General features: G+C 39.4%; 5 protein-coding genes across 12 annotated transcripts; 3 read left to right on the top strand and 2 right to left on the bottom strand.

The window, feature by feature from the left end:
- Positions 1-39,453: 39,453 nt before the first annotated feature.
- On the top strand, positions 39,454-51,572 carry kcnmb2 (potassium calcium-activated channel subfamily M regulatory beta subunit 2). Of its 4 annotated transcripts, none has more exons than XM_014474096.2 (5): positions 39,454-39,611; positions 47,208-47,315; positions 47,430-47,600; positions 48,901-49,096; positions 50,754-51,572. In XM_014474096.2, exons 2-5 carry the CDS (start codon positions 47,266-47,268, stop codon positions 51,036-51,038), a joined length of 702 nt encoding a protein of 233 aa, XP_014329582.1. In that variant the 5' UTR covers positions 39,454-39,611; positions 47,208-47,265; the 3' UTR covers positions 51,039-51,572. The 4 variants fall into 4 exon arrangements, with proteins under 4 accessions (XP_014329582.1, XP_023195245.1, XP_023195246.1 ...); XM_023339477.1 differs by lacking the exon at positions 39,454-39,611 and adding an exon at positions 42,479-45,447; XM_023339478.1 differs by lacking the exon at positions 39,454-39,611 and adding an exon at positions 45,362-45,608.
- Positions 51,573-53,054: 1,482 nt separating this feature from the next.
- Positions 53,055-65,164, top strand: LOC102236284 (meprin A subunit beta-like). Its single transcript, XM_014474094.2, has 15 exons — positions 53,055-53,153; positions 53,236-53,263; positions 54,443-54,493; positions 54,571-54,614; positions 54,807-54,885; positions 54,973-55,090; positions 56,681-56,859; positions 57,427-57,645; positions 59,766-59,915; positions 61,325-61,540; positions 61,734-61,990; positions 62,625-62,835; positions 62,917-63,093; positions 63,767-64,029; positions 64,854-65,164. The coding sequence occupies exons 1-15, from the start codon at positions 53,112-53,114 to the stop codon at positions 64,896-64,898; spliced, it is 2,079 nt and encodes a 692-aa protein (XP_014329580.2). The 5' UTR covers positions 53,055-53,111; the 3' UTR covers positions 64,899-65,164.
- Positions 65,165-65,580: 416 nt separating this feature from the next.
- On the bottom strand, positions 65,581-80,491 carry uhmk1 (U2AF homology motif kinase 1). Of its 2 annotated transcripts, none has more exons than XM_014474093.2 (9): positions 79,722-80,491; positions 78,889-79,018; positions 78,307-78,496; positions 78,044-78,235; positions 77,664-77,758; positions 77,509-77,585; positions 77,283-77,381; positions 75,754-75,842; positions 65,581-74,821 (listed from the first exon to the last, which is right to left on the bottom strand). In XM_014474093.2, exons 1-9 carry the CDS (start codon positions 80,014-80,016, stop codon positions 74,675-74,677), a joined length of 1,314 nt encoding a protein of 437 aa, XP_014329579.1. In that variant the 5' UTR covers positions 80,017-80,491; the 3' UTR covers positions 65,581-74,674. The 2 variants fall into 2 exon arrangements, with proteins under 2 accessions (XP_014329579.1, XP_023195242.1); XM_023339474.1 differs by having other exon boundaries at positions 78,307-78,493.
- A 1,026-nt stretch (positions 80,492-81,517) lies between these two features.
- akr1a1 (aldo-keto reductase family 1 member A1) lies at positions 81,518-88,174 on the top strand. 2 transcript variants are annotated; one of them, XM_005813026.3, is made up of 9 exons: positions 81,518-81,676; positions 82,670-82,765; positions 83,551-83,670; positions 83,921-84,072; positions 84,942-85,137; positions 85,213-85,412; positions 87,525-87,597; positions 87,691-87,777; positions 87,908-88,174. In XM_005813026.3, the coding sequence occupies exons 2-9, from the start codon at positions 82,685-82,687 to the stop codon at positions 87,971-87,973; spliced, it is 975 nt and encodes a 324-aa protein (XP_005813083.1). In that variant the 5' UTR covers positions 81,518-81,676; positions 82,670-82,684; the 3' UTR covers positions 87,974-88,174. The 2 variants fall into 2 exon arrangements, with proteins under 2 accessions (XP_005813083.1, XP_023195243.1); XM_023339475.1 differs by lacking the exon at positions 81,518-81,676 and adding an exon at positions 81,687-81,812.
- Positions 88,175-88,225: 51 nt separating this feature from the next.
- Positions 88,226-97,466, bottom strand: c9h19orf44 (chromosome 9 C19orf44 homolog). Of its 3 annotated transcripts, XM_023339472.1 has the most exons (11): positions 97,046-97,466; positions 95,985-96,146; positions 95,738-95,859; positions 95,166-95,661; positions 93,466-93,793; positions 93,332-93,343; positions 91,585-91,646; positions 91,071-91,479; positions 90,889-90,978; positions 89,404-89,570; positions 88,226-88,417 (listed from the first exon to the last, which is right to left on the bottom strand). In XM_023339472.1, exons 1-11 carry the CDS (start codon positions 97,163-97,165, stop codon positions 88,370-88,372), a joined length of 2,016 nt encoding a protein of 671 aa, XP_023195240.1. In that variant the 5' UTR covers positions 97,166-97,466; the 3' UTR covers positions 88,226-88,369. The 3 variants fall into 3 exon arrangements, with proteins under 3 accessions (XP_023195240.1, XP_014329581.1, XP_023195241.1); XM_014474095.2 differs by having other exon boundaries at positions 91,071-91,646; XM_023339473.1 differs by lacking the exon at positions 93,332-93,343.
- Positions 97,467-103,979: the final 6,513 nt, after the last annotated feature.

Genomic DNA, 103,979 nt, shown 5'->3' with positions numbered 1-103,979 from the left:
CACACTCTGGGTTTAGCATTCCAGCCTTGCAGCTCCTCTCCTTTCACTGAACACAGGCAGCCTTGTGCAGTAGTCTGCTGGTGTGTGTGTCTGTTTGTGTGGATAAAAAGCTGTAGATGTTGTTATAGTAGGGGGCCATGTTGAGCTCAGTTTCTGATCCATGTCAGCCAACAAAGTGCTCTACCCTCCCACCTCAAAACTGGACTCCTATAAAATGACTTGCAGAAATATTCATATCCTAACCACAAGCTTCAAAAGAAAAACCTTATTTGCAGAGGACACCACTAACATAAATGTTAGTTTCACTAACGTTAAAGACCAACACAAATCAAGTCAAATCAAATTACATCTTCTACCCTTGAACACCAATTTAATATTGACATTATAATCTGTCTGTTATATAATGCCCTTAGATATTGTATTTTATGTTTATATCTTGTTGTCTGGTCTTTTATTTTGATCTTGTTTCTCATCAGTTTAGAAAGATTCTTTAAAAATTAACTCAGGGGAAGCTTAGTGCACAAAATGTTTTAAAAGTTAGCAAAAGTGCTAAAGCACTAAACAAAGAAAACAAAATTGCACATTATCAGATTAGCGAAAATGTGCCCACCACTGATATTTTTTGAAGTTGAGGAAAAATAATGCAATAATTTTCTGATTTTGCTTCTAAATTAATTTTGAATAATATATATATATATATATATATATATATATATATATATATATATATATATATATATATATATATATATATAAACAAAAAAAACACTTCTTATAAAAGTTCCAAAGTCCAGTCTTTATTTTAAACTCTACAAATAAAGTAAGGTTATATGGATGGAAGCAATTCAGATTTAAAGAAATGTCAACACGACTTTATGTTGTCCATCTGCTCCACATAAAAACACACCTCAAAAAACCAGTCATGTGAGAAATAAACATTCATTAGTCTGGAGAGGAAAATATAAAGCTTGTATCTTTACACAGCAGCGTATTGTCAGATATTCTGCTGCATTTTGTATGAACGCTGCTCATCAGCATGTACACTGACATGCGAGTAGCACAGAGAAAACCTGCTGTCCACACTAACACATCGTCTCCTCAGCTGAAGGAGCTCAGCTGGGCTTTGTGTGCAGTCGGCTACACATTTGACTACAGTTCAGGTAATTTCACGGCCCAGTGGTGCTGGTCCAGACCGTGCTGTGGTAGTACAGTCAGCGACATGTAAACATGTAAGTGGAAATGCTTCAGCGATCAGCAGGGACCACTGCATATGAAACAGGCAACGGTTTCTAATGGTGCTGAAATCTTTGTGGAAATGGGTATAAATACTAACAACAGAAAATTTAGAGAGAACTGATCCAACTGTGCACGGCTTCCTTTCACTTCCTCCACTGTCATTCCCAACCTATAGGCAGGCTAGAATTGTAAAACAGAGCAGAAAATTGACATCATTGTTCACAACTTCTCCTGTTTGCTGTTTGACTAGTTTGAAATTTAACAGTAGAAATACAGCTCAAAGGCAGAAATCTCACACAGAGCACTAGAGGGAAATGAGAGTCAAGCAGCATTGAAGACAATGGCCAGGCTAGGGAAAATTGGAAGTCCTCAGTTTTACTTTTTACAAATCAAGTAAATTGATGGAATTAAATCAGTCTTCATTTAAATAGCCTTGAAAGATATGATGTCATAGGAAACTATATGTTTGAGGCTGAAAATACTCTTTTTGTGGGAAGAAGTGGTCGTATTGAAATATTCTGTCATGTGGATGCATGTATGAACTGCCACAGAAACACTGCAACTGTGACCAAAATGTTGTGACAATGACCGGATAACGTGTGGATGTTGGAAACTGAAAGGGAAACTTATGCTGTCTGATTAATTAATTTGACTAATAATTATCTGACCAAACTTTTCTGTTGTATAAACCAATGTGACAAAATGTGTGACATCTGACAAAATGGCATCCGATGGATGGATGGATGGATGGATGGATGGATGGATGGATGGATGGATGGATGGATGGATGGATGGATGGATGGATGGATGGATGGATGGATGGATGGATGGATGGATGGTGCATTCTTAGCTATTGAACTGAATTATAGATGGATTTACTATGACTGTCTGAAATCCCTTCCTTGGTTCAGACAGAATTCGATCGTATTTTAAGGAGGCTGTATTGAAATGAAATGGATTTGTTGGCATGTTTCTGTTGTGGTTTCCTCTGGGCTTCATTATTATCAGGACTACAAAAAACTGAAATGAACTTAGTTTTAAGTTTTTGCAATCAATCCATGTTTCGGGGAAAGTGTAGAGGTGTTAGAATTACTTTGTAAGCATAATAAATGAAACACTGAGCAACATACTGTATTTGATGTGCATGATTTTGGTGATGACATTCATCAAAATGTAATGATTAGTTATTTGATGACTGCATGGTGTTTTCTTTATAACTGTGTAATTTTCTCTTTTTGTTATGTAAAGCACCTTGAACCACCTTGCTGCTGAAATGTGCTATTCTTTTTGATTGATTGATTAATATATGGCCTACTTGAAGCAGTGGCACACACAAAAAAGGAGGGTTACAGAAGTTTTATGAGTGAATCTTTGAAGAGACATGTTCCCCTGGGTCAGCTTCTGTCTCAGCTGCTTAGTCTAAAAATCCATTCCAGTGGCGACTGGAGGTGAGGATTAAGGAGACCCATTACAGCACATTAGAGCCTATTGGCTGCTTCCTGAAGGATAGGGTGTTCCTCTCACATTAGAATGCTCATCAGTGCTGATGTTCCTCGTATTCAGGGATTATATTATAAGTAGACGTTTTATAAAAATCTTCTCAGCGATCTTGTTTAGACGTAACTTGGTCAGCCACCATCGTGACAGGAGACATCGGCTCGTCCCGTACCACCCTAACCAGTTCTTCCATCACCAGCTCTCTGATAGCTGGGCTATTAATTCATATTCTTCAAATGCTTTAATGGTTTCATGCTCTGCAGGGAGAGAAGTGAAAATGTTTGACCCAAGTTCACTGACCTTCTCATTAGTTTTTTTTTTTAAACAGTCCTGAATCGTGGTTTCCTTCTCAAACTACTGGAACTGTAAGGATGGCAATGTTTAAAACAATTATGTTAAAAAACACAGCATAAAATAATTAACGTCATAATTTAATGTTATTACTCTTGATGATTGAGCTAAATCAGTATAGTTTGGATTAGAAACAGGAAGCAACAGAAAAAACTAATGGGCCAGTTCCAGGTAGGTTGTTTGCAACCAATCTGGCAGATGGTTTTGCTGGACCATCAGAACATAGTTCATCTTTTGACCCATTTTCCCCTTACAACTTTTGTTCTTTATAAGACATAGAACCATCTGCTCAGCAGGAACATGCTCTGGAGCAGACTTTACGCTTTTGGTGGACTGTGAACATTTATTTGGCCAGGAAAAACTCAACATAACTCATGGGGTGCCATTTGTAAAAAAAAATTACAGCAATATTTTGGTTTATTTAGCTTGTAATAGAGAAAAAAAAGGCCATTCATTTCTCAGTCAATTTTTACCCATATTATCTATATATTTATAAAGGTTCCAAACTAAGTATTTATTTCACAAGTTAAATATTTAGCTGAAAGTAAATATTTAGTTAAATATTTATTTCAGGAGCTAAATATTTAGTTTGGAAACTAAACCTTTCCAAGGCATTTTATTTTATTTTCATTCCCAATATGTGCCACCAAAGTGATTTGCAGCATTACAGGTCCGAGCAAAAATAAATCATTTTTTGATCATGATTCGTTGTAGTACTGACTAAAAGTACCTTAAACTTCCAATTTTCCCTCCTTGTGTTGTAAATGGCCTGTTCAGTAAATACCAATGAGAAACAGATCCAGTGAGAAGTGAGCAGATTCCTTCCTTCACCCTCCTTTGTTCTCTATCTGCGCTGCGCCACCTGTTCTCTCCGTCTCTCACTGATTCCAGTGAAGAGGCTGTCATGACGGATCTTCTGTTTTCAGAGGAGAGGAGCTTAACTTGAGAGAGCTCTGCAGATCAAAGCATTCACTCACACTCACACACCCCCACGCCCACGTGCACGCCTTCAAGCACATGCATATAATTCCTTCTGGAGTAATGTGGGCGTGCGCTTGCGTGTGTTTCAGCATTTCCAATGGTGTAAGACTAGTTTTTTTTTCAATAAATAATATATTGTGAAGACCCACTGCTCCTGGTGGGTCCCAAAGCCTGGAGCCCCATCAGAAGAAGTGCTGTTTTTGGGTTAGAGGTGTGTGTAACGTCACAGGGAAGGAAGGATGAGAAATGTCAGCATCAAACTGGAGCTGACAGAGTCTTTCCCCTGGCTCTCTCAATGCATTCCACACCCACAGAAAATATTTGTAGCAAAGAGGAAACTACTCCAGGTATTCAGCAGCTTCTCATTCTTTTACAGCCCAAGATTTGTTTCTGAGTCCATTCTGGCTGACGCATGTCAGGCCATGATACATTTAGGTATTGACTGACACAATTTCTCCATCTGAATTGTTTTAGATTTGACTTATTGAATGGCGTCCTCCCTCTCCCCCCGATGCGTTGAAGCATCAATCTATTCAGAGGTATTCTGTTTCTCTCTTTGAATACTTTCAGTGCAAAGGCTTCAAAATATGTGATGTGATAAATAAATTATATGTGAGATCTGAACATTTTTTAAAAATAATTTATCATGGGTGTTTGTGTGTTGTTTTTCATTTGTGTTTGTTTTCTGGTCATTTCTGAGTGTTTTGTCATTTGGATTTTTCCATATGGAAATAATGAATTATCTTTTCTAGGTCGTGTTTTATTAGTTCATTCTTTTGTGTGAACGCTCTTCAGGAAGCGGCCCATTCCGCCACAGTGATTCCTGTAGGGACTGGGTCTTGGGGGACTTCACAGAGCGTAGAATGATTACCTCCTCACTGCCGTAGCCTGACTTTAGGTGATCGGTCAATACTTGCATGTGAAACTAATCTTATCCACCAGTGTTTACTACCACTACCACCACAAAGCTGCGTTCAACAATATTCTTCCTATTGTTCCAAACTTTGCAACCTTTTTGCTGCATTTAGTACAGAAACAAATTGATGTAGGCCAGAAGCACTCAGGATTTGTAAATATCAGCCAGAAAACTGTAGTGCACTTCTACTTTTTTAATAACAGCAATCTGTCTAAATAACAACTGAGTAATGACCATTAATAAAAACAAAATACATTCAACAGCTGTTGAAGAAGTACTTGAATATATCTTGAGGATTAAACACTTAGGGTAGTTCTACGTTGTACCTTTGCCATATGAACCAGGAATAGGAAAGTTATTTCTGCTAATTATAGAAGACCAAGTATTGCTTTCTAAACAAAATTTGACGGATTTGAAAAAATTGATATTCTTGTTTTTGCAAGTCTTTTTCTGTCTACTGGTGGGAGTGTGTGTTCGTTCATTCGCATGCGAGCCCACAGCACTCAACGTGTGTGAGTGCCGGTGACAGAATAGAAACGCACGCCTTCGTCCAGCTTTTGTAAACTTTGGTGTTGGTATTTTTGAAGGTTTGAAGGTTTGAAGCTGAGAAGCGGTGTGGCTTGAAGCGCCTTCAATGTGTCAACTGTGAACCAAGCTTGAGAGAGAAGCAGCGACCTCATACAGCAGTAGGTCATGATAGGAGTCACTTACTCTCCTCATCACCTTATCAGCCCAGGTCCATTTTTCCAGCATTCAGTCTCCCAATATTTACAAGCCTCTTCTCCTCTCACCACTCCCTGGTTCCTCCCATGAAATCCTGTTTCTTTCCCGTTTATACCTTGCCGACTTTCGTTTTTTATCCCTTTGTTTTTTGCTCTGCTTTGGCTCCCTCTGTTCTCCATGGTTTTTGTTGAAAGTTTTTGGTCTTTGTTTTTTTCTTTTTTAACTAAATCTACAAAATCTACTCAGTGCCTTTGCCCCCTGCATTTGGGTCCTCCTTCATGACATTATTTTATCGTAAACCAGTTTTTGATGAAAGAAGACGGCAATGGACAGCAGCCATCAATCGTAGGATTGGCAGCCCTCATATTGGCCGCCCCCCAGCATAGATTTACAGCAAACATTTTTTACAAGGTAAAAATATTAGCATTCATGCACTTCACAAGTAAGTAATATTACTAAAATGCAATTAAGTATTCCACTATGGAGAAGGTCTTTGTGTATTAGTAACCACTGAGAGGATGTCCCTCCATCATGTAGCCTAGCATGTAGAAAAAAACTGGTAACCATCCAGACTTTTCTACTGTTTTATGTTTGCTCCAATGTAAGGGGAAACGCTTTTTACAATATAGTGGAATAAATCATGTGTCATGGCAGGCTTTTACTATTACTAACCAAAACAGAAATGGAGAACTTGGGTGTACTCACCAGTTCAGAGCTGGCATTTGAAGTGGTAACTGGAAAGGTGCTGCTTCTGTTGTTTCTGATGTTAAAATGATCATTCTTGTTTTGGCAGCTCTCCAACCTTCTGTCAGCCTCTCAGCATGCAATGAGCAGACTCAGTACTGTATTTGTCCTCCTCAAACGTCGCTGTGGCAGTGAAAGTTGATCTTGACCTCTTTCCAGGCACCAGCTTTGGGCACAGGCCCAGGTTCTGGCAGAGAGCCGCTCTGCTGTTTGCAAGGCTAATGTTCTTGGTCTCAATCCCCTCGTAACTTTGAGAAGTCGAGAAGTTTGATGGCTCAGTTCCATTTCTGAAAAAGTGTTTAAAAAGAATGATGTCAGCCTCTTGTCAGATTAATATTTCTGTTTTTATCTCTTTTTCTGTGCTCCACTCATACATTCTGTTGGCACAGGATGAAGGTTAACCATCGACCAATGACAATATAGAAATTACTGTGGGCACTTTTTGCAAAGAATGCCAGCACTTATCATGACATAATCTCTGTCCACTTGAAAATTGATAAAATGAATACTTTCTAAAGTTCTTCATTTATAAAAACAAATTGATATTCAGAGTCCCTTAAACACTGGGAAAGTAAGAATTTATGATTCCTGCATGTGTTTCCTTGACGACTAGTCCATGGTGTACTATGTACTAGTTATTATCATCAATCATTGATGATTTTCGATGATAGCATTTGACATGATGGCATGTTTATTCCATATTTCATAAGTGGTCAATGTTTTTGTCACGTAGAGCACTTTGAACTGTCTTGTTGCCGAAATGTATTATGCAAAATAAACCTGACTTATTGTACCTTCAACTACTGTTGGTAAAGTTTGCAGGTTTTCATCTAAAAGTCAATCAGACGTTGGAAACATTACGTCAGCTACTTGTGATTCACCAGTGCAACAATAAGGAAGGCAGAGAAGTCGATCAAGACCAAGAAACTGGAAGCTGATTGGAGCCTCTCAGTCATTAAGTCTAGCAGCTGACTGACCGGCACTGATTTCTAAGATGGCAGAAACAACATCTTGTTCCTGGACGGAGAAGTGTGGATTAAAGAGCTTCAAGTATGTGTGGTTAATTAACCATCTTTAAAGCAACCATTGTTATAATTATGTTGAATTCGTTAAGTACAGATAAAAAAAATAGCTGTGGTTTATTTTGGACTTCAACAAGTTTGAAGTTTGAAAATCTGGTTCAATCAACTAGTGACCTCTGTATGTTTCAGTCTGTGATGCTGGAGTTGTGTTTTTTTTTTCTTTATCTGTGGAAGCACTCTAGGAGTACAGACCCATTGAATAAATGACAATATTATTGAAAAACCCTTCAATTTTAGGATTTTTATCACTAAGTGAAGCATTAAATAGATTAATTACACAGATGGATGTATGAAAAGAACCTTTTGAAAAAGGTTATTTTCCAAAAGTACTTTTAATCTTACATATGACTCTCTTTGGAACTCATTCTAAATTCTTAAATATTACATTTGTAATACACCACAGAATGGAGAACTGGTAACTATGGCTAATGCTAATGCTTGCCACAGGCATATATGTACTTTTATATGTGTATTTATGTTTTTATCTGTCACATTGAAGGGTTTTACTTATGTTCTATATGGCTGCAGAAAAAGCATAGCACTATAGCGATAGCATGGCTAGACTACATGGTTCTGTATAGGCTACAGGGTTCTGGATAATCTGATCACAAAATCTACACAGACGCTGGCCAGATTTTATTTTTAATTATCAACTAAAAGTCAGACTGTGATCTGCAAAACAACTGCAAATCAATCCTCCAATGATTCATCAGGATGGACAATGAAACAGACTGATGACTGGTCCAAATGAAACAGCATTAGCCCTCAGTGTGTGCATCATGACTTCAAGTGTCTTGTAGCAAAGTCGGAACAGGTTCAGTCCTGGATAAAACACACAGTTAGGATCACTACTATGTTTCTGCACTTTTTGGAGTGGTTTTGTGTACAACACAGGCTTAGGTTCTGAAGACAATCAATATCCTATTCAGTTCCAGCATAGAGATGGAAACCAGCTGTCCTCTGCAGGCCTGCGTGGATAAGCAGGAATAGACAACAGACGGATGGATGTTGTCTATTCCTCGTGGCTCCTGGATCATTAGTCATATTCTGGGTCAAACATGTAAGTTTGAATCCCTGCATCAGGTAACCTGGGTCTTCCCTTTGAAATGCAGCCTTTAGGTAAATTCTGCAAATGAAATGTAGGCTATTCTTTTTCTGTGCTCAACAATACATCATGAGAATAGCAGGTGTTCTGTTGATGTAAAAGACCTACTGAAAAATATGCAATAATAACAAGAACAAATTGTGAACAATGTGTGATATTTCAATATGCTGCAGCCCCCAAGCAGAAGCCAAGTATTTGTGTTAGAGAGAGAGAGTATTGTTATGTTGCTTTGGGTTTTGAGTTTGTCATTGGTGAGATTTGCTGCCTGGATACAGCTGAACCAATGACAGACTTCCTGAGTTTCCTTGGCAACACTATCAACTTTTACTGTGAATGAGGTATGATGTTACAAAGATAGAACACATGCTAAGTACAAACACTGAACATCCAGTTCCTTCCTTTGTGTCTCTGTTGTTGTTTGGCCTGGAAGATGTTTGAAAGAAGAGCAGCGAGAGATGGAGCATGTTCCTGAAACCTCAGCAATTCAACATGAATCACCCGCTTTTAAAAATGCTTGACCTTAAAATGACTGTTTGAATGTTTAAAGCTGGCCTGTTGGCACAGTGTGAGAACTTTGTGACATGCTTCAGCGTTGCCTAATCCCACTGCGGTCTCTTATTGAGCACCCTGCATGGTAGACGGGAAGGAAGCAGGAAGCAGCTGTCAGCAGAACAGAGACTTATCACAACTGGTCACATCTGTTGAGTAAAAACGGCAATAATCAACAATTTATGTGCTGCCTTAGATAGACACTGATGAAAAAGCGAGCACACACAATCTAAATAGACACAGCAGAGTGTCTGAATCAAAAGGTCTAATCGGGAAGTTTCATTTTGCCCATTAGCCAAACCATTTCCACTAATCTGGTCCAGACTGGAGCTGTATCACTTAAAACGAGTGAACTTAGATCAAATCCAGTACAAATCCAGTACTTAAAGCAATTTCAATTTCAAATTATGCCAGTATGAAATGGGACTTCTGACTACAGTATTATTTATGATCTCTGTGTGAGGACAAACAGAACATGTTTTTTGAAAGAGAAGGTGGCTGTAAGGATGATATAACTTAAGGGGTTACTCAATTTGTAGTGTAGGCACAACAAGAAAGAGCTTTTGTATTTCAATTATGGAACAAGTTAAACGAGAAGTTAAACCAAAGTCCAAATTTAATACAATTTAAAAGGTCATTTTCACAAGATATAGAGATATGGGTGAGAGATAGCACTAATGTGTATATGTAAATTGAGGCTAACGCATATGAGTGTGTGTGGATATGGATGTATATATTTAAACATATGTAAACACAGATAAAATGGAAAATTAATTAACCTATGTGTTTTTCTATTTTTTTAATATCTGATTGAATAATGCAGGTCCATCTGAATGAGTTTGTGTTGTAGGAGTTCATAAGTTTCTTACTTCTTCCTACTCCTGTTAAGATTATTGTGGTACAAAAAAACAGTTTATTGTATTCCTTGATCCTGTGCGTAATTTTATACTTTCTGGAGGGGAAGCCATGGCTGCCAAATAAAGATTTACCTTTGATTCTGCTTTTTCGTGTTTTAACCCACTGATTATTTAACAAGAACTCAGTTTGTATTTACTCAGTTCCTCACCTTCACATGCATCTGTCAAGTAAGAGCCCCAGCCAGGCCTCATGCTCACTTCATCACTGCTACACACTCCATTGGAGGATAGTGGAGAAAAAGAGCTTCAGGCTTCCCCAGCTGATCATGCTTTATGTTCAGAAAGTAAAGCCAACAGTTAGAGATGTATGGAAGACATCAGTCTATGAGCCAAGTTAATGCTCTCATTGATTTGTTTCAGTTTCTGCTGTAGTAAATACTGTAGATCATATTCATTAGAAGTTCTAACGACTTAACATAAATTTAACATATTTAACATATTTAAACAATTTTACACTGTTTATTTTTTTTACTGAAAACTTGTTGTGCTGTTTACTTCTAGCTTATCTGAGCTTCTGTGCGGATTTTGTTCTTAATGGATGCTGGCAACCTTGAGTTAGACAATGACATTCTCATCTTGGCTTTATTTTGAAATATTATTCTGGGATGTAAACAAAAGATTGAATGAGTAATTCTTTATCAACCTTCATATGATCATGTACCACAAACACTGTGTTTGAGGAGGTGATCCACCACATTAAGTTAATTATTATCTATCTGTCCTGGTGTGTCACTGCTCAATTTGATGTTTGCTGCTGAACTATAATGGATTAGCACTACCCTTCAGTTAAATATGAATGCAAGAAAATGTAGCATTAAGGTTTTTAACGTTGGATAGCGCAGCGCGTTTGCTGAACCTGAATCTGCTTCTTTGAAGGGAGAGTTTGGGGATGTAGACAGATGGCAACACTTTCCTGCTGTAAGGAACCATGGCAGACTGCAGAGCACTGCTGCTCTCTGCTTGACAAGACTGAGCAGGCATACTATATACTGTATGTGTGTGTGCGGGGGAGTGTGGGGGTGTGTGAGGAGCTCTGAGTGAATGTAGGTGAAAGGGCTTTGCTGTCAAAGCCAGGCAATGCAGAGCCCAGCAGAGCAGAGTGGAGCGGTGGAGAGGCGGATCGATGTGGGAGGAAGGAGGAGGTGAGACACTGAAGCCATTTGATTAACTCTTGAAACAATGGCGGCAGTTTTGTGTTCTGTCTCATGCGACTGTCTTTCAGTGTCGCGTCTTCATGGCCTTGCAGGGAAGTTGGGAGAGAAGAGGAGCGGCTGGGGTCAGCTCAGACTCAAACCGACTGGCCATCCCACCTGAGTCTGTCCAAACAGGAAATGTGTGTATTTTAGTGGGGCTGTATTGTTCAGTTATTATTATGAGTGGATGTCTTCAATAGATGTAAATACTAAGGACTAATGATGCAAGGAAATCTGGTCAACTACTTGCTTCCACTTTATTGCTATGGAAATCTTAGGTTTTATGGAGTCAACTATCATCACACGTACAGACTATTGTTCTTTCTGATTATGCATCTTGTGGTTTAAGTAGAATTCTTTTCCACATGTTCTAGACCAGCCATGTGTGCAAGCAGAAAAATTATCAGTAGTTTGTTTTCTCCTTGCTTCAGGCTGCAGTTATCCTCACACAAACGCATCATAGAAAGAGAGTAGAAGCTGATTGCTGAGCCATCAGCTTATGGCTCAGCAAGGCCTAGTTCAAGTACAGAGGTCTTCTTCAAAACTGCAACAGAGAGGTGGAGAGTTATGGAGGAACTAAATAACTAGGCTTTTGAAATGTCACTATGAAAGCTGTCCTTCCATAGTGCCGTCCTGCTGTTGGAGCTTTTTATAAACTGTAGAGCACTTATTACTTTAGACCAACATTTAGTTTTATACTTTTAATATCAGAGCAAGACCTATGGAAACTCCTAATTTACAAATGTAGAATAAACTTATAAAGTACAATCTACTTAACAACCCTGAACAAGAATCAAGCATGGAGAACCAATATTTAGTTTTATATTGTACAAATCTAGAACTCAACCCAGAACAATGGAACCAACACTTGGTTTTGTATTTACTAACAGAATCAAACATGGAGAACCAACATTTTGTTTTATCAGAACAAGAATCCAGATAAACCCCTACTAGCTTATGAATTATGGACTACTATGTCTTATTCTTATTAAACATGGGGAATCAATATGTAGTTTTATACTTTTACCTTTTTTGTCTTTCTTTTGGTTTTGTTGTTTTGTTTCTATTTCCTTCCAATTCATGTAAAGCACTGTGGATTCCCTTGTTGCAGAAAATGTGCTACATAAATAACATGACATTACCTATGGGCCTCCCCAAAGTTATTTATGCCTCCTTCAGATACAAACATCAGATAGTGGAAGCAGACTAGTTGAAGGATTATATCAATGTTGTGTCTGAAGGCATTTCTGCACACAATACGGCAACAGACATCTGACCAATCACACAGCGGAGCTCCAGCAGGTCCTGGTGTGGAGAAGGGGAGGCAGTTTTCATCTGCATCATTACACATAATGTTCATTTTTCTTTTTAAATCGTCCTGATTTATTATCAATCTTTACATAATCAGAACTACTGCTTTCTCTCCTTATTTATATGTACAAAAACCTTATAAGCCTCCACATATTTCAGTTTGTTGTTCCTTTCTCTTTACCCAAGTCTTATCTTCTGCATCCACATGCAGATGATGCACTGGTGCATATTTCTGTTTCCACTGGAGATCTCAGGTCCGTTTGCAACATGTATTTGTGGTAGCAACTGACGGATCCTAGGTCCTGTTTCAGCAACAGAACAGACACAAAACCGAAACACTTGTGGTTAACACAAAACATTCGACACAAAACATGTGTTCCAACTTGACACTGGTTCCTCCGAAGACATTCGGGGCATGTTGGCAATCAAGGAAACAGCTTGACTAACCTCCGTTTTGAAAAATTACTTTTAAAGAATCATGATGGGTCTCCTGGCATGCAGGGATGTTAAATGTGCAAACGCTCTGTGTTTGTGGTGCTCGGCTTCAAGAAGGATACACACACTACAGTCAGACAAAATGACACAATGTACCTTGTTCTTCTGGGCTTGTGTAAAGTAAACGCTGTCAGAGAAAACAAAAAAGATCAAATCAACATAATTCATCTGCATCACACCTGCAGAAAGACAGACTTCCTTAAGTAACCCAAATACTTTCCTAAGACAGCTTTAGAAAAGTCTTTGGTTATATAACACAAAGCTGTTTGGGCAGCAGGAGATGTTCACTGTTCACCAGGGAGAGATCTACTTCCTGTGCTTAACAAGACTGAGCTATAAAAAGACAAAGATTCAGCCTGTCGGTGTGTATGTTTGTGTGGGAACCTGCATGAGCTGCCTGCAGGCACAAACCGGGAAGGACAATCAACATTTCCAGGCAACCGAGAGCTGGTAGGGCGAAGGTGTGAGCGAGGTGCAGCCAAGAGACGGCAGAAAAATGAATCAGGGTATATGTGAGAGCTTGGCTAGGTGAGATAATGAATTGCTGCGAGAGGGGTGGGGGCGGGGGCGCAGAGGAGTAAGGTTGAGGTCACTTCAGGCCAAACTGTCCTCAAGGGACCAACAGATTACACCAGAGCAGCTAAACAAAGCCGGCAAACAGGAAGATCAAAGGATCACAAAATCCTTCTTTCCAAGTAAACATTTTCCCACAAACACTGCAGAGCTGGAACACTGCAGACATTAGAGTAAGGGTGTGTGCTCATCATTTCCTTAAACATACAACAATATGCAGGTGCTGTATTTTAGTAATCTACTTTAACCAAACTCTAGTTTGTTTGGAGAAGTGTGGTCTTGGGTCGTTGAAAGGAACTTTAGGGCAGTTCAAATTCAGATGTGAACGCCAAACAGACTGGAGACCATTCCAAAGGCAGGAGGTGGATTACAACGCAGGGCATTCTGGGTAGATACAACCCAAACTAACATGTGAATCTAACGCTAGTGGGAGAAATGACCCGTGACCTTTTACCAGAGACACATCGATGTGATCTGGTGACACGTTGTGTTCAGTTACCTGCTTTCCAACAAACTCACAGAAACTTTCAACCTTTGACTGGAATTGTGCTGGTAGTTTTGGACCCAGTGATGTTCGTGCTGCGACGCTCCAATGGAGGGGCGGTTATGCTGCTTGTGTTGCATGAAGTGGTAAACTGCCTGCACAGTTTTTTTTATATTAATCTCCCAGGCAACTACAAGGATATGAATCAACATTTAATGCATTAATCATGAAGAGGAAAACAAGACTGAAGTCACACCTGACTGCAAGATGCAGGAATAGAAAAACTATGAAAACAAGAAAAGTGTGACTTATCCTCTGGAAAACAGTTTATAATTTTTAGATAATGTGACGATAAGTCACATCATGCACGTTTACTCAAGAGTTGATCCAGCTGAATGTGTCATGGTTTTGTCAAGATGTCTGACCCACATGCACAAATGCTTTGAGGAGAACAATACGATTTTAAAGGTTCGTTGAAAAGACAGTGATTCATGTCAGGTTCTTGATCCAGGATGATGGAGAGATGGACTGCGGGTTCACTGGAGATAATAATCATTCTTGGAGTAGAGATCTTACGATGAGGCTGAAGTTGCCGGGGAGTAAAGGAGGAGAATAGAATCCAGGGTGATTGCTCTGAGTCTTGGTTAGAGAAAGAAGATGCTGATGTTTCTTGGGACTAGGTTGGTGCTGGAACTTTGGAAGATAAAACAGTTGCACAAGGATGGTTGTTACCAAGAAGTTCAGGCTGCTAGTCATGGAGATGAGGATCCAGGATTATGATAACTAAAGGATTTTCGTAACCAGGGGTTTGTTCAGAGAATCACAATTGGAGTCAGATGAGAGAAACTCAGGAGCTCAGGGAAATCCAGTAAGGTTCCTAAAAGAACACAAGTTTTAAGTAAGGGGCATAAGAAGTTCTGCAAAAGACACTAGGGGTAGTGATGTGTGTTCTGTGTCAAGGCTTCAGAGCGCTTGTTGAGTGACCTAGGAGGATTTTCATGATGGAGGTTGTGACGTTTGAAGCCTTGGAAGTGGACCATACAAGGTGAATGATTCAGGAACTGGTTCGTCAGTTTGCTTACGGATCGATTTAAATGGCACCAAAACGCTGCTGTTTCACCGTCACATTTTCTTGTTTTATGATTTTATTGTGTGCATGAGAAACAACTGAAAAATAGTGCTGAATGCTATTATTTTTATGAGAATAACAATTTAAATGATGTTCTAAGTCTCATTTGTAAGAACCTTCTTGCCATCTTGTTTGACTCTTGTTGCCTAACTCCAATCTTTGAGTTAGGTTGGAGTTAGAAACACCAACTTTGAGGCAGTTAGTGTTTCTAACTCAGGTTCTGTTGGACAGAAGGTTTTTTTTTTATCTGTCACAAACTCTTCATTGTAAGTAACAGAAAATGATGATTATTGTGACTTAGCAAAAGTTCATTACTAAGGTTTTTGAAGAGAGTGGAAAACACAAAATAGGGAGGCTCTCCATCTTCAATGGCTGGATGGGAATGGTAGGTATTTGAAATATAGCTGATCTTGAATAGCATTTTCTCAGCAGCTTGTGTGTGACAGATGGAGCACTAGTGGTGTGTGGAGTTCGGGGGTTGGGTTGATACAGTGTGCCAAAGTGGTCAGAGAAAGTGATTCCCCTAAGTGCATGTCCCAATAAAGCACAGGGCGTATCTGAGACTCGACTGGATTAGACTGTTAAATAAAAGCATGGGGCAACGAGGAGAGATGGACAGCTGGGTGGGGCAGGAGAGCTGAAGCCAACAAGACTCTGAAAACATGCAGAGTAATACTGAAAAGAAGGAGACAAAGGGAGTACGAATGAAAGACACATACAGGCTAAAGGTCTCAGATGATTGACTACTGCTTAATTCCTTTGCTGCATTTGATGTTGTTAAATTCAAACTCAAAAATACTGTATTTATCCCAAAGGGAAATTAAATGTTGCTGTAACATACAGATATACATACAGATGTACTACAAGACTGCTGAAGCTGAAAATGAATACGGCTTGCACACCAGTGTGAAAAAAGAAATATTAGGATGTTGCATAAAACAACAAGCAATGTACAAGTGAAAAAGAAATGCCTCCATAAATGATCAACTGTCCTATGTTTTTTCCTCTTTCTTTCTCTTTGCTTTGGTGGTGGGAGAACCAAGTTGGACCAGAATTCAGGTCGGACCAGAAGGAAAGTCCGTACTTACTGACACCAGAAAAATGTTGTCCTGTAATCTAATTTTCTTCAGACTGAGACATTCTTCTTTAAAATGCTGTCAAAGACTCATATTTTCTGAGACAAAAAAAAAAAAAAAAAGAATTCAAAATAATTAAAAGCACAAACTGTTGTAAATGTAAAAAAAGTTTGAGTAAAAGTGCAAAACTGCAGCTAACAAAGCTTTGTGCTTTGGGAAAAGTGTTTCTGCTTCGGCCTTCAGGCAGCCTGCTGCTGTTCAGCGCTGACCTTTGTTACTCAGAACGTTTTTTATTTGGTCTCCAAGGAAACTCTTTCGTCTGTAATTGATTTGATCTATTTGCTGAAATTGCTGCTGCTGTAGAAATAATAGATGATGTTATGTGTGCTATAAATATGAATAAAACAAACCGTCTTTTTGTGGAGCTGGTATTTGGATGTTGGAGATTTCATAAAAAGAAAGAACTACAGTAACATGTTAGAAGTATTTTGGATCCATGCATTGGAGAAACTACCAACTCCTTTGTTGTATTATTGTGTGCGTGTTTAAAGATGAGAGCTCATTTTGGCCTTTTGTCTCCTCAGACTCTTACATGTTTCAGTTGTTTTTATTTTCAAACCTTTCTGGATACAAAAAGATGCAATCATCAAGCATTCTGTACCATAAAGTAATTTTTCATATAATCTTAGTGCTGTGAGAAAATATGTTTATGTGGCTCTAATAATCTATTAGCTTATTCAGTGAAAAATCAACTTCAGTTCAACTGGAAAAGAGGACCTAACATTAGCTTCTATGCTCCTCAACTCTTGAGAAAACTTGAGATATGCAGACAGACTGAAAACATGATGTAATGTCTTTCATGCGGAGGTGGACAGATTGATCCAAAATATGAATAATATTGGTACCAAGTATAGGTTTCTGCTTCAGTTTCAGATCCCCTCTTGAACATTTACTTACATTTTTCTGTTGTAGTTTCTCAACTCTACCTCAAAAACATTGTTTTGATTAGCTGTCAAATGAGCACTTTTTGCACTGCTTTAATTTACAAAACATACACACAAATTTGTTTTGGTTCACTATTGTGTCTGTTTATTATGTAATGAAATACATTATTAAAGTATTTTGTAGAAACCAATCAGTTTTGTCCAAATTCTGTCCAACATTTTAGCAAAATAATTCAAAGGAAAACCACAAAAACACCCGAAGGTCACAGTTATGATTTATCGAACTAAAAACATCAAAAATATCAGTATTGTCACTCTACTCTACACTCTACTAGTGTAAATCCTAAACTTTCTATAATAATACTAGAAACAAATTTGACTGAAAAATAATTTATATTAAAACCATTTACAGCACATCACTTTATACATGTGTTATGCACACACACAGCCTTATGTTAGTCAAATACAGGTGACGAGGAAAAACAGAAGCGTTATAATTCCATGGTTCCATTCTGGAGCAAATGCTGAATGAATGCAGGTTGTATATTTGAGGCAGAAGAGTTCTGGACAGTAACGATGGATGAAAAGGCAGAAGCAGAGCAGGAGGGAGAAACAGTTGAGAAAAAACTCAGAGAGAGAAAGAAAAATGGCGGTGAAGCCAAAACACAAGTGTTTCTGACTCGTAGAGTGAGAAGTGCGGGTGTGTGTTTGTGTGTGTGTGTTGCACACACACACAAGTCTAGGGAGTCTAGGGAGTTGCTGCTGAATGATCAGCGCATTTATTTATAGATCTAAAAGAACAGACATAAAACACTCTTGTTAGAGTATAACACTCTATTCCTGCACTGTTTTCTAGCCCAGGATTCTCATTATGAGCTAGTGACAATTCTTTGAAGTTGTTATTGGTGACCTTATCTAGATGTCATAACTTCTCCAACTCTGAGGCATTATCTTCATGTTGAAAACGATTTGAAGCTTTAATCTGATGGAAATCACCAAGAATAAAAACCTTCTACCTAATACACTTCTGTTCTCTTTTATTGTCAATAAATGTTGAGTTCAGTCAGAAGTTTTTGCCTATTTAGAAAGAAGCTTGGGTCTCCTGGGTCTAGTGTTCACTCAATAATGCACATTAAAGCAGTGCCAAGTTCTTCTAATATCCTTCCAGCTGCTGTGAGAGAACTGCACCAGGAATAGGTTTGTTCAGGTCGCAGAGTCTCTGCTGTTCCCATTTGACTTTTTACAAACAAAATATAAGGAAATGAAGAAAAGATTCAAAACCTTCACACAGAACCGTTTCCTTTGTGATCTTGACAAGTCTGAAATTTGCTTTAATTATTTTCCTGATCTGAACAGTAGATTACTGAAGTGAGTCAAATAGAGACTGAATTGTGAAGCATGTATCATGTTGGGAGAGAAAAGAAAAAGATTTTCATTTCCTGTATGTTATATTTTTTTGTACATTTTTCCCTTAGCAGATAATGATGTCAGATGAACATCTGAAAAACCCAGCGTTAAATTCACACCCATCACTTCTCCAGTCTCATCAGCAGCTCATGCTGAAACTCTGCATAAATACTCCAGGGCTTTTACCAAGTGTCGGTGTTGCTACATTAATTAGAGTCTCTGTGTGTGATAGGTTTGGCATTCGCCTTAAAAATGTGTTTGATTTTGCTGCTTTTCAAACTGATATGAATGTATTAATGCAATTTATATTTTAGCCTGATTTCATAACACCATGCACAGCAATGTTTTTCTGTTTTACTTGGGACACATCAGAAAGCTAGAAAACTGTTTGGTCTAAATAATCCCACTGAATGTTTTGCTCAGTGATGCCTGGACTAGACTTGTGTGATGCTTTTCCAACTTAGCTCCATATGAGCAAGTAAATTATGGATTACCTGTAATAAAATCTTTTGAAAGCTCAGTTTTAACCAGTTACATCCAGTCACTATCTGACCTGGGGAATCAACAATCACATAAACAGGTCCTGTCTGGCAACAGGAAGTAGGATGAAAAATCTCAAGAAGCAACACACCGTGTTCTGATATGAAGAAATTCAGGAAGTCGTTAACATTTATGCATGTGGAAAGTGACCACAGTACAAAAAACCCAGAACGACATCTAAAGCACCTGCACCAGAAGTTTACATACACCCAATAAAGACATGTGCAGCTTTTATTAATCACTGTCTGAAGTTAAATCAGACCAAACCCTGGTTGCTTTTGGTTGGATAAAATTGTCAAAATTATTCCAATTTGCAAAATGCCACAAAAATGAGGAAAATATGTCAGAGATGTTTAATAATGTCTTTGTAGTGTTCTCATCAAGGGTGTAACAACTCTGACTAAACACCTAGTTAAACCACAGCAAACGATGAGAGGGAGACGTGAAGTAAGGTCGACCATTTACTGTTGACTTGCTCGTTCACATGCTGCGGTGAAAATGAACACAAAACAATAAAAGCAGCACAGTCTTCAAAATGAGAAGTTCACATACAGATTTATTACACTGGGTTACAAAATATTTTTTGGAACTTGTCTATGTTTTTTCAATTGAATTAGGACTATTTTGCACCATTGAATCCAAAAATGACATCCATTTTTCTCAATCAGGTCAGGTTTTTATTTTAATTTAATTTAGAGAACTGTGACTATAATAATAATAATAACAATAATAATAATAATAATAATAATAATAATAATAATAATAATAATAATAATAATAATAATAACAATGGAGGAAGTGGGTTGCGGTCTAAGAGAGAAATTCAAATGATTGATTAAAATCATTTGCACAAAACTGTAATCTTAAATTCTAGGTGACAACCAAGAAACATTTATTCAGTCAAGAATTCAAAAAATTCAAGAGCATTGAGGAAAAATGAATCAAAACTATGAGTTCCCAATGGAGATAGCGGCACAAATTATCTATAAAGCAAGAGGCATTATGAATAAAATGATGCCCACTGACAACAATTTAATAAAAAAAACTGAAGAGCTAACCCCACGTGTTTGAGATGATTGTCTGATTTAAAAACAAACAACCACACCAGGCTATTCTTCAGACTCTGGGCTATCGGCCCATAGGTTTTCCCCCAAAAAATGCATTTTTAAAGATTTTTATGGAAGTGGAAAAGAACCGGTATTCCCGAAAATTAAGCCCAGAGACAGGCCACTGCCTGCGGCCTCAATCTGCAGCAGGATACCAGTATGTCTCCCCCTCCTGGAAGTCCAAATTTTTATTTTATGCCAGGCTTCTGGGAGCTATATCAGTGTGATAAGGGCAATATTTGGGGATGGATGCACTCATGTATGTCTCTGACCAAGAGAGAAGGCATATTTAAACCCTGCCCTACACCAGACCAGGGGAGTTTGACAGTAAGGGGGGCGAACAGCAGACGCGTTTGAAACTCTGGAGGCTGATGGCAGCGATGGGGATTTAAGCCCACAGGACTGCAGCACCACAGGACATATAGGGTTAGGGTAAAGGTAGGTGTTAGAGATTTTCACTCTGGGGTGTCTGAACTTGCCACAATTGGTTCCGGTCCATATTGGTACCCCTACAGGTGGTGCACACTCGCTCGAGATCTGTGAACTATCCTGGGCCACGGGATGCTACCTTTATGGAAGGTGCATGGTGTTTGCGGCTGTTCCTAGGAACATCCTCTTGATTTGTATGTGCTGTGTAAAGTGCATGGAATATGGCTGGCATATGAGTGTTGGTACTCTGCTTGAGTTGGACTCAAGTAGTGGGCGAAGAAGAGAGACAAGTTCCAAAACAGGAAGGGGGAATAGTTAGGTTTAGAGTAAAGCGTAGGAGAAGGGTTAAAAGTGGCGGAGTGGGCGTGTGTGTGTGTGTGTGTGTGTGTGTGTGGGAGAGGGGTGTCAGAGAGGAGAGGGAGAGATGGGGTGGTGGTAGTTAGGATTAGGGCTACATGAGGGGGATGGTTAGGGTGAGATTTTGGAGAGGGGAATGGTTAGGATTAGTGTAAAGTGTAGGTAAAGGGTTAAAGTGGTTCTGTGTGGTGAGGGGGATTTCAGGGGGAGGGGGGTTGGGTACGTATATATTCACAAGAAAGGCAAAAGATGTGAGTGCTGCTAAATAAGCTTTATTTAAATGAACATTCCTAAATCACACCATTTTGTATTTTTTTTATATTTAAGACGCATAACATTTTTAAATTGAGTCTTACATGAAATACATTTTTTTTTATAAACAAACATGTTTAAACATGTTATTTAAGATATTAAACTACGTCAAATTTTATTAATATTAATATTTAAGATATAAAATGAATATCAGGATATATAAAATATAACAGTTAAGCTTTATAAAACATGATATTTAACATGATATAGAAAAGTAGTTTATATATTTGACAATGACATGTTGTCCAATTATATTTAATTATTATCTTATGATATATTGGATAATTTCCGGTGATAATAAACCGTGATTACAATGGTTTTAGTAATCTAATTTAATCATGTTAAATCAACATAAGAAAAATTAGTAGTTTCATTATTGTTGATAATTAAGTACATGGTTCTTTATTCAATTGTATAAATACAAGAAACATGACTGTCTTGTGTAGTATTAATTTATTTTGTTTGTAGAAATTCTAATTCTTCACAATTCTCATTTTTTCAGTGCACTTCCAGACCAAAAAACACACATCCACAGTTCACAAAGTTCACCTGATTGAGCAAAACCAATGTGATTTTTGGGTTCAGCTCACCAACATGACCCTAAAACAGTTGAAAAAAACCCACACAATTTTTTGACTGCTGACCAGTGTTACTATCTCTTTAAACACTAAAGATAATGATGTCATGGCTTTGGAAATGTCTGGTAGGTCAAAAGACATAGTCAATGAATCAAAATTAAGGCATTAAAGTCCCGGACCTAGACAAAGTGTGAAAAACGCTCAAGGTGCATAGTTTTGCCATTTGTTTTCATCGTCCATTTTTCTGAAACTCTAAGATGGAAAAAGAGGGAATATACTGTAGTAGCCTGAAACTCTGCAGTCTAAAAGTAGTGCAGGTGGAGAGAAGCAGTGGGTTGGTGAAGAGGCAGAGAGGCTGAGGCCATGTGAAGGGGGGGGGAACACAAAGTAATTTGATGAATTAATGATAAACCTGCTGGAAGGCGGGTGTGAATGTTTGAAGAGGACACACACACACATATGTTCTTGCGCACACAGGCAGGAAGAGATAAATAGACTGGCAGCCGTGTACAGAGTGAGGGGACCAGAAATAGCGAGCCAGAAGTGGAGAGCATACATGAAACAGGCTGAGATCGGTGCCAGCAGCAGGCAGCACTGGCACATGTACAGCTTCACCAGCTTCCGTGACAGAAACTGCTTTTATTTATAGAAGTAGACGGTGTGTGTTGTCACTGAATCAGTCTCTGATTTACCTTTTAGTAAAAACCAACACTACTGCTTCAACTCAAAGCTTTTTTGTGGTATTTTCTTCACAGATGGAGTTAAAGGGGATGAAGAGGAAGAGTGGTGATGAAGGTGCCTGAGACTTTTAACTTAGCTCTGTCAGAGTCGTACATTGTAGGGGAAACTCTGTGCACTGTGTGGAAAAGTCCTAAAGTATTATGAAACCAAGTATTATGTGTTTTCCATTCACATAGTGCCATTTTATAGCACAATCAAGTAGTTGTGTTACCTTCAATTGTTAAAATATGTTATATACATATCAAATATGACTTAAAACAAGTTTTATTTTGTATTTTGAAATTGAAATTTCAAATTACCTTGAAATTGGGCCTCAGTCTCTTGAAAAACTCCTTCTGAAATTCCGCCTTCAGGAAATCATTACAACATGACTCCTCTATTAACCCTTTAGCAAAGTTTTTACCAGGATTTCACTGAGAAGTAGTTCGTATAATAATATCAGCAGATGCGCCATTCCACCAGATGTTTGCTATTTGCTGCTGGCTAGTCTGAAGGAGCTCAGTGATGGAGTGCTGCTCTGTGAGGTGGAAGCTTGGAAACTGCCGCTCCACCCAGGCATTTATCACAGCTGAACGGTTGCCACAGGAGACTGAAGGATTTCTCTAATATGCATGAAAGAATCGAAGCAACACCACAGGTATGTTTTTAATTATAACATGATGTAAAGCTAAAACATAATAATAATAATACTGCCCCTTTTAAAGTTGATTTCCAGGCAATAAGACATGAAAACATGAAAAAGAAAATGCACAAAGGCATCAGTAGATGAGAAAATCACGGACATCCATCATTATACAGAAAACAGTAATCCAGTTGTTAGTTGAAATTAATATCAGAACGTTTGGTCTAGACTAGTGGTGTCCACAGTAGGTCCTTGAGCGCCGGCATGTTTTAGTTCTCTCCCCGGATCAAATGACTCATTAGAGGGCTAAGAAGAACAGGAGGTTGAGGCTGAGGAGGTTGTTCCAACCACCAGAACTGAAACATTCAATATGGGTTTGTTCTAATCATGTGTTCAATGCTTGAATGTGTTCACCTGGTGACATCGTAATGTAGTACTGTGTATCATCTAAATCGCTGTAGCAACAAATCCTTTTTCTTATTATAACCTGATCTATTAGGAGCATGTCGATATTAACTTGGAGAGGTTCTAGGACTGAATCTTCAGGTACTCCTCATGTGACGTCTGTGGAAATATGGAACAAATAGCTTGGCTTAGCTTGGATGTAAGCATGTAAACTTTGTTAGGGTGGTTTATATATTTGTTCTGAAGTTTCTTGCCTTACAGTATTGCACTCTTTGGCTGTGACAGGTGAACTGATGTCTTTCATTCTTGGCTGGCAAAATGAGATGCTGAATTTCTTCTCATTCATTCAGTTACTGAAAAGTGTGTCTCTACAGTGAACCAAAGATGGTGAAAAGATTTGCTGTAAGTGTTTGAGGTGTCCTGTTGCACCAGCTTCAATGAACATCCATTCAATGTTACTGTTACTAAACAAAGATCTTACAGAGCAACGTTACGGGGGATTGATCTGCATGCAAATAAGTGTCAAGTTTGCCTCAAGGCAAACTTCACCCCAAAGATGATGGGAAATCTGATGCCATAGTTGGAAAATTATACCAATGTACAATTTGTCAAAAGTACATGGGTGATGCAACAGTGGTTTAAAGCACCATGGCTTGTTCTTGAGTCAGTATTTATTCATTGTGGCAATGTGTGCGAGGAGACGCTGACATGATGCCATGCGACAGATTGAGGCCACTGTGAAGAGTAAAAGAGAGACTTCAGTTATTGATCCAGGGATTAAGCTGCACAGAAACACAATGACTGCAGCACAGGATGTCCATGATACCAGACTGGATTACCGGTACTTAAAAAATAATAATAATCATGGTCTGCTCCTCGTTATATGCAGAATACAGCTTTAGGTTTTACAGAAGAAAAACTTTAGCATAACATCAATGCAAAAACACATGTGAGAGCAGCAGCAGGTGATGAAATTCATAGATATAACTCCATGAAATCTTCACACAGGATTATGGTTGTGCCATGAATTTTGGTAAATTTGGAAAATCTCCTTCAGTGTAAAGCCCATCATGTTGCCCTCGCCATGAAGATTTTTTCGTGCTGTCTCTGAGATGTTCTGCAGTAATGCATGTTATTAATACTTTCACCATTTCCTTTTAGCACAAGTCAGAGCCTGGTCACCAGAAGCAGATGAAAACTCTCTGATGACTTTGCAGGTGCCAGGATTTTTAGAACAAGACAGTAAGAGGCGACGGAACATGACTGGAAATGCTATTTATGTTCAGTCTATTTACCGTCTATTGGAGGAGCTGTTCTTAAAGACAAAATGAGCGTCTTTGCATCCTTCAAAGCACAGTAATCCAACAGTGTGCTTTTAGTCAAAAGTTTCTTTAGATTCGCTACAATGATGCCTTGAAGAAATGTAGAAAATCTGACATCTAATTTCCCGTCAGGATTAGTGAAGTCTTGGTTTGAATTATGTTCAATTCCATTCGACTGAAGTCCAAACAAACACATTCCACTGGGTAAGAGTGTTGTAACAAACACTGAAGGGAAATGTGTAACATGTTTTATGAATAGACTGTTTCCCTGGGTGATTCTGTTACGTAATATAGCCAGTTTTTATATTTTGAGGGTTGTAAAATTTGGTCCTCTGATGGTTTGTTTTATATGTTCAGTCATGCTGAACCTCCTGGCTGCATGTAGAGGAAAAAACTTACATAAAGTGGGACTAAATTTACATTTTATGGAATACAGATGAAATTGGTGTGTTAATGTGGAACACTTATCGCTGTATGATGCAATTTTGTTTTCAACATAATACTTGATTTGCTTGGCTCCGACATTGAGAGGACACTGGGTTTCTGGGTATATCAACTCGTGTTCCAGCGATGATGAATGAGTTTAGCAGGACATGTAACTCATTAGGAAATTAAAGAGCCACGCAGACTGAGCAGACCTTCTACGAGTCCCTGTGGAGAGTTACTTGCTGCTTGTCACAACAAAGCCAACTGCTAAAGATTAAAAAGGAAAGGGTCGGAGGTTAAGTGGCTACCAATGACTTCTGAGACTGAATGTCTGGATGTTATTCCCTACATCACCCCCGGAGACTGCAGCTGTTATCTGCTGGAGTTTAACCACTTCTAATGAAAAGCTTCTGTGCCTATAGGGAGGGAATAAGCTGAAAATGTTAAAATTAGAATATGGATGTCAGAAAGAGTAACAACTCATAAGTCATTGTGTGAATAGATTGTGGAGGATTCTAGCATTGTGTTGTGCAATTCCATTTTTGTTCTGCCAATGTAGCCACTGCTTGACAATCCAACATAGATTAAATTCTCCCTGTTAGAAAGTTAATTGTTTAATATTTGGAACTTACTTGGTGATGGAATTAAAATCATGGTAAACGATAGTAGACCCTGCATCTTTTTATCAGGATGTGTTATTTTTACCTGTTGTCTGAAAACAAGGTGCTTGGTTTCATAAAATAATCCTGTTCATAATAGGCATAGGGTTAGTAGGCAACCCAGTAGGCATACTGTGAAAAATCTATTTGCAGATGCAAATAAAGGTAGTATTTTTGGCTTTTCTTTTCTTTTTTTTATATGATGCTTATGTTTTCTCTATTGCTCTTTTGGTTTATTTCTTGATTTTGATGGCTATTACTGTTACTCTAACTTGTAAAATTAATTTGAATGCTATACATATATCACCTATATATACTATATATATATATATATATATATATGCATATATATGCATATATATATATATATATGCATAATTTGCTTTGCCTTACAATGTTGAATAGAAGCTAAACAAGGAATTCTACAGCAGCTTTCCTACATTTCCTACATTCTACATTGCATCTCTTCTACAGTCTGTCCTTATGCAACTCAGTGTCCTCACTCAACTCTGCCAATGTCAGATATAAATAGCAGCATGGCCGCCAGTGCTCACAGCTCACACCCAAAAGCACTCACAGAGAAATACAGCTTGACAGCATGTTCTGCATGATAATAACAGAGCTTTCATTATCAGCTGTAACAGTTCAGTTTGTTCCCAGACTGAATAGGCATTGATCAGTTGCTTGGATACCTGAACATTCATCATTAGAAATAAAACCATCCCATGTTCTCCTCTGTCCTGCTGGGTAACAAGGGCAGTAATTAACAAGGCACAAGCTTGGCTGAACCATGCTACTCTAGTAGTCATCTGATATTTTTTCTTAAAAAATAATTCATGTTTTCATCTGTGGATTGATTCTTGGTTCTACATTGGACACCAAGCTCCTCCAGAGGCTTTTTTTGTGTGTGTAGAGGGACAGAAAGCCAGACAGAGGGGTGGGAAAGACTTGAAGGTTTCTAATATGCTTTGGGATCTGGTGTGATTAAAAAATGAACACTAACTCATCTTTCAGATGTGCAAAACACAGATTACTTTTGCTTGCACACAGTGAGATATGTGTAAATATGTTTGGAATATGGTTATGAAAATATGGTAATATCCCGTTTTTCACGTCGTTAATGCAGGTTTGCCCATGTGTTCAGTGATGCTTTCACACACACTGAAGACCAAAAGTTTTACAGGTGTCCAAATTTCATGCTGCTGTATTCTAACAGTAACCAGCTTGCAATGGGGAAAACAGGAGTGAGAGACAAGCAATAGATTGGGAAATTTATTGACCATGACGTTTAAACACACACAGGTTGTTAAAAGTTTGAGCGCATGAACCAGAAACAATCCAAACCAGAAGCAGTAGTTTACAAAAAGGACCCAAGAGTGAGAAGCACAAATGTTATTGTTGGATCTTATTGTTGATGTTCTTGTTGACTTGCTGTTATGGATGAAGATGTACACAGGTGGGTGCAGTTGTTAGTGAAAGGTCACAGGTCGCTGTGGGGATTGCTGCACTCAGGCCCAACATAACTGAAGGCTGTCAACTGCAGCGTTGTCGTTTTGAAGACACAATCACCACTGGACAGATGAGGACCTTCAGTGAAGATGCCTGTCCACCCCGACATCCCCTTACAGCCTTACAGCCTTACAGCCTTACAGCCTTACTTCCCCCGCTCAGCCTGACGCTCCATTCATCCATCAATGGAAAAAGCTCCCACATCAAAATGCAAAACTCTTAAATTTTTCTGCCTTTAGATCACAATCCTTGTCCATCCATTGTTGGGTTGCCCCATGACACTGCCTAAACCAAATGGTGTTTGACATCGGAAGTGAAGTTTTAACAAGTTTTTTCCAAGGTGCAACTCACATACTCAGTTCTACTGCTCCACCAACACGTTTTCCTCACAAATGTGCCATTTTGCCAAGACGCATCGCTACAGCAAAGAAAAACAAGATGAACTACCTTTTGTTCATAAGAAAAATCTTGTACTGACAGAAGTATAACATCTGATCCACAGAGAGGACGATACTGATAGATACAAACTGATATCTATCAGACCAACATCTATAAATTTAATCGTCATACAGTGTTCAGTCCAAACTAAATCAACGCCATTCCCCACTCCTACACTGTAAAAGAACGTCTCTTATTCAAATTAATGTATGCCATGTTGCATTGCTTTGTCTGATATTATTTTATCTTGTTGGCAGTTTGCCTTTAAGGAATATGAATGGGTACATTCCTAATTTTTGTTTCTTTTTAAAGTTCTCTCAGAAAATGCTCAAGACACAGAGAATCTTTCAATTCTCTGCTCACTTTACTGTGTTTTATTGAGGACAACATTGTATGCATATGATGGATTCCCAATTGATCTCTTTTTAAGAACGTACTCTGTCAATATTTTTATTTTCCATACAAGTTTTCATCGTTGTGCCAATTTTGCTCTGTCCTAGAACTATGCCAAGCCAGAATTATTGTGTGAAACATTTGGGGAAAAGAAAAGAATGATATTTCTGTCCTGCTCCAGACTTCTGCTGCCGAGGAAAAGACACAGCATCCCTTCAGTAGTTAGAGTGAAATATTCAGCAGGAAGCAGATGAGGAGCCAGAAGGCAGCTGAAGGGAGAATTGGACTTCAAAAGCATTCTTAGGCATTTTTACCCCCAAATTTTGAGTTCAGTCTCCAGTATCTTTAAGTTATTGATGATCTTATGTAGCTTCTGTTGGTATAAAATATATTAGAGACTTCTCTCCTCATGGTTGGATGGTTAGATGAAACTATTGTCTACTGTTAGGCAAGAAACAGCCTTGTTAACATTTCGGGTCTAACCAAATGATTTTGCTCAATTTACATTCTATTGTGTTTTTCCAGCTGAAAACTAGAAAACTGCAATTTTTAACTTCAGGTAAAATTGAGTGTTGTTGTGTAATATGTATTACAGACCTGAAACTGACATACTGAACCCACAAACAGAGGAATGAGTTTTTCATGACCCAATCTGATGTCTGTGTTTTAGAAACTCACAGTCCATCACTTAAATATGAGGGAAAACAACATTCCTGAACCCGATTAGCACATTGAAAAACCAATTTAGGCTAAAATTACTTTCACTTTATGAAATCTTTCCTGTTGCACACAGCAAACATGTTTAAAACAATGGAGAAACAATAGTAGCTGAAAGACTGAGAGTGCTCTGTTAACCTTGAGAACGAGTCGTCGAAGTGATCCAGCCCTCTCACTTTTTGTGTTTTTATTCACATCATCAGACATTCTGTAGATGAGGGTGTGGATAGAAGTATGGCAAGATAAAATGAACTGATTACCTGAATGAAGACATAAGTTTGCTTATGTATCAGTCTCATCCTTTACAAAGAAAAAGCAGCTAATGTCACAGTTGTAAAGCAGATCATTGATGATCTACATGATGGTTTAATTGCTTTAATTGTATTTCACAGGTAGAATGGTTACCAGAGTTACAGTATATGTCACACAGATATCTGGGTGTGTGCATGGATAAGAGAAATGTGAGGTGTTAGGAGTAAACAGCTACTTCAGTGAATCAATCTTAAATTTTCTAAATTTAGTTTTGACTTTTGATGGCAGAAACAAAGCACACAACATAGCATCTGTTCATGGAAACCTCGCTGACTGCCTCCTCATCAGTAACATTTATACTTTGATTAACAGAAAAACGGTGTTTAGTTGAGCAGATGAAGGGACTCTAGTGTATCAAACCTCTTCTGACTCTTCAACAGGGTCTTCAAATACAAGAAAAACAGCTTTGGCCTTCACTCTTTCTGAGTTTTAACAAAAATTCATCCTGTAGATTATGTTGAGATATTTCCCCCTGCAGTGCTGTTGTTCACTCAGGTGAATTACTGAGATATCATTTGCATCTCCATATGGCATTCTATTGAATAATTCATCATGTTTGGCATACTTTGTCTCACTGGGATTTTAAAATTCAAATTGCTTCTCTGGAACACTATAGAAACCTTTGGAACTCAAACTCCTGCGGTGTATCTTGAAACATCAGCCCTGCATTGTCAAATTATTAGTTTGGTTCTATGCATGTAACGGTGTATTGTATTATTGTTATTTGGAGAACATGTAGGATGAAACCACATGTCCTCCTATCTTAAGGCGGCCTACAGTTGATTGGTCATGAGTCTAAAACATTTACTGCAATGTTTGGCAAGTTTGACAGTAAAGTGCTGCAACATTTTTTGCTGTACGTGTTTCACACAAATAAGTTTAGACCTTTGGCTACTGTTACGTCTGAAAGTGGTTCTATGGTTTAAGATGACATTTATATGAACTGCTAGGTGACTGAACTGATTCATCTTGGCTTTAAGATCAATCAGTCTCACATTATATGCTACTCATACGGAACAAAAAATGCTATGCTGAATTATTAATTGTTTTTGTCTTTTATGAAATGAATTTATAATAATTTGCATATAAATTGTTAACAAATTTCCATAATCATTTACAAGACAATAGCACAAAGAACACTAATGAACTCAGATTAGGACTATTTGTGTGTTTTTTCTGCTTTTTTAATCACACTTGTCTTTCACTGGTGTTTACTTGTGTGTGATGCAGAAAGATCCCCATGCTGTACCTGAACACTGTATCAGAACATTTGTCACCAAAAAAATCAAGAAAATGGTTTGTGACGAAAAGCAGGGCAGACGAAAAACAAAGTTCAGGTTTGATTTTCAAGTACCAACAAAAGATGCTGCCAGGAGCTGCTGCACCACTGCTTTACTGCCAGCAGTAAGCAGCAAGCAGGCAGACTTCTATTAGTCATTAGTCCCTTGGTGACATCATAATGTAGAGTTGTGTATCATCCGCGTAGTTATGGTAGTTAATCTTATTTCCTGATATAACCTGACCTAGTGGAAGCATATAGATATTGAATAATAGGGGTTCTAGGATTGAACCTTGGGGTTCTCCACATGTTAATTTTGTCCACTTCAATGAGAAGTTTCCTGTTGAAACAAAGAAATCAATGTTCTTTATGTATCAGTTGAGTACTGAACCGGAGAGTCCGACCCAACCCTCCAGTCGATTCAGTCCCACAGGATCAACAGTGTCAAAACCTGCACTGAGGTCCAGCAGAACCAGCACTGTGGTTCTTCCACAGTCTGGACGTCACTGAACACTTTGACTAGGCCAGTCTCTGTACTGTGGTGAGACTGAGAACCAGACTGGAAGGAGTCAAAGCGGTTGGTTATAGTAAGGAAGCTAATTTACTGCTTAAACAGCTTTTTCAATGATTTTGCTGATGAATGGGAGGATAGAGATCGGCCTGTAATTGATTTGTCCAGATTGTTCTTTTTTGTCAGTGGTTTGATAACTGCTGTTTTTAAAGCCTGGGGAAAAACACCTGATGAGAGCGATGAGTTTACTATTTGGATCAGATCCTTAGCAATGACAGGCAGGACTTTTTTAAAGAAATATGTGGGCAGGACATCCAGACAGCAGGAAGTTGCGCTTAATTGATCTATAATTTCCTCGACGGTTTTATAATTAAGTAGTTAAAATTGGGTCATTTTCTCTCTTCATTATTTGTTATGTTTGGGTATAGCATTGGTAGTGGATTTAGTGTGGGTGGCAGATTAATCTTCTGGTTTTTAAAATTTTCTCTTCAAACGATCATTGTCCTCAACATCATTTGGTTTCTGCCTGGGCATTCACTGCAGCATCCATCATGACTGGATAATCAGAGTCATATCCTGCTTTACGGCTGGAATGGTCCCTCTGTCATATGCTTGCTATATCTTATCTATCATTGTCTTATGTCCCACAGGGAAGAAATCAGTCGGATTAGATGAAAATGATGTGATTACTCATAATCTCTTTACAAAACCTCACAAAAATCTGAACTGTGCCTTAAGATCCACAAACCTCTACCCATCATCTCAGAGAGCAAAACTTTGAAAATACTATTCAAATGTTTCATGTTGTTTTTTTGGAAATAAAACTCCAAATGATTTTGAGTTACAAAATGAATCACTTATCCATGAGTGATGATCCGTGTGATCTATAAAGTTGTCTACACATAACAGTATGTGGATCCATGGTCAGGCTCCAATTCTGTAGATGACTTTTAACACAGCTATGGTTTTTATTGAGATCAAGTTCGGTTAGTTGTATTTCTATTCTTTATAAGTCCAGAGTTGGATCCATTTCTTTTCTTCTGGTATTATACAACAAAAACACAAAACATTAATACTGTCAAATTGTACACTACCAGAATGATGCCATTTCTAACATCTACACTGAGTTTAATGAGCAGCTTTCTGGACCAATCAATATTCCTTCCATCCACATTAAAATAATCCCAGGCATCAATAGAGTATTTTGTTTTCCACTGTGTGCCTCAGCCAGGCAGAACCCACTCTTCATTTGAAGTGGAGCACACAGCCTCTGGTCTCCCAGGCAACAAGCCAGGTTTCCTGGGGTAACAAATCACTGAAGCCCATTGGTGGGAGGATGAGGAGCTCCCTGCAGCATTCCCATGGCAACCAGCTCTGTGGTTTCTGAGAAATGATGGCATGTTTTTTTATAACTCTGTAACACCAGGCTCACCCCCATGCAGACTCTGCACACTGCATACATTTCATGACTGTAAAGCACAGCCTCTTTTTCTCTTGTTTAAAGACAAAAGCACTACAGTTCTTCTCCTAACTGACAGAAGCAATAAAACCTGCTCTTCCAGGGGCTTTCTTTGTTAAACTACTGTAGCTTCAAGGATTCATAGAACTGTATAACCTTGACTGTTGGTTTCCCACCTGACTGAGGACAAGGAAAAGAAAAGAACTACTAACGTTTACGTGCATTTAAGAAGTCACCTGACTGAATGAAATGGGGAGCAATTCGAGGTTAGGGCAACAGCAACATATGTGATTTGCCACATTTTATGCGTCACAGCTTATTGTTCTCATCTCAAAACAAGTCTAGTTATTTTGCGTCGTTCTTCTTTTTCTAAATTTTAAATAAATTTCTTTATGGACACTAACAGAACCCATGCATAGTCATTTTTTCACCAAGGTTATCTTTCGGTCTTTGGGTTATTTCTACCCTTTATCACTTTTTAGCCCCATTTTCTGACTTCTTGCTTCCATTTTGTGTCCCTTAAGTTTAAACACACAGAAGTCCAGCATCAAGACCTACTGAGTAAACGTAGCGTTAGTGTGGAAAAGACAGGTCAATACTGTCCCTTCAGGGGTCATTATATCATTTCAATGGGACCTCTGGTAATGAACAAACTGCTACAGTGTTTAAATGGATGAAGGGATGAGAAATATTTTACCAGTTTGCTTTGCTAGTTAGGATGTTCACTGAGCCAAACAATAAGCCATTCCTAAGAGTTTTCTGACTTGAAACCATGAGCAGGAAGTTACGGCACAATTTTAGTGCCAAAATTGAGACTATTGCGCTCCCAACCTTGGCTACATCCTTGTCACAGAAGTTTACCAATATCGAAGTCAGGTATTGATCTGATTAATGACCACTTGAATGGATAGGCTAGTGTTAACATTGAATATACTGCCATTGAACAGGCTAGACTTAACATTGGCATACAGTAACTGCTGGTTGGCTGGTAACTTAGCCAGCAATGCTGACCTATCCTAAATCAAATCTGCAGCTGGTTTTAGAATGGATATATTCTCCTGCAACAAGGAAGGGGTGCAATAGTCTTACTTTTGGCACTAAAGATGAGTGATTACTGAGCTGATATGAGAACATGATTTAGTTTCACTGATGCTACAGCTTCAGCTTATATACAATAACAAAACAGGCTGGAGTTAATCAGTTAATATTTCCCAGCTTTAGGTTTGTAAAACAACACCACCTGCTGACATGAACTGTAGAAGGTCACACCTTTTCCAGATCTAAGTTCTGAGGACTAATTTGCAAGTGATGAATGGAATACAGTATAACCAACCATAGTCTTTTGGTTGGTTGAAAAGCTAGGATCTCTTATGGTAATCTGGACGTACTTGTTTGTTTGTGCTATGTAAGCTGAAACTGAGACTCTGTCAGATAAATGTAATAGATATCTCTAAGGGATATACAGGGATACCATTGTATCTTAGCAATTCTCCATCATGGATGCTTAGTATATCTTTGAGCAAAAAAGGAAAACAAAAGACACTGATATACATGGAACATGTATATCAGTGTAATGAAAGAGGGGTGATGAAAGAGGGCCCTCTTCCCGGTCTGACTCAGTGGTTGCTATAGCAATGTGCAAGAATAAAGGACTGAGCAGCAGCACTATGGTTTTCATTACTGATGCAACATTTACCATAACCCCAACACCATCCTCCCCCACGCATCCACCCCCACACACCCCCACACGCCCACACACACACACACACACACGCACTCACACAGGCAGAAAGCACTTTCTCACTTTTATCTCTGAGAGTTTTGCAGATTTTGTATGTAGGTCACCTTTTTTCTGGGAGGAGAGATGGAGAATGAAAAATGCATCCCGCTACAGTAACTGCTGTTGATTGGACAGAACACACACTCACGCACACAAACACACTCAGAAAGTGCTCTCATAACTGATTCTGAGTGGTCATCTCTCTGCTACTGTGTTTCTCTGTCCTCAACCCACATGAAAGAGGTCAGATGTCTTGTCCTCTTTGGTCCTTTCTCGTTTTGACTCTATCTACATTCGCTTCACCTCCTCCACCCGCCTACCTAGCCTTTGACCTACATTCGCCTTTAATGCTTTGGTCTCACTCTGTCTTGCTTTCTCTTCCAATGCCAAACACAGTGGAGAAAAAACAAAACAAACCCTACACACATATTAGCCAACACAGCAGGATCTGGGTGAGGTGGAGTCACTGAGTCCACTTGGATTTGTTAGGGTGGAGTTCCAAAATAGAAGCCAAGCTAAGCCTGAGTGAACCCTGTTCCAAAACACTGCATGTCGGAGGCTGGAACTATGGAGGATGTGTGGAAATATCACCTCCTACAGACAGCCACCACCTCTCTCATGTCTGCGCTTTTAAGCTCCACAGTGACCCCTGCAGAGTCCTCGGCAACATTGTAGTCATGCTCGGTTATGATTTCACTGCCGGATCAGCTCTGCTGACACCAAGTGGTAAGTAAGTCTTATAACAGCTTTTAACCCAGTCTTATAACTCACATTACACAATACATTTCATTCTGTTACATATTACAGTGTGTAGTATGTGTGAAAGTCAGGGTGTAGAAGTTAGACTTAAAGACAAAATATAGAGATTAAAAGATTTGATTTTATTGAACTAGATTATGTCAAACTAGTGTTTAGAAGACCTGAAATCTACATTTTAAATTTCTGTGATTCTTGTTTTTTCCTTCTCTCTCTACCTTTCTTTTTGTCTACTTGCTGTTTAATAAAGGCCAGAAATGCTGTCAAAACATAAAGAAAAAGGTTTACAAACTCAGATTCATTATGGCTGTCATGGTTATGAGAGGTAGTGGTAACTGAATAGAATATGGATATTATTTGTACTTTTAATCATCTCCACTTAATTGCATCACACTCTACACGAATGCTGCTCCACTTTTATTATCAAGTGTGTAGGTAAAGGCTATAACCCGAGTTAATTAGCACCTTTGTACCTATGCTGTACCAATCTTTTGCCATCCATCCATTTTCATACAGGTTGACCATGATAGGTGGTGGTGCCTATCTCCAGTGGTCAACGGGCGAGAGGCGGGGTACACCCTGGACAGGTTGCCAGTCCGTCGCAGGGCAACAGGACAAACAACCATGCACACACGTGAGGAGAATTTAGAGAGAACAGTCAAGCTGACAGTCATTATTTTGGACTGTGGAGGAAGAGAGCAGGAGAGAACCCACGCATGCACAGGGAGAACATGCAAACTCCTTGTAGTAAGACCTGCGGACCTTCTTGCTGCAAGGCAACAGTGCAGCCGACTTTACTATTTTATCGTTTTTGAATTTCATTTTGAACTTGTAAAGGTGCAAACCACAACACATCAGTTCTTTTTTATTTTATTTATGCAAGAATTATGGAGAAAGAAAGTCTCATGCAACATAATGAATTGGACATTTTTAACTGAAAACATTGTATTATACTTGATTTCCATTTATTTTAGTTTAATTATTCACTGATTTTGATTCATATTCTGACTCCAGTTATAGGCAATAAATGGTCTCTTGCTGGGAGATATTATTTTATTGGAATAATTTCCTGACAATAGACAATGAGTATGCCTCCATTTCTTACCCAAAAGGATCAGGTTTGAAGAAAACCAAAGCTAACGGTGAAGGGGCAAAATAACCAACATGCTTCAGGAACAGAAAAATACCATATTGATTTTACAGCTAAATGTTGTTAGCCTCATCACCTTAACATTTAACAATTGGTTGTTCATGTTTCAACTGGAGCACAGTTAGAGAGGAAAAGTTATTCCTGGTTGTTTTTCTGCCGAGTTGACTGCTTGTTTTTCCCTTCACTTCCTTCCTCTCCTCCCTGCCTTCATCCTCGGCACCTCCCCACACAAAGTCTGTACTACTACCAATACGAGGCCTTTATCTTGGCTTTCATTTATTTTAGTAACTACATTTATGCCTCACCCAGGAATTGTACCCTACCCTAACCATTACTAACCCTAATCTTAACCAAATCTTAATTCCCACCTCACCTCTTACCCCTGACTCTAAAGGAAAGGGCTTTAGTCTCCATAAACCCTATCAGTCTTCAGGTAGAAATTGTCCTAAATGAGATATTTAAACAAGTACCCACCCACCCACCCACACGCCTACACTACTTACACTTTGTCACTATAGAACAAGTTTTGACTTTTCCCCATTCCCTATTGTCTTTGCAGAATGAACTGGAGCTGACATTTGGCAGTTCAAAAACACACAGTTCAATGAATGTTGTCGAATACCCATCAATGATTTGAGTAAAGAAATAAAAATAATAGAGCAAGGAAAATCTTTGGCCCCTGGCTTCATTAAATAAATGGGAAGTGTGTGCAATTATGGTCTCCCGCCATCCGGAAGGTAAGAACAGTTTCCACTTCCTCCTATTCTCCATCTGTTTGCTTATGGGATTCCAGTCCATCCTGTGGGCCTGACCGTTGGCAGTCCTCTCAGTCTGATACAAACAGTAACAACTGCATCCAGCACCTGAGGAGCTTCAGGCTCATCATCATCCTCTGCAGACGAGGGTTACACTTACAGTAAGTTTTTGTTTTCATTCTGTCCTCTCCATCTTGGTTTTACTCTCCTTATGCTGTGACACATAGACTTGTATATTGTATATAATATAAATGGAGGTTGTCCCTCTTTTAAGTCATTATTAAACTGTTTTATGGTTTGTCTGATCTCTTTGGTATGATTTTGAAAAACACTAATTTGTTTACACACTTTACTCAGTTATTATTACATCCCAAAGGAGCCAATAATAGCAGATGTTTTGCAAAACTAAACGGCTTTTATAAAAGCATGAACACATTTAGGAAAGGTATATTTTATCACATCAAAGACTGTTTTCCCATCTTACTCTTTTCTTCTAACCATTTACTACGATGTTTAAGGTTTTGCTGAACTTGCTGAAAAATCCCATCAAGAGCCTCAGGCTGGATGCTTCTAGTGGTCAGTGTTACAGCAGGTCTAAAGAAGCCTCTGACTGAAAACACTCTGCCTAAGCATCTTCGTCTCAGGAAGAAGATGCTTAAGGATCTGTGTTTTCACACTGCTTTGGAATTTCATGTCCAGAAATTTCAAAGCTGGTTTTTGGATCAGAACCAGCCTACTGGGTTGTTGAGCCTGAACCACTGAGGTCTAGTGGGAAGCAAAGGGAGCAACAGCATCTTCTGATTTGGTTGAAGATAAACTTGTAGTAGCAGACTGAATCATGAATGAGTTTTAATATAAAACATTTGAGGCATGATAGAAAAGTTACTTGGTTTGATGATTCCAGATTTGCCCTAGATCCAAGTTGTCACTTTTTTGTCTCTTATCTTCCACACATTCTCTACCAGAGACAAGTCTGGACTGGCAGGCCGAATCTGAAATGTCTTCACCCAAGTGTTTGGATTATGTAGAACAGCATTTTGCAGTCACTTGTTGAGAAAACCTGGCGCTGGACTTCCTACTGTTGGGGAAAATAAGTTTATCTGAAAGGTTATGTTTTCATATTATTATTCTTTTGTGTTTTTTTCTAGGCTCCTTGTCTTTTATGGTACAATATTAACTGTTCCAGGACATGGGGACAGTGGTGACCAGAAGTTTCTGACTCGCTGAGATAATATCTGCAGAGAGACACAGGAAACAATGCCATGTCAATAGTCACGCTCCGACGTAAAGAAAAGACCTTGTATTTAAATGCTGTGAAATCAATTAGGCCACATTGCAGCTGTTTAGAGCTACAATGTTCATGTGATTAGGTCATATTCTGTTTCAATAAAAGGTAGTTGAGGACTGAGAGCAGGCGAAGTTGATCCCAGACAGTGTTTGACTGCGGTTCTCCGTGTCTGACTTCTCTTCCCTCTTCTGCAGAAGAGTAACTTCTTGGTTGATTCCTTGCAGGTTGGGAGCCAAAATAGACCCAACACCTACGGACAACCGTTTCTTTTCTACCTCTGCATCAGTACACACAGGGTCGAGTGTTCTCACAAAAACTGAACAAAAACTGAAATCCTGAAGATTTTTTCCTGTGTTTAAAAGCCATGCTTACACTCTGTGATGTTCCATTTTGAAAAGCCTGTGAGCTTTTGTGATTCGGGTTAACATGCCAATCTATTTATTACACAGGAAAGTTTAGAGCAGCCTGTGTTAATGTGACTTGTGCTCCACAAAGCTTTTGTAAGTAATCCCCCTGTCCTTGGGGTTCTGTTAGCAATGAATCAGTGACTAATGGGAGGGATCGTAGATCAGAAATACACTCTTTGAGCCTAGGTTTGCATTTTTTCTCAATGAAATGACTCCATATGCTTAAAATCTTTACTGTATTGTGGACGATCTAATGCAATCTCTGATTATAATTTTTTTTTCCACATCCTCCTGGATAATCTGTCAAAACTGACACTGTGCATAAAATAATATTTTTACATTTTAGAAACAGTATATTGACTTTTTCTTTGCTTTACAGTCTCTCATTGCTTTACCCGTTTGTTGAAATACTTGCCCCTAAATCCCTCTATATTAAGTGACACATAATATCACTTGCATATCAGAGTACACAGTGAGGGCCAATGGCTGCTGCTCGCTCTACAGTCTGGAGGCATGCTGAAGACTGCCAGTGCAGCTCAGTTCATGAGACCCTCATTACATGATGCACATCCTGCAGGACACAGCAGGAGACAGCCTCAATGAAAACCTAGAGCAAGGAAACGTTTTGGTGACTTCTCCATTTTAGGGTAAGTTCAGAATCTTAGGTTCTGTACAGCAGTTTAGATGAATGTGTTGCAGGCCAGGAATATCATAACTGACTGGAAGTTTACAATGTGATGTTAACAAAGTTGTGGCATCTCTTGTATCTCATGACTATCTGTGAAGATGTGGTTGTGGAAATACCTAATTAAAATTGACCCAATTAACATTTTAATTCAGTTTGATTTTTTTTAAAAAATACTTATCTGAACATGAACTTCACTACAAAAACAAAATCTTACTAAGTGTTTTTGTCTAGTTTCTATTGCAAATACCTTAGTAAATATAAAGCAAGACAAAACTAACTTATAAGTAACTTGTTTGAAGTCAATAATTTCTTAATATTGATGAATAAGGATAAGTTCCACTGGTTATTTTACTTATGGGAAAAATATCTTGTCATAAGTAAATTAATCTGCCAGTGGAACTAGGATGACGTGCTTTTCATAATTGCTGCTGTTTCTAAGATACTATGTGTGCACCAATATTGTTTTATCACCCATTGGCACCAATATTGTTCTGGAAGTTCACTTGTTATAAAATAAAAATTCACTCCTTAAAATTTGAGCTTAAATTTCATTTCTGCATTCCTGTTGCCAGATTTAAAAAGCGTGCTCAATTCAGGCTTTTCAATTTAAAGTTCATATTTCATAGAAAATATTGATCCGAATCATTTAATTGGCTACTTGAATGAAATAATACACAATATTGGTGCATCCACTGGAGAAGCAGCTGGATGACTGAACAGTTCACTACATTATAAGAGTTAAATAAAGCTAGAAGTGTCATGTAACACATTTCTAATCTTTGAGATTCTTAAAATTTTGATGACTCCAGATGGTTCTAAGTTTGATTTCCGTTAGCTATCGTTCTGTATTCACTTCCTAGTGTTTTATAAAGTTTTGAATAAAATCCATATTTTTAAATGACACATTTCTAAATTTCCAGTTTTTATTTTTATTTTTTTCAGGCTGATATTTGTTTCTTAGTCCATGTGATCATTTAGGTCTGGGTTGGTTCTACTGTTTGTGTTTAATGACAGTAACATTGTTTTGTGTCTTTGATGACAGAATGTTCAAACGAGCCTACTATAGCTACTGTTCTGTGGCTTTCTTTAGTAATTTAATTACATGTACCAGAATGACGCTTTAGTAATCTGGATTATTTTATTAATGCTACATTGCTGTGAGGAGACATCAAGTCTGATCTTGACTATTAACACCAGCTGTCCCTGCTGCTCTACTATTACTCATTCTAACAATCACAACAGAAGTGACAGATGAGCCAGTTTGAATCTCACTGTCCTTCACTTCCTCCTCTGTTTTGGGGGTGGGGGGATGTAAATATTTAGCTCCACATTAAATATTTACAGTATTTTCCAAACTAAACATTTTATTAAAAAAAAATAAATACAAATTTTCCAAAAACAATATTGATGTCAGATCTAAATATATAGCTTGCTAACATATTTTGCAAGCCAGCTGGATGTTTAGCTCATTAATTAAATATTAGGTTGCTAAATATTAAGCTTGTAACAAAACATTTAGGTCCAAGCTAAGTATATGCATACTAGCTAAATATTTAACTTGGACCTAAATATTTAGGTATATACTGTATGTGTCCTCTGCCTCCTAGAGGTGACCAACTACATGCTGACCAGAGACCAGAACTCTGGATTGACTTATTTTGGTTTTTAAATTTTCTGTTTGAAAAAGGTTGGATATGCATCTACATAGTTCACCCACAGTTTGAAAGTGTTTGAACATGAAATGCTGAAAAATACTTCATCAGCTTGTGTTGCTATCTGTAGTGAACTGAGTAAAATATAAACCTCTATGGTTTCCCATATTGTAATAGAAATGTTAGGATGTTAGGAAAATCCTCTTTCCTAGATCCAAGTTTGGTCCCAGAGGTAAAGCAGCATATTCATAAATAATCTATCAAACCACCCGTCTATTGTCTAGTATACCAGCTCGTCCTTGCATGGCCATGGGGGGCTGGTGCCTATCTTCAGTGCTCTTTGGGAAAAAGACGGGATTCACCAGAGACACACAGGACAATGCCACTGTGCACACACATCTAAGGACAACTTAGAGAGGCTAATAAACCAGACAGTCGTGGTTTTTGGACCTGTGTTAGAAAGCTTGAGTACCCAGAGAGAATCTATGGATGTACATGGAAAACTCCATGGAAAACTCCAGGCCAGGACTCAAACCCAATATTGTCTTGATGCAAGGCAACAGGGCTGCTGACTGTCCCATGTGCAGCCCTCTGTCAGACATTTCAACAGGTTACATCCTGGCTGTGCAAGTGATGTGACCTTCACAAATGACCTGACTCTTTCGAGCAGCTCTTTACCCTGAATGATAGGACTTGTGCCTCAGGTAGTGACAGTTGTTCTTGGTTTGTTTTCAGACTTTGCTAACTTATAATTCTCTGCACACACTGCAGTAGCTATTATTCTATTTTTAAAAATTATATTTATGTAATTGTTGAATTTTTTTTAAATTATATTTATTTAATTGTTGAATTACTGCGATGGACTGGCGACCTGTCCAGGCTGAACCCCGCCGCTCTCCTGTTGACAGCTGGAGGTAGGCACCAGCACCTCCTGACACCAATGGGATAAGGGTGTAAGAAAATGGATGGATGGATGGATGGATGGATGGATGGATGGATGGATGGATGGATGGATGGATGGATGGATGGATGGAGTGATGGATGGATGGATGGATGGATGGATGGATGGATGGATGGATGGATGGATGGATGGATGGAGTGATGGATGGATGGATGGATGGATGGATGGATGGATGGATGGATGGATGGATGGATGGATGGATGGATGGATGGATAATTGTTACCAAAAAAATTACCAAAAAAGAGCTAGCTGTCTGAACATACATCATTCTCATTGCCTACTGTTTGTTTTTGTCACGTGTCATGGCGGCTCTGTGCTCCACCTGGTGCTGCACTGATGGTCACTGTGACCTCCTTTCTCCATGGTTTCGTCTTGCTTGTTGCTTCTTGGTTAAAGTTCCTAGTTAAGTGTTACCATTAGTGTCTTGCCTTAATTCTTATATTAAATTGTGCAGAAGAGGAATTTTGTTTCAGCCAAAACAAGACCAGTTTTGTCCTCTGTTCTTGGTTACATTTTCCTTTTTCATTTGTTGCTGTATATTGATAATTCAAAAACAATCAATATAAAACTGCATTAATGGTAAATTGTTGGTATTTAGAAATGAAAGTATATTTTCAGAAATGGACCATTTGAACGGTTCTTTGAATGGATCCTGAGGATTCGGTTACCTTCCCATCACTGGACCAGGCAGTAGTTTAAGTTACCTTGTTTCATGGAACTGAGCAGATATTAAACTTTTTAATTTGAACCGATTTCACAAGAGTGATGGTAAGAAACCCTCCCCACCCCCCAAAAAACAAGCTGACTAAAGTCCTCATGACATCACTTGAAAACTCACAATTCATTGAAATAGAACAGTGCAGGAAAGTCATATCAAGGCCAATTTTGCAACGACATTCAGTCTGAATTTGAGGTTTATGCAAAACGTATGTTTAACTTTAATAGACAAGCTGTTGCAATACTAACGTAATAAAACTGTCATGCAATTAACCTTTCTGTAACAAGATCATAATTTTACTGAAACTACATCTGCCCATGTTACAAATGTTGGAGGTCCAGATATCTGGTTTCTCCCAAACCAAAGTCCTGAAGCACAAGTCATGACATTAGACTGGTGCTGTGATTTAAAGTTAGGTTAGGGAATCCAAAAGGGTATCCAAGCATAGAGTTATGTGAGCATGAGTTTCCATGTAAAAGCATGCATGTATGCCAGCAAGCCCAACCATGTCACTCAGAGCGCCAGCGCCACGCCACCTGCCAGTCCGACCTTCCAGGAAGAGGAACACTCAATGCGTCAGAAAGAGACATGCATCTTATGATCTGCTCCAGATGAAGCCAGCATGTGCATGTGATTGAATGCATGGGTTGGTGTGGCATGTGTTTATGTAAGCATCAAAGGATGAAGGAAGGGACATCTTGGTGGTGCATTGGTATGTTTTTTTGTTGTTGTTGTTTTTACATAGGGCCATGTAGGTTTGGGTGTTTTCTTTTTTCTTGTGATGAAAACAAACACCTCCATTTAAAAACTGCGTTTTGCGTTTACTATTGTTGTCTTTGACAAATATTTCAGTTGGTTTGATGTTCTGAAACACTGAAGTCTGATAAACACGTAAGAAAAAAATCAACAATGGGAAATCAGGAAGGACTCAAGCAATTGTTTACACAACTGTACATGGTGTAAATTCACAACAAATTAGCAAAAAAATCCAATGAATTTCCATTTAATCACACATTTATTCCAAGCCTGGTTTTCAAACTATACAGCAAGCATAGTTTATTATTCAAATTAGCTAAAAAAAAAAAAGTTTCTATTTAAGGAAACCCAACAGATTGGATTGAGTCATCGATTTGCAACGTTCCCCCCTCTAGGCCAGCACATAGTGACGAAGACAATCTCTTGCATTGAGATTGTTGACTTTACAACAATTTCTTATGTCAAGAATGCAATGAAGGGGGAAAACTCCCATTTAGCAGGAAGAAACATTCAGCAGAACCAGAACCTGACTTAGAACCTGAGCTGCCATCTGCCACGACCGACCGAGGGTTGAGAAGAGCAGAACGCCCAAGAAGAAACAGAAGATCTGGTGAAGGAGTGTGTTCTATGTTAAAGTAAAAAGTTAATAGCAGGAAAGGGACAAGTTTAATTGTTGGCAGCAGTAATTCAGTTTTCATTCACCCCAGTGACTGTCTGCTGATTTGAACTGATGACCTCTGGACAGGGGCGCCAGGGGAAAAGTTAGGATAATTTCAAGGCCCACTGACCAACAGCGGGAACCCCCACAAAATATATATATTTTTGTTCATAGAAATAGAAAAGAATTGTCAATTACAAAATTAATCATATAGTGTTTTTTAAAATTGCTTTTAGCAGTAAAAATTAAATGTTACTACTCCCAGACTCTGGATACCTAAACTCATCTACTTCCTGTATCTCTGCTCTATCTTTGGTTCAGCCTCCTGTCTCAAACTCTGCTCTGTCCCGTTACAGAGCAGGGTTTCATTTCTCCACACTGTCTTCCAGTTCCTTTCTACTTTAGCTAAAAATCACATATCCTGCTCAGACTGCACCCAGAGTTTATCAGTTAGTCTGTTCACCACAACTGCGAACAAGAGAAGACTCAGAACTGACCCCTGACCTATGAGCTACCACCGCTCTTCTTACTCCACGCTTTTCCATTCTATTTCCACACACTGCAGATACCTCCCACATCTATGCTGACAGATGCTGATGTTCTCTCAGTTACAATTACCCAACCTGTAAGACAAGGAGACCAGCCAAACACAGATCAGTTACACTTTTCACCTCCATCACAAAGACACATTGTCTGGAATGATAGCTTGGATCTGGACTGTTGATCATAAGTGAAGAATGTTGAGTTTTAGATTTATGACTTCTAAGTTAGTTAGAAAAAAAAAGAAAATATTTTTCATTTGTTCTATTTTTTTTTCAAGGGCACAAGACATTGTTGCCTCCCTTCTGTAGCTGTGCTCTATTTTAAGGGTTTTGTGTCAGGCAAATTTTACTTAGCAGTCACAGGCAGTAAGTGTATCGAAAGGCAGCAAAAGGAAAGTCAGGAAAAGTCTATGGATGGACAAGCTGAGGTGACTGGTGCCATGTTGGGAGAAAAATGCTCCTACAAGTTAACAGTTGATCTTTGTCTGACTGCGCCACCAGAAACCAGGTGAGTTCTGCTTCATCGTCACTTCTTACCTGGCCTGAAAAATACAAGACTGTTTTATATTTAATCTGTTCTGCAGATTATGGCAGGAAGACCTTGACACCTCAGATGAAAAAAAAAAAGTAGCAATTCTATCCACCTAGCTTAAAATCACTGGCTAAGAGGTGAGTTAGAATTTAAGCAGTTAAATTCTCAGTAGTGAAAACATCCAGACTGGTAGCAGTGCTCAGGTGAACCGTTTATTCAGAATGGAGATGCAGGGTTGGAATTCTTCAGTGACGTTGTTCCAGCTCCAAACATGTTTAGTGTTTTGCTGCCTGGTGTCGTTTTGCTGAACATCAACTAATGGAATGGTGCTCAGCTGTGTCAGCGCTCCAGCTCTGCCTTTCATCATATTCCACTTCTTCACCCTGAATAGCTTGTGGATTGCCACAACCAAACGTTCAAATCATTGTCCTGCTGAATGGCATGTGTTGCATCCTTCCCATGTGTTGAATCCTATCCATCACCTGTCAGCAATGAATTCATCAGCAAAGGCCACTATAACAGTCATATTGGTATCCAGCCATGCCTGAGCTGCAACCAAAGATGGATGTGTGCATTGGATTAAGATTTCTGTGTTTTTTGTTTTTTTTTGTTATTTCATTGTGCTTTCAGTTGACAGAAGTTAATTGCAGATTGGGACCAGATTTTCTTTTTGTTTGGAGGAACTCTTTGGGTTTATTTCAAATGCAGTGGACACAGAGAAGAAAGGGAAAAAGAGAAAGGAAAAGAGGTGGGGTAGAAAATTAAATAGGAAAGAGGGAGGAAAGACTTAAAAAGATGAAGGCTAGAGAATACAAGAAAACACCCTAAAAATCTGCTCCTACACCTGCAGAAATAGATAAATAAAACAAGAAACCACAGTAACCAATAACATGTAGACATATGAAAACAACATCACTGAAAAGCACACAGTACTAATTGATATAAGAATTATTCAGTGAGATCTGGAAACAACTAAATCCAAACCTCAGTGAACATCTGGGACCCGCTTCAGAAAGCAGAGTTAAACCAGGAGTGGAAGGCAACACTCTGAAAAAACCTACATAAACGCTATTCACCATGGCAACGGGAGACAAAAAGAAGCAGTCCGCATTTCTCGCCAATGGAGTAAGACATTTTAATGATGGCATGAGGAGAATATCAAAACATATTTATAAAATAATTGAAAAAACAAAAAATGTAATGCTGCTGCCAAATACCCAGTAAGCATGAAGTACCGATACCTGAGAACTAAATTAACACTCAAAATACAGCTTTCCTTGGTGAATATTAATGACATCATATTTAATCTTGGCTAATAGCAATGAAATAAGATTCTGAACATATCAGCTTTAGTGCATGTAAGGCTGAAAATAAACCCTGATTGTCATAGTTAGAGCATCAGCTGCTTTTGCTGATTGATGAATTAGACTTGTTAAATTTAGGATGTGAATAAGTGGGAGCCATGATGGATCACCTCAGTGATGATGACATATTTAAATGTAGTGTAATCTGAACACTTGTTGTGCACTGCAGTCTGTTCATCAGCTCATATGTTAAAGGAGAAACGTGATCCTTGAAGTCATTTTGCATTTGCAAGGTTAGAGCATGCTGAAACAAAAGTTCTCCTCTGAGAAAATGAAAATCAATCAGAATTCACAAAAGCTATAGTTGATCTTTCCTGATTCAGCCCCAATGAATCCAGGTTGTTTGAAACTTTGCTGCGTTCTTTGTTGCAGGTGGATCACATCCTCCAGCAGCAGCGGTGGACTCCAGTTTCCAGACTTCTCGGAAACAATGTTTCTCTTTGTAGGAACTAAAGTCACAGAGAGAAAGGAGGAACGCAGGTACCACTTTTACTCTGACCCAGCTTCGTTTTGAGTTTGTTAGATGAAGTCATTCCTGCTGAAGTAGGCGGAAAACACATTTGACAAGAAACACATCATTTTAACCCTGTCCAGTTCTATTTACCAGAGGATTCGGGACCATGAGGTGCTGGACAGGAGGAAGACGGTGACGGCTCTGAGGGCGGGCGAGGACAGAGCCATACTGCTGGGTCTCAGCATGGTCTTCTTCTCTGTCATGATGTACTTCGTCCTGGGCATCACCATCCTGCGCTCTTACTCTGACAGGTACTGTCCTGTTTTATACTGGACCAACTTCTGGAAAGGTGATCACATCTACAGTCCCTTAAAGGTGTAGTATGTAATTTTTTATTTAAAAAATATATGTATGTTTGTTTCATATGTGTTAAAGCTGTCACCCATGTTGTGACAAGATGTTATGAGACAGATAATCTGTGAAGTGGCCCTGTGCTACTATTACCGTGTTTACTGCCCCCAACCAGAAACAGCCAATCAGACCCAGGATAAGGGTCTTAATGCTGTCAATCAATCCTAAGTAGTCGCTGCTAAATGCGCTAATGTCAGAGAAACAACTTACAGGAAAACCGTTTATTTCCCATCATTGGTGGCCATGCTAACTAGCCTTAGCGTTCACGGCAGGCGATGCTAGCTGCAGCGTAGCAAAGAGCAAGGTGGATGTTAGAGGGGGGATGAGCAGCACCACATGGAGAGGTGATTTAGAGCACCAAGACCCTCCCCCTGGCTCTGATTGGTTGTTTCTAGTCAGAACTGGGAGAAGGCAGAGGAGATTGATTTTTTTCACACATTGTCTGTCTCATACCAAACTGCCACAGTATGGAGATCGTTGGAATAACCATACAAAAAAAAATATTGTTTTTATAAAACTTGTACACGGCAGCTTTAAAGAACTACTCTAACTATTTCCTCTTCTATACATTTCATCACATGACAGACATGAGTTTAAATGCATTTTTTGTGAATTTTGTGGTGAATTCTGATTTAAAAGGAAAATGCTAAATGATTCTCAAAATAAAGATAAACATTAAAAAATAAATCTAAAATGTATTATTTTACACGAGTCTAGCAGAACCACCTTCCACTGTGATTAAAGATGTAGGTCTTTAGGGGTTTGACTAGACCATTCTAAACCTCTGCTGTGGTTTCAAGTCTTTATCAAGTCTTTTGCAGAAATGTAAAAAATGTTTTGCTTAATTTTTCTTGTCCTTGTTTACGAAAAGCATCTTCGCAGAAGGATGCTGTTGTCACCACGCGTCACTGTTAGGTTGATGTGTTCAGTGTTATTTGGGGTGTTAACTACACAGTTAATGTAGTCGTACTGATGTTTGGTTACAGTGAATTTCATTTTTTCCTCACGCTAAATATCAATTTCTTTTTGCTTACTCATCATGTTTTACTATCTCTTGTGGTCTTGCCCTATCCCATAAAATCCCAATGAAATGCATTGCAGTTTTATGTTGGATCACTGACATAATGTGGAAACGATCAAGAAATTTGAATACTTTTTCCAAGACGCGGTATTAAAAAGTGACTGCCGTTGTCTCTCCAGTGTGTGGACAGATGAGGACAGCTGCACCATTGTGAACTCCACCATATTGTGGGATGTAAACTGTTCATACAGCTGTGGAGTGGAGTGCTGGAAGAGTTCCCGTTACCCCTGTCTCCACGTGTTTGTCAGCCTGAACTCATCAGGACGGCTGGTCCGATTGCTGCACAATGAGGAGACACACGACAGCAATCCTGAGGTACAGTATGCAACCACAGATGCTGCAGTTGTGGCTTCATGTAATTTACGAAGGACAAGTCTGGTTTGAACAACCAGTGGTGTCACCCAGAACACGCTACTGTCAGGCGTAGTCTCTGCAGCCTGGATATTGAACTCTTAGTAAGTTTTATCTGTGTCATTTACCAAGAGTGTTATTTAGGTAACCACCATCAGCTGTTGCTGACACTGCATGTGATGTCATCCTGTCACTTGTTGCTAAGCTACAGACAGAACACGCCAATGTATTTGTTAGCTTCTGTACCAGAGAAAGTAAAATGCTGCGGTTGTATGCATGTGTCAATGATTCGTACACCTCCACACAGAGAACCTCTACTTGGCAAATCAGATCACAATCTTGTCTTTCTCTGCTCAGAATATAAATCCCTTGTTCAAAGACATAAAAAGTTAACTGTGAAAAATGATCACAGGAAGTTAAAGACGGCCTTCTGTGTTGTTATGTGTCTATACACTAGGAAGGGCAGAGATGATGTTACTGCCACGACTGAGTGACTGACTGACTCCCCACTACCCACCAGAACAGTGAGATGTTCCCAAATAAGAAACCATGCATCATCAGTGATCTGAAGGGACTGTTAAAAAGGGGAAAAAAGTCTTTAGGGAGGGAAACAGGGATCATTGAGGAGTATACAGAAACCACTTGAAGTCAAGACAGCAAAGAAAAGTAGAGGAAGAAGCTGGAGATCAATCTCCAGCAGAACAATATCAGAAGCATGAAGAACACAGACTCCAAACAAAAGCAGGATTGGAACGATGGAAGCCTGGATAGATCAAATGAGTAGAACACATTCTTCAACAGGTTCATCTCGGGAACCAGCTCATCATCCTCCTCTCCTGTCCCCAACCAGGCAGGCATCCCGCCCTTCTCTGACCCACAGCTTTTCTGTAAAACCTCAAATGTTTTATCTACTACCTCAGTCTTTGACTCTTCTACTTCCACAAGCTGGAGAGACTGATCCGGAGCAAGGCAGCAGGTCTGGATGGTGTGAGCCCCAGAGTCCTGAAGGCCTCTGTGGGATTCTGCAACATCTCCTCATCCTCAGCCTGACCAAACAGAAGGTTCTGTTGTTGTGGAAGACATCCTGCCTAGTTCAGGTACCAAATAAAACTCAGCAATCAGCCATTAACAACTACAGACCGGTTGCCATGACAACACACATCATGAAGGTCCTGGAGAGACTCCTGTTGGCCCACCTGAATAAGCAGACAAGGACATATCAGAACTCTCTGCAGTTTGCTTATCGCCGTAGAGTTGGAACTGAAGACACCGTCACACACCTGCTTCAACAAACCCACTGTCATCTGGACACAGCAGGCAGCACCGCTTTGGTAGACTGCTTTGTGTGATGTTGTGGGAACAATTATTTCATCTTGAATGTAAACAAAACAGAATATGATTGTAGATTTCAAGTGAAACAGTTCCTTTTTGTTCCTTTTAATAAGTTAAACTACTGTACATGGCCAATTATATAGTGTTAAAACTATAAAGTGTTGATTCATTAACCAGCAACTATTACCATAATATCTAAGTATAAGTTAAGCCTAAAATAAAAGTGTAAAATATAAATCTGGTTTTTACCAGACAAATGACAATGATTCCATTTTTTTCTTTTTTTCAGTGTTTCTACATTCCAAAGTGTCATAGAGACTATGCTGCCACACATGCCATGGTTCAGGACATTTCTCAGAGACTCAGGACTCAGCTCACAGTTCAATGTTATGTCGACCCAACAGAGAAGACAGACAGCGCCATCATGACCCAGATTTATGGTCGAATTGCCGTCTTCCACTCTTTATTTTGGCCAACCTGCTCTTTGATTGGAGGAACCGTCATCATTGCCATGGTGAAGCTGACCCAGTATCTCTCCATCATGTGCGAGAGACTCAGCCACATCAAAAGGTGAAGGGAACCTAACAGATGGAAGCTCAAAGACAAATTGAGGTTTTTTTTGCCCCCATAATAAAATAAGGGTAGAAGTAAAAGCTGACTGTGTTTCGTGAACTAAAGACATTCATTTTCTTACAACCTGCATGCAACCTACAGAAGACGCAGACATACTTTTGGAATGAAGTCTATCTCAAATATAGGTATTTCTTATAGACAAAGCTGCTTCCTTGTCGTATATATTTGATTTTCTAAGTTTTCTTTGAAATTCTGTGGGTGCAGATGGTGAGTGCAGCTCATTAACTGTAGCTGAATTTCAACAGATCTTGTAATGGCCTCTTTTGTAGACACAGCACTTGAAACATTGTCCTTCTTTCCTGCTATTTACAGACATGCATATTAAATGTTTTAGTTAACATTATTAAGATGTCTTCCTTTGTCTTTATGTAGCCCAGCAGATTGTATGGTCAATACCAGTACTATGTACATGTGAATGAATTGTTTAGTATTGGAAATTGTGGGTGTAGTTAAATAAAATGAGTATTTAAATACATTACTCATTTATTCAGAGTCACTGTCAAAACTACACCTTGTGGATGCGAGGGCTACAAATAAATAATCAAGTAAATGTCTACACTCCTAACCAAACAAGAGGAAAGTTGCATGTTTGTAGTACAAACCTCCGTAAAGTGCAATTGACCAGACAAAAATACATTAGCCACAAGTAATCTTCACTTTTATTCAAAGATGTACAGGTGGAGTAATTTGGATTTATTGTAGCAAAGTGCTTTGTTATGCTAACAACTTTGCACAACTATGCACAAGAAAGAAGTCATGTGAAAATTTCTTTGTGCAGCACATTTCAGCCACAGGGCAGTTCAAAGGGCTTTACATGAAGAAAACATAATCAAGTGATAAATTATGAAACAAGCAATAAACATTACATGTTGCCAAATGCCATCATCAAAAATAACCCTAACCCTAACCTTAAGAAGACTTGATTTGTGTTTTTAATCAGTAGCACAAACAGGTTTAGGTTTGATGCTTACTGTCTCCTGACACCAAATAATTATATGTAGATAAAGTATACATTGCAACGCTCAGCACATGTGCAAATTAATTTTGTGCAGGGACCTATTTTATTTTCTGACTGGTTGTTTTCATTTTTATTTCTGATTTTACTACATGGCACTCATGTTGATTAAGAGTTACTGTAAAAAATGTTTATTTTCAGTTTAAACTACTGGTGCAGCTTTTAAGAGTAGCGATGAATCAGTAACTACATAAATGTTTACTGTATCTGGACAATTTTAAAGAAACAAACACAAACTTTCTGATGGGATATAAGTTTGTTTTGGAATAATTAATCTGGGTTTAGAAATGTGAAGTCAGTGCAATTTGTTGCTCTAAAATCCTTTGTTTACTTATGGAGAATCCACAACTAACGTTCACACTACTTTTAATCTTTTGTGTTTTATTGGAACTTTTCTCAGTCATTAAAACGTCTATTTTCACCCGTATGTTCTCTGTCTCACCGAAACATGTCAAGAGTCAGTTTTGTGATCAAATAGATTGTCAGAGAATTATATCTTAGAGCAAATAGACAATTGAATGTTGTAGATTCAACATTAACATTTTTGCTTTTTGCTTTACAATGTTACATGTAGGTCCTATTTTGGAGCAAAGATAAAGTAAAACATCTAATAAACAGACAGTCACAATGAAAAGAGGTGGATGACTATTATTATCACATATGCAAGGTTTAACTTAGGTGTTTCCAGGAACTGTTTACTGACGTGTGTTAAAGTGTATTACATCTGCAAAAATACGCCTGAACTGTGCCTAAGTTTATTAGTCTGGCAACAACATTAAAGAGTGAATGGGATGTTGGTAATAATTAACGAGGTAAATAACCACAATATCTCTGCCCTTGACTCATAAAATTGATTAGATAGTTTGTGCATTATCAACACTATTATCAGCACATGTGCATTATGTGCACAGAGGATTCTTTTTTTTTTTTTTTAAAACAGAATCCTCTGTTCAAAAAGAGCAGAGAATTTACTGTGTGAAAGAGTCTGTATCTGGAGCCATGATGTTCAGGTGGATCATTCTGGTGTTTGGGTTTGGACTGGTAAGTACTTTGTCTCTTGGATAAGATGCCTCAGAGGAGTGAAGATATGCAGCAATGCAACTCAATATGTTTTATGTTACAGACAGCAGCAAAACTGACAAGTGAAACAGGTGGGTGAACTGAAGAGTTTCTAAAGGTGGTAACTGAAAAACTGGACAAAGAAAAACACATTTAGCACAAGATGACTCAATTCTCAAGGTTCTGCTTTTTGCTTTCAAGCTTTCACTTACTAGTGTTTTGAGTTTCTTCTGCTGTCCAGTTTACTTACAGGTCAAAACACAAAGTTAGGAATGACATCAAAGTCATTCTGTGATTTGAAAGTATGCATATAGCTATAAATTTGCTTCCAAGAAGCAAATTTATTGAAACTTTCTTCCTAAGAAACAAGACAAGAAGCCAGCCTGCCATGTATATATTGGGTATGTCAAAAAAATTCTGCAGCAGGAACATGGGTGATTGCCACCAGCAGGCAACACAGTGAAGAGTCCTGCATGAGGACACAGGCAGACGAAACCAGGATCAAACTGGAAACTCTGTGATTGCAAACTCCTACCACCTTCGCCACTATTGTCCCACTGTACAGGGCCTGAACCCTCATTCATTGAGAAATGATAGTCTGGTGGAGGCATGGACTCTGGTGAAGTTTGAAACGATTGGAACTGATTTTACACTGATTCTTTAATATCTGGCTGTGAAGGATGTAATGCGCCAGTTCAATCATGAAAGAAGTTACACTATGAAGCTTACTAGAAATTGTGTGTGCTGTAAACAACCATCCCTCACTGCAAACAGAGACGTTTTGAGCCAAACTAGACAGCTGTTAATGAAAGCTGCAGGCTTTAAACATTCCTCCTGCTCCGACATTAATTGCTCAATATTTGGAAGCGTGGCCAACAGGAACTGAATGGCTTCGTTCACTTCCTTAACAGCCAATGCCAAACAACAACCATAGGCAGACTACAATTCTAAAGCAGTGCAGAAAACAGCTAGCAACTCCTCCTTCTGTTTGCTAATGGCCCAGATGACATTAATCTTGAAAATTCGAGCTCAAAGGGAGTCTGAAGGGAGAGAAGAATTGAGTGGAATTGTGGACAAAGAAATGGCCAAGTTTCATCCAAAGTAAAACATGTACTTCAGAAATGACAGGAATTGATGTTCACAAAATTCTCATGATCTCCTCATGTCTAGTATTGTGTAACTTGTTTTTCAAAATGCCACCACCCTGTACATGACAAGTTAGGATACAGTGTTGCAGCATCTTAATATCTTGACTTATTCCACATCCACAGAAACTGATGTTGATCAGGGCCAAGACTGGGACATCTTTGACATCAATAAAGGTTTGTTTAGTTTTGGTCATTTTGCTGTTCTCAGAGTTTGTGCTTAACCTTTCATCAATAACCATGATCCTTCCCAGCCGCTGACCTGGACCTGCTGGAGGGAGATATAGAACAGGATAAAGTGAGTGTCATGAAGCTGTATTTTCACTCCAATCTCTTCACTGTTGATCCAAACCAAAAATGTATGGACTATTATATATTCTCGGACACTTCTCAGTAATAGTGAAATCCCGACAGCAATCACATGACAACTTTTGATTACAACTGCTCTGGATTAATTCTACAACATAACAGCATTCCTCATTCAATCTAGAACCTTGACAGAAATTCCATCATAGGAGATGAGTATCGCTGGCCAACAACCATTCCCTACTACCTTGAGGACAGTTTAGGTAAGATGTACTGAAAAGTGACATACTACACCTTAAACTCATTAAAACACGCTGCTTTAAATGCCTCCTGCTCTTTGTGACATATAGACATCAATGCTAAGGGAGTAATACTGAAGGCATTTGATCAGTACAGACTAAAGACTTGCATTGACTTTACACCATGGAAGGGAGAGGAGAACTACATCTCTGTGTTCAAAGGCAGTGGGTGAGTAAAGCCTGACTGTTGCCTTTACTTCAAGTCTCTGTTTCTTTTCTGCTTAATTAGTTACAAGTAAAAACCAGGAGCATGGCATGAAATCCAAAACTATCGCATAAGGAATCATGACAGGCCCCCTTGCTCCCTTAAATAATATCTGACTGTCACATACATTTTGTCATGGTACAAGTCAAAGAAAATGAGAAATATTATTTTAGTTAAACATATATGTAGAGAAGAAAGCTAATTGCTAGCCTCTCAATTCCTTCGCTCTCTTATTTGGTCTATTAGTCATCCTCCTCAGTATCTTTGCTGTGGTGTCTAACATCAGTTCTCAAGAGCCAGTATCTTGGGTATTTTTTTTCCCTAGTTCAGCACACCCGACTCAAACAGCACCTGTGCAGAACGTTGACATGCTGCGGAGGAAGTTGGGCTGTTTGAATCAGTTGTGTTGGAGCAGAGACTCGTCTAAAACTGGCAGGACACTGGACCTTAGAAAGACGACAAATGAGATTAAACTGCGGTTGTTCCATAGTCACTTCCTACCCTAAAGAGATACATCACCGATGCAAAGCAGTGATGTATGGTGCAAGTAATGGTGTCATATAAATTGTGCCATACAAGTCATATGGTATGGTATATGGTACACAATTCATACCGCAGTTGTCATGCCAACTATGGCATCACATAATTAGTGGAGGTTCTACATAGATACCCCATTGACGCACTTCGTTATCAGTATGCATTATCTGGCTTCTGTTCAGAACAATCTGCACAGAGGGAGCCATCTTCTCTGTGTCCTGCTGGTGTTTGGAGGCAGAGCCAGATGAAGCAGCCTGTTATCGGCTGCAGTTCTCCAGTCTGACTCTGGACCTGCTGTGTTTATCTAAACCACTGAGTCACAGCTGATTTCCCACATGTTTCTGTTCTTAAGCTGGCACTTTGGAAACTATTCACACCATTCTCAAGACATATGAGCCCCCTTCTGAATGATCATATTTCTACACAATATATTTTGATTCCACTCTCTATGGCATAAGACCCCCAGGTGTGTATGATGTGAACTCTGTCTGATAGTTTATCACATCTTCAAAGTGAGTCGCCATGCTTTGGAACACATCATGACTGGTTTCTGTGTTTGCATAATCAGAGGGGTTTTATTTTCCAGACCATAGGTCTATAGACAATCAAGCCCTTCTTCTGAATTATAATTTTTCTACCACAACACATAAAAATCTTAATCACTCATTCTCCTGTTCAAGTTCTTTGCAGATTTTACACAAGAGTCTTTCTACTACTTTAAACATAAAATGACTGAGTTTCAAAACATTATTGCTCAAAGTTATAAGAGGCAGGTTGTAGACTCCTGGTCTATGAGCAACTCTTTGGATTAAATCATTTTCTCCTAGTTAAGGAGATATTTACACATCTTAGAGAGCATCAGGCTGTTGCCAAAACTAAATTCTTTCAGCCAGGTTGAATATTACTAAAAATGCTACAAAAAAACATCATAATTTCAGGCCTGGAACGATGAGCCAGACATTGTGACTGTTGAGAGATAACAGTGTGTGTATCCTGACAGTTTTTTTCTCTCTGGAGATGTTACTCCTCAGTAGGCAACCGGCGTGTTGGGAAGCAGCAGCTGTCCATTGGTTCAAACTGCGACCGACTGGGCACGGTAGAGCATGAGTTCCTGCACGCTCTGGGGTTCTGGCATGAGCAGTCCAGAGCGGACCGTGATGACTACGTCAACATTATATGGGAACAAATTGAACCTGGTAACATCTTCTTCTTTTTCCTGTTCAAGTTGATTTCTATCAATTAGCCTTTTTACCTGCATTAAAATTGTGAATTTATAATAAACACAAAAATGTTGGAGTCCATTTTGTGGCTACTATTAAAGCAAACTAAAACAGTACAACAGGCATGCTTACCCAGCACAGTTTATAGCAACAGACAGAGACAGACGTCCCAATGCAAGCAGCAGCACCATGAAAGGTGGAGACATGTTGATATACAGAAGCCGAAATTGACCTTCTTAAAGTGGCAGCATAGTATTTATGCTGCTACATTCATCACCAACTTCCACCTCTGCCCTGTTTGCATTCTCTAGACTCAAGACCTAGCAAAGATACTGGCTGAATTCAGTCAGATCAGTGTGAAACTGTGAAACGGACTTTAGATTGAAATGTGTGTGTACATAAGGGTTTTCGATATCACTGAACTAGTAACACATGTGCTTTTCTTACAGGCAAAATGTCAGCAGACTTTTAAGCGATTTTCATCAGCCTGTGATATTCTTCCATGACAGGCCTGAAATCTCCCAATATGTTCATATCCTCCAGGTAAGGAGCACAACTTTAAAACGTATGACGACACTGTGTCCAACGCGCTGGGGGTCCCATATGACTACGGCTCTGTGATGCACTACAGTAAGACAGCCTTCAACATCAACTCTGAGCCCACCATCGTCACAAAGATCCCACAATTCATGGACGTGATTGGTCAGAGGATGGAATTCAGTGCCAGCGACCTAGCCAAGCTCAACCTGCTCTACAACTGCAGTGAGTTTCAACATGCTGTCCGCAAGTTCAAGTTTGCATTTAAAAGGCAGTGTTATGTCAAGTTAACTTTTTTTTAGCTTTACATCACTTAATAATGTTATTCCCTCATCAAAAACATACCTGGGGTGTTGCTTTGATTCTTTCATGCATGTTTGAGAAATCCTTGAATCTCTATAGCAACCATTCAACTATGCAAACACCTGGAGGGGCTGAGCACTGCCTTTGAGATGCAGCTCCTCCTCTTAGCTGAAGTTTCCAAGCTTCAAAGCTTCCAGCTCACAGAGCGCCCTTCCACCACAACTCCCCCTCTCAGCTCCTTCAGACTAGCCAGCAGCAATTAGCAAACACCTTGTGGAATTGCTCATCTGCTGAGCTCATCATATGACCTACTTTGCAGTGCAAAGCTGGTAAAAACAACTGAAGGTAACATAGTTGCTTGTGCTATAAAATGGCTCTATGTGCCCCTTTAAGAAAATATTTGTATTTATCATAAGATCAAAAAGGTATATGCTAAGCTCAACACTTAGCATTAGCAACACTTACTGAGAAGTTTGTAGTATTTTTAAAGTATTTGGTGGTAATTATGTTCTGGCCTTTATACAAAACCAAACTGGAAATAAACTGATGGATTACTAATGAACAGAATTGTTAAAGTTTGTTTTTCATGTTGCTGACATGCTGTGATAATCTCAGACTTCAGCTGTCAGGGAGCTGTGAATATCTTAGCTGCAACACAAGCATGCAGAAACTGGAGATGACAATAGGTATTCTATCCCACTTTATTAAGGAGATTAGCATCTCTCACTCAGCAACTTATCCAGGTCCTCTGCTTATTTGTTCTCAGTCTTCTGCTCTCTTCAGTTTTACTTTTTGTCCTTTGGGCTCAAATGTATCTCAGCAGATTTTATTTGAGCTGATCATAAAAATCGATTGCAATTAAACATTGCCCTCATTCAAGAGATTAAGTTATAGCCTCTTATTGAAGCCAACCCTTTCGTGTGTCTCAAGTAAAAAACATCAGGCAACATAGCAGATCAAAGGTGCCTCATTCAATTCACTTACATAACAAGTATAGTTTATGGACTGTTGATAAATTGTTGATGTAGATAGTTGATGAATACTATCTGAGGCTGTATCTTAACATTCTTTATTTTGAACTGCAGAAAAGCCAGCATTCACAGCCTTTCATGTTAACAGGTGAAAAATGTGCTGTGGAAAATGAATCCTGTAAACAGAAAGATTCATGTTAGGGGGTGCAGAGTACGCTACTTCTAAAACTATAAATGACCATGACTCGACATGCATCACAGTCTTTTTCATGTTTACCCACCCAGCCTGGCCAGTTTATTATTTCATGAGACGAAAAGGTTTAGGGTCTTCAGGAATAACTCAGGAACCACTGAGGCTCAAGTGTGTTATAAACTGGAGCATGTTTGTCTCTGATATAAAAATAAAGCTATTTTTATATCATTATGTACTGAGAAGGTGACAAACAACTGGGTAAAAAGCCCAAATCCAAAACCAACACCAGCAATCTCAAAGCAAATACAGCCACCCTGAAGCCTGATACCTTCTGGGAAAATGTTTCATGATGAAAAGCTGAACTACCTACCCAGAAGAGATGAGAACAATATTTGGAGGATCCAGATTAATAATTTTAAAGTTAAAAACAATGTATTAACCATTAAGCGTGCTGGTGGAAGCATCATCCTATGGGACTGATTTCTTTCCTCTAATAGTGCAAAGTAGATAAAATAGTGAGATTGGAGGACTATCTCCACATTCAATTTCTGGACTGTGATATTCTGTGATATTCCCACCTTTATTGAAAATGTATGGACCATAAAGGCACATGGCAAGAAAAACATGTAGTTAACAAAGAGTGGTAAGAACTGTGATAAGAAAGAGTGACAAAATATCCATTTTGTAGGTTAGGCTACAAAATGCAAGAGGTTTGTCGTAAGACCTCTAATTTTTGTCTAATTAATCTATGTAACGTGTCTCACTTGAAGACAGTTACTGGAACAAATTGACTTCAATTATATTCTAATTTACTGAATGCGTCTATAGATAGACAGATACAGTTTCTGGATGTAGCTGATTCTATTTCTTCTCCACAGTTAAGTCCTCCACCTTTGTAGACAGCTGTAACTTTGAGGAGGAGAACATCTGCGGGATGATTCAGGGTTCCAGCACGGCCATGTGGGAACAGCGCAGCTCTGTGTCCGGAGGCCCTCACACTGACTTCACCAACATGGGACAATGCAAAGGTGATCTTCAACTCATTACAAGGTGTTGAGCTTAAGATGGCATGATTCACTGGTCAGGATCTTTTACAACAGCCACCTGTGCAAATACAGGCAAGTGTAGGATCATGCTGCTAGAGATTTTACAAGATAGATATGATCAAATAGAAGTAAAATAGTGGAAAGATAACAGCGATCACTCCTCAGACCTGTGGTACTCTCACATTAACATGTGAAACAGGAAAGCACTTTGTCACATAATGCCACACTTAACTGTATTTATACAATATGTCAATATGTTTATGGTGTGATGAGAAAAAACAAAGCTCTATGTTGAATAATAATAATAGTAAAAAATAAGTTGATGAAAGCAAAATGTATCTTGTTTATTCTAAAACATACAAATTAGCAATATGTTTTTATATTTGCATGTCATTGTACACTGATATGGCAAGTACAGGTGTGATTTAATCAAAATGTCTGCAAACGGCTCAAACCTCCTGCTCTTAATAGGCAGTTAAGTGCTGTAATGTCATTGGTGCTATTTGACCTTTGACTTGTGGGTTCAAGATTCAGAGCTAATAATTTCGCTGAATTTCGTTGTTCTTGTGACAATGACAATAAAGATTTATCTTATCTTATCTGATTAGCAAGTACAGGGGAATCTTGGAGGACCAGTGCTTTTATTTTGTTTTTATAGCATTGTTGTTGCTGTTGTTTATCTTTGTTAACTAACCTTAGATAGAAACAAGTTGTAAATTATGTTGCCTAAGGGTTTTACAGCATTGTGTTTGCAATTAAAGTTCTGGTCTAAAGTTTCTGACAGTGGTGCCCAAAGCCCGGCTCGGGGGCCATTTCAGGCCCTGGGCTGATTTTGTGCAGCCCCTGACTCCAATTCATGAACGTCATCAACTTGGTTGATGAACATGGAGACGTTTTCACAACAAATTAAAGTATTCTTGTTAGAAGATTCAGGAAAGCAAAAATGTGCTTTTACCAACACTGCTATCAGGTGGCTTTTTATGATAAATACTTTTTTGCAAATAAATCTGCGTTTAATTCATTTAATAAACTTGGATGAAAACTGAAAGAGTTTTCAAAGAAGCAATTACTAAAAACTGACACAAGTGGTTTTTTGTTTGTTTTTCAATTGATCCCAGAGGAATTTGCAGCTTTGATGCCTTTTTCTTAACAATTGTCTAGTAAAACACTGCATAAACAGAAAAGTCACAATATATATTTTTGTGATTTTATCTACTTATTCTCTCATATATTTTCTGAGATGACAAAAGGTTTGGAGACCTCTCATCTAAGACAATCAGACAGATTTATTTTACTTGTAAGGTGTTCTGATTTTGAAATATAATGATATAAAGCTAGTTGTGGAATGAGTTTTTTTTTGTTTTGTTTTGTTTTTGGCTCTCCCTGCACAGGGAATGGCTACTTCATGCATTTCAGCACAGAATCTGCTGAACCGGGGGAGAGCGCTTCCCTGGAGAGTCGTTGGCTTTACCCCAAAGCTGGAGCTCAGTGTCTGCAGTTCTTCCTCTATAACACTGGGGCAGCTGATGATGTTCTGAACATTTGGCTCAGAGAGTATGACCCAGCCAGCCCCAGCGGCAAACTCAACCTATTCAAGAGCATTTCAGGTGAGAAATAATTCATTTTAACCTGCATGAACCTGTACTGAGCAGACTGAGTATGATTCAAAAATGTGGGACTCTGGTGCCACCTTGTAGTAAACCCATTAATGCTCTCAGAACTAAACTAAGTCACATTTAAACGCAAATGCAGCTGATGCAGAGAATCATCTCCTGAGTGTTTGTTCTGCTTCCTCCACAGGAGGAGTGATGGGGTCCTGGGAGCTGCACACCATCAACCTGAGCGTGACCCGGAAGGCCCGGCTGGTTTTCGAGGGGGTGAGGGGAGAGAGTCCGTCACATGGAGGTTTCTCTCTGGATGACATCAACCTGTCATCCACAAAATGCCCCCAGCACATCTGGCACATCCGGAACATGAGCCACCTGCTGGCCACCATGCCACCAGGACAGAAACTCTACAGCCCTCGTTTCCTGTCACCAGCCGGTTACTCCTTCCAGGTAAAGAGGAATTATAACGCACCTTTAAAACCTAAGAGAAAATCTATTCTTGAGCTTTATTCTTGATGTAACCTCTGCAACCTCAAGATACAATGAAATATTTTCCTCCTGTGTAGTAAAGTTCAAGTGAGGCATCTCAATGGGGTTAAATTCATTGACCCGAAGGCAGGAGCCCTTGGGTGATGGTATAGTGCTGATATTCTGTTAATGTTGGAAAAAAAAAAACCACAATTTAAAATCACACCTGACTAAGTTTTTCCACATGATACACCTGTCGTGAACCTTGACTAGGACATTAGTTAAAATGTACACTGTTTTAACTGTAGATTTAAACACAAAGCTCCTCAGAGGTTTTTTCTGTAAATTGTTGGAGCATTCCATGATTTGACCTTTTAGGAGATTTTTCTTTCTCCCTGTTGAATGACGAACATTTGGAAAATGGCCATCCAGTGGCCAGTGCTCATGGCGGTTAGGTAACTGGTAATATCTGTTTTAGACAGATGAAAGTGACAAGACAAAAATCTAATTTAGAAAATCATTTTCATTGTTCTTTAGAGTTACACAAATAACCTTCACTAAACTTGTTATTGTGTGTGTTTACCCTTTCATCTCCATATTTCTCTGGTGTCTTCAGGTGGGTGTGTACCTGAACGGACAGAGTAGCACTCCTGGGTACATGGCTATCTACTTCCACCTGACATCAGGTCCCAACGACCACAATCTGAAGTGGCCGTGTCCATGGCAACAAGCCACCATGGCCTTGATGGATCAGAAGTCTGATGTCAGACAGCAGATGAACATGCACCGCATGGTGACCACCGACCCCAACAAGATGTCCTCAGACGGTATGAGGGCGCTGACGGTGGGAGCCTGTTGGAGGCATTTTCAGGAAGCTGCTGTACCAATCAGTGTCCTGTTGGTTTCAGGTACTGAGTTTTACTGGGACGACCCCATGAAGGTGGGCTCTGAGGTAACCGGGTCTGACGGCAGCTCTTACTACCGAGGCCCCGGCTACGGAACCAGCACCTTCATCTCACACAGCGGGCTGAGGAGCAGGAGCTTCATCAAGGGAGACGACGCCTTCTTCCTACTCAGTCTGGAAGGTGGGCAGAGTTTCTGAGGATGATCTAATATGGGAAAATAAAGCAGTATATTCCATTATATGAGATTTAGTATTTAAATTTTTTGATATATTGCAATGTCACCACAGACAATATATGTGAATATATTGATGAATATAAAGGAATTTATTACAGTCACGACCAAAAAGGGCACTATGTTTTTACATTTAATTTATATGCTACTACAAACTATTTAGATTTAGACTTATGAAAGGAAAATATATTTACCAACATATTACTGGAAATATATTGTAATATTTTCTAATATATTATTTTCCTAATACATTTTCAAACACACTATGTTGTAAGTACACTGAATTACATATCGATTATTTATGTATTTTGCAATAGATTACATAATCATGTAATCTTTTGCGTGGTTATGTAAAAATATAACATATACAAATGATTGTGCCTTTTCCTATATTGCAACATATTAAACATGTTTGTATGTGTTTATATATCCCAGTTGTTGCTGTTCGGTCTCCCAGTAATCAACAGCAACTAAAAAAAATGTACTCCTCTACACAGATTTACAAGTGGTAGTAAATACTTAATTACATTGATAAGATAAAACGCACTGATAAGATCTGTCGTTCCCTGATTGGTCAGTAATTCTACGCTAACCTGAGGTCTTTTATTTATCCTCTCCTAGATGTATCAGAACTGCTGGCTCCTCAGCCTCTGCCCCAGACTGCAGTCTTTGCTGTTGGCCGTCTGATTGGAGCAGCAGACCAACCAGCCAGTCAGCTCTCTGCAGCTGCAGCAGTGGGAGCGTGTGTAGCAGCAGCCATGATGCTGGTGGTCATGATGATTGTGGGTAATGTCTGGAGGCTGAGGAGAAGGACGAGGAGGAGGGAACAAGATGTGAGGAATGACTGCATGGTCATAGAGAACATGCCAGGCTTCATGGACAGTGTGAGTTACACCGAGTCAGCACACATCCCGACAGCGAGCTCCTTCTTCACGTTGTGTCAGCAAAAACTTTGACATGTTTATAGAAAAGCAGAGCATAACTGTGAAGTGGAAGAACATGCTCAATGGTTTATAACCTTAAATAAGATGTAGAGCAACCAGCTGCCACACTGAGAACAGAGCAGAACCCAACAGAACTCTGAGGAAAATGTTCTGAATTCTACAATTAAAGTCAGACTTTTGAAGAAAAAAAAAACTAAGTTCTAAGATTTGTCAGAATTCTAAGATTCAAGTAAGGATTCTGAGAAAAACATAGAATTCTAATAAGGTCAAAATTCTATTGGAAAACGGTGAGAATTACAGTCAGAATTCTGAAGGAAAAACAATTAATTTAAAGATTCAAGCTAAACTCCTGAGGACAAATGTCAGAATCCTAAAATTTGTCAGAATTTTACTGGTCAACCACCATTCAGCATGTTTTCCACTCACAGTTATGTCATTTTTCAAAAATGCCACTGATGAATCTTGGTCATTAATTTGTATGTAGCATATTATACAAACAAATACATTTGTGTCAGTGTCACTTCAAATTGTTTGTGGTGAAAAACCTTGTATTCTTTCCTTCCTTATCACAACTAGTTGCATTGCTCTATCAGATAATAAAATCCACTGATGTTTGTGATATAATGTGACAAAATGTAAAAAAGTTCAAGGGTTATGAATACTTCAATAAGGCGCTATATTTCTGCAGTTCAAGCTGTATTGTGCTTTGTCTCTTCTGATCCATCGAGTTGTTTAATGTGAGAAAAATGTTTTCTCCCCCACAGGAGCATCCAGCCACAGACTCACCTTCTACTTTATCTGCTCCATGATGGCCAAGAAAAGAAAGAACCACCGACCGCTGACCAGACTGTCCGACGATTATCAAACTCTCCAATAAAATCTGACACCAGTTGTCTTTGACTTTTTCATCATCCCTCTAGCTTGCCTGTCGTCAGGGAGACAACACTTCAGTATAACGATTAATGACTTTTTGACCCACTAATGAATCAAGAATCACTAAAGCTGGTGGGACATTGATAAAAAAGGAATTTGTGGATTTAAAAGGGGCAGTATTATATAAAATTAGCTTTTTTGAGCCTTGTGTTGTTATTCCCTCATGAAAAACATACCTGGAGTGTTGCTTTGATTCTTCCATGCATGTTTGAGAAATCCTTAAATCTCCATGGCAACAATTCAGCTGTGCAAAATGTCTGGGTGGATCTAGCCCCGTCTTCGAGACGCCGGTCCTCCTCAGAGCTGTTCCCTCAAGCTGAAGTTTCCAAGCTGTCGTGACTAAAAGAAGAACTTTTAGGATCATCAAGAGTTTTAAAGGTACGTTCAGTAAGGTAGAGACAGGTGGCAAAAAGTAACCACAAGTCATCACACTATTCCATGAAGAACTACAGACATGCTGTTCAGATCATCTTATGAGGGAGATATTTGAAAATATGCAAGATTATAAATTAGAAATCAAAAGAGGAGCGAATACAATAAACAACCAACCACAAGGAGTTCACATTAAAAGTTTTATTGTGATTTTCTCAAACAGCATGAGTGCAACAATTCACACAAATGGAGGGCGGGATAAACTCACAAAGTTTCACACATGTTGCATGTCCACTGTGCTTCTGTTTAAGTTGCAGGAGCTGAAAAAACAATCATTTCACCTGCGGGACATTTCAGGAAAATTAAAGAGCCAAAATGGCTACTACTCCTCTCATCAAAACAGTGGCTGCGAGGAAGACTTCCAAGGCCACAGATTGTCTTCTGACTGTCTAGAATGGTTCAGACATTTTTGAATTGCCAACAGTCACTATCAATAATGTGCAATTTCTCCTTTAATTCTTAATGTTTTGGTTTGATCCAGCTAAGAGCTTTGTTGACCCTTATAGCTTTGCTGCCTTTTACTTTTCTCTCACATGTTAGTTTGTAAGAAGCAAGATAAAACAGACACATTGTAGAACAGGCGCTTCGGGTTTGGTTTAATACTGACATTTTAAGGCATTTTAGGGCTGTGCAAAGCAGGATTGTAAATGACCTTCAAAGACGTCGTCACCAAATCTGCTTTCCTAAAAATTTAGACTAAAATTCCTTTGGTTTCTGTCTGATAAAAATAAAAACAATTAAACCACGTTGAAAACAAGAAAGAAACATTTTCCATGCAACACTGCATGTTTCTTTTTTCTCATTTCACAGATATGCTTCACATCCAAATTCAAAAAAAAAAAAAAAAAAAAAAGAGTGTTGAGACCTAAGATGGAATAGGACAACTCCAGCTACAACCAGACTGCTCTACGTCACCTTCAGCTGATCGGACTCAGCAGCATCCTTGACTGAGCAGAACTTCCTTCCTGTGTGACATTTTAAGAGCCAAAGTGAAAACTGTCCAAGATGAGCTCAGATTCTCATCGAGTTCCAGTTGTTGTGCGTATAGGAGATAAGCCTGGATGACAGAAATAAAAGGTTTGCAGCATTCTCCACTTCACACACACAATATTCACTTTGTATCTGCTGACAAAGGAATACCACACACAACTCTGCAACTGAGACCTAGAAAAGCTGTTTCTGGAAAATGCTACCCAGTTTAAAGTAAACAAACCATCACTGCACAATCTTAATGAGGGATTGAGGTTTTATGTGGCAGATCAACACAAACCAGTGCCTAATGGTACATGATGTAACCCAGTGTCCCTCCTCCACCAGCCAATCAAACAGCTGACTTCTCATCTACAGGAAACTGCTACTTAGATGTTCCTGTAATCTGGAATCAGAGCCATTTCTCCTGGTCCTTGGAGACTAGGATTGTTCATTCCTGGTTTAGATCAAAGCAGAATGGCCAAGTCAAAGTGCAGTCTTACAAATCCAATCAATTAAGCATCAGTGGAAAGGCTTGAGACTCACCCTGAAAGGGCCCCAGCTGAAGGGCAGTAAAAGGCAGGCTGTTATAAACCAGCCTCTAGTTCTACACTTTTGGCTCTCAGCCGTATTGAGAAACGATTGCATGCTGGAGATGTGGACTCTTGAAGTTTTAAATAATGTATCTGATTTTACCCAGTTGCTAACGTTTAGCCATGGTATAAGTAATGACCAACTTCATGAAGCTTACAGGAAGTTATATGCGCTGTAAACAACCTGGTGAGGAGTAAGGCCACAAGATCTTTTCCAGCAATAAAATGTCTTCAACTCTCTCTTGCTCCAACTTCAGTTGCTCAATATATGGAGGCGTGGCCAACACAGACTGAGCAGCTTCATTCACTTACTGCACCAACATTGTCAAACTACAACCCTATGTTGCTAGGCAACAGTACTAAAACAGCGCAGTAAATCTATATCATTGTTCACAACGTCTCCTTCTGTTTGCTGATTGGTTTAAATTTCAACCAGAGAAATCCCAGGCGGAGAACTGAAGGGAGATGAAAATCGAGCGGAATTGCACGGGAAGGCAACGGCTAAGCTAAGTAAAAGTACAAAGTAATTCTTCATAGTTATGCACTACTTTGTGTTGAAATTTCACATAAAGTCGGAACAAAGTGCAAAAATGTGAAACGGTTCCAGAAAATCTTTTTGCAACACGCAGTCCAACTAATAGACAGAGATTTAACAGTCAGTATTCACTACGTCTTCGCCTGCCACATGCCCAGTGATAGCAGTAGCCTGGAAGACATAGACATGTTGATGTCTGAACCAGACTGTGTGTTTTTTTAGGTTTTCTGAGTAGAAAATATGGGGAGGAGACAAGTAAATATTATAGAGAATATTTTTGCCTTTCACAAAGAAAGGATATGAGAAGAGATCTCATTCCAGACAGTCTGAAAACTGTGGAGGAGGGATCTCTATGTGGAAAGACTAATGTAGCGTCTTTTGTTGCTCGTTTTCTCACTTAGGGTCTGAAACGCCAGAACTTGTGCAGTTGGATTTTGACATTGTTAATCCAAGCACATCATGCATAGGAAGAGAAAAATTAAAATATGCGTAAACTACCAGGTCTACCAGATCCATCCTTTTAGACTGCTGTTAAATGAGCAGAAAACTCTTATAATAATCACTATTATATTGATTTTAATGCATAGTGACTGGGCTGCCGTTTGTACAGAGGCCCAAGACAAACTTGTCAACATTTTGCATTTTCTTTCAACAACAACAAAAAAACCTTTCCCACACATACAAGGAGTAGGAAGCATCCAGCATTTGCTGCAATATAAAAATTAAGCCACTAGATGTCCCTAGTTCTCATACTCACTCTTTAAGCAAAAGCTTCACATTATAGGTTAGGTTGGTTTTTTGAGTGATTTTATCCCTGTTCTTCAGTGTTGTGCCACTGAATTACTGTGACTTAGTGTTTGTGTGCAAACCTGCTAACTACTTTAAATGCATCCAAAGCCTGCAGGTTGGGACGTCAAATAACACTTGGAAAACTGTAAACTGCTGAAGTAGGCAGCATGAGCACTTTCTCAAAGGCTCCCCCAACCTGAATGTACGTAAACTGTCAAAACTTCAAAGAGTTTGAGCCGTTCTTGGCAGCATATCTGCAAACTTGCAACACTTAGCCTCTGATAGACTTGGTGATTTTGTATCCCAGTATCTCCAGATGAGTCAAAACTTATCCAAAATCTTTCTCCAAAGGGCACAACGTCAATAAAAAAAAAATCTTGTGTTTGCTCTGTCAACGAATCCCTAGTTCACATGGCAAACTTTTTATGCTGATTTTTGTCCCCACTGCCCCTTTCAACAATCTTAAGGACACCCGATTATTGTGATATCTCTTATGATCATAGAGATATTCCTGTCATGTGTGGTGTTTTAAGAGTGATCTGGTCCGCTCAGAAGGACTTTATGACCTTATGTCGACATATTCAGCACACTGGATGGTCTTGGTCCGATATCGCAGTGTGTGTGGTCTTCCCCAAGGACACCCAGCCTGTTGAATGCGACATTTAGCCAATCAGAAAGCGAGGTGACAGAAACACAGAAAGGAATACAAAAAACACAGAAGAAAAAACTGCCATGGTGCACTAGACAGTCCAGTCGATGTTGGAGATATATTTTTGTATCATTATCTATATTAAAAAGAGTCCACAAACTCGTCAGCCATGCTCTGGACTCACGTTTGATCTTGAGATGTTTTGTGAGATTTCCGACATCTGAATGTTGGTGAGTGAAATTGGTTCGTATGTGGTGTGTTGCTACTGTCATGGAGATCAACGTTTATGATTTTATATTTTATTATCGTATGTGTCTCTCGGGTTTTGAAAATTGGTCGACAACTTAAAAGTCCTGCCCTGTGAACCAGGCACAACAGAAAAGGCAATGAGGCAATTTTGCATAATTCCAATATCCTTTTTAGCCACTCTGTGTGAACAACCCATAATGTTCAGTCAGATGATCTAATGATCTTTTAGACTTTGGTTTTCAGATGTGTTTCACACTAAATTTTGTCTAAAGCAAAGTTGTAAGAAACTACTGCTGGTCTAAAGAAACGACCAAACTGCTAAATGTTTTGCTAAAGCCCTCACCTGTCAGCAAGTCACATGTTCAAATACATTCCTGAATCAGCACAGTTCTTACAAACACTGAGACATTAAAACATACTCAGTCTAGTCACAGTTATAACACACATATCTGAGCACAGAAGATATCTCACACAGTCTAAACCTTCCTTAAAGAGTTATGTAATTCTACACATTCCCATATAGCAATGAAGAACATGATGGGGCTGATCACCTTGTTCTCTCCCTGTAATATTTTCATGGCTAAATCCTGCTGGCACCAACACTCTTGAGTGGGGATGCTGTTATTGAGTGAAGGAGACTCAAAGTTTGCCATTTGCAGGTGAGGAAAATGTAGGAAGCTGTCGGCTAAAACATGTGGCTACATGTCTGCTACTCATTCAGGCTGTAAGACAGCAAGAGAAAGTCAAGCATTCAACAACAGGAAGCAAGAATACTTCTTAGAAATCTATGAGGCAAGGTAAAGATCTACATTCTCTAGATAATACAACCCATCAGTGCTGTTACTTAATGTTAGCCATGCTAGTTGCTAATATATTACAGAAAGTTTAAATGGCAGCTCTGTAATCATTTTTGACATTTTAAAATAGTATAACCCTGTATTACTATGAATGCACTGTCACACACCATGTGACATTGCCTCTGCTTTCAATGTGAGATTATTATGCAACCACAAGGTGTCTTCAATCAGTAGGCTATTATGATGCAGATAGCTACATGAAATCCTTACTGCCCACAACCATCAGCATCTACATCAACTCTGAAGAAACTAAGATAATATGAGTTAAAACATTAAAGTTCCCTTTTGTGATTAATAAAGTCTTTTTGAAATTAAATGAATTGGAATAATGAATGGACGTTTGCAGCAGGGAGACTACACCTAGGGTCATATTGATCTAAAAGTATTTCTACTTGTACATAATTGCATAATTTTCTAAGGGAAAAATTCTTTAGTTTCATAACTACAATTATTCTAAATTAGTTCAAGTACTATAAAGTCTTGGGTATCCAGCTCCAGTGATTAAGGTTTAGTATCCTGCCAGTCTTAGATGTGTCTTCATTCCAAAACAGCTGATTCAAATAGTCCAACTAACTCATCAGTGTGACAATGTTCTGCTAATGATCCATCATTTGATTCAGGTGTGTTGAACCAGGGAAACAACTAAGACTGGCAGGATAGCAGCTCTTGAGAACTGACTGCACCACTGCTTTCAATGGAAGACTATAACAGTTAATTAGCTCTTTTTCAGACATATAGCTATATGGTTTATAGAAAAACAGTAGTATTTGAGAAGAACCTTCTTGACACCAAAACTGCACTTTTCCCATCACATATCAACTTCAAGAAGTTCTGTTGAACAAAATCAAAGATTTATTTTCAATCTAAGGAAGTGCATAAGATCTTTAAAAAAAAAGTCTGATTTGCTAGCTATATAGGTATAAACTTTTTCCATTTTGAAAATCTGATACTTAAACTCTATAGACATAATTCTATTCTCAGAAAAAAATCACTGCTATTGAAAATACTGCCACACTTTTGGAAGCATTTTTCCCCAAACTTGTGGAGAACTCATTGTATCACAGCTTATTTAGGGGCGGCGGTGGCTCAGGAGGTAGGGGTTCGTCCTGTAGTCGGTGGGTTGCACGTTCAAACCCACATTCTGTCTGTTTTAGTCAATTTACAGGTGAAGTGTCTCTTAGTAACAAAAAGGCTGTTTTTTTTACTTTTGCAGAATCATTCGATTGTTCTGCTCAACAGCATAGCAAACAGTGGCTATTTGTTAGCAGAGCTAATCAGGGAAGATTTAATAGTTAAGCATAATCAGTGCTTTAGTTTTTCAGCCTATTTCTAGCAAAAGCAATTGGAGAAGCATTCCAACATCGCTTAAGTTAAGTTACATATGAAACGTGGATCTGTTGTAACTGAAATGTCACATCTCCATTTGTTTATATAATACGGTACATAAATAAACCTTATCAACTAATTGTCCTTCTTGGCATGTGAAGAGTGAATGTGTTTTTATAAAACAGGTTGCAATAAATTCTTATTGTCTAGCAGCAATAATGGAGATTAAATGGCGCTTGTCTTTAAGGCAAAGGACACAGGAGTGGTAATGGAGTAGATTCATTCATTTCAACATTCTACTGATTGTTTTTGTCTTTAATCAAACTAATTATTCAATTAGAATGTGTAGTTTGTGTGTAGTGTTGTTTAACAGACAAACATACTCTACCCATTTCCTGTCGTTACAACAGCATTTTAAATGTCATTCGGCACTTGTGATAGTATAATAAAAGTGCATAACATAACCCTATGAAAACTGGATAGTAATAACTACTTTTACTCAGATTTACTTGAGTAAATATTTGGAAACAAATGTGCTTTTAGTAGTATTTTTAGTATACCACATGTTTTACTTTTACTCGAGTATTGTTACTATGAAGTGTCACTGCTCTAACTTAAATAAAACTGGGTATTCAACCCATTGCAGGTAACTTCACCGAATGAAGAACAAAGACGATTTAACCAAAAAAGTACCAGATATAGACATGCAGAGCTACAGTTGATGTTGAAGTGAGACCTCTCGTTTGAACACCAGCTTTGTTGTTCTGATGATAATTTTTTTTTCTGAAGAGATAATTATAGGTGAAAAAAGACAGTAAACACTATATATTGTACTGGAAGTACTTTACTTTATATAAAGAGAGATAACTTACTGTATTAGTTTAATATGTTTTATTCGGAAAAAAAAAAAGTGTTTGGAAAAGCATTTGTTCTTCCTTAAATTGTTTGTAATTATGTAATTAATTTGTATTAATTATTTTCATTTTAGTTTTTCAAAATACTAGAAAATGCACATAACTTTGTTTTGTTTGTCATTTAAAAATATATTAATGTTCTCATCAGTTACTGAGTACTTGAGTCACATTTTTAACAAAATACCTTTTTACTCGTGTCGAGTAGTTTCTTGGATGGATATATTTTGGATTACTTTTACTGGAGTACAATTTTTGGCTACTGAACCTCTACATCTTGTCATAAATTGGAAGATGAACCAGGAGTTTTATAATTGCTTATTCTACAACAGTAAGTCCATAACATTGCAAAAATATCCAGCTTTCTGTCATCCAGAGTGATCTGCTTGAAGCAGTCAAGATGGAAAACACAGAAGAAAAAAACTTTCTATTTGCCAGCTTGAAAAAAAAAATCCAAACTTTCTATTGATATTTCATACACATATTTCTGCAGAACAGTACTGCTGCAATGCTGGGTTAAAAATCAACCCACTGCTTCTTGCACCAACTAACCAAACACACCAGGAGATTGTCAAACATTCCTTGTCTTCCTCACGGTCACTTCAGCAGCCTGTGTAGGAACATTTAAAGGTGCCACAAAGTGAAGAAAATAAAAAGTGGTGCCATCATCCCAAAGCAATGTTTATGGAATGACATTATGTCATGTAGGTGGTTCTCTGCTGTGGCTGACTGTGTTCGCTTTAAATCTGCATCTGGAGCAATGCTTTGTTTCCAACTGGCAGCAATCCCGATTGCCGTTATGAGTCGTTTTCTACTTCTGGTCAGAAAATATTCTGAACTAGAAAAAAACGTATTTCTGTAAATGAACCCTGTAAATGTTTTACAGGGTTCCTACCTGATCTTTGTGTAAACATCACAAAGATATTCTCAGACCCCAAAACTTCTTTGTTCCTTGTGCTCATTTTAAAATATAAATTTAAAGTTTTCTTTTTTTGCAGTATGAACTGGATGCCTGCCCAGGATGTAGCCCTCTGTTCCCTCACTGCTGCCTAGAACACACAGGTATGGAAAATGGATGGATGTTTCTAAAGTGGGCAGGTTTTTCATATTGCTACTGCAGCAACAAGAAACTAAGAGGATGAAAGGACTGAAGGCAGGATGAAAGGAAGGAAATGAAGACACAAAGAAAAAATGGCAAAGAAACAAAGTGGAAGAATCAATGTCAAAAAGAAGGACATAGGAAGCCAGCTCAGAGCCAGAACAAGAGAGGAAGAGGACAGGAAGGACGACCATAGGAAAAAGGTTTGATGGAAGGAAAGAAACTACATTATTTTCCATGCATGTTTTCTACACTTATCCAGTACATGAGTGTAAAGGAGTCAAACGGCATCCTTATGAACTCTGGATTGAGGATGTATAATAGTTCTTGTGGTGTTTTCAGTGCTACAGTGAAAACATGAAGTTTTCCTGGATGGAAGCCCAGTCAGAGGAAACATTCCATCTACGGCTACAGGGCAGCTTCCTGTAGCCCTGCATGTGCTCAGGCAGGAGAGCAGCCACAGGGGGGCAGTATATCCCTCAGTACCACGCCTCCACCTTAAAATACATAACATAGCCCAAAATAAATAGCTAAAAATAATAAACTGCTATAACAACAGTACCACATGTTAGCTTCCACCACAGTGAACCTTCAGCTTCTCTTTAGGATTATATAGTTTGAAGATCTAAAACATCTAAATCACATGACACACAACGTCAAATGGGTTTTCATTAGCCACTCTGACTGCACTATTCAAAGGCAGCGGAGTGCAGCTTCTCCTGCAGCAGACTGTTAATGTTCCAGCAGAGTCATCAGACGAGTTGGATGTTTTCACAGTGAAGCACTGGGAGGGTGTCTGCACACCAAACATCACAGCCAGTTTCAGCTGCTGCTCTGCATGGAAACATTGCTGAGCAGCATGAGTTTCAGCAAAGCAATTGCTGCATTTTAAACAACTCATCTCTTGTGCGCTTTGTAAAACTTCAGCAACAGTCAAGACATGCAGATTAAGCCTGTAAGCATCGCAGAGGTGTTAAATGGGAATAGTCTTGATTTTTGCTCCTAATTGCTGCATAAAGATGATTGTAAACTCATCCTAGAAATGTAAATGAGTTGTCAGAAGGACTCCAACTTCAACTTATCTCCTTAAGAGTAGAATTAATATAGCAATTCCCCTACAGGAGAGGCTTGATAATCTAAAGTCTGCATCTGCTTCCCGGTGTTGAAAGTATCAGTATACGGGTTGTAGGCCAAAACACAGCTCTGTTCTTTAAATGAGGCGGATGGAGGAGCAGACTGATCCTCACTGCACCGTCTGGTAGAGGTAACCTCTCTTGTAGGCACTCAGCGGGTAGAAGGTGGCCACCACAAACCTCCCATCGAAGGTTCGGCCGGTCAGCAGCCGCTGGGCTTCTTTGGAGTCGCTGGAGTTGGCATACTCCACAAATACCTGGTGGGAACGAACGGGTTAAAGCATGAGTGAAAGAAACACTGAATGTTGTAGAAACAGTCAGAACATTGAGCACTGATTCAATCTGTCTAAGGCTACGTTCACACAGCAGATCTTGATCCTCAATCCCAAATTTTGCCTGAAATCTGATTTCTTTTGCGTGGTCATTCATTCTACTGATGAATGATACTGTGACGCAAATCAGACTTAAGTGTGAACAACTTAAGAGCCCAAAACGACCCGCATGCGCAAGAGGAGACGTAGCCGTCACAGAGCAGCGCTCTGTTAACAATGGATGGAGCGTCTATGTTGTCACAAGGTCATAAAAAAAAGTAAATAAAAAGAAAGTACAACTTCTAGAAACGGCCGTTTGTTGGGCACTGACTGCTGGTGCTGCAGAGAAGTCTGTTTGGATGTGTGGCGGTGAGAGAGGTGGGGTTGAGACTCAAACCCCAGTGCTTCGCTGTTGGCACTGCTTGCTCCAGCCACTGTTTACATCTAGCTTTACCGCATCTGGCTAGATCTACTAGAGCAGGGGTGCCCAAACTTGGTCCTGGAGGGCCAGCATCCTGCATGTTTTAGTTCTCTCCCTGGATCCAATGATGGCTTGTTAGATCGCCTAAGTAGAACATTGACATGCTGAAAAGGTTGTTACTATCACCAGGGAGAGAAGTAAAACATGCAGGATGCCGGCCCTCCAGGACTGACTTTGGGCACCACTGTACTAGAGCAACAGAACTTCTTCTGTTGGCTGATTGGCCCAGAGAAATTCTACAGGCTGAATTCTGTAGGAAGGCAGTAGACAGGGCATAGCACATAACGAGGTGACACAATTCAGATATTTTTCTGAAAAAAATGTAATTGGGCTGTTCAGACTGCCATGAACATTTGCCTGCTATGTGAATGTAACCTTATTGGCTAAATCCTCTCACCTGCCCTTTTCCAGGATTCTCTTTAGGAATGAGCAGAGAAACCACTGAGCCGTACTTCTGGCACTCCTCTTTCATGTCCTCCAGTATGTCTGGGAACAATAATCAACACAGACTGTTAAGCTTCACTGTGGGAATATGTTTTATATGTTAGATTTCCTTTTTTTTGCTGATATTAACCTCTAGTTACATTGACATGTATCATCTATACATTCTTCTGTACTAATTCCAGTCACAAGCTGGTTTCTCTAATTGTTATGGCTCAATTAATTCATCCATTTGTGCTCAAGAATGTATCTCATGTTTCACTGAAGTGAAGTGAAGGAAGCTCACATAGGAGAGATGCCAACATTGGCACCAGAACGTTCAACTAAGGCTTGGGTCAACTGATGGTCCTCCTGTCTTTACTTTTTAAAAATGGGAGAGAGAAGAAATTTCTTGGTTCTTGTGCAGCACATTCAGACCTTAAAAGTTTGTGCAATTCTCTAATGTTCTTACAAAGATGTTCTGAAACATATCTGAAGTGTTTGCTTGAAAATGTGCCACACATTCTCGACTGAAGCATCTGTTGCTCTAAAGTCTTTGTGGATTTTTTTCTGCATCATTGCTGACAGCGGGTGCTGAGGCATCCTCACACCACACTCAGAGATCGTTACTGGCTGGATGACAGTGTGTTGCCACGGCTTCCACTTCCTCCAAAAAGATCTCAAATGCTATTTTGTATGCCTACAGTAGTCTTTCTCAAACTGTGGTCCCCAGACAACTGGTGGTCTATGGGTGTCTTTCATTAGCGATGGATTCCTTTGAACGGTTAGCAGTAAGGCAAGGCAAGGCAACTTTATTTATATAGCACCTTTCAGCCAAAGACAATTCAAAGTGCTTGTACAAAGGTGCTTGTACAGTAGGAATCGCTCCAGTTAATCAGAACTGTTCTTTGCTTTTTATGACTTTGCTTGGTAATGAATGATGCTCTGCTTTCAGAGCAATTGTTATTTTTATTTAATAAAAAAAGTAATTAAATTAAATAAATACAATTGCTAGAAATGGGTTAAATACTTTTATATTTAATGTCGCAGAAAAAGATTTTTTGTTTCTGTTATAGCAACTCAAGTCTATTTTTCTTTAATTGTGCTTCTAAATTACCCTAAATGTTAACACTTGGTAGTAAAGAACAACTTCTTTTTTTTATTTCCATGTATTAGAAATCATTGGAAAGCTTAGACACTTTCAAAATATGTAAATAACTCAAAATGTTCATGGCTTTGTCGTGGCCAGTCACATTAACCAAAAATCACCACTTTTCTCATTAGGAAAACAAAGAAACAACAATAATTGAGTTAAGAGACTAATATTTTCATTTCAGGTTGCATCATATATTAAGTTGTGTTATCGTGGGCAATTCAGGTTAAATGGTCCATGACTGTTTGTTAAATGGGTTAACTGGTCCTCAAAAAAGTTTGAGAATCACTGGCCTACAGTAGATTTTAATTGTAATAAAAAAAAAAGAAAAATACGATAGAAACACATAATACCTTCATACTCCTCGTCGTTGTGCAGGTGGCTGTCGTCAATCAGGTTAAGCAGACGAAGAACAGGAGAAGGCAGTAGAACTAGATCCTCTATGTGAGGGGCTGACACACACACACACACACACACACACACACACACACACACACACACACACCCAAACACGGAGATAAATATAGCAGAGTAAGAACTTCAGTGATGAGTGCAGACATGCAAAGTATGTCCACCTACCGAAGGGGATACTGAAGAACGGGCTGAGCAGGGCAGCTTCAGCTGTGCATCTCTGCTTTGGGTTGTTGAGCAGCATGCTGCACACAGAGCAAACAGCCCACTTCACTGCAGACTCCATCAAGGAACAGAAGCAGAGTCCAGGAGCCAATGCTTACCTTTTAATAAGGTCTCTGAGGTGATAGACTGGGATGGCAGGGCACATCACGCCATTACTGGCAAAGATGCGGTTGACGACGGCAACGCTGTTGTCCTGCAGCCCAGAAACAGAGGCAGTGTGATCTGATTTCATTATCCAACAGAAATGCATTATTAAACATATCCTTGTTTTAGGAGTAGAAAAATACAGAAGCGTTCTACTAGAGCATAAAAATTAACTCAGCAGCAGCATTTCATTATCACCAGAAACTCATTTAATAAAATAAAAATATTAAAATGTTAACATTTCTAGTTTTAACAGGATAAAAAAAATGGTTGAAACTCAATATTTTCCTTAATAAATCCAGTCATCCTGGTTCTGTGCAGAGTTTGTCGGTACCTTCCAGTCCTGTGAGCGGACGGTGTCTTTCAGTTTGATTCCTGAGAACATCTCCAGCAGGATGACGCCCAGGCTCCACAGGTCGATGGCGGCTGTGCAGCCGGAATCTCCCTCCATCCCAGCCTGGGCCAGGCTGTTCTGGAGCTCGGCTTCCGGGGCTCGATACCCATCCGTCTGGATGTACTTCACATCCTGACAAAACAAATGGGTCATTTTAAGAATCCCTGCCAGCCCACCTTCTAGTTTCTCACAGCCCAACATACCTGGTTTCCCTGTTTGAAGCTCAGCCCGAAGTCGATGAGCTTGAAGCACTCGTCGTCGGCGCTCCACAGGACGTTGCGAGGTTTGAGGTCAGCATGGACATAGCCTTCCCTGTGAAGGAAGGCAAGAGCCTCCAGGATGTCTCTGGCACAGTGCTGCACCAGCCACATGGAGTGGCCCTTCTGGGGTCTGCTGCAAGGCATCAAACACAGGGGCACAGCCATTCATTTCTCAAGTTATTGGTTTTATTTGCAACTATAAAAGGACAAATAATAGTAGCAGAGCCAACAGCCTTGATTTTAATCAATTTATTTAATCCATTCTTGCTTTCCATGGTGAGATGATTCAAAGACAAAAAAATGCTTTTTAAATCCAAGAATTTGGTAAAAGGTGTCTTAAGAAATAAATCAAATGGCAAATAACAATAAGACAACTGCAACTGGTTCTTGAAGCTAAAGAAACTCCCTGACTTTCCTGTCTGCAAGTATTCCAGCAGTAAGACAGGAGCTGAGACGCGTAACCCGCCTGCTCCAACCAGAGACCAAGACTGACGGTGCGATCAGCAGCAACATGACGCTGCTTACCTTACACCCTTGACACCATTGCTGCGCCTCACCAGCAGCTCCGATACACTGACATCCAGGAGCTCCAGCAGGAGGCAGTGCGTAGCCACGCCCACACAGTTGTGATTGGTGAACACACCATACAGTGTAACTGAGAAACAGGAGGACACATCATGCATCGTTAGGAAAGTAATCAACACTTTTTCAGTTGTGATCAACTTACAAACACAGACTACAACATATTTTAAAGAAAGTGCAAGCAGTAGGTCAACACAAAGTGCCATATAACTGGGAATGAAAGCAAATTCCTTCCATCTCTTAATGGTGGATTTAACTGAACTCCAGAGGATGTTCAGGGACTTGGGGAATGTTTTGCAAAGTACCTGCAAAACAGGTGCTGTGCGGCCAGTGCAGCAAAAGCAGGTGTTGCAGTGCTAACTTGGAAGGACAAATTGCAACTGCACACCACACTTTTGAGATTTTTTTCCAGACAAGTTTTGAAAACAGTGTAATAATTATCTTCCACTTCACTTGAAGTGTACTTCACTTTTAGATCTATCTCACAAACTCCCAAAGAAGAGACTCAGGTTTGGGTTTTAACATGACATAATGTGGATCAATTTAAAGGGTGTGAATGCTTTTGACTTAACTATTGGAAGGAGAATCACTCTTTAAGGAAAAACAATATACCTTTGGCATATTTGCTGAATGTGGCTAATTACTAGCCACAGTTGCAGAAAGCCAAAACTCAGTTAACTCTTCTCCAATGAGTAAGCAAATAAACACACAGTAAGCAAAGTCACCTCTGCAACCAAGCACACACTGAAGACGTGGAATACTGATACTGCTCTTACCAATGTTCTTATGCCCCTGGATGTCCTCCAGCACGGCCCTCTCTTTGTGATAGCCGTAGTCCCCTCCCTGTGAGTCGCCCTGGAACTCCTTCACTGCGGCCGTGGCGGCTCTGCCGGAGCTGACTTGGTAAACAGAGGCCGACACTCCTTGACCGAGCCGGGACTGAACGGTCCAGATCTCGCCGAAAATCTCAAACAGCACCGGCCTCATGCTCTGGTCCACGCTGACCTGGGACGGGATACTTTCTGGAGCCTGAACCTTGGAGGTTGGCTCGGACGGGACGCAGTGAGCCATCGGAGGGCGACGGGGGGAGAGAAAAGCAGAGGAGGGGAGGCAGCTAGTTGAAAGGTGGAAGCAGCTGCGGGAACATTGCGAGCCAAGTTCTATGGTCACCTTATCAGCGCTGCTAATTAAACACCTGGACGAGTCAACGCCAGCTAACACACAGGGTGGTTACATCAACAAGCCTGTTTAAAGCGAGCACAGAGTAACGTCGGAGCATATTACGACAAGGTTCGCTGTCAAAACGAGTCAGCTAACAGATAAAGTTAGCCAACTTAGCTTCCACAAACAGTTTAACTAGCCACCGACTTTAAGGGCAAAAACACACCGCTCCCACGGCGGATGGGAGATAAAATCCTCCATAATGCACCAATAACTTCTAAAGCGGCCAGATGTATATAAATTACACCAAAACTAGTGTTTCAGACCACAGCGAAGTTTCGCTGAAGTTGTAAATTCAGGTTGTTGACACTTAACTAACTTCCGTTTCTGCTGGGTCCATTTCCGTCTTCTCAAACGAAACGTCTGCCCCCTCTCGGTAAGGAGGGTGCTCACACTTAGTGTTTTTGTATGAAGCTGCGTCTGAAAACGCATAACGCTAATTAAATTTCCGCTATGACATTTTTATACCATAGTAGAAATAAAAATTATATTTTTTCATAAAACGGGCTTGTAATTGAACCCCAAAATATTAAGAATAAGGAGACTCTAAAACTGTTCATAACAAAATAAATACATAAATAAAGGTGGACTGCTACCCAGTAGAGAAGTTCTGCATCTTGGTGTTTATGTTCCATAAGATGGTGGCTCTGGTCAGTCTGTCATGGTACAGAAAAAGTCGACTCAGATAATCTGACCAAAATAATGAGATCCTAAGTCCGAACTCAGACTTTCTTGGAGAGAATATACTTCAATTTACTCTGGAACACCTGGGGATCCCCCAGAACAAGCTTGGCAGAGTTTTTGGGTAGATGGATAAATGACTTTTCCTCCTGGATCTGTTACTGTTGTTATCGAGCATTCTAAGAGGAAGTTTGTTGTTTTGTTGTTTTCCTTTTTTTCTTTAGTTTCCTGACCTTGCAGTCAAAAGATTTGTTAGGATGTCTGGATGTCCACTGGATGGACTTCAAGTGCCTGTTTGGAAATGGCCAAATCCAAGTCTTCATGTTTTGTTATTGAATTCCCAGCAATAACTATTTATCTCAACACTTTTATGATTTCTTTAAAACTTGGTATTATGTTAACAACACACCTGTGTGGTCCAGAGTCAGCAAACAGCCCATTAGAAGCATCTGGTTGAATTCCCACATACACTCCCTGTGAAAACAGCTGGATTACTGTTTTCATACGCTACTTTCACATTTTGAATTATTTTTTCTTTAATATATACTGACATGGCTGAGTCTTTTGAAGATGTCAGTGCATTTTAAAATGTGAACATTTCTCTTTAATTGGCCATTTTTACTTTAATTTTAAAAAAGAGCTAATGCATAGTATTTTCGCCGGAAATCGAGGAATGTACTCTTCCGGGAAAAGGAAGCGTCAGCAAAATCAGGGTGGTGTTTTTGAACAGTTTGAACAGAAAGTGGCAGCTCTGCACTGGAGAAGCTAAAAGAAAGGGAGTTGTTGTTGAAGTAGCAGGTGGCGGTGCAACCTTTAGAACAGCTCTTCGGTGAGTGAAGCGACGCGGAGCGCCATGTTGGTTGTGCTGTCATTTATTTCACTGCTGATAAGCAGCCATGCTCTTATTCAGGTGTCAAATCCTAAAGCGAGCGTTACCTCGTTTTTTCTGTGAGGCCGCTAAAAGGGTGAGTTAGATAAATGCTGCCTTTTCTGGTCTGCGTGTAATTTTTCGCCTTGAATACGGAACAGAAAATGGGGAATATGCCTGCTCATTTACGGAGTTCCATTCTGGAGCACCATTCTGCTGGCTAGCTGCCTTAATTAAATGAGCTGCAGGCAGCAGCGGCTTGGTTTTACAGTTTGAACTGTATAATAAATAGAAGACGATGAGGAATGATTTTTAGCACTTGGTTATTGGTTGATTTGAAAATATCCAGCGCGAGTACTTTAGTTACAGCAGCTAACAGATGAAGCAGCTAGTGTTACTACAAGATAAATTCACGTTGGTCACGCGCACAGCTGGTTCCTAGATCCTGAAAGTCACGTGACATTCAAAGGACCCGATGTGAAATATTATGGCCTGCGTCGTTTTGGGCTAGGTTTTCAAGTTTTTTCTTAAACTTGAGTCTAACTTATGAATAATTGTGGCAGAAGGTCTTTGATGAAGAAAGTTTTGTTTGGTAAATTCTTCTCTGGGCACGGTTTGTTATGTGTGCAGACTTTAGTTAGTTGAAATTTTTGCTTTCCATTAGGAGCGTGGTACTGAAGTAGTTACAATTAACCCAAGTAGTATCAGTGAGTTCAAGATAAAATTTTCCTGCATTTATTCCGCTGTCAACATCTGCATATTTAAAACTATGAAGTCAGTTTTCACCCATTATGTTGTATCATAGCATCCTCATTGCCCTTTGGATAGACCTCAACCATGCTAGTCGGAGTAGAAAATGTTTGTTAAAAAAGATCAGACGTGTCTGAAGTTAGTTTAGTGTATTTCTTAAAGCTTTGAACCTCCAGGTAAACTACCTTCTCTTTTCTGTGTAAGGTTTTTTGGAGAGGCATGAATGACTTTGCAGTTCTCAACACTGGGCGGAAGATGCCCCTTATTGGACTGGGCACATGGAAGAGTGAGGCTGGAAAGGTAAAAATAGGATGTTTTATGTTATTCACCCTTTTAAGAGATGCTCTATATTCTCAAAAATGTATACATCGTTGTATTCAGGTGGTCCAGATGGATAAAATCCAGCGCATAGAAGTTCACTCAGGAGCTCAGTGAATTCACAACAGATGGCACAAGATTTCTGTTGACACAGATTTGTTGCTGCTAAATATTACACAGTCAACTGTTGGAGTTATTATGACAAAGTGGAAGTGAGTTGCATTTTCAGTCATGAGCTACTAGGCCATGACATGGTGGTCAGAACCACCACTGGACTCTGGAGAAGTGAAGTATTGTTGAAATGTACGATTAATTGTCTCCTTCTGACAATCCAATGGATGAGTCTGGGTTTAGTGGTTACCAGGACAACTGCACAGGCCTGACTGTAGTGCCAAATTAGCAACTTGATGTTATTTTTCTGGGCTTCTTTGAAATGTGCAATTAAATGTGAATCTGTCTGTTTTGATTGGATTGATTTGAATTTACGTTTCTGGATATGGATTGTAACTGTTGTGAACTGACATCTACAAATCTACAGAATGTAACTATTTAGCTCATCCACATTACATTACCAATTAAGAATGTTTTGAATGTATTTCACAGCCCATACTGGACAAAGTTCTCAGTGATTTTAACAACTGTTGTGATTTTATCATTTTTGTGTGCGAGTTTTAAAGTGGTACAGACAATTCTATCATTCTTAGGAAGTTCTTCATTCTCCAGGCCTTCATATGAGTTTTGATAACTCTGCTCATCTGAACTGACAGGTGAAACAAGCCGTTCTGTGGGCCTTGGAGGCTGGCTATCGTCACATTGACTGTGCAGCTATCTATGGGAATGAAGTTGAGATTGGAGAAGCTCTGCAGGAGATTCTGGGCCCAGACAAGGTGAAGCAGCCCGTCTCATCAGACTGAGCCCTGAGCTGATGTTGCACTCTTTATCTTTTTGTATTTTATCAAGCACATAAATGTTCCACTTACATGGATGTTGAAATATTATGTTTACAGTTTTCTTAACATAATAATTCATGTAAAACTTTTTTTTCTTCTTTTTTTACCGATTCCCTCCTTTTATGTCACACATTCAAAGTTATTTAAAGTGTTTTTTTTTCCTAAGAGCTCTTGTCTCGTTCTTCAGTCTCTGAGACGAGAGGACGTCTTTGTCACATCTAAGCTGTGGAACAACCGCCATCACCCAGAGGATGTGGAGCCTTCTCTCCTGAAAACACTAAAGGACCTGAAGCTGGAGTACCTGGACCTGTACCTCATTCACTGGCCTTACGCCTTCCAGTAAGTTCAGCAGTTTTTTAGATCAACGTAGTGATGGGAAAACTGTCCTCACTGTGGCTCGGCGCCTTATAGAATCGCCTGTAGGAACAATAACTCTGTGGCTGTTTTCTGTCTAACTTTATCAGCCTCATCACTAGCTGCATTTCCTCTGACCATACAATTTTGTAGTTTGACATTTTGAAAATAAATCTGCTTAATAGGAACACGCCTATTTCGCAAAAAACTTTGGATTTTGATAAAAAGTCATCAAAATTTCTTTATTTTGTAAAACTGGAATGGAATCACACTCGACCAACAACCAAATATTGTCACTGGCACAAACTGCAAAGAAGTACAGGAAGTAGTTGGAGGATTATAATGTGACATGTTTTTAATGACTTATCACATGAGGAAACTTATTCACATGTGAATTTAATTGCGTTTCTTATTTAATTCGCAGTAATTGCGAATTGCAGTCTTTTTTTTTTATATCGGTGGAATATTGACAAAGTTATGCACATTTGTAATGGAAACGCAGCTTTACTCCTGTTCATTGCGGTGTGCTGAGATACATTTATGCACTGCTAGCCTGAAGGACCTACCAATGCTTTTTAATCATGGTGAAGTCTGGACTTTGACTGGGCCGTTGGTACACCTAGATTACTTTCATTTTCAGCCATGGTGTTGTAGATTTGCCAGATTTAATTTCAGTCGATGATAATAACTATGCATAGCTTAGCATATCTATTATCACTTTCCTCCCACCCCAACAGTTTTACTGTACTAGTGCCTTTGTTCAGTGATCATACAGGAAACAGGCAGAGATACTGTAAGGTTGGGAGTCAAACTGTGTGCAGCACTCACACCTGTCTCCCGACTCCGTTTGCCAGACGAGGAGACGCTCCGTTTCCCAGGAAGGAGGACGGCTCCCTGCTGTATGATGACACAGACTACAAGGTGACCTGGGCAGCCATGGAGAAGCTGGTGGAGAAGGGCCTGGTCCGATCCATCGGCCTGTCCAACTTCAACAGCAGGCAGATTGACGACATCCTGTCTGTGGCCAGCATTAAGCCCACTGTTCTTCAGGTACATGATGTTGCTTCAAAGGCTGAGGAATGGAGAACAACCAGCTGAGGGGGCTTCTGTGCATCTGTCTTTCAGGTAGAGAGCCACCCGTACCTGGCCCAGGTAGACCTGCTGGCACACTGTCGGGACCGGGGTCTGGTGGTGACCGCCTACAGCCCCCTGGGGTCTCCAGACCGAGCCTGGAAACATCCAGATGAACCCGTCCTGCTGCAGGAGCCTGCAGTTCTGTCACTGGCAGAGAAGTACAACAAGTCTCCTGCTCAGATCATCCTCAGGTGATTTTACTGATAACAGTGTATATACACCACAGGCATGTAGTGCTGACTTTGTCCTCCTGTATCAAACTGTGTCACATATTGTGTAGTAATACGCTGCTTTGGTGCTTACTGTATGTTAGATGGACTTTACAATAGCACTCGTCAAGGAGCACTGTCACCATAACAACTGTTGCTGCACAATAAATTGCCCGAGAAGTTATTGCAATAAACAATAATGTTGTGGTTTCGACACCATTTCCAAGTAATAAAATAATAATGGCTCAGACCAAATGACCAGACTGAAGTCTTTTATCGTCCAGTTTTTGGTAGAAAGAGAAAAACGATAAAATATGCAAATGGAAATTATTGAGTTTGTTTAAATATATCATGGATTAATTGATTTATTGTTACTGAGGCAGGCCTAGTAACAATACATGTTTTGAAATGTTAACTACTCTATATTTATTTTATTCTCCTCCTCCTGTTTTGTTGCTCATAGGAGAAATATTTTAAGTCAATTTATGTAATTATGGCTAATATAAATTCAGCTTTTTGTTAAATTACTATATTACATAAAATCAATAGAGATTTTAGCATTGAAATGTTATGTTACATATTATAGAGAGAGTTGTCCAGATGACAGTTGTTGACACTGTAACACCCGTATCTGGCCCAGGCAACAAGCAAGGTCTTCAGAGGGTTGTATCCAAGCATAAGATTGGAAAGTCTAGTGGAAGGAAAATGTGGCATAATAAAAAAAAAATGAATAGGAGCAAGAGACATCTGCAGTATTTGGGTGATGACTTATGAAAAATAGTGACAGTATTTCTTTACATTGGAGTATTAACAAATGCTGCAGGTTTTCTGTTGGTGACGCACAAATAAGTTTAAAAAAAGCATTTGTTGCTCTGTTACTACTTTTCTGGTGCCAATTCCTGCTATCTAGCTGTATTTTTTTCAACAGTGACACAGGATGCCACCACTCATTCCAATATGAAACTATATGTTTTTTTTGTCTACAGACTTAAAACTGTCTTGACAGTGACCATATAAACTGACAACTAAATTTTTAAAACAAGAATATGCTGCAGCTTTTAAAACTATTGCAAATTTAGTTGGTTGTCAAAGAAAAAAAAGAAAGCACCATGAGCTAACCCCGGAAAAAAGTCAGTGAGTCAGAAAACCCACTGATTTAGTGGAAGTAAAAGGACAAACAAGAGGAAGCAGCAATGACTAGAGTATGGAAAAATCCCAGTAATGAAACATGTCACTGGTTGGTGGGTTCCAGTAATGCACATCTTGCAACGAGTCTTTAGCTGGAAACTTTTCAGCCCCATAGAGAAGCGTTACATCTCCTGAGCCAAAATGTAGAAGTAACATTCTATGATTAAATGAAATTTAGTGTCAGTTGGCAACAATAGGAGAAGAGAAATGAAAATTGGACTTTAAAGAGGCAGTGTTATGTAAAATAAACAATTTTGAGCTTTACACCATGTTCTAAATTATTTCCTCACCATAAACATACATGCAGTGTTGCTCTGATTCTGTCATTCATGTTTGAGAAATCCTCCTCCTCTGAGCTTCCGCCTCACAGAGCAGCTCTCTCACTCAGCTCTTCAGACTAGCCAGCAGCTCATCTGATGAAATTATTACAGGAGCTACTTATCAGTGCTGGTAAAAACATTGTTAAAGGGTTAATGGAGGAGCCATGTTGTGATGACTTTCTGAAGGCAGAGTTTCAGAGCAGGAGTTTTTAAAGAGACAGATGCCCAATTTAAACATGTTAAATTAGAAAGTAAAATATCTTTTAAGTCATATTTGATCTATATAGCATTTTTATAACAACTGAAGTTAACATAATTACTTGATAGTGCTATGAAATGGCACCATGAGCCTGGAAAATACATACTGCCCCTTTAAAAAAAATCTGTAATTCATGAAGATATAATAGATATAGCCTCTTTCCTACCATGCAAGCATGGATTTGAATTGGATCTTTAAATATAAATGTAACTTTTTTTTCTTTTGTGGTTAAGGATATTGGGCCACATGCCAATTTTTCTCCCATATCTGTATTTATGTAGCCATAAACACGGTTTCTCCAAGTCTGTTCAACTCTGGTCCTTTCAGATGGCAGACACAACGAGGTGTAGTAACAATTCCTAAGAGTGTGACAGAGTCGCGCATCAAGGAGAACATCCAGGTAACCTGTCTGTCACACCAGTTTTCTTCCACATGATAGCATGTTTGGTGAGCTCAGGTGTTTTTATTTGCTGAATAAACTTTTTTCCATCAGGTGTTTGATTTTACCCTCGAAGCAGAAGAAATGAAAAGCATCACAGCACTAAACAGAGGCTGGCGCTACATCGTACCAATGATTGAGGTGAGTAGGCAGCATGTCAACATGATTTGCAGTTCCTCTGCAGCCGTTTGAAGCAAAAACATGACCTAGATGTCAAAAAATATCCGCCCAGGCAAGAGAAGCGCACTGACTTTGGCTTTAACTGTTTCAGGTGGAGGGGAAGCGAGTTCCCAGGGATGCAGGACATCCTCACTACCCCTTCAACGACCCCTACTGATGACCAACACTATAGCCTCAATTTGTGCCTTCAACTTTAACCTCACATCGCTCACCAGTGTAGTTGTGCCATCCATCTTCACTCTGTTAGATTCTGCACTTGTCGTTTAAATGCATCATGATGACAGTCTGAGACTGCAAAGGAATTACTGTAACTGAATGCACACCTGTTCTTTTTTTAAATAAACATTTTGTTACGTTGTCTGGTGGGTTGTTTCCACAGCGGACCATGGAAAATCATGAAGCAGAACAGTACTTTAATAACTATGACCGTTTGTTTATTTTTTTTGTCTTTGCTATAACAATCCATTGTTAAAATGTTTTAGTGAATGTGTAGAAAGTGGTCAGGGTGTTTCTGAAGCATCTGGCTCAGCCTCCATTTCCTGTAGAACCTCCTCTATGTTTTCTCCCTGTGAGGTTTGGGACGTCTGCGCCTGCAGATGCTCTGTGAAAAACAAAGTTTAATCATCAATCTGCTTTGAAAATTCACAGACTCTGAAGTTTAACTAAGAATTACAGTCCTAAAGCGTTTAAGTATGTAACTTAAAAAATATATTTTTTACATATATGTTGAAACTGTCAGTACGGTATGAGAAATAAACTGGAAAAAAAAAATCAAGCTCCTTGCTCCCAGTGCTAACTAGAAACACCCAATCAAATCTAGGATTGACAGTCTTGGTACTGTCAATCACCCCACCCCTTGCTTTCTGCTACGCTGCAGCTAGCATAGCCTACTGTGAATGCTAGGCTAATTAGCATGGCCACCAATGATGGAAAAACTGTTTTCTACCCTTAGCACATTTAGCAGCAAACACATGAGCGTGATTGGAAGCGCTAAGTCCCTACTGGCCCTGATTGGTTGTGTTTGGTCGGGGAGTGGTGCATTTCTTCAGACAGCAGTAGAAGCTCGGAGCAGGTGGAGGAGATCGATCTTTTCACAGATTATCTGTGGTATAAACTCATGACATGGCAACAGTTTTAACAAATATGTAAACATTTTCTATAACAGTTACATACTGCAGCTTTAAACAAACATGTCATAATGCAGAGGCATGAATATATCAAGAAAATAGAATGGTAGATATGCTAGCTAGACCATAGACCTGCAGCATTTATACTCCTATACAGGTGCAGTTCTAGACATCCCACTGAATTCTGCTCATAATCAGTTTTAGACTCAAACTTTCCAAGTAACTTTGAAACTAACCTGAAACAACAACTTCTAAAACATCAGGAGATATGATGGAATCAAAACCACATTTGAAAAAGCTCTTTTGTCTTAACATAGTAAAAATTATTTGAAGACAAGACATAAATTGCAAATAAAGATCTTAAATTCAAAAATGCTTTATTGACCCCAAAGATAAATTGAACGTTGTTGTAACTCATGTTAATTCAAATTCTTTAAAGAAACAAGTGTGTAAGGCTGACCCGCATGGTTTCCTCCAGCGTGGTGTATCTGTAGTTGGGGGGCTCCAGGCTTTGCATCAAGCAGGCATGGAGGTGTTCACTGCGCTCCATGAACTGCTTGGTCATGGCCAGCTGCTGCTTCAGCATTTCATTCAAAGCAAATCCAGCTGGGTCCAACATGCTCACAGCTGATGGAGTGAAAAAGAAATCTGGTCAGTACGGCTTCTGCAGAACTCATGACGTTCCATATAGGGGTGCACCGATAAATCCGACCTGATTTTCCTTAGTTTTGTGAAACCAATGATTCACTGGTGTTATTTACCTCCACAGGACTGAAAATCAGCCACCGTTCTGCTCTGCCCAGAGAGAGGGCTGACTGACGGAGCTGCCCACCGGGTCACATCTGCACGTGCGTGGTTAATAATAGTCACCCTACTGTTGCCAACTTTCACTCTAATTTTTCACATAAAAAAACTGTATAAGCCAAAATTGGAATCTGCAGGTCAGATCTGTGATCAGCCAGAAAACGGTGCACCCCTAGTTCAATATTATGACTGGCTTTATAGCAAAAGCTCTGATGATTATAGTGCTTGTAGAGTAAATATATAGTGATATATCAGTCCCTCCAGGATGTTGAGATCACAACTATTAATGCAAATTCACTTATTTGTAAATTTTGCACAGACTTAGAATTTTCACGAGTCATTGGAAGTTTTCTGCAAATCTGACCAATTACTGCAACTCGGCTGAATTTTAACCAATCGCCGTTGCCCCATTCTAATTTAACTTCCTGTTTTACTACAGGCCTTGAAAGCCAAATCTACAAGATACTTGAAGCTTGGTTGATGCTAAATGTTAACGTTTTTGGCTGTTTGGCTGCTGTAAAAAGCATATTAAGATGTTATGTGGGATTTGCTTTTACTGTGTAAACAATTCATGTGAATAGGAGTCAACAATTTGGAATTCTTCTTTTGCACTATGAGAACTCATCAGAATATGATTTTATTGGGATTTAGGGTTCTACTTCAAGATGGTACTTAAAAATATTATTGGCACTTTACATATTAAGTATTATTACATGTTAATCGCATAATAAAGTAGATAGAGTTACAACAAAGTACATGAATAGAATATAAGAGCATTCTATATTTATATATGAAACAAGAAGAGCAGGAATCTGAAAGCTGGATGCTGCAATAACTAAAAGCAGTCCCTTATGAAGCAACCTGCAAACGCAGAATTCCACCCATAGATGGCGATGCAGCACATCTTTATCTTCAGAAAGACAATCAGCCAGCAGAGATGAACTAGATTTCCCCCCATCTTTTTCAAAACCGATATTCTCTGTGTTAGTGATGATTTCAAAAGATCTAGTTGAACCTCACAGGAAGAGAAATCTCTGTGGTTTGTGATCCCCGCCCCCACCCAACAACCATAAGCTCCCTTTAATTCAGCACCTAAGGTGAGGTTGTGCATCTCAATCTGGCCCGGGGCCAGTGGACGTACCTTCTAACCTGTCTGCACTGAAGGCATGGGGGGCCACATGTGTGGGCCCCATGTAGATCCTACCAACCATGGGGTCCAGGGGAGCCGTACCTACAGAACAACGAGAGCCCAGAGTCAGACAAAGCTTCATGAACATGATCAGAACTCAAGTCTGACAAATATCAATGAGAACGCAGACTGACCTGCTGACCAGGAGTAACCTGGTGGATCAGGCCACGTCTGTGCTGCTGCGTCTTTGAAACTCCTCCTGACTGAAGCATGCCTTCCTGAATGCTGAGAGAAGCTCTGTCTGCTTCTGCTGAATGATTCTGATCTCACACTGGAGAAAGTACTGGAATAATCATCTTCCGTCTTCCTGAGAGACTCAACTGTCCTGGAAACCGCCTGTGTGACCTTTGATCTGACCTCTGATCTGACCTCTGCTTCCTGATCATCACCTTCTCCAAGGTACTCTGAAATCTGCCTGGCGCTAGAATCAGTGTCAAAGTCGCTGTGATAGTCCACTGCCGTCTCTTCCTCCTCCCCCTCCCATGGTGACAGCCGGCGTCTACTTTGGGATCCAGGGACAGAGTCGGCCATTTTGTTTTGATTCTGCATTGGCACCAAGACCAAATCAGTAAAATGAGTCTTTTGGTAATTTGATTTCATTAAGTTGACATTATTACGCTTATTTTCCATCACATGTTTTGTTCCCACCTGCTTTCCTAGCGTTTCAGAGGGTGTCAGCTCATCGAGAGTCATCACATTGACCTTGATCTCTGCAGAAAAGGAACAGAAAATATTTTTCTCTTAATAAATGAGGCCACAGATGTTGACGCATGCTGATGTCTCAGATGGATGTAGCATCTTTGCAGTTTCAGCAGCTCTGTTTTGAGAGCTTAGTTTCTTGCAAAAGTATTCACACCCCTTAAACCTTTCACATTTTGTCATGTTCCAACCACCAACTTTAATGTATCTCTAGAGGGATGTTACGTGATAGACAAAAATCTAAAATCTATGTTGTGGGATCTGAATTCAGTCTATGCTACTGGAAGAATAGCATAGACAGCTATGCTTGTATTGGATACCATAATTCCACATTTTACTTTCTCTTCTCTGTGCCTAACATTCAGTGATCTGATCTGAGGACAGTTCAACCACAGTACTGGTATTACTGCCATGTTCTTCAGCTGAACAGAAACAAAACTGAAGTTATTATCTTTGGACTTAAAGAGGAACGATGCACACAGCTTCAGCTATTACAGGTGGAAACTAATGATTAGAGTGAAATCTGGGTGTAGTGATGAACTCTGACCTGAAACTTCAAAGATACATAAGGGCAGTTATAAAGTCGGCCTTCTCTCACCTGAAGAACATTTCCAGGATTAAAGGACTAATGACTCAGCAAAATCTAGAGAAACTCATCCATGAGTTTATCTTTAGTCTCATTGATTATTGCAACAGTGTCTTCACAGGTTGGCCTAAAAAAATCAATCCTCCAGCTGCATCTGATCCAGAACACTGCTGCTGGAGTTCTGACCAAAACCAGGAAGATGGAGCACATCACCTAGTTCTACAGTTCCTGTAGCTCAGAGAATGGACTTTAAAAAGATGTTATTTTATAAATCACTGAACGGCTTAGCACCACAATACATTAAGCATGTATTGTGGTCTGGTCTGCATTCCCAGGACCAGAACCAAACATGGAGAAACAGCATTGAGCATCTATGCTCCACAAATCTGGAACAAGCTTCCAGAAAACTGAAAAACAGAAAAAAAAAACTGAGTTCCTTCAAATCAGAGCTGAAAACTCACCTGTTTAGGATAACTGGAACATCATAACATCTGTTTTTCAACTTATGTCTTATTTGTCGTTTTTATCATGAACTGCCTTGTTGCTGAAATGTGCTGCATTATTAAACTTGCCTGACCTTCTTGAAGAGTTACAGTAACTTTTTATTGTTTATTTATATAACTTGAATTTCTCAGCATTGTCAAACTGATTAAATAATTCTATTGATCACAAATGGTATTTTGGCCAACAATTGTTGCATCCTAAACAATCCTTTTCAAAAATAAAATGTTACACACTCTCACTGTGAAAACAATATAATCATGATATTTTGTATAGACTTAATTCAGTCCCATTTTACTCTCCATCCATCCATTTTCTTACACCCTTGTCCCTAGTGGGGTCTGGAGGGGTGCGGTGCCTATCTCCAGCTAACGTTCCGGGCGAGAGGCGAGATACATCCTGGACAGGTCACCAGTCTGTCGGAACGCTTTTACTCTGATACTCCTAAATAAAATCCAGTCCAATCACTTGAGCTCAGAAGTCTAAATAATTAATAGGGTTTGTTTAATTTTGAGAACAAATCCAGCTGTTCTAGAACAAAACTTCCCCAAAACACTAATAATCCACCAGGCACAGCGTGTTTGTTCTGCAGAGGAAAAATGGACGTACCTCCTGGGCCTTCTAGGATGCATGAGAGGAAGAGGGACAAGAATAATGTTAAAGCCTACTGATCTCTGATCTTCTCTGCTTTCAGTCAAACTAAGGGGTAAAGCTGTTCTCCTTCCCTGATGGGCCCCTCTCACCTTCTATAGAAGCTGAACTCATGTGACTGTGTGGATGCTCAGATCCCGGCCCCACAGGGAACAGCTCCTCCAGAGAAAGGACTTCCGCACGGCTTGACGAGGATGATTGACTGTGCTCCGGATCCTCTGCCTTCTGAGAGGAGCCCTGCCTCTCTGGGGTGGTGGAGGGGCAACGGGGTGAAGAGGGCGACGGGGACAGCGCTGAGGGACTGAACTGGGCCCGGGCCTGACCGGTGAATCGGAACGGAGAGCTGTGACAGGAAGGAGAGGGCGGTGAAGGGTGGGCAGCAGTTGGCCTTTCACCCTCCTCACCGGCACTGCTGAGTGTCTGCATGAGAGGAAAGAACAGCCAGGCTTTTAAATCCGCTCAGGTTTTCAGAGCAGTACAGCTTCACGAAAATCCCCTGATGGATTCAGTGAAACAATCCAGGTAAAAAAAATTTAAAATCCAATATTTTCGGTTTAAAAATCACTAGTTTTAACATTTTACCATCTAAAAAACCCCCCCACCTATCTCCATAAATGTGTAATTTCCACTGTCTGTTGTGACTGCATGAGTCTGCGACATTACTGTGGAGGACGTCCACAACAGTTCTCTTTCTCTTTCTGTTGATGCTTCAGGTAACTGAGGTTAGTGGCCCCCCGTTCAGGCGGCGGCGTCTCCAGGTCCCCTTCCACTGATTCAGTAAGGTTGGGGTCCAGACCTCGGCCGGCTTATTCAGCAATCCCATCCGTCTGTTTTATCCTGTTCCCATGGAAGTTTGCTGCTGTGCTCAGCATCAGACTTTTATCATTTCACAGACTGACCCTGTGGTAAACCCATTGAGTCATTCACTCCCGGAAAAGTTTTCCTTTGTATATATATACCTAAAAAAAAATTCATTGAAGAATAGCTGACTTCAAAGTCTTTGGAAATAGCTAAATAATAGAGCTTAATTAATCAAATAAATTGTTACATTTTGATCCAAATGATCACAAAAGCAAATAAACAAGTATCTTTCCATTATTATTATTAGTTTGACATGTTCCACACCAAGACTGAGTAGTGGGAAGAGGATCTGTTTAATATTTACGTAAAAATCTACATTTGAATTAATACTACATTAAACAAGAACGTCTCAGAGAACATGTAATGCTTAATGCAATTTGCTGTTTTTTAAGTGAAACACACCAATCTTTTCAGTAAGCAATTGTTTAGAATATTTCTAATATTGACCAAAATGATCATAATTTTTTTTCCATAAGAGAGCAGCCATATGGAGGGCAAAGGGGGACAAAATGATCAGATAAATACAGTACATCCTTAAATGATTATTTAAATCTACCAAGAAATAAACAAATTTGTTTTCAAAAATGGCTAAATAATTTAATAAACATGTAATTTATTAAATATGTCACTAAATCATTAAAATGAAAACTTATAATAGCCAATGTAGGTAATTTATTAAATATAAAATTAAATATTTCATGATTCCTGTTGCATGAAAAAATGCAGAATCACCACTAAATAATATTGTCCGTGGCTCTCTTCAAGAGCCAGGACTGTGGGCGGGGCTAACACTGACCTGTGCAGACAATCACATATTTAAAGTGGAATTTCTTGTTTGACCATAAACAAATGAAGACAGATTTTTTCCAGAGGGTTTTATAGTTGAACTACCTCAAAGAGATTCAATTAGACAGAGTGAAAGCAAACCTACCCTGTGTGGTCTTTTCACAGATGAAGATCTCCCGGGTCCAGACATGCTGATCGATTCTACTGAGTCTCCAAGCAGTTTCCTCATGTCTTCTTCATCACTTTCCAGACTCACACCGCTCATTGGTCTCCTTGGCTTCCTCTCCAACCCTCCAGAATGTTCAACAGCATTCCCGGCTTGTGATCTGAACCCGACGCCAGCAGCAGCATGTTTTGCTGCCTCGGCGGGAGCAGAGATGCTCTGGTTTTTCTTTTTGAGGAAACAGTCCTCCCTCTGGCTCTGGTCAGTGTCGAACTGCGCTGACAGGGCCGCAGAGGCCTCCCTGATCTGGACGGCTGCAGCTGGCAACATTTCCACATCCGAGGCTTGACTGAGGACAGCTGCTGAGGCCTTCTTAGCCTGTTCTAGCTCCTGCTTGCGGCTCCGAACACGACTCTCGATTTCAGCTAGCCTACGCAAGGCTGGAGCCTGAGAGCCATGCTGGGAGGATGACACACATCTAACCAAAGAAACCCCAAAATAGATCAATTGACAATCTATTTAGACCCACTTCTTGTATAGTAACAGGAGTTCACCTTGGTTGTACCACAGCCTGTGCTCGGTTCCTGCTGACCGGCGAGTGGCTGCTGTTAGCTGGTTTTGGAGCCTTCTTTAGGAACCTGCTCCCTTCTCCCAGTGAACTCTGAGGCCTGAGATCCTAAAGCAAAAGAATCAAATCTAAGAGGTAAATTTATACACATCTTCTCAAGGGGAACCAAAAATATCTCTTTATATTTCCCATGACATTCAACCGTATTTTATGATGACATCACTATAACTTACCTGGGTTGAATCTCCTTTTCTCTCAAGGTTTTCTTGTGTATTAGCAAGTGTGGCAGATGCAGCACCCTGTTCAGAAGCAGAGGTCTCTGAGGCGAGGTCACTCAGGTCAGAGAACAAGTTGTGGCTGTTTGGAGGAACAGGTCCGGTTCTTAAGGAGGCTCCCTAAACACAAGGAGAGATGCAACAAATTCGTTTGTGTACTAATCTCTGGTAAAAAGTACTTTTACAACACAGCGGTAGAATGAAATATTTACATTTCTGTTTCATTTTTACTATCATAAATAAAATATTAACATTTTACAGTTAGCATGACCAGCTAGATCAGTGGATTGACAAGATGACCTTCAATTAATGGCACTAGCTTCCAGTTTCTGCCCATTTAAAAAAGTTCAATCAGTTGAAAATGGCATCAGCTGATTCCAAGCAGTTCTGCTGCTAACAATAGTAGGGTTGAACAAGAACTCTGACTGTACTGGTTTTATTATTTTCCATGTCATAAAAACTCACCATTTTCTAACAGTAACCCAGATGAGCACTGTTCCCAACTCTGTTGGCATATTTAGTCACATTTCGTTTTCTTTTTTTCTTTCATAAAAGTGAACAGCGACTTTTTTTCTGTTATAGGTGACAGCATGTCACCAAAGTCTTCAGTTTGGAAAGTAAATTTAAACACCTCACTTCAATGAGTCTTACATCATCATTACATTGATGTGAGGACCTGATCCCACTAGTGGTTCAACCTTCAGCTCCTGCTGATACCTTCCACACAGAACAATCTACAGATAGGAATCCAAGACCTTGAGACCTAATACTTTTTTTCGTGTGGTATTGTTTCTTAAGTTCCCTTAGATTTGTCTAAAGTGAAGTAGCCATGATGATATTCAGACAGAAGCAAAAAAATATTCATGGATTATACAAAGGATATGTTTACAAATAATTATTAGTGTGACTGCATAATTCACAATCCATATCTTTCTAATATGAAAATCTATATTCTTTTCTACGCGCCATGATTTCGATGAAAACACATTTTCAAGACGTTCCGGACTGTGAGTGCCCACCTGTGTTTTGGTGGGTGAGTCCTGTGTGGAGCCTCCTCCGTCTCCTGCGCTGCTCCTCTTGGCTGACAGCAGCGCCTCAGCCCGGTTCAGAGCCGAACTCCGACCGCTTACCTTCCACATGTTTCAGCTGGTTCTCATGAGCTGTCCGTTACGTAGTCAGTCGTTTCCCCCCCTTACATTTTCCTCTCCTTTGGTTTTTACCACACAGGAGAAACATTTTAAGCTAGCTTGGAGCTAAACCGATAGCAGCTAGTTTTAGCTGCATATTGCGCTTTCTTTGGATTCATTCGGAAATCTTCTAACCTCTGAACAATTCATCATCTACAGAATAACACAATATATCCGGTTTCATCTTGTTTTAACTATTCACTCTCTCATACCAGCAGACTGGCGTCCCTTGTTTCCATGGAAGAGCTTCTGTTCTTCTTCTTGATATCGAACTTAGGACGAAATCAGATTCGTATCGCCACCTACAGTTTGACCGTGTTAATGCATGAATCAGCTAGTCTTTCATGCATCTCCTTTTAGGATGATCATTTCAACCTTCAAAAGGAAAATTATGAGATTCAAAGCCATAATGTTGAGATTGAATGTTCAGCATAAAAAGAGGCCTTGCTTTGGATCTTTACAGTCCTCTCATGTTCATCAAGGGAAATCCTGTCCACTTCTACAATCCGGTCATGACAATGTTAGCCTGGTTAAAAACCACCCCTTGTTCTGCGCTTTGCTTCATACAGAGGGTCTGAACCCACAGCTAATGAGAAACAGATGTTTGCTGGAGGCAATTCTAAGTTGATATAAAGAAAAATGTCACATTTTTTACAGAGAAGACAAAATGTCTTCACGAATGAAACCTGCAAATATGCCAAATCAAGACTAAAAACATGCAGTCGCAGCCTAGTCATAAAAATGATGTTTGTATGATTACTGCCATTCTGTTGTGGAAATCATATGCAAATATATTTGCATTTTATTATTGTCTCCACAACAGAATGGTGGTAAGAAAAAATCATAGAATTGAGTTTTTATTTTTCTACTTGCTTTTTCTTATCACTTTAGGGCAAGATTATCAGTTCAACTGTGTAGCAATGGGTATTAGGCCCCTAAGTGCCTTAAAATCAGTGAGGTAAGCTCACCTTGTGATTTTCTTTTTGTCACAAAACAATATATTTGGATTGGCCAGGAAATTCTGCTATTGCTCTGATTATGTGTGTCCAGATCTGGGTGAGGGATAAACAACATAATCCAATGCTTAGGGCCTGGCCATGCTGCCAGACCAGATGCAGGGTTGGGTTGTTGAATCAGAAGGCTGTGGGTGGCTTAGTCTTTTTGACGCACTCAGAGTTTAACACTCACAGGATGTAAGCTGTTAAAATTCCAGATCAGTATATTAATTAAAAGTCCACTATGCATTAGTCTACTTTACCTTGCTAGTTATGTTTTTCAGTCATTCCCATCTCTGCAGCTTCTTCGTTTCAAGAGGGGATGACACACACACATGCACGCCCACCCGCACACACACACACACAAACACAAACACATTCATGCCATTAATTTTTCTATCACATGCATATGCAACCACTGAAATAGACATGAAAAGCTTTTTTTGTTTTTTCCATAATCATTTGGAAAAGTGTTTGAGGAAACGCTTGTCTATAGTTTGCTTATGAAGGACAGGAAGAGACAAGCAGTGGTTAAAAGGATGTGGGTACTTAATGTGCTCTCAGCAAGTCAGAAATTTGGAGAGCTTGAACTCATCCAAAACCTGCACCTGTGCTCTGGCTGCTTCCAGCTCTACCTCCAACTCAGCATAATCTGCTGAGGACTGAAACTAACTTCAGGCAGTCCATTAATCCAAAATAGTAAAAAAAAAAAAAAAAAAAAAAAAAAAACCTCATCCGCTTCTGTATTAGACAGAATTTGGTATAGACAGTTTTCAGTCAATTTTTTCTTTACTTTTTCATGGCAAACATTTATCAAAGATTCAGAAACATTCCATAAAAATTTGGATCTATATCAACATTATAGCATCATGAAGTTGGTGCAGATTTGTAGCCTTAACATTTTATGATGCCAATCTTGAATTTCACCACATTTCAAAGAGCCTCTGTTCGATAAAGATCTGGTGATTGTGGAAGCCGTTAGAGTATAATACAGTGTGGTTGCCTTATTCAGCTTTCAGAACATGGGCACACAAAATGGTCAAATAATTTGCAACCACACTAAGGTAGGCTGATTGAAATCCAGTTGACACTAAGTGACTGAGTATAACAAGAAAATGTGGCAACGGTTTAGGAAGTTTGGATTGCTGGCTCAAACTCTCACTCCATCTGTCTTAGTCATTGTGTCCTTGGGCAAGGCACTTCACCTGCCTTGCCTACTGCTGGTGGTCAGAGGGTCCGGTAGAGCCAGCACATTGCAGCTTCACTTCTGTCAGACCACCTCCAGGCAACTGTCGCTATAATGTAGTGTGTGAATGTGTGTGTGAACTGGTGAATGACTGAATGTAGTGTGAAGCGCTTTGGGGTCCTCTGGATTTGATAAAGCGCTATCAAATCCAAGCCCAGGCCATTAACCAACTCCCGACTCGCAAAGCACACACACACACCTTGGGAGAGGCTGATTATACAATGAAAAACTATAAAAGAGAAATAAACTACCTGTTCAGGCCTCGGCCATTAGTGCTGAAAAGCAGCAGGAAGAACGTATAGTTGTGAATAAAATTAAAAGTTTGATTTCTGGAAAACAAAATAAAAAAGGTTTTTATGTCTTCCACTCTTTAGTGGAAGAGTTTGGTTCAATAGTGCGAACATCCAAGAAAGTCACATAACACTGCACTGAAGGTGCATTCACACCAGCCCATATTTGGGCCCCTTTAATTGAACTCTGCTTTTTTTGCCTAGGAAGTCCAGTTTTTTTTGGTGAGGTGTGGATGTGTAATCGAACTCTGATGTGGACCAAAAAAATCTAGTCCACCTAAAAACCTAGTTTTGTTTAAGTGAAACCTGGTGAGGTTCTAATGCAGAACAGCAAGCGGACTGGAGACCACTCCAAAAGCTGGAAGTAGACGATAGTGCAGGGGATTCCGGGTAAAAAGAACCAAACAAGTCACATGTATCTGGCGCTTAGAAAGAGAAATGTGGTCTAGAAATTCTAGAAACGCTACAATTTGAAGTCACTCCATTTGTTTGCAGTTTGTGAAGAAGGAAGTTGTGCTCAGTGTCTTCTGCAGAGGTTCTTGTGTTATTTCCTTCAGTGGTTCTTGGTGCAGTGCCACCCACAGGTGATGGGGGGGAAACAAATTTTTCAAAGGATTTGGATCATTTGACACAGTGAAAGCCAACCACACCAGCTGGAAATGTAATGAATGTAATTTTGGTTCCCAACTGCACTGAGTCTATTGGACTATCAGGGGTGAAAACATCCTTAAATGCGTCGCTTAGCAATGACTGGATGGAACTGATGAGTTGCTTCAGAATCAAAGCTCTGTGGAGCCCAATTTTACAGCTCAAAATGATGAAACAGATGATGAATTTCAAGTAACTGAATTCTCAAGCAGTGAAGTATGTGTCCTCAGAGAAAATGAAGGATCTGAAAGGTGATATAAGCCTGAGTGACAATGTGTCAAACATGGACAGAAGTAGTTGAACACAGATTAAGAAAACCAAAGGAACAACTCAAACTAAAGGAGGAGGTTGAAGCTCATGTGGACAAAGCAGATGTAATACAATCACAAAACTCTGTAAGTGGAAAAAAAAAAAATCCAATACAAAAAAATCTTCAGATGTGGAGTTCAGGCTTGTTCTCCTTCTGTTGATACAAAATCATTTGTTCCATAACAATGAAACTGAGAGATATGGAAAAGGAATGTTCTGATCCAGCTGCAAGGCCAAAAGAACATCCAGCATCTTAACAGTTACATTGTATGGCTGTAACTAATAAACATCATGTCATCAATGTACCAAGAGAAAACACAACAAAAGAAGAAAATGTTCAAAATATGAATCACAGCACATAAACCTTAGGACAGCTGTATCTATATTGAAGTTGCAGCATCATCAGATGTGAAAGGCTGTGAAATGATTAATGAAAAGCAAAGCTATGCATCTGTGACATCAAGCTATAGGAAAGAAAAACATCTCATTGAAAAGCGCTGTTTTTTGTTGTTGTTTTTTAAAAGAAAGAAGCTTTTAATTAACTAAAGAATGTTCCACTTATTTATAAAGCATGTCACAGCACAAAAACATCTCTGAGAAGTTTAGATAGCATTCTTTGAATCTTAAATGATAGCATATTGTCATGACTTGGACAGTGGTTAACGTTCGAGTACATTGCTCTGAATTGGATTGAATCATATCTGACAGAAGTTTATCGTTGCAGTTTGGGAGAATGTTTTTCCTCAGCGTCTCACCTCATGTCCTCAGTCATTCCTCATATACAGACTGATCTTGGGTCAGTCCTCAGGAAATAAATGTAACTTCCCATTGTTATGCAGGTAATTTTTGCAACTAATATTTTGTGATGTCTCACAAATTTCAGGATTTTGATTAATAAAATGGATCTCACCCATCTGAAAAATCTGTCTGGAAGGTCATTTTTTTTCTAATCATGAAACTAACTTATTCCATTAAAATGGTACAAAACAGATTGTGTACGTTCATCAAAAACAGTAAAGTTAACAACAGCTACATCTCCATTACAAATGTGAGCAGGTCTTTGTCTAAACTCTGCTGATGTTGAAAAAAATGCAATTTTGCAATTGCGGTGTTTCCATTAAACAAGAGCAAAATTCAAATCACAAGTGAATAAACTTGTTAACATGATAAGTCATTCAAAATCCTGGCAGCGATGGATGTAAACAACTACATGAGCTTCATCATTCAGAGGAGACGCTGGAAACCCGATCAAACAGCCACAGCTGGAGTTTGGAACGTTTAGCAAAATGAAAAACAGAAATAGATTATTTCTCACCACCTTGTTTAAACAGACAAGAATAACTCTTCCTACCGGTGCTGTTAAGGATATGAGCTGCTGGCTGGAGCTGCTCACTACTCCAAAGTCTTAGACATGTTGACAATAAAAAGGAAGAAAAAGGTGCATCAAGAGTTTACACATCAATGGCTTTTATTAATCAAGGGGTAAAAATATATTATTTTAAAATCTTTCTGAATGTCCTTGTAACAAAAAAAGGTTCAGTTTTAGTACAAAACAGGTTGTGAAAAAACGGCTTTGCACTTTGAGAAGCACTGATGCAGAGAACAATCAGTGCGTTAATGAATGTTGGTCCAGGTTTCTCCATTAAATACAAAACACACACAGCGCTGCAGCTGGTTACAGTTTCTATCTGGTAGAAAAACCACATGAGCTCAATCTTGGCTTTTTAGGATTCCAATAGAGCAGTAACAAAGCATCTGGACGCCTCCTGGAAGTCTTAAGTGAAAGAGATTTAGGTGTTTTGTTAAAGAGTTATGATACTGTGTTTTTTTGTGGGGGGCGGGGGGGTTGCAGTAATGCAGAAAAAGCTCCGCTGATTTTTTAATCCACCTATTTCCCCCGTCACATATGGCCACATGGTGTGGATCATGACTGCAAAAGCAACATGTGAAGTGGCTGAAGTGAGAATCCTCCGTATGCTGGCTCAGCTCAGTCACGGCTGAGGAACTGTGCCATCTGGGGGGAGCTGGGAGGAGACCCCCGGGGTCAGACCCACAACAGGCTGGAGAGGCACTACATCCCTTCTGGCCTGGGAGACACTGCTGGACTCCAGTGTTTGCTCTGTCTCACTCACTGTGTCTTCAAAAGAAATGTTTTGAGCAAATAATTATAGCAATAAATGAAAGTGGTTACAGTTGCTGGATAAACTCAGTTTAAAATTCAAATGCAAGAATCGCATCACACAGATCAATATGAAGAATATAAAGGTTGTGCAAAAATGATCATCTATTTACACAGAAAGATAAGAAATAAAAAGCGCTTTCATCACAGACCAGCTTATTGTCATGACAGAACCACTGTGGTTGAGAATGGAGCTAAAAATATACAGTCATTGACAAGTGATAAGTTACATGACAATTAGTCCATAGCCCTGACTAAGAGAAAGATTTGTCTGCTGCTACACAAAGGATCAGCTGCCAGAAACCTTATTGAGACACAAGTTCTGTAATTCCAAAAATAAGTTGTTTTCTAAAGACCTTTGAACTTAGAAAAAAACATGCTGGTAAGAGCTGATAACTTCCCCTGCAATGTTTAGTTATGTTGATCCTGCAAGTTTCAAGTGAGGCCAGTATCAGCATTAAATCTTAGCATAAAAGTCACAGAGCTCTAAGTTGATCATGATTATGATAATGTGTTTTATCATCCATATCCAGCTAAGTCTTTAAAATCAGAGGAATCATTTCTTGAGCTGTGCGTACGGTTGTGGTCCGTCTACTGACCGGTTCTCTGCTCTACCCTCTACCAGAACAAATGGAGATTCTGATACTTTAATGTTGATCCATGAGGTTCCCTCTGGGTACTGCAGCTTCCTCCCACAGTCCAAAACCATGAATGTTAAGTTAACTCTTAGGCAAATGTGTGTCTGTGTGGTTGTTTTTCCAATTTCAGGTCATAATGCAAGTTTTTAAAATGTTTTCTCTCTGAGGAATGTTGAACGTTTACTGCAGTGATCCCTCATACTGAGGGAGCCTGTGGTATTAGCAGAGAGGAACCGATCAATTTTAAAGAGATTAAGGTATAAATAAAATAAAGTCATTTGTTTGGTGTTATATTTTAATAAGCAGATAAAATAGGTGGAATATGGAAGCATTTCTTTGGAAAATCCTTTTACTTTAAGAGAAATATCTAATCTTAGAAACATAATTGCCCACTTTTGTAAAACACGTCTGCCAGCATCAGCAGCTTGCTTGATAAGCATTGTCATGACAACATGACATGT

Source organism: Xiphophorus maculatus, chromosome 9, assembly GCF_002775205.1.
Source record: "Xiphophorus maculatus strain JP 163 A chromosome 9, X_maculatus-5.0-male, whole genome shotgun sequence".
NCBI lineage: Eukaryota > Metazoa > Chordata > Actinopteri > Cyprinodontiformes > Poeciliidae > Xiphophorus > Xiphophorus maculatus.
Note: the sequence above shows the minus strand (reverse complement) of the source record. Positions and strands in the feature narration are given on the sequence as shown.

Excerpts from the sequence above, each read along its gene's own strand:
- uhmk1 (XM_014474093.2), bottom strand. The coding sequence starts at position 80,016 with ATGGCTCACTGCGTCCCGTCCGAGCCAACCTCCAAGGTTCAGGCTCCA. Across the intron at positions 78,497-78,888 it reads AATGGTGTCAAGGGTGTAAG|CAGACCCCAGAAGGGCCACT; the intron begins GTAAGCAGCGTC and ends GATGCCTTGCAG. Across the intron at positions 77,382-77,508 it reads GTTCTTCAGTATCCCCTTCG|CCCCTCACATAGAGGATCTA; the intron begins GTAGGTGGACAT and ends TGTGTGTGTCAG.
- kcnmb2 (XM_023339476.1), top strand. The coding sequence starts at position 49,888 with ATGGAAGCCTGGATAGATCAAATGAGTAGAACACATTCTTCAACAGGT. Across the intron at positions 50,464-50,753 it reads CAGCAGGCAGCACCGCTTTG|TGTTTCTACATTCCAAAGTG; the intron begins GTAGACTGCTTT and ends TCTTTTTTTCAG.
- akr1a1 (XM_023339475.1), top strand. The coding sequence starts at position 81,744 with ATGCTCTTATTCAGGTGTCAAATCCTAAAGCGAGCGTTACCTCGTTTT. Across the intron at positions 83,671-83,920 it reads AGATTCTGGGCCCAGACAAG|TCTCTGAGACGAGAGGACGT; the intron begins GTGAAGCAGCCC and ends CTCGTTCTTCAG. Across the intron at positions 85,413-87,524 it reads CCTGCTCAGATCATCCTCAG|ATGGCAGACACAACGAGGTG; the intron begins GTGATTTTACTG and ends TGGTCCTTTCAG.
- c9h19orf44 (XM_014474095.2), bottom strand. The coding sequence starts at position 97,165 with ATGTGGAAGGTAAGCGGTCGGAGTTCGGCTCTGAACCGGGCTGAGGCG. Across the intron at positions 96,147-97,045 it reads ACTCACCCACCAAAACACAG|GGAGCCTCCTTAAGAACCGG; the intron begins GTGGGCACTCAC and ends CCTTGTGTTTAG. Across the intron at positions 88,418-89,403 it reads CGCTGGAGGAAACCATGCGG|AGCATCTGCAGGCGCAGACG; the intron begins GTCAGCCTTACA and ends TGTTTTTCACAG.
- LOC102236284 (XM_014474094.2), top strand. The coding sequence starts at position 53,112 with ATGATGTTCAGGTGGATCATTCTGGTGTTTGGGTTTGGACTG. Across the intron at positions 53,264-54,442 it reads AAAACTGACAAGTGAAACAG|AAACTGATGTTGATCAGGGC; the intron begins GTGGGTGAACTG and ends CCACATCCACAG. Across the intron at positions 55,091-56,680 it reads TCTGTGTTCAAAGGCAGTGG|ATGTTACTCCTCAGTAGGCA; the intron begins GTGAGTAAAGCC and ends TTCTCTCTGGAG.